Source organism: Pithys albifrons, chromosome 5 (assembly GCF_047495875.1).
Source record: "Pithys albifrons albifrons isolate INPA30051 chromosome 5, PitAlb_v1, whole genome shotgun sequence".
NCBI classification, from domain to species: Eukaryota; Metazoa; Chordata; class Aves; order Passeriformes; family Thamnophilidae; genus Pithys; species Pithys albifrons.
In genome coordinates, this window is record NC_092462.1 from 7,130,969 (window position 1) to 7,275,147 (window position 144,179).

At 38.2% G+C, this 144,179-nt stretch overlaps 1 protein-coding gene across 1 annotated transcript; it reads left to right on the plus strand.

Moving 5' to 3' along the window:
* Positions 1–27,884: 27,884 nt before the first annotated feature.
* Positions 27,885–99,095, plus strand: HHIP (hedgehog interacting protein). The gene is made up of 13 exons (XM_071555076.1): positions 27,885–28,166; positions 35,152–35,347; positions 42,481–42,637; positions 43,478–43,679; positions 79,567–79,718; positions 80,158–80,331; positions 81,737–81,880; positions 82,770–82,891; positions 84,938–85,061; positions 86,058–86,188; positions 86,758–86,839; positions 96,549–96,697; positions 98,816–99,095. Exons 1-13 carry the CDS (start codon positions 27,900–27,902, stop codon positions 99,007–99,009), a joined length of 2,094 nt encoding a protein of 697 aa, XP_071411177.1. The 5' UTR covers positions 27,885–27,899; the 3' UTR covers positions 99,010–99,095.
* Positions 99,096–144,179: the final 45,084 nt, after the last annotated feature.

Consider the following 144,179-nt stretch of genomic DNA (forward strand, 5'->3'; position numbering starts at 1 on the left):
ATATTTGAAAACATGAGAGTTTTTAAATGGACTCTTAAGACAATTGGATTAGGCCCACAGACAAGAAATATTCTTCCTTTGCTCCATGATACAGTGTATAAACTTCAAATTTGAATTTCCTGTTTCCTACAAGCACTTCCACTGATTATGCTGTACCCATTTACAACTTGTTAGTTCATTTTTTATTTCTCCATCCTCTCTAGACTATGCTGTTCATCACAATTCAGGAACAGTTTCACAAGTAGTTTCTTTCACAATTCACATCCACGTTGCCACCAAAAGGGAAAGTTCTCCCTATTTCATTAAGCCCTTGGCCCCTCCTTTGTGCCAGCACCGGATTTCTGGGATCGGATGGATTGACTCCATTCAGCTGAAAGCTACCAAAATTAATTAATTAGTTTTCAGGCAGATCAGTTGTCTGATTCAGCCACTTACACAGCTGCATGAATGTTGGTGCCAGCAGAAGAAAGGCATTACAACCCATTGCCTGGAGTGGAAAAGTGGTGGGACAGTAGCAGAATAGACTTAAACTGGTTTACACCAATTGTGAAACTGCAGCCCTAAAATCACATGTAACTTCGCTGAACATACTGATCACCATCTTCTTCAATAAAGGGGATAATAAATAAAAAGGGAGCAAACAGTGATCCAAACAAAACAGCGCTTGGAATACTGGATGGTCAGTTAAATAGCTGTTAATGTGACATGGCGAATATGACAACCTAGAAACTAATATATGACATTATGAAACACTGTGTCATTTGTTTATTAAAATGCATAATATTCTATGTTTTTCATTACTTTAGGATCTTACTGAAAAGGGGGGCCTTTTAGATAAATTTCTGCTCCTCAGATATTTTTTCTGCTTCAGAAATGTTAACATTTTTACCTTGATATTAAACCCTACCTAACAAAACTTCCTGGATTGTCATTTCACCACTCAATGAAAATAGTAAATACATTTTATCCTCAACTCCCTTACTGTTACTATACACCTGCCAGTAATGTATTTTTTAAAAACTTGATATGTATCACTTTGATCAGTCCATCAATAATTAATACATTCATCTAAAAGTTTATCTACTTTCTCACTGTACATATGCTTTGTTTTATTTGCTCCCATAACTTTTAGTCCCATTGAAGATCCTAACAGGTAAACATAAATGGGTGTTGCATATGTGATATAAGAAAGACATATCAAGTAATGTTACTGACTGGAAATGTACCATTCATATCTGTGGAAACTGTTCTGTTTCTAAAAGAAAAAAAAATTAGGTACAAAGTCTTTTCTTTATCCCTTTCATCTTAACTGCTCGTTGCTCAACACAGAGCATTTCCTGGGACTCCATCAATTTTACCCAGTGAATAATTTAAAGGCAGCCCCCACAAAATGTTATTGCAGATTTCTGCTGGAAAACCAAAGTAAGTTTTCTCAAAGAATATTGAAGACTATTGTCAGCTATTAGATACCACTAGGGAAAAGTTTGTCCCAATATACTAATGTGATTAGCTTCCTTCCCTCATATACCATATTCCCAGCTATTCCAGCAAGAACTTTGTCTTGTTTATGTCTTCCATGGACCCTTTAGACCACAATATCTAAAATACTTAAAATCACCAAACTACTTTACCATAACTGACATCCTTCAACTCTACCTAATTTCTGAAGAGACTCCTAAATCCTGCACTGATATTAGCATATTTGAATCAGGAATTAAAAAGCCAAGGGAAAAAAAAAGGGAAAAAAAGCCAAACCAGAGAAGAGTCAGGTATTCTGGCTGTAGTTTTTCCATTTCACCTTAAAATGCCAGAAGTCATTTGTCACTCTTACTGAATTACCTCATAGGTATTCAGAGTCCGCCAAGTCCTCCTCACTATTATTTCCATCAACCTTTCAGCGTGATGACTAATCTGCTGCAGAACTACATGATGTAACACAATGGTTAAAAATAGTATGGAGTATCTTTGTTTTCTTTCATTGCCAGTCATTTCTAGAGTTCTTCATGCCCTCACGTAACTTTCTGTCCTTATAAAACAGAATTTTAAGCAGCTTTATGTCCTTCAGTAACATTTACACATCACTCTGTTTGCTCATACCATATTATATATACATATGAATGTATATGTGCAATTATACACACAAAAAATGTACATATTGTCTATATATATAAGACTACAACTTTAAGCACTGAAAATTTAGGAAACAGTGGAATAAGTGTTGTTGGTACAACCCTACTTAAAAAGTAAACAGTGACAGAGGCCTCACAAAAATATAAGAAAAAAATAAATAATTCTTCCTTTGAACAAGTATGTGAAATGTCTGCAATAAGTAGGGCTTGGGGCCATGCATGATAAAGGCAAAAAAAATGTATTTAATAGCTGAATCTTGAATGAGATAGGAATTCTGTGGAAAAATAATATAATCTCATAATTACATGTAAACATATTAGGGACCAAGTTTACTGCATCAAAACCTCCCAGGCTTTTTCTTGTTCATTCTCCCTTATTGCGGTTCTGTTATCCCCCTATCCAGCCATCTCTTGTTCTTGTCCTAATTCTTTCCTTTTATTCATATCTATTTGCCTATTCCTCATATATATTCCATGCAAGCATCTCCTCCTCTATGTTTCCATGGGGGTAACAAACAACATGTGCAAAACAGATTTCCTGATTTGTTCCGATGGCTGTACCCAGATCCAATCCAGTTTGAAACAGTGCAGGAATATATGTGTACAAAGCAGGAGTCCAGTTCAAGGTTATTATATTTAAACAAGAACACAACTGAAAACTTGATATCGTCATGGGTGGGACTTGGCAACTTCAGGAATGTGCAATCCTATGAGCACATCCTACAGCAGCAGCAATCGTGCCTTCAGATATATTTGTCTATTCCAAGCACTGTTGAACAAAATGTTGGAGGTCATGTAAGTAAATATGGTGCAGTCACAAAAGCTCAAATCCAACTGCACAGAAAAGACTAATATATATTAAGTCCTCTTATCTGGTATCTGAACTTGACAACACTAACAGTGTTCTTTTAATACAGCTTGTATGTGCATGTGTCTGTGTTTGTATGCAATCTGCTTTACAACAAAACTGAATTTGATCCCTGCTCCTGATAGAGATGAGATTTGATTCGCTTCTCACACTGCTTTAAACCACTTTGATTTCAGTATAGTTATTTCTGATGCATATCAATTTGCCAGTAAATCATTGCTTTCATTTCCTACACATAAACACACACACACACACACACACACACACACACACACACACACACACACACACACAAGGTTTTATACATGCAGATATACATGTACAGGCACCTGCACACCCAAACATTGTAACAAAGAGAGTATACAAAGCAATTTATGTCTACTACATCTTGTGTATGGCCATGTTTGACTGCATTTGTTCTACTCTGTTTTCTGGAAGATTATCTTACTAAGATCCTATTTAAGCTTGCTGCTGAAAATTCCACTTTAGCACTGTACTGAAAGCTAAACAAAGGCAATAAACTAAACTTACCCCTTCCTACCAGAGGGAGTCTAACAAAAAAAGAGCATAAAAGCTGCTTGTTCAGCGGTGACACTCCTCTTTTAAAGCCATTGTATGACCGCCTTTATTTCAATGACACATGCTGGCTGTCAGAAGGTGATAGTCTCTGTCATATTTATTAAAAGGCATTTTGGTACGAAGCAGCCTTAAGTAGCTAACTAAAGACTGTGACATAAATCATGTATGACATTATAAGGAAAAATGGTTCTCAAAGTTAGCAACCAGTGACTCTACCATACACTACTTTTAGCAACACAAGATGAGCAGAAAAATATTGGCTTACAGGGCAGCAGCTTCAAAAGTTTTGAATGTCAAAAGCCATCATTCCCAGGAGTTGAATTTGATTTTGCCTCTCTTTGATAGCTGAAAAGGTATATAGGATCTTGCAAGCTAGAAGCTTTCTGCTTGCTAAGCCTTTTGAGGGACTCATGAGTATTGTTTTATCTAACTGTTTCTGCATCTGATTAACTCTGATTTTTAAAGTGTTCCTGATTGCTGATCAAAACGTATTATAAAGTATGTTTTGTTTTAGAAGTACTTATCTGCTATACCTTTTCTGAAGGTAACCTTCTAATGCATAATTTTGTATACAGCAACAAAGTAACATTTAAAACTGATATCTCACCACTAATTCACATCACAGAAAAGTCTATAGAAAAGATTGGAGTGCAGAGATGTCCGAGCTCACTTCAAGCCACATACAAGAAAACATCTTGTTCCACGGCCATGGAAGAACATATCGGCTTATTTACATTGGAAAACCTGCATGTTTCCCTAGCAAGATTTCTGCCAGGGGTTAAACTTTCTTATTTATACAGGTATTGGGTACTTCAACCTTGTGCTAGATGTGCAGGTTAGATTTATACATCTCTGGTCCTGTCTGAATTCAACAAGACTTCCTGATTTGGCAGCACTTGCTATGTTGCTGCTACTATTAACTTGGAAAGTGGGGGTCTAAGGGAAAAAAGGAGATGAAAGCCTAATGTACTGTCTGTACTACCTAACAGTTTTCATGTTAAATTCACTCTCTTATTCCTGAAGACCCCATTGTCAATAAACTAAATAGCTCCACTTCTGTAAAGCAATCAGAAACACCATCCTATCAAAATTTTGTGGACAAGAACTTGGAATTTCAAACCTGGACAAGAAATAACTTTGAATGATTGCTGCTGACAATTATTTTGGTTCATGCTATTTCTTGACCTTCTAGCTGGGTGGTAAACAGTTCCTTTCCTGTGAAATTTTGAAATCTCAAAAATATTTCTTCCCCACATTAGAATTAACCCCAGAAGTTTCAAAGTTTCCCCACATAAAAGCAAGGAAGACAGAGTCCAGAACTGCCAAAAGGGATTGCTGTCAGTGTCCTTATTTTAATGTCAGAGAAGAGATTTGAAACTCAGCCTCTGCAACGCAGTCCTAGTTCCCCCTTTATTTTCCATGTTTTTCATTATTTTTTTCTTTCCTCTTCATTCCTAGTAAAAGTGTTTGTGAATTAGCATTTTCAGGGGGGAAAAAATTATCCCTCCTTAACAATTTTTACAGAAACAAAGAGGCAAAATAGCCAGGCATTTTGTTTGCTTCTACTTCATTGAGTAAAATCAGGTATGTGAAGAAACATAATAACTTGCTTGACAAAAAATTTTTTAAGCAACTTGAGACTATTAATCTAGTAAATTCTAAGGTGTGAGTGCAAGGATGCAAACCATTCTCTTGAATGAGATATTCCAATCAATCAACATACTATTAACAGCTATTCCAAATATTCTAGATTAAATTGGAAATAAAGAGATCAGGCTAACATGATTAGCCAAAGAATTTTCACCACTCATATGACTTTAAATTATTTAAGCCAGTTTCAACACTTGAAGAACTTTCCTACTCTCAAGGGAGATATTAAACATATACGTCAGTAATTCACAGATTTCTGCTGCTGCTAGTCATCAGAATCTGGCTTTAACTCCATCCAATATAATTTCTCTTCAAATCAAGAGTGTTTAATTCACTAAAAACATACCAAAATCAAACAGAAACTAAATAAGCTTACTAATGATAGACAGTTTAAAATGACACCTTCCCTTTAGTACCTGATTATCTGAATTATCTGGAGAGAAAGCTGTGAGCTAATTTTCATGGTAGTAATGAGCACATAACTTTCAAATTACTTCCTGAACCATTTGCACACTGAGCTGACTGAACCTGGAGTCCAGAGAGCAAAGAATATGACACTGTGGGGAAAAGGAATAGTCAAACAAAAGGAGGTTATAATCAACATTTGGCTACAATTTACATGGGTGTGAGGAAGAAAAACTTGATCATACTGTGGCAAAGAGTTCAGTAGTCTTCATTTCCTAACCTTCATACATTTTAGGGCTACTGTAATGCTGCACTGTTCCCAGAAGAAACAGAAGATGAGGTAGTGGTCTTGACATTTCAACCTGCCTTAGGCAGGGCTTTTGTTTGTTGTCACTTCTTGAATGACAGCATGGTTTCAGAATGGCCAGCAGAAGATGTTGGATTGTTAATTTGTCCTTTCATTCTCCCCAGCTATTAATCAGATAGGCAGGGGCTTGCACTTCTGTTCTCTCTGAAATTCCCTTGTATCATTCCTCAATAAACCTGGCTATAAAAGGCTTTCGGAGCAGTTGCCAGCCATGGAAGGGATTAACAAATCATTTAAGTGCTACATGGCTACTTGAGGAAAGAAGGGCTTTATACTCAAGATCTAACACATTGTCTGCAGATACTGAAGCTGACCACATTATGAATTGCCAGAGAGTTTTCAAGGAACGCAAAGTGGTCCCATTGCTATGTAAGAATTCATTTACAGTTGTATTTATTGAACAGCAGGGTAAGTCATTCCGTTTCAATTTCTTTCCTGAAATGAGACCAAGTGTCAGCTAGACTTTAGCAGAACTGTGTTACTTTTACACCAGAGGGAGAGCTGGCCTGACAAACTTTATTTCATAAAGACTGTCAGATACACATTAAAAAATCCCAGTGATTACTTTGTTCCGCCCAAAAAAGGTTTTTTTCCTAGAAACTCCTGTTCTTCAGATGAATCTGGAACTTTCTGTGAGGTTAGGCAAATAGTGCGGTATCTAGGACTCTTCTAAACTTGTGTGTGGTTACACACGTTGATTTAACAGATTTAATCCCATTTCTGTAAAAGAACCAACAAAGTAGCTTACTTACACACTTCTGCTTGTGCTAAAAAATTCTTATAGCTGTTTCACTGAGAGGGTGTTCAATCTTCCTTCTCCAAAGAAAGGACTTAAACTGGTAGGACCTTTTTTCATGTCACTCTGAAGTCTCTCACCCTGTGTGGATAAGCTTTAAACTTCTGAGAAAAATCAGGAGTTTGCACGTGCTCAAAGAAAGCTGCTAGACAGTATCAAGCCACATTCTTTACAGAGTCTGTTTTCCCATTTTGCCTCTGAGACTGAACAGAGCTTTTCCTTGCAACAGCTCCTCATGGCTGCCAGGAACAATTATGGCACTGGGCACTGGAAAAGAAAAGAGGCAAACAGTCTTCCTGTGTTCTCAGTGTTCTTCTTCTTATACACACAGCTCAGAGAAAGAATCACTTGGGTTGAAAGATGCAGCACTCATAAAAAATGTGAGTGAAAATTGTATGGGAAGACTTGACAGGAGCAAAGCAGTAGGGGCAAACTGCTGGGAAAAGTGTGAAAAAAAATTAATTAGTACTACTAATTCCAACTTAATACTACTAAGTACAACTGCTTCCCACAAGAACCTGGAAGAGGTCACACAGTTCTCAGTTTTTAAGATTTCTCTGCTGTAGGTATACTGTTGGTAAAGTCACTGCTAAACTGAATGAGTCTTCTCCAGGCTGTGGTCAATGCACAAAAGACATGATAGCTTATGGCTGCTGCCAAATAATTCATTTGGAGACACACAAAACTCTGTGCTACAGGTCTGTAAAATCTCTGTTTAATATCAAATTGCAGTTTATGTAGCTTCACCTAAGAACAAATTCTGTTTTTCAGGAAGGTCTTATTTCCTTTACTGTATTCTACCTTGTCCAATAAGAGGATACATTAAAAATTTGGACAAAATATGACATGTGCGGTGGAGTCTTATTCAAAGTTTAAAACATATCAGTGCTAAGTTCATCTGTGCAATATTTAATTGCTTCCTGTGTGAATAATGATTCTATTTTTTTTCCCATGAATTTGGGATCCCTGCTCCATTCAACAGTCAGGAATTATAGTGTTTAGGGAACGATTAAGACTTAGGTTTTCAATGAGAACACTGTCATTAGACTTCTGCCTCATTTGCTCCAAAATGCAGACAGTACCCCGGAATGAAGCAAAATCAAAGATTGCTCTTCTCTTCTGAATGTGAGTTTAGAAGTCTCTGTTGAGCTGCATAGAGCAGATCCTGAGGGAAGGAGCAATGCTACAGCCCTTGAGGGAGTAGACTATGTCAAGAGAAAGGTGAGGGAAAAGAAAGCGAGATCTCACTAGTGCAATGGAAGACTGCTCTATTGGAACTGTGTTCTGTCTCCGCAGTCTGTCAGAAGACCCGAATTCTTACAAGAGTGACACAAGTCAAGATCTATGTTTTTCACACTTCAAGCTCTGTAAGCACCTCAAAACCATATGGGCAATCAGGCCTAAAGTCTCCTGCATTTCTGAGGACAAAACAGGTTTGCTTTTCCAATGTTTCAAGTACACAGGTATCTCTGTGAGGACATAGAAAGGAGATCATTTCACAAAATACATTATTTTTTGCTTGCAGGAAACTCCTTTAATATCGCAGTAATTGCATAGAAAATTCCTCATGGAAATTAGTTACTCAAAGCAGGGCTTGGCTAGAGGTCACAAACAAAGCAAAAGGGGAAAACATTGATTATGCAACCACAAAGCTATGCTGTGTTGTCAGCTCAACAGAGGTATATTTAACTGGAGCAACACAACACCATATACGGATAGACAAGCTTGCCTGAATGACAGACACTGTGCCCTCTGGGACAAAACACCCTTCTGCTCAATAGGGCTATTAAGATTAAAGATTCCTGGACTAATTAAAATAAACTTACTGCCCAGAATTTGTTAATATTCCTGTAATTAACAGGTGCATTCCAAGGACTAGGACACAGGGCTACAGGAACACAAAAGGACTAAAACATCCCCAGCTTCCATGTCAGTTCAGAAGTAGTCAAGAGAAGAGTGTCTGCTTTTCTGCACATTTAGTTTCAAAGCAGATGAACCTTTAACTCTTTGCCCTCCAATATGATCTGTTGCATCAGAACATAAAATTACACGTCTTCCTTACACCTTGAGTAACTTTGGACATACAGTATGGATTACAATTCTGTCTCCCTTTGGAGAGCTGCAATTACAAGTCATTTCTTCACAGGATTTAACTTGAAAAGCACAACCAGCAACTGATTTAGTAACCCATGTGATTCGGACAGGAGAAAATATTGCAAGAAGTCCTGAATTTACAGAATATTAAACTTATCAAGGACTGTCACATCTCTGAGGAACAGATTCCTAAAGTACAATCTGTATGAATGTTTCTTACATGGTTCTTGGCTCAACGGAGGGACCACAAACATTGTATACTGCGGAGCCACTCAACATAATCTGAAGAGAGTATTTCCTTCAGTGCAGCTGCAAAATACCATAAATAGGCATTCCCTCTGCTTCCTTACAAAGATCTCAGACTTGGCTCAGTAAGATATCTGCTTCACTTTGGGGAGAGAATCCCCTTCATTTCTTTCCTACGATTATGATTATGTAATAGAAACAGTATTTTTAAAAAGGGCAAATCTACATTGTGCTCATCTTCTCTGACTTCATTATCTGTAAGAAAAACAAAGATTACAACACTATGCTGGAGTAAATTTCCCTCTCTATATGCCCTCAAAGAAAAATTAATGCACAAGGAAGGGGACAGAACAGCATGGAAATCAAAGGCCTGTTGTAACCATTCTCTGTCCCACTTGTCCCAAACACTATGGCTTGGAAGCTAAAAAAAAGTTTTTTCCTTTTCTGTCAAGTGGCTGTTGACTTGAGTAGATCAACTTGTCATGAAAATTGTTTAGGTATATGCATTACAGTAATAGGGGATTAATGTGTATGGTTCACTCTAATACTGAGACAATTTATGCCTACCACAACTGACAAGACTAGAGATTGAGTACCCTTAGCCATTCAGAGTACAGTTTTGCCTGTTCTTTCTCCCTTATTGTCACTAAATTGCTGTAAAAATTAATAATTCACATGCCAAAATTCTAAGCCACTTAAAGTATTGAAAGGTCACAGCAGAAGCTCCTTGAAGCCTTCTCTGTGCTGAACAACCTCAACTCTCTCAGTCTGTCTTCACTGGGGAGGTATTCCAACCCTTCAGTAATTTTTGCAGCCCTCCTTTGGACCTGTTTTAATATGACCATGTCCTCCTTGTGCTGGTTGCAGTACTACAGGTGGGGTCCTACAAGAGTGGAGTAGAGAGAGTTAGTTACTGGCTGTGCTTCTCTTTAAGCAGCCCAGGATACAATCAGCTTTCTGGGCTACAAGCACACATTGATGGCATATGTATCATTTTCCATCCACCAGTATCCCCAAGTCCCTCTCTGCAGGGCTGCTCTTGATCAGTTCATCACACAGTATGTACTGATACCAGAGACTGACCCATCCCAGGGGTAAGACCTTACACTTGGTTATGCTGAACTTCATGAAGTTCATAAGGGCCCAACCTTCAAGTATGACAAGGTCCCTCCTTTTCCCTGTAACATATCAACTGTGCCACACAGCTTGGTGTCATCCACAAATTTGCTGAGGGTGCACTCAATCCCTCTGCCCATGTCATTAATGAAGATCTTAAGCAGTATTAGTCCTGGTACAGAGCCCTGAGCAACACCACTCATTGCTGGTTTCCATTTGGACACTGAGCCACTGACTGCAACTCTCATCCTTTTAACAGTCCTTCCATCAAATCAGTATCTCTCCAATTCAGAGAAAAGAATGTTACAGGGGAGCACATCAAAGGCCTTATAGAAGTCCACATAAATGACACTGATAGCTCTTCCCTTGTTCACTGATGCAATTATTCCACCACTGAAGGCTGCAAGATCAGTCATGCTCAACTGGCCCTTGGTGAACATTTGCCCTTGGTGAGGCCATGCTGGGCATACCTCATCTAATTTCTGTAAAATGTTGCCTACCTTGTTGATGGTTTAATTAAGGATACACGTCTGTCACTTTAATTTAACAAAACTCACGTTACTCAGCTGTGTGATACAATTTCCTAGACTATTACTTCCAGAAAATGTCTTTTAAGCTAAAAAATGTTCCAGCCACACAGGTTATGGTATGAGATTATTCACTGTCCTGGGAACCTACACAGGATTCACTGTTTTTCAGCAAGCTGTTACAACACACAGCACCTAGTCATAATCTTTGAAAGCCAAGGAGGGGTGATTAGCATTTTAGAAATCCTAACAAAGCTACTAAAATGATCTTTTATTTTGGAAATTGAGTTCTTGCACATATTGCCACAGAAAAGCTTGTGAAGTTTTTATAGGACTGTTACTCCAGCTATGCCAGTGACTGACTAGATTCTGCCTGTGGCTGTGATTTCACTAAATCAGGGTGACAACCCAGAAAATAAATCTAGACACAAACTTTAGATACTATCACCAGTAAGATGCAAAAATTTTGACAAACCACTGTTCAATAAGTAATTAGGACCTAAATTCCTCTAGCTGAACACTTTCTGCCATCCAAACAAGGAAGAATTTTAACAGTACAAACTATATCCTTTTTCAAACCCAATAGCTTCCTAGCACTTTATTGTCTTATCAAAAAACTTTTGAACCCTCCTTGAAATTGCCTTAATGAATAGGGGGTGTGTGGTACCCTCAGTAAGCTGGTCCTGCTGCCATTTCCACTGCTCCTGGGTTTTCCATTGTGTGTAACTGAATATTCACTGCTTGTTCTCACTTCTGTGCTACTTTCCCTGTTTTACAACCTACTCCAAATACTTGCTGTAGATCTTTATTGCCTCTGATTCACCATCTTTTCATACTTAATGTATGGCTACGCAGTTTTATCATCTTACTTATGTATCTATTTCTTTCACTAACCTCTCCTTATCCTCCACTGCTATTTCTTTCTCTATGAACACTTCCAGAGACATGTACCATACAATTGTTTGTTAAATATATTTAATAATTCTAACTATGTTTTGCCTCTCCTTAAACTTTATCTATTTTAAAATATGCTGTCACATAGTCCTACAACATGGCTGACTGTAATTTTCAAGTAAAATTCAGTTGCACTAATTAATAATTACCCATAATCAGGGTATTTCGTTGCTGTTCCTGTTAGATGCTTCAATTCAAATTATTTATTCCTGAACAAAAGTTTTCTCTGAAAGTTAGCATATGTCTTAATTACTTCAGCTGTTGTCTTCCCTTCCTTCCTCTTTTCTGTCATCATCAGTCATCGCCCAGATGTAAGCCAACGGTAGTGAAGACAAAGGAAAACAAAGAGGGGAGTAGGACAGTGCAGTAAAGTGAACAGAGCAGATGGAGAAGGGAAACAACAGACTGAAGGATATGGGAAGAAAATGCAGTGGGGACAAACACCAAAGGAAGACAGGAACAAATCAGTGTGAAAAAGAGAGCTGAGCATGAAAGGAGAAAAGAAGGAAAAGGAAAAAAAGACTTAGGGGAAACACTATAGCTAAACATAGCATGAAGAGTAGACAATAAGAAAGAACAGGCAAATAGGAGAAAGAAAACCAGATTAATCAAGACCAAACACCAAAAAGCCCTGGGGAGATGATCTATATCAGAAATAAGGGGTGTTTTTAACCAAAGTTGGAGATGCATGGTATAATGGGGAACATTACAGTCCAGAGTAGGACAACAAACAGAATAAATATTTTAAAATAAATGAGAACAGAGTGACTAGAGCAGTTGTGCTGCTGTACACTCTAAATAGGAAAGTTATGAACATTAATCTGGTGTTTCTCTACAATTTAAAAGGAAAGCAGGATGCAAAAAGGCATTAGTAAAACCTAAGATGTGATATAATGGTGGGGTTTTCTGCTATATTATCCTCCATACCCCTATGTACTACAGTATATTGAACAAGGATAATAAAACTAGCAGAGCTCTGCTGTCATCACACAATGTTATATAGTAACAGTAAAAGTACATTTTACATTTGGATATATTGCTCTTGATTACTTATTTCAGCCTTTTGCCAAGCTGTAGTCTGCATCACTCTTGCTCAACATCATAAATATTTTAATGGAAATGGAATACACATCAAAAAATGTGATATTGTTTTATGAGGCACCAGTTAGACCTCATACTTAGCTGGACTCATTTTGATTCAAAAAGGCTATTATTATACAACATAATGGAGTACATGGGACAAGTTCAGCTTTTGAGATGATTTCTTATGAGAAATTGCATGTTGGCAGATGCACTGATTCCAAGTGAGGCACCCATGTGCATCTGAAGGTAGAATATTCTGAAAAAAAAGAAAAGTGAAAAGTAGCCAAATAAAATCCTTTGAAATTATATTTCAATTTGACAAAATGTACTTGGTTCTTATGGTGCTTTCACTGCACAGCACTTGGTTATTGCCATCACTCTCATCTTGCCTAAGGAAAAAAGACAGTGTCTTGACAGAGGGCACTTGGCATATGCAAAGCCTGAAATAATATCATGAATTAGTAACATCAGATTTGTAGAAGTTGGTATTAAAATTCTAACTAGCTCCTATACTGTCCCCAGGCTCAAGCACAGCTTTCCTCTCACTTTGTCTATTAATTTATCAATCTAACCAGGAAAAACAACAATGGCCTGGTTCTTTTAGGGACAGGTGCTAGGTTCCACTTGTAGCATCCTCTTTGAAGATTGCTTTGAAAGGACAACCAGCCACTCTAGACACCTGGCTGCGCTCAGGAAAAGGGATGTCTAGTGCCACTCTCTTGTTTTGGGTGGACATAGCACAACAGTCGGGCTTTAAGAATGGTTATGTATCTGAGGAATAGATAACATTTGCTTTGGAGGGCAATGCGTGCCCTTACAGGCATTTCCTAGCTCCTCCTTGGCAAATGCAGTAGGCCAGATGGAACTGTTCCTTGGGCTGCCAGTTGGACCACCCTGGTTTGTACCAAACAGGATTTTAAAAAACCCAAGGGGATGGAAAAAGTCTGAAAATTAGCAACTAAAATAAACAGGAAATGAAGGCAGAACTGTTTCACATGAAGTGCCATAAGTAAATGAAACACAATCGTCCAGTGAGAATTATCAAAATTATGAATTTACGTAAAAACGTGGAATAAGGAAAACAGTGCCAGGGCAGAAGGGAAAGGAAGAGCTGTATTTAAACAAGAGAACCTAAACCACTACAGCTACAACAATGCTATCACTAGAACAACACCCAGATATCTTCAGTGTGAGGTAAAGGAATGTGTGCAGACGTATGGGATTTTGAAGGTCTGAAACACGTTAATTTTAACAAGTTTCCTTTAACCTCCTTTGGGATTCCTTATTTGTTGCACAAGCCATGGTCTGTAGCTTGAATATTCTTTTCCTTTAAGCAAGCTTTGAGATATTAAGGCTCACGCCAAGTATATGATGGAAGTTTGCATTCTGTGATTTGTACTGCATAAGCATAAGTAATTAGATAGGAGAAAGTTACTGCATAATAACAACAAGGATATTTTACTAGTTATCCAGGATCAGTTAAGATTTAATGCAGATTTTTTTCCAGATGAATATAAGATACTGTTGGTCTGTGAGGAGACATTATTTTCAAAAGACATTATTTAATAGAAATATTATGCCAAAGAGAAATAGCACGACCCAAAATTTGATAGCACTTTTTAAAGCTGAACAAGTCAGAAGAATTTCTCAAAAATTACCAGGAACAATCCTTCATTGCCAAGACAGAAACTAGATGATCTTAACATGACCCTTTCCTTCTGTAGGTTCTGGTACTGCAGAGAGCCATGAAATTGCTTTCTGACTATTCTATTTAACACTTACACCAATAAAATGTAACACAGAAAGCAAAGCATAAACAGATTATTTACAGATTGTATCTTGTATGCTAATATTGAGATATTGAGTAAAAATACTTCAGCATGCAATTCCTCCTGGTATTTCGCTCATCTGAGACCTTGAGACACCAAAGGCTGTGTTTTATGATTTTGGAGTTTTACACAATTGCGGGTACTGGAGCACTTTCACCATCTAAACAGTTTCCCCAGAAATTTAAACACAGTGAAGCACAATCAAGCATTATCAGATAGCTTATTTAGTAGGACTTGCTAGGATACTTGAACTGTTAACCAAAACAACATAAGCAGCCCATGTTTGTGCAGCAGATCGAGAGCCTTGGAAAGTCCTGCTCTTCTGCAAGGTGAATTCCACCGAGTAACGCTGGATTCTGCAGGGAATAAGGGAGGCTGAGGAGGGAAACAGCAACAAAATAGTAAAAAAGCACTTTTTGAGGTGACTGTCTCTTAAGTGGCATCTTAGAAAGGATCTCTCAATGATTGCGCTTGTCTGCAAATCTATTAAGTTAACAGGTGAAATAGCACTAGGTCTTTTTTTATTCTATTTTTTTTCACTGCCATTGCTACAAGTATAATCTGAAAATTATGCTGTATTTTTCTGAAACACTCTGCCACAGACATCAAGGGCAAAAACTGGCCTCTGCCACAGGTTTGAACAACGCTTAGCTGATTCTACTTCTTTAATTGTGAGAGCATGGACACCTCAAAAGCTTAGAATTTTTCAAATTTTCTGTAACTTAGAAATTTTCAATCTCTTAGAGAGCAATGGTGTATGTTTTCCTTTCCCAATTTTAAAATTCACATTGGGACCTAAACAACCAATAAGGAAAGGAATCGATCTATTAATTTAACATTTCCCCCTCTTTTTAAATAAGATGCAGTCTTTACTCATTTAATTAGAATTAATCATAAGACAAAACCACGATATCACCATTCTGATTATTATCAATAGCTCAATGTTCACACCAGCATTCAGGAAGTCTCAATTACTGCCCAGAGATGTTTAATTTAATAATAGAAGGAAGCATGCATTTTCTAAATATACAGCAGAATCCTAATAAATGTTCCTTATACAATCTCCACATTTCCTCAGTTTATTTAAAATTTACTCTAATGTTACTAATAAGAATTAGATGACAAAATCAAATGCAGATCGCCACTGCGTTGGGCAACATAAGGACACATTTAAAATACACATGAAAAATAATTCCCAAGGGACTTAAAACAAAAGACTAGAGTTACAGTGAACTAGCTTACATAACAAAGATTTTTAAATTCAGCTTTCTACTTCATTATATGTCCCATTCTGGTACCATCACTACAGTAAGTAAATTTCCAAAAGCCAGGTGATTCAAACACCGTTTTAACCATGACACCATGTGAAAATAAAATTAATTTGGATGCACATTATATCAAAAACTCAATATAGCTGCTGCAAGTAGTGTTCTGTAGCAATACTCATATTTTTTAGTGTCAGCTAAAGTATTTAGTGAAAACTAATTACCCATTCTCAGTATGAAACATGGATGGAATTGGCGGTGGAATCATACTTGGGTTGCAGCACTCCTCGTCACCTCAGCCAAAATTCACACAGCCAAGGGGGTTGGCTACCTGTAAAACAGTGATATCATCATTTCCAATTGTCTGCTATTTACAGACATGTAAACAAATCATAGCATCAACCAATACGGCTCTTTGCAAAGCTGTATTTCCACAAACAAAGGAAATTCAGGAAACTGCAACTCCAGAGTATTTTACATGTTTTGAAAACTTAAAACTATAACTATGAAAAAGAATTCTTTATCATTCATTTGAACAGGAATAATTGAGTATGCTCACATGCTTCTGACATATGTTGATGCAATAGACCCTCAGTTGTTTTCCACCAGAACAATAATAAACACTTCAAAATGTTTACAACTATGCAGACTTACAAAGCATTAAACCTGTATGAAAACACACAAGATCTCTCAATTTTTGTTGCTTTATGTTAAAGCAGCTATTCAGAGCACTTGATACCAATGAAAATGCATGTTTATCACATACAATAATTTGATAACAGAAACTGCAGCAATACAGTTCTTTTCTATTTTGTGGATTGCCATACACAATGACAATATCTTACAAGCTAAATGAAGCAATGAAACATTATTCTCATTTAAACACTACAGAAAGTTACAGCATACCCTGGTTAAACAAATTACCAGGAAGATCTTAGGTTTGGGAGTGCAAGAAAAATTTCCTATTATAAGCAGTACTTAGCACCTAAGAAGTGCTCTGCATTTCTAAAATCCTCCTCAAACAAGTATGTAAGGATTGTGAGCATTGTACAAGTAATGGACATCTCTCCCCAAGAAAGATTTAAAAATATGTGCTTTCTCAAGTAAGCATTGCAATGGTGGTTGTTTCAGGGCTAACCAGAAACCATGGCTTCCTCAATCACTCAAAAGTTAACTGGGTACAGGAACCAATTTTATTGTCCTATCAACACATGACTGAATATGTTCCATATTAATGTGATATTAATGAGTATAACCCCAAGTATGTAAGGCAACAAATACTGTATATGTAGATAGCCAACACCTTTGCACTCATAAGGAATAAAGTATCAGCTGAAGTTCAGGTCCAGGAGAGAAGGATCTGCATAGTAAGAGAAGGATCAAGACAGAACAAGGGGTAATGACTATAAAATGACAGAGGACAGGTTTAGATAGGATATTAGGAAGAAATTCTTGCCATGAGGGTGGTGAGGCACTGGTACAGGTTGTCCAGAGAAATGGTGGATGTCTCATCCTTGGAAGTGTGCAAGGCCAGGTTGGATGGGGCTCTGAGCAACCTGATCTAGTGAAAGGTGTCCTTGCCAATGGCAAGGGGTGCAACAAGGAGATGTTTAAGGTCCCTTCCAACCCAAAACATTCTATGATTTTATGATATGAAATTCAGGGTAACCTGTTGGACTAAGCCAAAATGGAAAGGATAAAGCATATTTGAAAAAAACTTGATTTCTTTACCCACTTTTCCTTGTCTATTTTATCATTAATTAGTGTTCTTTTCTTTAGTATTTTTTCAATTCTAGTCTCATTTCATTTTTATACATAAATTTATATTTTCTTCAAATAAAAGGATCTTTATTTAGCTCTTCCCATCAGTGAGTGAATTGCTGCCTACTTTGTGACAGAATGTAAAAAATCACATTTAACCCATTTAAATATTACATCTTTTCCTAATAGCTGTAGGCAGGTGGCTCTCAGACACAGTGTGGAATCCCATTAAAGAAATGTCTAAATTAAGGATCAGTAAGAAAGAAGCACAGGATGTTTTCCCATCAGGTTCTTTTTCTAGAGGTATCCTATTTATGTCCTATATGACTCCTTTCCTTGTAGGAAAGTAGAAAGATAAACAACTTACAGTTACTGTCTTATCTGCTTGAAATGACATTTTTAACATCATGATAAAGTTAGTACTAAAACTTTAAAACTCTGTCTCCTATCCAAAAAATACTGGACAATTTAGACTCAGCTCTGTCAAAACAATTTCAATCTGCAAACTTCCAGACTAGTTCATTGATTTCTTGGTACAACAGCACTCTCAGGGAACATACAGCTGTCACTTAGAAGTGTTTCCCAAAATTTTGTCTGTCCAGATTACCTACTCCTGAGACATACAAGTGCCCCTGATGTTAAAGTTCAAACCCTTTGGAAAGCCATGCTTGGTGGAGCGATACACAAGCCTCCCATAAGAACTGAGCGTTTGGTGTGAGGCTCTATAAAAAAACAGAGATCCAGAGAGAACAACCCACACAGTCCCTCTGCTTCTTCAAGCTGCCAGAGGCATAAGATTCAAATGTCCTCAGAGCCTTCCTTCCTTACATATTTTCAGATAAGTTCATGATAAACCGTTCCACCAAGGTATACTGCTAGCATCTCAGAGTTCATATTAGAAAAAAATGACTGCTGGAACAAAGAATTCCCTCGTGAACATCCAACAGACCCTTGAGTTTCCAATAAATGCAGAATGGCAGTAGAAACTCATTTGACTGCCACTCACATTTGACTGATTTGCTAGCAAAATTCAACAACTAGTCCATGACTTACACATTGTACTGCTAACAATGTATTGTCATATTAAAAATCACTAAGTATCATTATTCCACTGGATGGGTCTCAAAAAACTGATCCTGATTATTTTCCTTTATGGAAGTCAATATTTAATATCTCAGTGGTGACCTATACTTCCTAGTCTTGCCCCAAACAGAGAAAGTAGTCTGCAACTTTGCATCATCCCTGGAATGCTATGATTCTATTTTTTTAATAATCATTCAGACCCCACTTTAAAAAACTATATGGGGAGTAAGAAAGTTAAAAAGCTGGAATAGTGACTACTTTAAACCATGTTTTTGCCAGAACTGAATCCCTGAAGTAAGGGTTAAGTTCAGTCTGTTTACCTCATCCAGACAACATCTAGTCTGCAGAGATCATTCCTTGGGAAATTAGGGATTCCCTCACATCTGTAACAAATTACGTGGAGCAGTACAGCTCATCCTTGAAGTTCATTTGATAGTGATTGTAATACATGCCTTAAGGATAGGATGGAGTGCTTAACTCAATCACTTGATTATGTGCAGAATTTCCAATGTTGCAGAAGCCAGGCTGCATATAAAAGCTCTGGAATTGAGGACAACTCACCTGGAGATCAAGACCATTATTGTTCATATCCTACCACAGGCAGACCACATTCACACAGAGAACACTCTACTATCTAACAGGGAAACATGCAATAGACAGGAAGAAGTTTTCTATTAGAGCTGTCCAGGAACAGATGGTTCCAGCATCTGCTATTGTGTCTCCTTATCCTGGGAAATTTATTTATTTTTTAAAATAAGGTTCTGCCTTAAGTTCAGTCAAAGTTCATCTGGCATCCACATCAGTTTACATCTTTATCCAAGGATCTTCTTTGTTCATACATCTCACAGTGAAATGAAAGAAATTATTCACACATTGCCACCTGTGTGTGAACCTACCACCTACTTAGATTTATTTCTCACCAAAGGTTACTGGACTCTCCATGTGAAGGTTTAGAAGAACTTACACAGCCCAACCTGTCTTTGAAGATCACATTCCTGGCAGAATAGTAACAGCCTGCAGAACCGGGGAGTCCCAAAACCCAATGGTTTGACAGTGCTCTATACAGATAAAACAGCTTTATGACCACATCCTAAACTATTAGCCAAACTAGTGCCTACATGCCATTTTACTTATTGTGAAGCTGAGCACCATTTTTTTAGTTAAAGGTTCAATATTGTAAATAACTTAAGATCGATATGCTTGACATTTGCTGTGCATCACATGACTGGGGGTTGCAAGCAGACCAAACTCAGTGACTTCAGTGATGGGTTTCTGAAGCACAACCTTTATAAGAATTAGCTTTTGACAAAATCACCTGCTTCCTCCAGCTTTTTCTTTACATAACTGGGACCCAGGCTATAGCATTAATCCTCTCCAGACTGATCACATCCAGTCAGGTTTTAGGCTGCTAACACAATGTTTCCATTAAGCCTTGAGAGAAACCAGATAGAAAAAGTCAAGAAAAGAGAGAGTAAAATTTGTAACCACAGGTCAGTGGAGGCTAAATGGACACTTGGAAAGGATGGCTCCATGCATGTATTCCACTGCACAGAGAAGACAGCCCAGCAGTGCACATGAGCCTGCAAAGACAGGTGTGATGCCAGAAAAGTGAGGCAGCGTTTGGCAGAATTCTGAACAGTCAAAAAGGCTGATTTTGAGCATGCTGTTAGCATGTACAGCCTCACCTAAAATCCACTGCGCAGGCTGGAAGGGCACACCCACGTGGGGACAGCCCTTCCCAAATCTTCGTTCGCGAAGCCGAGCCACACACACACACACACCCACACCCACACACACACACCCACACACACACCTGAGAAAAGTGCCAGGTACACCAGTACTTTCCCCTATATGCCAGGGCACTGGGTAGTTGTGTGAACAATGCATAGAGGAGCAAATATAATTGACATGAACTTCCTACTTTCCAAAAGAGAAATTATACTGAATTAGATGCACCTTCCCAATGCTGCATTACAGATATGAATTAGACACATGCTGTTCCAGAAAAATATGTAAAAATGGTTGATGACTCCATTGTTATTTTCCACTTGTGTGAGAAAAGCTTTTTTACTGTTTGGAAACTAGCCTTAAATACCACAGTTAATGCTGCATATATGCCCTACAGGCAGCAATGCCGTACATGGTTCCTTAGCAAATATTGTATGAAAACTACTATGAAGAATTTCCCTAAATGTCCATATCAAATAGGAATTGACTCACACTGGCGTATGTAACAAAGTGAAATGCACGTGCTGCATCAACACAGGGAAAACTTGTGGAATCCTGACATCCCAGTTATTGAGCATCTCAAACAGAGCTTCATGACCGCTTAGTTTTAATACTGCCAGACTACAGTTTCCATCCTCGCACTTAGCAGGCAACAAAGAATCCTAGGCACAAATACTTTAGTCCATTGTTTAGTTCTGGCATGCACAATATCACTTATTAAGAAAGACCTTTATTCTTTTGATAATTATTGGATAACTATTCAGTTTCCTTGATGACATCTTACGTAAATTGTTCCTACAGTAAGTTATGGACACTTCAAACACTGGAGCAAAAGACGGCATACATGTGGCTGGTAAACTGCAGCACAGAGTGGGATTACTACAGTGCCAGGGAGGAAAGAAAGATTTTTCCCACAGCAGCTTCTTTTGTCTCTTTGTAATACACATAAATAGAGACCCGCAGTTGAGGTGGATTACAGCAGGTAGTGAAAGTATGCAGACTATAGGCAAGAGGGCCTCTTGAGTCTTCATTTCCTCACAAAATGGTTTGCTTTATCTGCCTTCCAGTTAGACCTGCCTACATTGCAAAACTGATCACGTGTAACTGAAGGTTTGTGTTAGCAGCTGATGTGACGTGCTAAAATAATCTGCAGTTCTTGCTCCTTGATGGGCCAGTCAAGGGGAGTTAACATCAGCCCAATACTGCTTTTGTACAAGGACAGGAATCAGGTTTTTTGAAGTCATATTTAGAGAGTAGATGAATTAGTTTACAGACTCAAATAGTCCAGGAGGCTTCAGCTGAGTTGGTTTAGAAGATTTCTCAGAGCCATGGGGAACTCTGTGGTAAAGACATAACCTAAAAACCTGTCTGTGACTGTCTGGGCACCTATTTTCTCATAAAAACATATCCTAACAAGTCCTGTTCATTCATGTTATACCAGCTTTCACACCTTGTATTTGTGGTATGCAAAGACAAGAAACATGTCATTCTCAACCCCATGAAATGATATGGGCTATGGAATATGGTGGATAGAACCAACCAGAAGTGTTTTGACCAACTGAAAAAAATCTGTTACATCACAAACAGAAATATAAGGGAAAATATAATGGTTTTATAAACTCCCGACTAACCACAAGACACTTTAATGAAACCATTCCAACAGTTTTCCTTCTTCATCACCAGAGGAGCTGGTACAGGGAACGGACTTGTGGAGTTCACAGCTGTGGGGAACTCCTGCCATAAAGACTGTCCCAGAGACAGAGTTTCCTGAGATTTCAGTTCTCTGCCTGAAGCCACAGGAACCCCAGCCCCAGTGATGCAGCTGAGAGCCAGAAAAAACTCTCAGCTTCACTTCTAATGGGACTCTCAGGACACTTGGGCTTTCACCCAAAAAAAGCCAGAAGCACAGGAGCCCAGACTGCCAAACCTTGAGATTCCTGCCCAAGTCCTCATTCCAAATTTCCAGATTCCTGTGTCTCTGTCCATCTAGCTGACAGAAAACAGGGAGATGGGAACTTTGAGTTTCAGGAGCCGCAGCTGAAGCAGAAGCCTCAGAGCTTGGACTTTCAGCTTGATGTTTTTCCAAAATAATTTAAATTAGCTCTGTGACAGTGGGATATTTAGAAAGATTTGATTTTTCTGTTTCCTTTTCTAAATGAAAAAAAAAAGAAAAATACAAAATCTCAGATTAATTGCACCTTTTTTTTTTTTGAGAATTGAATCTGGAATTGGAACTCTAATTTTGAGCATCTGCTGTGGAGAATCCATGATCAAGTATTTCTCACTAGTCTATGATACAGTGACCCCAACAAGAATACAGAATTTCAGAATATCTCAAGCTGGAAGGGACCCATAAGGACTATTGAGCCCTAATTCCTGCTCCTCATAGAACTACATAAAACTAAGAAATAAAGTCGAATCATTGACTTCACAACACATCCCACAGTTTATAGAAAGGGCTCAAAATAACAAATATAATGTTACAAATGGACTCAGTAAAAAGCATAATGGTTATGAGATACTGAAAGAGTTCATCCTCATTTCATCTGACAAGAAAGTGATTCTGAAATACAAGAAAAAAGCTTTCTTTTTCCTTTACAAAACATATGGCAAAAGAAAACTATGTTTCAGAAGTTCAACTCATATGCCAGCAAAACAAGAGCAGAGTCACTCTCCCAAGAGATGAAGTCTACCCACTTCATTTAGTTGAGTGTCCTTGATACAGAGGGGTAATATTTCTCTACTAGTATCTTAAATACCATAATTTCTCAGATGCAGACCAAGGTGAGTGATGGTTTGTCTTCTAGCCTGTTCCAACACTGCAATATTCATCCTCATGGTATGCCAGGTATTTTCCATCCGTGTGGAAGGCTGGAATTTAGCCCTGATATCACTGCTGAGAAGATACATCCCATGCTACATGGGCTTAGCTGTGAAAGTGAGGTGACCACATAGAAAGTTCTGTAAATCACAGGAATATGTAACACTGTGTCATCAGACAACATCTGTTGAGAGTTTAGGAATAATCTGATGTTACTGTTTGCTTCCATCAAATCTGGTGGCATGAGATCGCTTTGCCCAGCTCCTGCTCCTATCTGCAAACTCCTGTGGAAACTGTATTTCTCAACACTCATACTAGTTGCTACACATAACTATAAATTTACACATTTCCTCTTCTGTTCAAACTCCTGGGGAACTCATTGACTTAGAATCATAGAATCATTAAGGTTGGAAAAGACCTCCAAGATCATTATGTCCAATATTTGACCAAACACCACCATGCCAACTAAACCGTAGCACTAAGTGCCAAATCCAATAATTTCCTGAACACTTCCAGGACTCCCTGGACAGTCCATTCCAATGCTTAACCAACCTTTCAGTGAAAAACAATTGTCCTGATGTCCAGCTTGAACCTTCTCTGGCACAACTTGAGACTATGAGCTCTTGTCCTGTCACTAGTTGCCTGAGAGAAGAGACCAACTTCCACCTGGCTGCAACCTCCCTTTCAGGTAGTTCTAGAGAGTAATAAGGTCACCTCTGAGCCTCCTCTTCTCCAGGCTAAACAACCCCAGCTCCCTCAGCTGCTCCTCACAGGACTGACTCTCCAGACCCTTCACCACCTCTATTCCCTAGATCTGCTCCAGCAGCTCAATGTCTTTCTTGCAGTGAAGGGCCCAGAACTGGACACAGGACTCAAGGTGCGGCCTCACAAGTGCTGAGTATATGGGGACAATCACTGCCCTGGTCCTGCTGGTCACACTATTTCTGATACATGCCAGGATGCCATTGGCCTTGGGCACATGCTGGCTCATGTTCAGGTGTTGTCAACCAGTGCTGGGCCACTTTTCCAACCACCCTGCCCCTAGCCTGTAGCACTGCGTGGGGCTGTTGAGACCCAAAGGCAGGACCTGGCGCGTGGCCTTGCTGAACTTCATACAACTGGTCTCAGCCCATCCATCCAGCCTGCCCAGATCCCTCGGCAGAGCCTTCCTGCCCTCCAGCAGATCAACACTCCCACCCAACTTGGTGTCATCTGCGCACTGCTCAGGGTGTACTTGATGAATCCCCTCATCCAGATCATTGATGAAGATATCACACAGGTCTTCAAACCTTAAAGCAGGTTTCTTGGTGCAGTTAAATTCCCTTGTAAAATATATATGACATAAAATAACCTGAGAAATTGTAAGTTTAAGTGCATGCCACAATCAGCCTTACACTCTTGGATGGGTATTCTGACACATTTAATCTACGTTTAATCCACACAATAGAGGGACCCACAATATAGATAATAATATAGATAATTAAAGTAATGGCATAAATAAGCAGTCTTCTTATCTCCTAGGCAAAACGAGAAGAAAATCTAGCTACATTCAAACACTAGGGCAGCAACAGCTTCCTTTTTCCAAACTTTCTAACCCTTTCACAGGTAATTGCATTGTAAGCCAAAGATTTTCATCTATATCCTACAAAGATTTTCATTTACATCTGTACAAATAACAGATTTTATTCATCTCACTTATGCCATCACCATGTTTAATCATTTCTTGTAATGAGCTTCACATGACAGAATCCAGGTTTCCTTAAAAAAACCTCATGTGTTTATTATCCATATTTCCTATGTATATGTTTTTACTTCATAAGTATTCCCTTATCTGTCTTTATCAAAAGCTGTAAGTCACCTAAAGTTGACACTCTGAACTGCATATACTAACACTGATCTTAACTTTGCATTATTAAAAAGGTTTATAAATAAAATCCTGTATCAACCAACTTGAGAAAAATACTTTTTTATAAAAGAAGCCAACATGTACTTTTAAAGTGTGGAAAGAAACATAAGATTAGATGAGGTCTTCTCACACAAAACTCCAAGAGTGACTTCTATTCAGAAGTTTTCAAGAACATTCAACCTTCTCCAAGTCTTGCTTATATACCTTTACATCACTCTATGATTACAGAGTTTGAAGTTTTGAGCACTTTACATTATACAAGGTCAACAGTACGTTCCACAGAATTTCTGGGAAATGTCTCCATTATAGATCCATGTAAAATTTCTGTGTAGAAATGAACCTTCTGTCATTCTGTGTAGAAATGGACAAACTGCCAGCTCTTTCTTAGATTAGCAGCTTGATCTAAACCCCATTTGGGGAAATCATTATCTAATTAATACACCTCAAACGCACTTCCTCTGAGAACAGGTACAGGTATACATAGAAATGGATAGTTGTACAGGTAGCACTTGAAGGGGAAAGAAAGGTTATTTACTAAGAGCTGTATTACTTTAATCATGCAGAGTTATATTCCCCACTTCCTCTCTCCTTCAGAAAGATGGGAACTGTGAGGACCAGGCCACAACAGCTCACTGACATTTTCACTGAACATTTGTTTTCTCAAGAGGGTATCTGTCCCACACTCACTTTTTTTCACCAAGTTCTAGTTTCTCACTTCAGTACAGGAGATGCAGGGCAGAAGTACACAACCTATCTGAAAAAGTATGAGCACCTGCCTGTTCAGGGAAAGAGATATACAGACCTCCTCTTGAGGCCACTACAGTTCTGCCAATGTAACCCTCTCTAAGAAGTCTGCATGGTAATAAAAGTGACCTTTTTTTCTGATACAGTTGTTCTGCCGTATACCAGAATCACTTTTATTTCAAAATAATCTGTGTAATAACCTAGAGCAATGAAAAGGGCATGGCTGTTGTAGTAGAACTACATTGCTAGTGTTGTTCATGGAACAAGTTCATGGATTGCAAAGCGGTACTTTTCTCTGAAACTATGAAAGGAGGATGCCATAACACCAGAATACACCTTTATTTCACCCATCAACATGAGTGCTAGGGCCCAAGCTGCACCACCAGCTGCCCTGACTCATGTGGACACGGCTCAAGCCTTGGCTGGGACCACTGTCAAAGGAGAGTCAAGACAAGGGGTAGTAGTGAGGAAGCACTACCTTCAAAAATGCACTTGAAGGGACAGAAAAGGACCTTTATGTCTACTCAATAATTTATCTGGTGTACCATTTACCTATGTCAAACTCCTATTTTGTTTGGTGTGCACTGTGTAAGAGTTCAAATGTAAATATGAACACAGAGGGGAGTGAACAGGACCAGGGCCTAGCTGGTTTCGAGACACCAGTGCACATCAAGCAGCTGCTTTCTTATCACCAAGGAAAGCCCTCGGCTCATCCCATTCTTCCCACACACAGCTCTCCCGTTCTCTGCACGCCAGGACAATGCTTGCCCCTCCACAGCTCACCTTTAGGAAGGGCTGCCATTACCAATAGTTATACTTTAGTTAGCATGCTCAGAATGAAGACACGAGTGTCATCGCGCTCACAGACACCGAGGGGTCTGCGAGCCGACGGCAACTTCGGCGGCAGCAACAATGTCGGAGATCCGCTGGAAAAAGCCATCGGGAGCTGAGGGCACCTCCCGCCGTCGATGCCCGCCCCGCGCTTGGCCCCGTGCCTCTGGAACCTTCCCTGGCGCTCGGGGATGAGTTACGGGGGCAATGGGCGGGCACGGGCGAGCAGACCCAGAGCCGAACCCGAGGGAGCCCTGCCCCGGGCGCCTCGGCCGTCGGGGGCGCAGGACCCACCTACGGCGCTCGCCGTCCACGGGCCCGCTCTCTCCCTCTCTCCGCCGGCCAAGCGGGGGTTCCCGTTCCACCGGGGGGCACGGGGGCAGCCGGACCCCTCGGCGTGGGGGGATCCCTCCGGGGCGGGGCGCGCCGCCTGCCCCACGCCGCTCCCTCCCGCCGGCTCGTCCCCCGCGCCGCTCCCGCTTCCCGGCGGGCCCCCGCGGGCGGGCGGCACGCGCGGCTGGTGGATGCCGCCGGGTGACGTGCAGGGCGCGCGGTGGCAGCACCTCCCCGCGCGCCGCTTAAAAAGAAGAAGAAAAGAGGCAGCGAAACATGAGAGCCCGGGCCAGCCGCAGCCGCCGCCGGCAGCAGCAGCAGCAGCGGAGGGGGCATCGCCCGGCCCGGCCGCCGCCGCAGTCCCACCGCGGGGACACCCTTCCTATGGGACGACAAGTGAAGGGCTGCTGCCGCCGCCCGCTGCCCGGCCCGCCCCGAGCCTCGGCGCCTCGGCGCGGCATCGGCAGCTGCTAAAACCTGTGCCGCTCGCACAACTTCGCCGGCTTCGAGCATCCTCCCGCCGGGGGCTCGGGGGCTCCGTCCCCTGCTCCTGCCTCTTCTCGTCCGCGTTTTTGGTAGAGGCGAGGGGTGGCCGAGGTGCTGTTTCTCCGTCGGCTTTTTAACCGCTACTGTTATTATTCTCCTCCAGACTTTCCCCTTCTGGGGGAGGGAGGTGGTTTCCTGATCTGAAGTGCAAAGAAAAGTCAGTGGGATTCCCCTCCTTCCTTCTCCCCCCACCCACCCCCCACCCCTGGTTTGGGTGCATTCACACGCTCCCTCAGGCATGATGCTCAAGATGCTGCCGTTTAAGCTGCTGCTGGTGGCCGTGGTTCTGTGCTTCTTCGAGGGGGATGCCAAGTTTGGGGAGAGCGGTGCCCGGAGGAGAAGGTGCCTCAACGGGACCCCGCCGCGGCGGCTGAAGAAGCGGGATCGGCGGGTGCTGTCCCCGGAGGCCCCGGGCGGCGGGGAGGCGATGTGCCGCGGCCTCTACCCACGCCTGTCCTGCTGCTCCCGCTCCGAGCCGCAGGGGCTGCCGCACGCCGAGGCGAAGGTAGGCAGCACCTGGGGCCGCGCTGGGCTTCGGGGGCAGGTTTTTGGTGTCGTTTCTTTATTTTTGCTTGGAGCCACGCACCGGCCGCGAACCTGCCGCGTTTCCCACGCGGGTGGGGGCGATGCCGCGGCGGGGGGCGACGCCGCGGCGGGGGGTGACCCTTCCCGCCCGGAGGGCGAGGGCGCGACAAGAACGGGATCCTAGCGCGGGGCTGATGCCTCGGGAGGCGCGGGGAGCCCGACAGGTCCGCGCCTTGGAGGGGACGGGCTCCCCGCGGGGGAAGCGCTGTGCCAGGCGCCGGCTCTGCCCGCCAGTTACTTTCTGTCCGCAGCGCCGGAGTTGCAGGCGGTGGCCCCGGGCCCGGTCTCGTCCCGGTGCCGCGGGGCCGGGCCGCCCGCAGGTATCGCTGCCCGGGCGCGGCTGCGGGAAGGGCGGAGGAGCCGGGCGGGCTCCGGCCGCCGCCCGGGCAGCGGCAGCGAAGGGACTGTGCGTTCTCCTGGCAGTGCCATCCGGCTCGGTTTTGCCCTGGGGTGAAAAATCGTGCCCTGTTTGCTCCACAGGAGCAAAGTCAGGAGGGATTTTGGATAGTGGATGGTGCCGCTGTAGCAACACTCCGTGATCTCCAGCCGCCTCGGGGCCCGGGTGCTACTCACAGTTCCAGGTACCAGCGGAGAAACACTCCTGAAGTCTCCGCTGCAGGACCCCCGTCTCACGGCTCTCGCTCAGCACCGGTGCCTCGCACCAGGTGCCGTGAGACTCTGCCTTTTCACATTACCTGGCAGCCTCTCTGCCGAATTTCAAGCTGCGGTCATGTGAAGGGAAGCACCTCCTCTGCTCACCGATTTCTTAAAATTGTCAAGTTCTCCGAATCCTTTCGCAAGTTAAATTCTGCTTATCAGCCTGTTGCCTCGATTTTCAAACGCGTGGGTACCTAACCCGGTAGGACCGTGTTTGATAAACTGCTGTGATGGCCAGTGCTGCATCCAAGGGTACGCACGGGGAGGGAAGTTGCTGAATAATGTCATTAAGAGTCACTGCACGTGAAATAAACAATCAGGCGTCTTTTTTTAAAAAAATATTATTATTACTTTTCTTGCTTTCTATTTTGTGAGGGTTTTTCCCCATTTCATCCTGGTTTAGGTTTAATTAAGAATTCCTCAGTTACAACTCTGTAGTTGTCAAGGTCTGAGACACTCTTGGAAAACTTGTGTTTCAGTCTTGCTGGCCCAAGCATAATAAAAAAAATACCCAGCCTGAATCGAATTTTTATGCTCAGTTCACGGTAGATTTCACTCCATTCTCATGTAAACAGCTTCTACGAATCAACATATGTGTCTGGGTGGTATCTCTCACTTTGTTTTGTAACAAAAAGCCATATTGCATCATTTAATTTGCTCAAGTCATGCAAATAGGAAAAAATCAATAGGACAAAAAGGGGTCGACTTATCCTCCTCCCCACTAAACTGCTGCCCACACACAGAGTCCTGTTGCTTATGGCAAAAGAATAACAACAACACCATTGTGTTTGTTAGTTGGTTCACTAATGGGTGAAACTGGAGAACATCATTCTCCTTCAGTCCCCAGCTCTGTCCAAATGTTCATGCCTTTTGAGGGAGCATTTGTCCTACCCCCTCTATTCCCAGATGAGTGAGAACTGTCTTACTGCAGGTTTTCAGCTGCAGATCTCTCTTTATTCATACCATATGCAGCAGCAGTTTGAGATTCAAGGCAGATATATTTCTTCATGTTGTCTAGAGACAGTGTCATTAAGCTCCTGTGTGATAATTGAATTAAACTATAAACTAACCACACACAGATAACCTGAAAGATCTAGCTGAGAAAAAGAAAAAAATAAGAAAAAAAATAAGGACTGGAAAATATGTCCTTAATTCACCCTGTTTGCAATGTCTCTGTGGCATATATGCTACTGAGATTATTCAATGCTTGGAGACCCTTGTGGTAACTGGTTGAATGCAGTAAACTGCAAGTTCAGTTTTGGTTAATTTTCCATCTCCAGGCAGTTGAAGGGTTTATTCTCTTCTTGCTATTCCTTTAAAATATATTTTAATTCCTTTTGAGCGTAGATTTTTTTAATAGTGGTACTAAAAACCTGACATGAGTGTGAGGAAGTGACCATATATGCCACCGTACCTATTTCTGAGCTGTTGAACCTGTTTGTTTGAGGTTTTTTTGTTGTTGATTTTTTTAATATAAATTGCACTTTTAAAGGAATATTATTTTACAGGGTTGTAAAATCAGACTTTTTTCACCAAAGACTAACGTTTATGAAACTCACAAATCTGCTTTATCACATCAATATATGTTTAGAAAAAAATGTCAAAATATATGTCTTTTATACTTAATAGAATGAGTTGGTCATTCTGTGAAAGACATGCAAAGTATCATGGAATATTTTTGAGTGTAACTTTTCTAAAAGCACATTTTTAAACTCTCTTCTACTACAGTTCCAAACCCAACTTTTTAAAACTCCATCATGTACCTATGTACCTACATGATGGAGTGGCTATGTCATTAGCAGAAAACTGAATGCTACCATCTTTTCTTAAAAAAAAAACTAATTGAGCATGTTCAGTAGACATTGTCATAACATCATATTGATTAAGATGCTGGGTCTTTGAGAATTTTGGACCAAATTATTGATCTGTACTTAGAGCGAAAAGACCACCATTGCCTGCATCTCTGGGAACAAAAATGGAGATCCTAAAATAAGCAAATGCAACATTGCACTGGCTCAAGTAAAATATTTGCATCTTGTTGTTGACATTTAAGTCTTTGTCTTTTATTGATGTGCAGTATCCCCTTGTTTATGTAGGGCTACTACATGCCAGTCAAACATTGTAACTTCACTTTTTCTAAAAGTTTACTTACAGCCTGACAGGCAGAGAAGTCCTCTCTACCTTGGATGGTTTCACAGCCAAGGCTGTCAAGGAATGGGTGAAAAGTAATTGTTTTCAAGTGTGCCCTTTTACAATCATTTGTTTGCTCTGGCTCTTTCATGAACAAAGGCTATTGTTGAACACATCCAACTAAACAAATAACTCATCTTGGGGTCCCTTTAACAGCTGCCTTAGTACAATGATCTATTTAAATATTACCCTAAAATTGAAACTGAACTCTTTAATGACATAATCCAGCACTATAATACAGAAGAGGCATATGTTCAAGTCAACAGTTGAACAATCTCATCAGCACATGATTTTTAGACATAAATGCTTGTATGTCAAATATGGCTTAATGCAATGACTTATTTCACTGGGTTTTTTTCTTCTGTTAGCATCACAATTATCCTGTCTGTCTCAAACTAGATATGACAGAGTACACAAAACATGACAATATTAACCATAAAGATTTTCTGCCTATTGTGTCATCTGTTTCTTCTTTGCACTCTTCCTTTTGTTGATAAACCAATTTAGCATGCTATGCTTTTCTGTGCATTCCAGGATTTATCTTACCTTTAGTCTACCCGTCTTACTTTCATGTGGCTAGAGATTAAAGGATGATCTTACAGATGTTGTAAATTAATCAGCAGCAGGCATAATCATTATTAGGCATGTTGCAATAAATGTTTGGAAGTTTTACATATTTTCCAGAGCACAGTTAGTTTAAACCACTGCAGTTTGATGGTTTCACATATGACTTTAAAAATTGGAGAAGGAAATTAGTTTACATTTCTTCAAAAGACCAAAGCTATTGTCAACTTTAAGGTCATTTTCAAAGTAGACATCCAATAGAAAAACCTTAATTTGAGTAAGCATTTGCTTAAAACTGGTTTTATATACTCCGGGATAAATATATTATAGATTTACTGATTCAGAATAGAAAGGTTGTCCTATCTCCGAGCCAGGACAGAGTTACACATCAGACCTCACACAGAGCAAGTGTTACCACCCTATTTTGCTTGAGCATTCTAAAAGTTAAGTAACATTGTACTTGATTTTCAGATAATTGATTGACTCTCATTCCTTAATCTTCTGATTAGCTATTATATGACTGAGATTCATTCCAGAAACTACATGAGGGGGTGAATTCCTGTGGTTAATTCCTGGATAGCAGCTGCTCAGGGGGATTAGGATCCTTTTGTCTTAACTTTGAGGACTGAAATGTTGGCAAGCCTGTATCACCAGGCAACATCTATTACGTTTTCCACAAGAAACAGTAAATTATCTTTGCTATCCTGTAATTTATTTCCACACACACAGGCCCCCACCCCTTACCCTGTTCACAGTGTGTTCTGGAGTCTTCCAGTGAAGTGCAGTTTTCTCTCTGCATCACTGTGGAGTTAATTCAATAAGCACTCTGAATATTTGCCTAGTAATACCTTACTTGTACTTCTAAACACACCATCACACTGCTACCACAAGAAAGCTTACTGCCTGAGATGAACTCCCTGATGAAAACATCTGATCTGAGATTTCTGCAAAGTAGGCGATACTACTGAATGTAGGCCAGTACTGTGGAGGGTCTGTACTCATGGTATAGTTTCCTTTGGTGGAAACACCAAAATGGGTCATTTCATCCTTACTTCGGGAGAGAAGTCACCTAATGTTCTTAAAAAATAGCATGTATGGATAGTGGTTTTGGTCATCCCCTATTGGCTTCAGACTTTGTTCTATTTGGCAGACAATGACCTGACTGAATTGTACAGGCCCCTTCCCATCAGAATCACAGCATCCTCTAAGAAAGCCCAGCTAATGCAGAAGATTAGCAGCATGATTACTGCAAGCATGTCAAGGCTGTTCTTTACTACCTGGATTGCAGTCCTAGGCAGTATTAAGACAAGCTTCAAGTTTTAGATGCTATGTATTTTGGTTATAGCTTATTGTAGTTATAATTATGTTTTTAGTTCTTGTCTTCAAAGCATTTCCTTCCACATTCACTATATCTAGAACAACATCTGAAACTCAAGAAGACTAAGGTTAACTGTTGTAATGTTATGGCCCAAATGAGCAGTATAGCAGAAAGAATCTAAACTTTTTCAGGAGAGAAGAGCCTGTGGCCTTGGAAAGAATTCCCCAAAGAATTCAGGAGCAATGCAAACCTTTTGCCATACATGCAACAGGCAATTAATTGATTACTGTGTTAAAGCTTAAAAAAAAAAAAAGAAACCCTTTCCAAAATATGTGAGACAGTTACATTCTTAAGAAGGATCTGAAGAGAGATAATAAACTATGTATGGCAGATGTTAATCACATTACTGAGTTGCAGGTGCTGTGAAGCTGAGGATAGTCTGAGAACAGATAGTCTAAAGAACAGAACATTTAATGCATTTAATGATCCTGGCAAATCTGAAGGAATTCTTTTTGAAGCCAGGGGCAGCATATCCAGAATAAGGATAGAAGCCAAATGGTGTTCTTCTAATCAGTGGCTCAACTTACAACACTAAACTTAAGTACACATTTCAGATGGCCTCTTGACAATATATATATGGTAAGACTAAATTTTCCTGGAAAGAGTTCGTCTTCTAAATTAAGGTTTCTTTAAATAAGATTTTGTTTAAATGTATGGGCCATATATTGTGTAATATTTTGAATACATATCTGTTAAAAACAATCGAAAGTGGATTTCTCTCAAGCATTTGAGATTTATATAACTATGATCCGTAAATAAAAGTCAGAGTTCAGAACTCTGTTACCAAAGCACAGCGTACCAGAAGAGAGCAATGTATGAGACAGCATACTCAAACATATCAGGAGTGTTCCTGCATTGAATAACTTATTTTTTCAAAAATAACTTTGATAATTCCCTTTAAAGTTACGTTGCAAGGGAATGACACTGAAAAGTCCTGCAAATCAACTCAGAGATATGAGCTATAGCAAAGCTAGCAATGTTTTCAAATGTGCTATTTACAAATATTTACAAATTTTACAGAATACAAGTATTTACCACATTAATACTTCTTAATGTGTCTTACAGCCTTTGTTTATAACTGTGTTAAATAAATAGAAGAAAGAACCTGAGTTTCGTTTTTGCGTTGGATCAGATTCAATCACTGTCAATGGAGAGAACACATTTCCCACTACGCACCACTGGGATGAATGATCAAAAACAAACCATGTGGTTAACAATAGATTAACAAAATGCACTGCATTTAAAAGCTAATAAAGATGACTATGCTGTTTTCCATTATTTTTCACTATTTGATGACATTGCACTCCTTAGTTTACTTAAACACACATCAATGGTGGTTTCATGCTTCTTCAAGTGCTATGCATACATAATATATGCTCTTTTTTCAGGACAAAGTTACAGTCTCAATATTGACACAAACAAGATGTTACAAATTCTACTTTTTCACTTATAGAAAGATACCTCTGCAAACACACAGGTTTTCCCACCTCCAAGTAGTTTACACTAGAGAGAGCAAAAGGCAGAGCAGCACTTGAAGCATGAAAATCCACAGCACCTGCTGGATTTCACAGCAGTCATTTCAGTAGCCAGGCTGTTATGTTGTTCAAGATACACCTATTTTACAAATACCTAAACATGTTTTTCTTGATGTGTGTTGATGCTAGAATTTTAATTTTTAGCCTCTAAACACTTGAATAGGCCACCTTACTAAGTTAGGGCTTAAGTATTTCTCGTAAGAGCAGTGGATAGGAGGCCTACTGCTGTAATTCCTCCATATATAAATGATCCTTCTGGTGCAGAGATTGCCTATGCAATTAAGATATGTCAGGCATGAGTTTAAAACAACTTGAGTACTATTATTCTTACCCAAGAAGCAAGCTCAGATAAGAAATCTTAGAGAATCTTCTGTAAGAAATCAGAGAAATTAAAACCTCATAGCACTAATGGCATATTGAACATTTCATAGTAATAACTTTTGCACTTTATGCACAATGCATCGATACTCACTGTATTTGTCCTGCTAGCTTTGTTTATTACATTAGGTCATGCAATCTTTCTTTGGGTAAGATGGGAAAACAGGTCCTATGTTTATTTGTTTCTGGTTTGTGACTTGCAGGTACTTTCTGTTACCAACAACACAGAATGTGCGAAGCTACTGGAGGAAATCAAGTGTGCACACTGCTCACCTCATGCTCAGAATCTATTCCACTCACCTGAGAAAGGGGAAACACCTGAAAGAGAACTAACTCTTCCTTACTTGTGCAAAGACTATTGTAAAGAATTCTATTATACTTGCAGAGGTCAAATACCAGGTAAAACCTATATAAAAAGTACTGGGCTGAAAAGTGTCTGGTTTGATATGTTAGTATTTCCTGGAGAGTTGTAGATCGGCTTTGAACTGGGAAAAATCCCCATTTATATTCAGGGGATTTTGCCCAAGCCAAGACAGAATATCTCGGTCTTCACAGTAGATCTTATACAGGGAGGTAAATATTTTGAGTGTCTTCTTGCTGCCCTCCTATTAAACTCTCCATGAAACAAACATGGTTTGATTGTTGTCAAAGGCACCTGGAACTTTTACCTTTACTGAACTATTTGCGTGTTAATTCAAATTATGCAAGCAAGCAGTTGGCCATCCAAAAGGCTATTCCAAACAATAGATTGCTTTAAAATGCAAGAAGTAAAAAGTCCTGGCTGTTTTCTGGAGACTCTAAAAGCTGATGAGTAAAGTGGTTTTTTTCTGGTTTTGTTACCCTAGAAACTGATGGTTTTTTCCACAGGGTTTAAAGCCCATTGAAATCAAAGGGAGCTGTTTGATAGACTTCTGTGATCTTTGAATCACTTCCAACGTGCTGTTAACAACCAAATTCTTGACTAACCTAACACTTCCTCACTGTAGTCAGTAGAGTTAGCTGGATATAACCAAAAGCAGCATTTGCCCTGCACTGTCTAAGGCAGTCCCGAAGTGTGTGCTATCACTTGTCACTGTATCAACAAAACCACAGAAGATGGTTCTTTGAGAAACACTGTCTTAATACACTATTATGTTAAATAACATCTTTGGTATTCTCAATAGTAAATTATTTATATGTTTAAGACTGTCATTTTTAAACTATGCTTTTTTCCCTGTCCAAACACTACTTATAAACAATGCCACACAGGAGAAAATAATTAAATTGATTGAGGTATTTTTTACTACCTTTTTTTTTTTTTAACTAGCAACACAGACTGGAAAAAAGAGTTGATAATGACTTTGTGAATAGTCATTTTTTACATATGAACACAGTTTTGTAATATAATATAAACATATTTGGGTAAGGGGATAGTTTATGTGGATGGGATTTGGAGGAGGGTTTTTTGATTGCATGTGTACTGTGCTTACTTGTTTTCTCTGAAGTCCCAAGAGTGCAAGGTTTTCTTTGCAGTGTTCTTTTATTGACTTGAGAAAACATTTTGAATTGACTTACATTTTCCCTTTACTGTGGTTTAACATGTATCTCAACCCATTCAAATATGAAAATATTATTATTGTCTTTATAAACCAAGAGATGTTTCTAGGGCTTTCTTAAACCAGCTGTTTCTTGCTCTTTATCACATTCCCCAAAGCAAAGCAGAATAGATCATAGTTGCCAAGACTGCCTGCTGAACAGCGATAACAGATTAGATATTCTAAATGTTTGGCCCATATAAGAAGTCAGCACAAAGACATTTTTGACATGAGTTTGTAGCTAGCACGAATGATTATCATTTTCTGCAGAGCAAGACCCTCATAGCTGTTTTTGAAATTCTGTGTTTACGAGGAAACAAGTTGTTTAATTGAGAAAAGTGAAAGAGGGAGAAAAGGGAGAAAGAAGGAGTAGACAGAGGGAGGGAGAGACAGTGAGAAAGTGCTGAGGAGCACAGGAGCTACAGCCACAGGAACCTCGCTCCTCAGATCAACATATGTGGTGACGAATGACAAATTTATTTTTCTACAAAGTTTGTGTATATGTAAAACTGCTGAAGTGCATCAAGATGTCAAGTGCTTTTTATGACCACCCAGGTTGCCTTGAAAGATAACCAGATGAAAGCATAACTTTAGCACTGGGCAGAGCACTGTGCTTTGCAGGAAAAGAGCTTACATACTTCAGCATCAGTTAAAATAGGATTTTTCCTACATCAATCAGATGCTAATAATCATTCTAAATACTTGTTCTGAAAGTAGGTTGCACTAACAGAAAATTGTTGCATACTTACACCCACCAACAGGGTTAATTTGGTGACTTGACTGGTACAAATGGTTGTTGATACCTAGTCTAGCATTTCCCAAGGTATTAATTAAGATTCAGGTCCCTCTTTTGGGGAAGATGGCCTACAGGATTTTAATATAGTTTAGTAGTCTTATACAGTCTGAAATATAAATAATTACAATAACAGCTTGTTTGGGGGTTCTATTTTACTTGTGAGACTCATATATCCATAATACTATTTATTGCAAAAGACAGAAAAAAAAAAGAAAATGTGGAAGCTATGTTTTCAGCTTAGCCTGGAGGATTAAACAAAGAGTTGAAAATTAACAGGCCACCAAACCCAAGGTCTCTGGCAATGATTCACTGTGCATTTGTTAAAAAGTCGAATAATTGCTCTTCCTCCATTAGGGAGTGCTAATTGTTTCTGAACACCAATACGACGGAGTTTAAGGAAATTGCTGACTACAAAAATAATTTTATCCCTTATGTCCCGCACAAATGAGAAATATTAATAACATTTTAAGCTAGCAAGCATCTTTTCTGGGATTGAAATTTTAGCAGTACATATTAACCAGGAAGACTGAAAAATTATGCATCAGGTTTTTTCATGAGTTAGCTTCAGAAATTCATTTGTTGTTCTGTCTCTTTTTGCAAAGATGAAACTCTAGCAAATGCTTGATTAACTCTTTTGAAGACAGCAGTTTGCTCATCAGTTACAACTGTGTCAAAACTTCCATTGACTTCTGTAGGAATATACAGAGAAAAACAGGACCTTATCCTTTATTCAAACAATATAGTAACAATAGGTGTTATGATTGTATGAATATGAAGGAGAATGTAATGTTTCACAAAGACTATGAGATTAGAACTTTCCTGCCTCATTCCAGGTAACTGTGATTATTTCTTGTCTAACCTTTACTGTAAGCCTCAGCTTAAGTGATCCGTGATGGTGACATCAGAGTTAAATGTTTTAATGAAGTATCTTCTGTCAGTATGAATTTTAAGTTTTCCAAGGACATAAGGGAAGACTGTCTAATATTTATGATTAGTACAGCTAGTAAAGAAAGGCATGGTTGATTCTCCCTTTAGATATAAGCAGAAACTTGGTCCATGACAGTGAAGTTGTGTATTCTAAGGAATAAACCTGCGCAACAGCCACAGTGCCATTCAAGGACATGGGAGAGATTTTGAACTATCTGGTCTCCATTATTTTCATTTGAAGGAATGGGTTCCAGATGATTGTGGCTGAATTCAGATCCAGGCCCAGATCTGAATCCAGGCATTACAAGAACAGAGGCTTGATGTGGATGGATGCTTGGTGGATTTTTTTTAACACCAAACATGGACACCCCAGCCCAAAATGCTGGAATTCTAAGAAATTCTACAACTCACACAGCACTTCCAGAAGTTCTGACATGAGCAATTAATAGTCACAGTCAACATAGCCAACCTGCAGAAAAACAGTAGTGGCTCATAATTTTGCTACTGATAACAAGGAGCATCAAGGGGATTAACCCTGGCACTGCCTGTGTGCAGGTACGTGCAATGTCTGGGTATGAGAACAGGACCACTAGTCATTTGGAAAGCAGTAGGAGATTATGTGAGCTGCCAGTGGACTCAGTACAGTTTGAAACCATCAGTCTGGAATAAAGTCTGATTTGGATTTCACTGGGAGTTGAGAAGAGAGAAGCGAATGCGGGTTTTTTGTGAACAAACTCACATCTAGCTGTCAAAAGTGCACATCGGGGTAGGGGGGACCAAAGAGGAAAATGCTTCTTTAACATACTGAGCTGTATGCTCAAGGTCATAGCAGTGCCCTAAAAGCCAGGGTAGGTCTGCTCAGATGAGTGGATGACACCCAATACAGTGTGCAGGGCAAACAGGGAGGGCAGTGAGTAGGATCTTGAGTTGTTATAAAGACTGGGACAGGGGCTACCACGACACTGGAGTTGTATAACAAAGAGAAGAGGCAGGGGAATGGATAAGCAGGGAATCCAGCAAAGTGGAATTTGATGAAGGTAGGACAGGAAGGGAGATAGAGTGTGAGGAACAACTGAATGCAAACACAAGTGGAGGGAGGAGGTGGAGATCAGCTGAGTGCAGAAGTTTTCCTTTGAAAAGGCTTGTAATCATGCAACGTATTCCCACAGTGTTTTATAAAGGCGAACACAGAAAGCCCTCACTGTAACTGCTCTAACTGAAAAGCCTGTCGTTTGATTCTTGTTTGCAAGACAGAAAGTTTCAAAAGCATAGAAATGCAAGCTTGTGCAAAATCTGACACACATGATGTTTAATCACCCTTTGTGATTTCAATTTTCTGTGTCAACACGTACACAGCTGGTAGGAAATTTGTAATAATATGCATGAGTCTTTTAAAATAAAGTAGTAAGTACAGAAATTCACACAGGACCAAGGTTTGCAGTCCTTATTAGGCACAGTTCTCACAGAGGACAGTGACGGAGCTGTATTTGAATAAATTCAGACTGAGTAAAACGATTTCTTTTTTTTTCTTTTTCTACTGCTTAGGGGCACTTGTCAGGGACCATTCTTCTGGTCACTGTACAAAGGCTGAACAAAATGGCAAACTATACTAAAGACCTTACAATCTAAGCACAAGAAAGAAGACATTAAAAGGCTATAAGCAGATAGGGAGTAGAAGCAAATGTTTCTCTAACTGTTTTTAGTGAAGCTGTTAGTATGTTAAATTGAGCATCTATTACACATGCAGATTTTTTTTTTGTATGTTACTATGGTTTTTATGGAAAAAATTAACAAAATTCCATCCTTAATACACAGGTGAAACTGTATTCACAGAGGTTACATTCCTTCCAGCAATGCAACATTTTTCCCAGTTTAATTCTAACCCTGGTTTTTTACAAGCATTTCTAATGAAAATGGAACATAAGACTTATCCTTTCTTGGAACCTGCTGGTGGGTTTGCTAAATAGCAAAAGGCAACTGCAGTGCAACACGTACTTAAGTGCATGATAAAGCATTTCATAAGGAAAGGGGATTAGTGTTACATATATGAAAAGGCACTGTACTATTGAAGTGAGTTTGCATCTGATCGTTATTTGGAATGGACATGCATGGAGTGAACAACACCATCACAACATGCTCTCAGCTTTTCTGACTAAGGAATACATTCAAGCCAAGAGTAGTTTATCATCAGTAAACAGTAGATGGTATACTTGGAAAATTCTAGAAATTCTTAGTAATCATACACCTCTAATTTGCTATTACATTTTTTTGAGTGACCCACTGTGCCCAGAGAAATAAATCATTAAAGAAAAAACCCTGCATTCTTAAGTCAAATAATTCAATGGCAAGATTTTAGATTACCTTTGTTTTTGGCTTTATATCTCCAAGCCTTGGAATACTGCTCCATGATTATATCAGAGTTCCTCTTCAGTTGTTTCACTTGAATTTATATCTTCCATTTTCTCCAAATAACTACTATAAATTAAAACCAGCTCCTCAGAGATGAAATTTACTGAAGGTCCAAATCATGGTAATTAAACTTTTACACCACAACACACTAGCGTGTTTCCAGATATTATTGCATAGAAACCAAAGGCAGGCTTTGTCATGTAATTTTTCCAATATTTTTAAAGGAAGATGTATATGAAAAGAAGTATAGTTGGGTGGGAAAGGCTTTCCATTCCACAAAAATTCTGGGATCTAAAAATTTTCCTATTCCACATAAGGAAGAAATTGAACTCTTTCGAAATTTTCCATGAAGAAAGCCACAGAGAGACCCCCCAGGATAGCTAATAAAGTTGTTAGGACATTTACTTGGGAAATGAGAGACTTAGGGTCAAACTCTTGCCTGACAGATGAGGGGCATTGACCTGAATATTCCTCTTCCTAATGAAACACCCTAATTACAAGACATTGCAATATGAGGTTTGCCGTCTGTTTCTGAATTTTTCATTTAGACCAGAAGTTTGATTTTGGACCAGAAACATCATGTTAACTAAAATTTTGTCAAAACTGATAATGTTTCTGAAAAAGCTTTGCTTAAAAGAAACTGGCATTTTCCAATGAAACACAGCTGTCCCTGATCAGCTCTTACTGTACAATATGAGCCAGAGGTTTTATGGCCAAGACCTATGGATTATTGCATTATTCACAAGTGGTAAAGCCATGCATAAATTAGGCTTCTAATTCCAATTAAGTGCTAATTCCGTGTATCCTATGAGTTATGTCCTGGACCATAGTACATCCTAAGACAGTGCCAATAACACAAAAAGGCATGAAGGCAACTTAAGACGTATTATCTTCACGTTCTAGTAAAATAGTACATGTGTAACTAGACAGATCTTGTCTTCCCAGATTTAATATTTGTGATTAAAAACTGGATAGCAATGACTAGAATTAGGTTTGTGAACAGAAACTTTTTATGTCATTAAACACAGTTTAATAGCAGTAGTGGCAGGGTTTTTCCTTAAAGGCTTTCATTTTACCAACTTCTCATTTCTCTGGGCCCTTGAACTCCTTCCCATTTTAACCTATAACCTAAAGACTACTTTTCATCCAAGCCAGCTCCAATGCAGCATGAGGCATATCCCCCTTTCAGGGTTTAGGGGCTGAGGAACTAGACCTTATGATGGGACACTGTTCACTCACTTTAATGCTGGGAGTCAACCAGAGGCCAACTGCATGTCAACACAGTCCAATTTTGAGCAGTACTTGTGGTTTTCTGAGATTCACCTGATTACTGATTAGTCATCTCTCTGACCACTGTGCTTTGCTGGCAGCACTCCACAAAGTCTTTACTACAGGCCTTTTACCAAAGCCTTTACTGCAATTTTAGCTACAACAAGCCACTTTAAAAAAAAAGTTAAATAGAAGCTGCTCAAGCTGTTTTATTGCAAATATACTACACTTGACTGGTAGGGTTAAAATGAGGCAGAAGTGTATCATAGCTTCAACTCTGAGCTTTGTCTTTTAATTTTTTAGAGAGTGAAGTGTTGTGTCATTTTGAATGAATTGGTATTTTTATTAAAGCACTCTGAAAATAAGGGTTACTACAAATATAGACAAATAAACTGTGAAAGGTAATACTCTGTGTTTATTCAGAGCAGGCCTTTTTGGGTGCTTTGTTTAAAATGACCTCTTTTTCCACTATAATCTTTTTAAAGATGAATTTGATGACACTAAACTGCAGACATGACAACACACTAAATATTTGTATGCTCTTTTGCATTTTTAAGGTTTTCTCCAAACTACAGCTGATGACTTTTGCTATTACTATGCAAGAAAGGATGGTGGTGTGTGCTTTCCAGATTTTCCAAGAAAACAAGTGCGAGGGCCAGCCTCTAACTCCCTGGACCACATGGAAGAATATGACAAAGAGGAAGAGATCAGCAGGTTTATAAAGATAAATGCTGTTTAATCTGAAAAAAAAAACATAGAAAAGCCTGTGGTTTTCACAGTGAAATGGCTCAGTATGTCCTTATGCTGAGCAGCTGTGTTTTCCAGATGTTACTTTCTTTTGCTGCCCCTAGTGTATGTCAAAAGAGAAAGTTACATTCACTTCAACATTTCAGTACCATTTGATGTTTGCGTTGCTGAAAAGGTGTTAGAATCCTGGTTTGATCCACCCTGTGGATCTTGGTTATCATCCAGCCTGTGGATCATACACAGTTCTGGGAAGTCATTTCTACCTGAATCTAATATTACTAAACAAGTGCAATAAGTTTATTTAGTAAAATATATATTTCATAATTTTCAATTTATTTCATTCATGTATTTTTCTTTGTGAAAATCATTAAATTATATTATCCCGTTATAAGTCATTATTTTTAAATGGGTTTTAGAAGCCAAATTTTGTCAAAGTGATGAAATTTGCTGTGTTTGTTTTATAGTAGAAATTCTGTATTTCTAAATTATTCTCTTCTTGTACCAATTTTTTTCTTTCCCTTTCCTCTTCATTTTGGATCTAAGTTTATTTAATTTTCCCTTCCTTGTATACAGACCAAATTTTGCTCAAATGGAGTTCAAACTGATATTAAGTATTACCTGCTTCCATACTTTCAAGAAAATAATTTATTCTGGATATAGGATTATATATTTATATATATAAAGCCAATTTTAGTATAAACTGGTTTTAATACCACTGCAGAGTGAGCATTTTATCTTTTGGAGACATTGCTATGTCGTGGTTATGAGAAACAAGAAATTTCTTACCATTTCTTTAAATTTCTTTAGAAAACACAAGCACAACTGCTTCTGTATTCAGGAGGTTGTGAGTGGACTAAGGCAGCCTGTTGGAGCAGTACATTGTGGAGATGGATCCCATCGCCTCTTTATTCTTGAGAAAGAAGGATATGTGAAGATTTTCACTCCTGAAGGAGACATACTCAAGGAACCTTTTTTGGATATACACAAGCTTGTTCAAAGTGGAATAAAGGTTGGATTTTATGCTTATCTCTACATTTTTATATTTTAGCACGTATATGGGGGGAAAGGAAATGCTTTGCAGAACTTATTTTAATTTCAATAATAAAAGAGAGTAATGACAAGAGACACTACAGTTCTTTCTGGCAAAGAAGTGCAAACTTCCTTGTATTGGGAATGGAAATATAGCATCTTATATGTCTTATTAGAGTTTTTCCTTTCCCCTCATTTTTACCTCACTTGAAATTCAAATGGTACTGGTCAGCACCAGCATTCCACAGCACTGATTTTGTATTTTCATCCTTTGGACTCACTTCCATCCTATTGCCTTCAGCCAAGTGTTGCTGTGATGCCAGTGGGGGCCAGCTGGGCTCAGGGCCCCCCCGAGCTGTGGGTGCTCAGCATTGCCACAGGAGCCTGACACAGGAGGGGGCCTGGGAGTGCTCAGGGACCCCAGGGAGAGGGGCAGGGCTGCTCACTCTTGGCTCAGCCTCAAATGTAGCACAAGCTGCCCTTGATGGGAAGCTGCTTTAAAACTGCATGTATTTGAGATGCTCATAAAAAGTGACTGACCCTCTAAATTCAGGCATGAGGGATTTGGGTTGGTGCAATGACTTTCATGGTGTTTAATTTGAAGACTTTTGTGGTCAGGGGAGTGAGAGGTATATGGGCACTGATGGGAATATGTTGGAGGGCGGAGGTAAGAAATTACATCTAGTTATGGGGTAAGTACCAATGGAAAACTCATTAGTCTATTGAGGGATATTTTACTTTGGAAATGTCATTGAAGTGTTGTTCCATGTTGATTTCTTGTCACAATTTAGAGTGGTGATGGAAGTAAAATCCAGATATATCAAGAAAATTTAAGTTGTAATCAGGTTATGCTTACAGCAGTCAGAACTATATATCAAAAAGACTTCATGGATGAAAGATATATTGACATACTCTTGACAGAGTAACCTTAAATAACAATAGTGACAAACTATATCAATTTAAAATGCATAGCACATGCTAACTGATAACTTTGTGTTTCAGCTATAAGGGCAACAAGCCAATTAAGTCTTTTCTGCAAGGAAATCTCAGAGGTTTTTGGTTTGTGTTGAAAGAGTGAGAATTGAAATATATTGCACCTTTTTCAGGAAAGGAACCAATTTATATGATTATGTGATTTGCCGAATGCTTCCCTTTCTGCCACTGTAGGTAACCCTTATGTTCAAGTTAGCAAAACAGAAGGGACTTATCAGGGATGTTTTTGAACATCAATCTATAGCTGTTTCTTATTTCTTAACCAAAGGTTCTGATCACTTGTACTTGTGAAAAACTGACAGTGAAATTCCCACAGAATTGCTACTGGTCCAAAACAAACCTTTCTTGAAGAAACCTTTACAGTTTCAACTTAGAGACAAGGCTAAATGGAAAAATGATTTTCCATTCTTCTGACTAGGCAATAACGTGCTTGATATGACTCTTCAACAGGATCAAATTCAACTTTTAGTTCTGTTTTAAATCAGTGACCTGATCTTCTTAGTTTTTATTACCCTAACCATCATATAATACTCTAAACTGGATCTGTTTCAACCATAACATTTTGTGTAAACAATTTGATGTGTCTAAGCTAGAAAGTCTAATTCAATTCCCTGAGATAACAGTCCGGTGACTGAGGATAATTGTGTTGCAGTGTTTAATGCAGGCTGGCAAGAACAGTCTTTATGTGGTTTGCAGGTAAGGAGGAAGGGAATGTGCCTAGAAGCAAGACTCCAGCTCTTAAACAGAAAGAATAAAGAATTTCAGGAATGAGTACATTATATAAAATAATAAATAAATAGAATAAAACAAACCCCACATAATCTAAATGGTAGTTTTAAAACAAGGGTTCTTGAACATTGTTATCCTTATCCCCTGCACATTGATTCCTACAATCATTGTCCATGGTCCTTTACCTACAAAGGTGGGAGATCACTGTGACAATGGTGGCAATTGTCACTGTTTGACAGACTCCTCGAAGGGTATTTGGTCTTACTTACCTGTTATACACTTTAAAACTAGAAATCAGTAATGGAGCATACTATGTGTAAAGATAGTTTTCCAGCAGACAGTGTAGAAAGTGTCAGTCAGCAATTAACTCCCCCCCAACAAACCACTGTCTAAACTGCTGCATCCCCACGCAAAGCATGAGGATCACTGGATGTGTCCTCTGGGCCTCCTCAGGAAAAGTGTGTAGTGCCAGAATGTGGATGTATATATTTTGCTTGTTGTGTCTGATTCTTCTCATGTAGTGGTGTAGCTGAAAACATAAAATGGAATCAATGAACTTTTAGTTGGCCCTCACTAAGCTTAGGCCAATGTATTCCAGGGAAGTGTTCTGCTGAGGTACCTCGTTGCCTTTTTCAAGTCCTCTATTCATTTCCACATATTCAAAGACGTTAACACAGATATTTGGTCTATTCCTGGGGGTCCTGGTCAGTGGCAAGTTGAATGTGAGTCAGCAGTGCCCTGGCAGCCTGTTGGGCCAACAACATCCTAGAGGTATCAGGCACAGCATTGCCAGCCGGTCGAGGGAGGGGATTGTCCCGCTCTGCCCTGCACTGGGGTGGCCTCACCTGGAATATTGTGGGCAGGTTTGAGTGCCACAGTGTAAGAGAGATACTAAGCTGTTAGAGAGTGCCCAAAGGAGGGCAATGAGGATGGTGAAGGGCCTTAAGGGGAAGCCGTATGACAAGCAGCTGAGGGCACTTGGTCTGTTCAGCCTGGAGAGGAGGAGACTGAGGGGAGACCTCATAGCAGCTACAGCTTCCTTGTGTGGGGAAGAGGAGGGGCAGGCACTGATCTCTGCTCTGTGGTGACCAGTGACAGAACCCAAGGGAATAGCCTGAAGTTGTGTCAGGGGAGGTTTAGGCTGGAGATTAGAAAAAGATTCTTCACTTAGAGGGTGGTTCGGCACTGGAACAGGCTCCCCAGGGCAGCAGCCACAGCACCAAGCCTGACAGAGCTCAAGAAGCGTTTGGATGATGCTCTCAGGCACATGGTGTGACTCTTAGTGCTTGTCCTGTGCAGGACCAGGAGTTGGACTTTGATGGTCCTTGTGGGTCCCTTTCAACTCAGCATTTTCTGTGATTCTATGATAACATTATCCATTTGATATTATTCTTTAATTAACTTAGAGATGTTCACCTTTTTTCCAGCCTTGAAGCAATGATAGCAAGAAAAGTCAAACAATTCTTTTTCTCTAAAAAGAAATGTAAAAGTTTTCTCTCCTATACACAAGTGTCTGAAAATAGCAGTTTCTGTTATTTTTTGTCTGTATCTGAAATACAAATACTTAAATCTTGTGACAGTAAAAACAATAATAATATTTAAAATATTTTTTCAAACTTTAGAGATATATGTTGCATCCAGTAAATGATGATGATGATGATGATGATGATAATGATGATGATGATGATGATGATGATGATGATGATTGATGATGATAATGCATCTGTGGTTGAATGAAAGGTAATTTAAATTGATGCCTCTGAAAAGCATTTTGGACAGCTATCCTGAAAAGATATTTTTTATGCTGATAGATGGAATAAAATAGTGGTAGTTGATTTTGTCTTCTAACATGGAGAGGAAATTTAGCAGTGATAAAATCACTGTATTGTCACAAAGCAGCAAATCTGTTACATGATGATTTTCCAAATAATCAACTTAAAAACTATTTTGAAGCTCTGATATAACCAAGAAACTGAAGTGACATATTTCCTTCATAAAAATGATCCCTGAAGTTTAGTTCTGATCTCACTAGCATATTTCACTCTTCACAGAACTGGTAGTCAGATAAGTAGGAAAAAATATACAACAACAGAAGAGGAGAGGTGACAGCATTGTATAGCAATAAGTCATGCTTCCCTCCTAAAAAGGTGCCATTTTGTTCCCTTAAGGGAACTAATGGTCCCTGTGTTGATGAAATCCATTTGAATCTGTGAGCAAGTTTGTAGGGCTTCTTCATTGGTCCTACTAACCAAAGAACATAAATAGATTTATGTGGAGTTGCTTCTTGTCAGTCACTCCTGTGAAGGTCTGAATAAGAACAGAGGTACAACCTGATGCATAAGTTTTATTGGTTCATTTGCTTTTAAAGTTCATTGAAGTTGTTGAGGTCTCTGCTTGAAAATTGTTACTGCAGTAAAATTACTGTCAGTTTCTTGATTTAATTTTAAGGAATCCAAATGAAAGAGAAGAAGTGATAATTTTATCTGCTGCCAGTATCTCGGGAGGAATTAGCACAAGCATGTAGAAGTATTTCATAACAGAGATAGAGTCTATGAATTGATGATGATGACTTGTGCTTCTTGGTGGCTCTACTCGAGAAAATTAGATGCAGGATTACTGAAGACTCAAAAAAAGAAAAGCAACTTAAGAAACAATTTTTCTTTGCACATCTTCCAAATTCTAAAATTCTTTGACAGCACAGTTAGCAGGAATGCTTTTTTGATCTTCTATTTTTCTACTTAGTTACTGGAAACTGTGAATGGATCTTATTCAAGAATTTTCTGATTCAACACCTGTGGCCTTCTCCAATGCAATTTATGTCACACTGGCTACACAAGAATTGTACTATGTGTGGATGGAATGGGCACTTGGCCAGCTCTCTCTTACTGCCCTTAGCCTTTTCTTTCCCATGTCAAGAATGTAGTGACAAGAAGCTGCGTGCCTCAGTTTTGCCTCAAAGCTGACTAAGGACATGAGTGAGACTTGCACGTGTAACTCATACCTGGGACATGCACCTGGGCTTCAACTATCTCAGAATATATAGCCCTGTGTGTGTGTGTGGCTCGGCTTCGCGTACGAAGATTTGGGCAGGGCTGTCCCCACGTGGGTGTGCCCTTCCAGCCTGCACAGTGGATTTTAGGTGAGGCTCAGCGTGCGCAGAACTGGCCCCACCGTTTAAGTCCTGAGGTTCATCTGCCACGGCCGAGTGAGCTTGGACAGTGCCAGTGAAGTCCTCAGGACTAGAACCTACAACACCCGGCATTTCCCAGGAGGTCTCCCATCCAAATCCTTATCCGGGGCTGACCCTGTTTAGTTTCCATGATCTGACGGGATCGGATGTCAGGGAGGCAGTGTAGTGAAGAAAATACTGACTCCGTCCCCCAGTATAAAATTAATATGTTCATTAATATTAAAACTATCCTGAGCATGTGGCATGTATTCAGAAGAAAATAATAAACAATTTACAAAAAACCAAACCAAAACATACAACAACAACAACAAAAAACCACACCAAAAAGTCCCCAACCTGAAAATCTGCTTCTGGTGATTTACTGTTCCATCATGCTGTGGTGAAGAGAGTTGTTATTTACATAGCAACATTTTACAGTTCTCCCTTCAAAGTCACATAGCAAAGACAATTTTTAATTAAAATATTAGTACCTGTTTTTTCTTTCAGACTGATTTTCACTACTCTTATTTTCTTTTTGTTTTAAACTATTGCCAAGTAAAGAGAGGCAGAAAGTTTGAATGAGAAGCTAGTGAACTAATTATGGTAGCACTTTGATTTCATTGACAGTTAATAATCAACCACCTATTAAAAATAGACCTGATATGCCTGAATCTATTGTCAAAATTTAGGCATAATAATTAAATGTTTTAAAAGTGTCAACCAAATATGATTTTATCCCATAATTCACTCTGCAGAGAAAAAAAAGTATCAAAACATTCTACAGACTTGGCTTTAATGATTTCTTGAATTGCAGCAGTGCTGAATATGTTATTATTACAAGATCAGTCACCTTGTACTCAAGATTGTATCTAACTTAAAGAAAAATTGTGAATGCTGTAGCACTTTTTCAGATTTTCTTATTCCTGTGGCTGTATTTTATCTTATTAACTATATTATTCCCTAAGATTTGGAAACCTTTAGATTAGCAGCAGCCACCATAAAATGTAGCACAATCTATTCCATCACTTTTCACTCACTTTCTTGTCTCTCGAGCCCAAAAACACGTATTGGTCTAATATATATTGGCCTAAAACATATTGTTCAGAAGGGAAGGCATCAAGGTATGGTTTGGCAACAATAAAAAATTAAGAGCCTACCACTTCTCTTGGGAGTTAAATGCTATAATCACCTTTCAAAATACACTCTGAAAAGTTAAGTAGCTCTAGGGCTGCAACTGTAAGTCCTTAAATCATTTTTGTGGTCCTTCCCTATAATCATTCAACTTCCCCAAATCCTTTTAAAATGAAGGACATCTGAACTGTACAAAGTAGCCAAGTGGTAGCAAAGTGCTGCCAGTGGTAAAATCAAGTCCCTGTAGTTACCTAGTAGTTTTCTACTTATAAATCCCCAACTGAAAGCTCTTTAGGTACGGAATCGCAGAAGGCCTTCATGTTCAGTTGCTTATTGTCTCTGATCCTTAAGTTATTTTCAGTTTATTGCCTTTATTCTCCCTTTTGATTGTGCCTAAACTCTGGTGTTGCTCTGATGTGTATCTGCTTGAGCTACAGGGTCATAAATTGTGCAGCCAGCAAGAAGGGTTGCATTCTGTCATACTTTGGCTCACACAGTGCCAAGGGGAGAAACCCCCATAAAATGAGTGTCCTTAAAATTGCCATTATGGAATTACCACTTGCACTTGTGCAGAGGTTTCATTATTTATTTTTTTTAACTAGTAATAAAATAACCCTAGTATATGTCATGGGAATACTGTGATAAAGGGCAAAGTCTCTGAGGAAGGAAAGGGCAGGGTAGGGAAGGGAAGGGAAAAGGGACAGAAAATCTCTGTTAAATTATGTCAGAGATCACTGTGAAGAATATACAAGTTAGACTCCTTTATGTCTGTCACTTTCTTCCCTACTCTAAGACTGTGGTTTTCCTCGTCAAAAACACTTAAACAGAAACTTCCCTTAAATCCCAAGATATAGTCACCTTTTCATTTCATCTTGCTTTCAAATTAATCAGTAAGACTAGCTTTATGACATTTTTAATTCCCAAGGTATTTTAAATGCTATATTCCCATGTAATTCCTTATAAATATTAGCAGCCAGTTTTCCTTGCAGTGAAAAAGAATGTAGAAATATATGCTCAGCAGATTTCCAAGTACTAGTCTTAAGATGAGTTAAAAGTCAGATACATGTCTTACTGTGTTTCGGTAGTTTTTCTGTCAGAGCACAAATACTTTCAAACCTGTAAAGTCTTATTAATGAGTGATTCAGTGATTCAGGCAGGAATTTTCTGTGATGCAGTGAGGAGTGCTGTGGAACACAGCAATTCATATGTTCAGGATAAGACTATGGAAGTGTTAACTGGGCTCCTATGAGCCAGTTATTCCAGAGCTACTCAGGGTCAACGGAGTATCTTGTTGCCATAGGCATCTTTTTGCAGGAATACATGGTTAGTAGTGAAACACCTACTATGCCTTCATGTTTGTATCGAGACATTGGAATAGACTGCCCAGAAAAGTGGTGTTCAAAAGGCATGTGAATGTGGCAGTTGGGGACATGATTTAGTGGTGAACACAGTGGTGCTGGGTTAGTGGTTGACTTGATGATCATAGAGGTCTTTTCCAACCTTAGTGATTCTATGATTCTATAGCATTTGATCACATGAATATGTATTACTCAGATGATTAAATATAAAATCTTTTTTTTTTAAATTACCACTCTATTCAGCACTGGCAAAACCTGTTTGAAGGGGCTTATAATAGGTTGTACTCTTTGCTGTGAGGAGTACTGCTACAGAAAAATACAATAAAACAGGTATAAGATCAATTTAAAACAGTGCATGAATGGAATCAGATTGTTTGCACTATTTGCTGAATTGCTCAGTTCTATCACCACTAAAATTTTTCACGTATTCCTCTTGACAGTGGATATGTGTATTTGTTTTTGCACCGTGTCGATATACAGACAGGCCAAGGTTAACATATACACTGTCCACTGATACCCATGACAGAAGACCCACAGCTCACACAGTTCATGCTAATACTTTCATCCAAGTCCTGTAATTTAAATTTGTTTTCCTCTGAACACTTACTTGAGGGTGAAATCAATGACTTTCCTACTTAGCACTAGTTTATAATCTCAGCAAAAGTCATCTTATGCTCTCAGCTCTCTAGAAAGCCAAACTCATAGTGGCTACTAAATTTGTGACCAATTAGTCCCAAAAGGGATTATTTTGGTGCATGGAGAGAAAGGAGAACAGGGGAAGGATGTACTTCTCTCCAGGCTTTAGGACTGGAAGAACAAATGAGACAGCCTATCTGAATTTTTATCACAGTCAACCCAATGGGCCTTCAATTCTTCAGAGTTACTCAGAAACATGGTCTATGAAAACTCTGGAAAGTAAACCCTCCTTGCTCTACCAAACCAAGCTCTCATCTGTCTCTAAAGAATAGGGGTAGTCCTCTAAAATAACAACATTAGAGTACAGAATGTAAGTATGATATATATGCCATTATGAGTAGAGTGAGATTTCATTTTATAATTAATTCCACCAATGCTGAGGGCAAATTCTATTTGCTGTCTTGCACCTGTACTTCTAAGAGTAATTAAATGTTAAGTCCATTTAAGATATCTACATAGGCCTGGGCAGAGTGGCAAGGGAAATAAAATCATTGGCATATAACAGCAATACTTTTGGAGCGTTCTTTGGTGTCCTGTTGTTTCAGACTATGAAAAGGAAAACTCTAGAATGCCTTTGGTGAGAAGCTGAAATGCTGCATTTTTTGTGTTGTTGGAAAAATGATGATGCAAACAATACAGAACTTGGCTTTCTGCTGGAGAGTGCAGAGGGAAGTGATGAAGACTATTTTTCAGCACAGGATTTGCTTGTGAAGTGAGGTCACAGGACACAGGGGTTTCTCCCTCATTCTGGAGGTCAGGAGAGCAGCAGTCAGACCTGTGGCACAAGGCACATCATTTTCGAGGCTACACCTCGCCCGTGACCTGCCTGTCAGAGATCACAGTTATTTGGCTTTAAATGTCTTGACACCACTGGAACAGCAAACTAGGAAACACATAATGGTTAAGGTGTGCAAATGGCCAAATGTGAAAAAAACCAGGACATTTTAAAGATAAACCAAGTAGAATATCTTGTTTATATGAACTTAAACATTAATGAAATGCACACACCACAACAGTCTGTATGAGAATTCAGCCTTCTTCATAAAAAGGATGATTTTTTTTCTTTATAAGCAATAAGTTCATAATTTTTGAGTGGCTGATAATACTTTTGTGAGACTTAATATAGTTTAACTGTATCCAGAAACTGTAAAATACAGCATTTTAACCAACTGCATAATGACAGTGAAATGTGCCTGGATTTCTCATTAATGATTTGCAGATTTTGTTCTAATCCTAATAGGGGCACCCCAGTCCTTTGGAAGAGGCTGTATCTCAGCACCTTATAGCTCTATTGCTTGCACAGAAAATACAGTTTCTTACAATTCTTAAAAGTGTGTGCCAAAAGACCTCTGTTTTTGTCTGAGAGACTGCACTAGATAACCATATCCATGCTAGCAGTTGTGGAACGGTGCAGTGACTCTCAGGTTGTAAGCTGACCAGATGAAGAATTGCCAGTTTGTTCTAAGGAAATTTAAATCAACAAAACAGTCATTTCTGTTGATTTTGGGTAGCATGTCTTAGATTTGAGGAGCTGAGAGGGGAAAGAAGATAATACTTTATCATTTTACATGCACATGTGTAGATTTTAATGTTCTGTGTTTCCTTGAGAGGAATCCCATGGTGCCAATTAACCTAACTTATTCCAAAACAATTCTCTGTTTGGAAAGAATAATTTTCATTGTGGGTGTTCCATGAAATTGTATGCCTCATACCCTGTTATTACTGAGACGTGTGCAGTGCAATTGAGAATGCCAGTTTCTTTTCCATGCACTATGTAGATTATAGCTGTATCCCACACACAGTGCTAGATAATCCCTACTTTAATTTTGTTATGTGTACAAATCCTTTCTGAACATTTAGTGGTTTTAAAAATGTAAAAATCCATCATCTTCTGAAACTGCATTTGTTAAAACCAAAAGCTGAATTTAGAAGTGATCAAAACCAATGAATAACATGGCAATTATCTAATTCAAAGGAAATTATTGCGTTTGCTGAAATATAACAGGCAGATCATGATAGCCAACACAAAATGGCAAAGAAGGAATAAAGTTACAGAGAAAATTCCATGGGTTTTAGCCAACACAGTTTCAACCACATGTTTTTCTTTAATGGGAGGAGGCTTAACAGTCCACTGAAACTCCAAGATTCATCATCCCTTTAAGCTCTTGGACACCCCAAAATCTGTAATGAGGTCTTAAGAATGCCTCAGGGAACCCATGGAGTACTGGGACTCTCAGAAGCAGTCCTGAGTCCTTGAGACTTCTACTTTCCTGTCCATATATGATTTCCTCTGGTGTTACATCCCTTGTACTGCAACTCACAGAAAATGGGTCATGGCTTTGTCTTGAAAGAGATGGAAAATTGAATAACACGCACACTTTCATGGTTAATACAGCCCAACTGCTATTCCTATATATCCTTCCCCACAATGCCACAGAAAAATTTTCCTTTATATCTTCTTACACACATTTTCTCACAAGCTCTTAAGTCCTATTCCTTACAGAGTATCAGCAAGTTGGATTGAGGGAGGAACACTTCCTCCAGTGGAGCATTGGTATATTATCATATTTTCCACCCATTTTATCCCCTCTGCAGTAAAAGTTGGACAAATGATCTGCCCCTAATTAATGGTTTATATATAATTTTAGCTTTAAAAAGCAGTCAGAACTAATTTTTCCCATTACCAGAAAAAAAAAACCCTCCAAAAGATGAAACCACTTAGTAGCTGACACTTACTTTTCTTCAGTGTCTGCCTACATTCTCATATAGCTGTAATTTTTAAAGAAATTATTCCATAAATCTCAATAAAGTAATATTCTCTCTTAGATTTAATTTGGAAAATGGAATATACAATCTGTGGGAGAGAGGTCTGCAAGATACTTTCAACCATTTGTTTTTCATTTATAGCAGACACTTTCTAAAACCTTGACCTATCTTCACTGGCATTGGATTGCAATCCCTACAGCTGAATTGCAACAACTTTAATTTATGCAATAATCATTATTTTTATGTTAACTGAATGCCTTGAAAAGAAAGAAAAGCGGGAGCAAATCACCAAAAAACTTCTATATTTTTGACATTCCTAAAAATTGGTGAATCTCTATCAGCTGGATTCTCAGTCACCCCAATCACAATCCAATCACAGCACACCACAAGTGTAGTAGATGAATGGATCTAAGTCACACTGTAGCATGAATGAGAATAGATTTTTTTAATATCAAGCTACATAAGAAAAGTACTTACCGAAGCTCTTCCTTAAAGAAAATACATACAATTCCATAACAAACTGAATGCTTATTTGTTAGTAATTAAAGTAAGATGATATTGTACACCTCATAGAAGGCTTGATGATGTGACTGGGCACTATTGACTGTCCTTATCAAGTAGCAGACAACATTTAAGTATGTTAATGTCTACACTAAACTTTGGGCACTTTAAAGATCTCATCAAACCAGTAGAATTTCAGGTTAGATGAAAGGCAATACCAAACCTTGTCCAGGAGTCAGGGAGAGCAGATAAAACTTAACAAGCCACCTACAAGATTACTCCAATTTGCCCCTACAGTTACTTTCAGATCACTGCCCTGCCAAATACAGTGTAGGTCCAAATGTCATGTCAAAATTTTGAAGAAAAAGATAAATCCAAAAGTAGAGAATTTATTGGGGAACCACCCAACAGAAACAGTCTCTGCAAGTTTCCCCTCACTGCGACAAATAAAAGCTATTTCAAGGACAGTAACCATGTTTCTCCAAAGGCCTGTGGGGCTGGTAAGGCCACAGGTGAAATTGGATCAAACCCTTGTTTTACAAATGCTTGGTAAAAAAACGTTTAATGGATTACATAATACAAAACTAGTGTCAGGTCTTGAAGCAGAAGCATTAAAAACTGTGGGTTTTAATGCTGTAAATAAATGTCTGTATTTTGCAACTTGCAACATTTTGTATTTCTTGTAGAGATACATTCTCCTTGCAAATTGCATGGTCCTCTAAAAATATTGCTTTTTAAATAGTATGCTAAACATATAGGGCACTGATAAAAGAGCAAAGGCAACATAGTTTTATACATTCCATATAATCCTCTGTTTTGTATAAAATGTATATACATTTTCTTAGTGGGTATGAATTTTGTTATATTTTACTATCTGCATAATTTCTTCAACTTCCAGAAGTAAGCATTTTTATGTAAAAACAGTAGCAAATGACTAAGGGAAATGAACTTAATTAGCTCCTTACTAACATAGTAACTTCTGAAATCCTTTTTTATGAATGGTCAAAAAACAAAATCCCAGACAAAATGCATGAAAGAAACCATTACACCACCTTCAATCTAAGCAGTGCTAAAGTTATATTTTAATAAGGCCTGAGAAATCCCTTGTTCCATAAAACAAAAATGTACCTTCAACAACCAGTGAATGATTCAGGTGAATTGAAACACAATGAAATAGAATCCTTAGTACTGAATTTGATTTATCTAATTTTCTTAGGTGCTGCAGTTTAAGAAAAGAAATTACAAATGTTCTCACAGAAAGTGAAGAGAGTATCTTATTCATGTGTTGGATGTACCAGATATGCAGCGAAGGAGAGGTTTTTGGAGGAAAAAAGCTTCAAAACTGAAGCACTGGATTTTAAAAGAGACTCTGCAATGTGAAAATTTGGTTACCAAATGTGTATTACCACTCAAGAGTAAGCAGTGATAGAGTAGGAAGTGCAAAGGGCATTGCTCGAGCTATAGTATCGCTCTGTCCGGAGCATTCACAGAAGCTCCCGAGCCCAGACTGCACAAAACTTGCACTCCTTCCATTATGTTCCCTTGTTTTCTGTGTGAATCCTGCCCATTTGTAAAAAGGTAGAATAGGGTTTCCTTTATGCTGTCCTCAACTACACAATTCTTTATTTGATCAAAAACTAGTGGAAGGAGGATTTGTGTTTAGCTGATTAAAGGTCTGGGTCCATGATACTCTGTTTTAGTTCTAGCTGTTTGAAACTTTATCATCTTAATTTTGAGACTGAACATATACTGTGTTGTTCTAATTGCACTGGCTTTTTGCAAAGAACTTTGTACTGTATTCAGCCAAGTTACAGGGTTTCCAAGATCATGGTCTTGGCTCAGGATAAATGGAGCCAATGAGCTAAACAAATTCCTGCTTTCTTGGTTCTTATAGTACAAGAAAAAATGGAAAGAGCAGAATACTTTTTTCTTGCTTTGTACAAGTGAAACAATCCTGGAAACAGAAAAAAAATATAAGTTAACTGTGTTTATGTCAGCAAAACACACTATTTTAGAAATTATTTTTAGCTTTCTTTTGAAATGGGAACCACAAATTATAGTATTAATGAAGCAAACATTTCTCTCATGGCAAATTTAAGAAAAGTTAAATTTAAGAGTAACCAGTTTGGGATTTAAAATAGTAAAGAAATTCAGTCTAGTACAGACAAATATTAGTGTTGTCATATCATGTAATAGCTCTCCTGCACTATGCTGAACGAGGATACACATGTCTATATTTGTTTCAGCTTCTGTTACTGTGAATGCTTTTCTAATGAGCTAGATTTTAAAACTGGGATTGAAATAAATGAGTAATGGAAAAAAAAAAGAGAAGGGACTTCTAATCAGAAAAACAGTGTACATTCTTTCAAAGTCATGTTTATAAGTTCAGAGTAGCAGTAGATCTGGTTCAAAGACAAACCATATTTCAATGTGCTTTTCAGAACTACCATATAGTTTGTTACTGAGGTTTGTTTTCAGTTGAATCTTATCCTCACAACAACTGATGACTTGAGATACATCACTGTACTTCATAATGGGCTTTCACTTGTAAGGTATCACAATATCTATTTGCTACAGGTCGCAAAATCCTTAATTTACAGTTTGGGTTTCAGGTGGGGTTTTTTTAAGGAACCAACTGCCCTCTGAGTTGGCTTAGGCTCTCAAGCTACGGGAGAACCAGTAATTCCCATTTGCTGATTTGCAATTGGATATTTAACCTGCAAGATTCATGCCTCACAAACAGGAATCTCAACATATGCAGAGTTAGATGTGTAACTGACCTCCCAAACATACAGTTTGATTCATGCACAGAGTAGGAATATTTGAATTAAAAAAACTCCATGTGCTTTAACTGACAATTAAGTCCTTTAGACTTCAAGCACACTTAAAAGTGCACTGAATAAACAAGTATTTCCTGATGACTTTTTCATGTATATCACAGGCACATATTTTGAAGCCCTCTCTCTGTAATACTGGAATAGTGTGTAGACACCAAAGACAATCATTTGTTACAAGAATTCTGAAATACTGGAAGGACAATCTAGTCTCAATGCAGTTCTTGAGCAAAATATATGAGTTGATTCAGGAAGTTAACATGGTTGAGCCACTAAATAAAAGTGACCATAATATAATTAAGCTCAACATCCTCCCATGGGAACCTACCATAAGGTAATAGTATTACAGTGCTTTTCAAAAAAAGATTTTTATATTGAGGAAGTTAGAAATAGCCTGAAGGGGAAAGTTAGGAAATTAAAATCCATAGAAGCAGCATGGAGGTTCTTTAAAAGTACCTTATTAGACTCAGAGAAAGGACCTATGTACTGAAACAATTAGGAATCAAGGTGAGAAATATAGCAAGGTACAAGGGAATGTTCAGGCCTCCAAAAATAATAATCCTATAATAAAATGGAAATCCAACTCAAGTGACACTAATAGAGCAGAATATAAATTCAGAACACCAGAGTAAGGGTTATATCCTGCCATTGTTTCACTGGCAGAGTAAGTAGGAGTTTCCCATAAATATTTATGGTAGAACAACATTCTGAGATTTGAGAGGAAATTTTTAAGGACAATTAGGGAAAAATACAGAGAGGTTTTAAGTGCATTGTGATAAAAGAACTTCCTTAAGCTTGGTGATGGTCTTTGGCAGAGGCCACTTAGCTAGACCAGTGGAGTATAAAAGCAAAAGCTACAGCTTTATTTCTTTCCTTAAGAGAGACTGGGAAAGACACGTCCTATAGTTGCTGTTTAACATTTGCCATTTCTCCATCTGTAGGATGAAAAGGGGGAAAAAAAGAAGAAGGAGAAGAGAAATAATGGAAAGCACCAGCATAAATTACCCTAAAAATAAGTGCTCTAAAAGAAGTGAAAACTTGACTAGTTAAGATAATGAAGTTGTACTATCTCTTTTTACAAAGTTTTACTATTATCTGTGAGTCTGACTGTAGAAGGGCTCTGAAGGTCATCTTGCAAATAACAGAGAAGGGAGAAGCCAGAAAAATCTTAGATGAAAAATTAAGAAAATTGTAAAATTAGGTCAAAAAAGCATCTTGTTCGTGTATTGATTTGTTGTGATAAGCACAATCCTGTCAAAGAAGTAGTAAGATACAAAGAAAAAGTAGTTTATATTTCTAGAAGTTTTTATACAGTGTTACTAAATAAAGTGGTAGGAGAGGTTGCTAGGCATATAATAAAAAAGTCCTGTTGGTCTTCTGACTGCATTCAGGGAAGAACTGCTCTATACCAGTGCCTCTGCAAAATTAGGAGCAAAAAACAAATAGAAGAAATAAATAACTGGTATCTTTAAAATAATTATAAAAATGTGTAATCCAGAAAATCAGCTGTTACTTTGAGAAGTTCATAACTGGCAGAATTTGCTGGTGGTACAAGATTAAAGTGTGTTGGTAGGAAGGCTAAAGAAATTTTCTTAATCTAAATAATGAAATGGCACACTAAATTAAATACAACATAAAGAATCTTTAAACAAATGAAGAGCTCTCAGCTTATTCTTTTCTATCCTGAAAAATATATAAGAAGCATCAGTGCCAACTCAGAGTAGCTATCCAACTATAAATTAACAGGTATTAAGCAATATCTGAAAGAGTGCTTTGGATAATGAACCCTGTCACTGTTTAACTCAGCAGCATTCTCAGGAGTTCAGCAAGAGACAATTGGATAAAATAGTGTTGAAAAAGGGGTTTGTTTGATGGCATCTAAAAATGTATTTAATTTGGAAAAAAAAATTAGCAGAAATAGGTGAAGAAATAAATTTCAGAGAAGGCAATGTTGCCTTTTCATTCTCTTTTTTTTCCTTGATGAAAAAGTTTAACAAATTGAATTGTCACACTTAAAAGGAATGACATTTGAGCAACATAATCACTTGTCTGTTACATGCTGCTGCCTTGATAGTTTTGATTCAACACCAATTAATGAAGCATTTGCCTGTAGCTTTCTACTACTATAATTTATTATCCAATTGTTTAGAAAAAATACAGCAGCCATACAGCTCTCCTGATAGGGAACTGGATCATCTGCATTCAGGTAGGTCCTATCCCTGCTGAGGTGGTAGCCTATACCAGTATGACACTTAATCTTTGCATGAGATTCTTTGTCCAGAAATAATGTAGTGGTAATGTTTGTTTTCTGTGTGGAACAGAACCAGGCATCCCAAAATTAATCTTTTATGTGAAACTTGAGGTATGCTGCAAAGCTCAGTGACTTGATAACTCATTTAGGCTATCAGACTCACACGTAAGGTCTGGTTTATATCAGGGCTGGATGCTCGAGGAAGCATTTCCGACAGTAATTAAGATTTGTCAAGATATGCTTCTGGAGACAGTTATAAAATTGCAAAATACTGGACACAATATACAAAACCCAGATGAAGTTCAGAGAAGCAGCTCCAAAGGCACATATAAAAAAAGTCAACGGTCCTTGCTCATTGAGACCTGTTGTGCTACTGCATGGAATTAAATAGTGTTTGGCAAGAGACTCATTGCTCTTTACAGATCAAAGATATGTAAGTTACAGATTGTAGTGCTTGTCATGAATCAAGTGCAAAATTCCTCTTCCAATTTTAAGGAAACTGTTGTTTGGAAACCTTCTTGGGTCAAGACTAGAAATTCTAGTAAAAACAGGAAAAGAAAATGAGGCAAAGTCCATAACAACATAACCAATAGCTTGATAGGTTAGATTTTTGAAAAGGGATGTGTGAGCTGATTTTTTCTTTTAATTGATTAGGATTTTCCAACAATACTTGCCACAGAAATGTTTTGCCAAAAATCCCAGGCTAGCATTAAGAGTCATAAACTCATAGGAAATGATTATATTAGTGATATCATTCTCTACATTCATTGCCACACTTAACTGCTCCACTTGCAGAACAAGGTCCTGAAGCCTTCTCTTCTCCGGGCTGAACAAGCACATCCCCAGTCCCCAGAAACCCTTTCCTGAGCTCACTGTGGTGTGGTGATACCATTCTGGCACTGAAGGGCCTATAGAACCAGATGCAGTGTTCCATCTGCAGCCCTGTGAGAGCAGGGTAAAGGAGGCTGGGGGGTTTCTCTGCTGCCTGTGCCCCTGTCACACAGCCCAGTGTGCCACTGCTTTGCTCCGCTGCCGGGGCACACACTGCTGGCTCAGGGTCACTGTGCTGTCTGCTGAGAGCCAAGGTCCCTTTCAGCAGAGCTCACCCCAGTCAGTCTCTCCCCTGCCTGTATTGTTGCAAATGTAATGGGATGTGAAAAGGGAAAGGTCTGCAGGGATATGTATCTGCAGTTCCAATGTATTACTTCTGACTAGGCTAACCAGTCAGAAGTTCTTCTTCAGCTCCATGAAGATCAAGTTTTCTCTCTGAAAGCTTAACTTAGAGATAGACTCCCCTGAGATATCTTTCTTATCCTTCTGTCCCTCTTCCCACTATAAAACCCATCCAGTTGCTTTAGCCACTGTTTAGAACTTTCTGTCAGGCTGGCTCCTCTCTGTCTTAAGAATTGCTTCAGAAATAACAGATGCTGTCACACTGTTGACTGAATGGCTGTGAACTGCACATGTGCATAGAAGGGTGTGAAAGAAGCCTCACCACTCACACTATTTCCACTGAAGACTATCTTTTAAGGGGTTGATTTTCAGAACTCTTAATCACTGCTGTAACCAGATACTTAGACTTGAATATTTATTATACACATAAGGCATTAAATACTTATTGTGATTTATTGCATGGGTTAGGATGTTATTTTTAAATAAGCCATATAAAGTACCTTCAATCCTGTCCATTCACACACTCAACAAGGCAGACTCCAAAATCAGAAAATTGGCTTTAAAAGCCACATGCTTACAGAATGCATTTGGAAACGGAGTGGAAATTCACTGCCTACTTACTTTTTAGCTTGATTTGTGTTCTCAGTCTTCTTCCTGCAATCAAGAAGTTTAAAGGGTTCAATTTAAAAAGCTGAAAACCTGCTTGCAATGTTTTATTCTACTAATTTCAGCTTTCAATACACCTCTTATACCTCACAAGGCTTGTGATTTAATTGCAAGCATTGGCTGCACTACATATTAAGACGTGTATACACATCTATGTAGCTGTAATTCCACAACATCATGAAATATTAGTTGTAATTAACAAGAGAGTGGATTGCTGAAGTTCTGTGGCATGCCTTCAAGTGTTTAAGCCCACATTCCTTCCATACAGTCAGCTCTGACGGAGTTCCTAAATCCCTCATGCAGTGAGACTGTGGGAAGAGCCCATATGGACAGGGAACAGGGAAACCTGCTGGTGTTCTGGAGAATATCTGCTTTGTTTCAATCTTCATGTGAGAAAGGGCAATTTTCATATTACACTTATTACATTTCATGTGTCCCTGGAGGTTTTTCTCTATTAGTACCAAGAACAATTGCAAGGAAACGTTCGAGTTTATGAATTTGTAGAGGAAGTGAATTTACCACTTTTAAATATGTTTAAGCAGTTATATTTGTATTCCTCAGATAGACCAAATTGTGTATAGCCTGTCATTTTTCTCAGAAGTTATTGCTCTTTTTCTCCTGAGGGAATATGGTTTCTGTAGCTTTAGTGAGACTTTGCTAATTATTACATACCTCATATTTCTAAAGAAATTATGCTTATGTTAGCTATTTTTCTTTCAGAAAATGTTCCATTCAGTACTTAGAGTATAGAGTGCAAATGTGTGAATTCCTTATTCATTTTTTTGGGAGAGAGGGTAATAGAAAATGTTGGCATTTATCAAGGAGTAATGAATCAGTATATCACAATATTCTGACAACTCTAGTATTTTTTCGACTTTGAATTTCAATAACTGTTGCATTTAGCTAATGTCCATTCAAATGCTAAAGTCCCCATGTGTAAATAATGACATCATTTGAAACAGATGCCCAGGTCTTCCAACAAAAACAACAACAAAATCAGGAATAATAAATAATATTTACTTACATTTAAGTTTATATTAAGTAATGCAATGCATTATCTTAAAAAGTTGTCAGGGGTCTTTGGATTAAAATGGTCCAAATCATCTGTGTACTGCATATCTTTGAAAGATGATTTGAAATGAAAGATACAATCCCAGTTGCTAATTTCATTACAAATTTACTCAACTGGTACCTATTTGTCTAGATCAAAAGTATGTTAAGGACAAAGATGCTGATGAGCCAGTCATGCTGTGGAGCAGAACAGCACAGATGGTTTGTGAAAGGCAACGTGGATCATGTCTCACCACCATCTCTTCTGCTCGCTGCTCCTTTCTGGAAGTGGAGAGATGGCTCAGACACCATTGGTCTGCCTGTGGGAAAGGACTCAGTGGGCAAGAGACAGAAAGAGCAAGACTCTGTTCCACATGTGCAACCAGACCTGCTGCATATGACATACAACTTTCTCATCTCCTATGTATGTTATTAGCATATGGCATTGCATAGAATTGTTATACCGTGGTGCTGACATATCTCTTGCCACTAACAGAGAGCAATGATGAAATGAAATTACTATTTCAAACACTGTAAAAAACTCTAGAGTTAAAAGAAAATGGGCATTGGCTCGCTGCTTTATAAGCATAAATTATCACTTAATAGACAGTATTCTAATTAATGTAAATAGAAGACTAAGATTTTCAAATGTGAGTTATTGCTTGTGGTCATTGTGAGACTAGTTTTGAGGATATACTGATTGTTAATTCTATGATTCCTATATGCCTTTTAGTTGTTTTAAGTTAAACCTTAAATATAAGGAATTGCTTCTAGAAATGTCCTTAAATGCTTAACATGTCAAAAGAGAAGCATCAAAAAATGAGTTCATGGCTCCTCTGAAACAATTTTTAAAGTCTGAGTGATTCTAAGAAGTCTTCGCAAGTCATCTGTGATAAATGGGCATATATCACCTGGAAGGGAATATTGTTTCCTATGTAAAACCATTATGATGATGCTTATTTCTTTTTAAAGAGACCGACAATGAAAAGCATCATTTCTCCTTTCATCTGAGAACTCAGACTCATGACTGAAACTGGTTCTTGGAGATAACCACATTTTTGACAAATTGCTACTGCTGTATTCCTATTATTCCTGGCCCGTTTTGGTTTTTGTTTTGTTTTGTTTCAAGCAAGTTACAAAGATGGCTTAACTTCAGAGAGATTTTCTTAATAAAATCCATTCCACCCAGAAGGTGTTCTCTTTAAAAAATGGGAAACATCACTAAATTTAACCTAAAGTCTGAGCATATGGAAAGCTACATAGATGATGTCAGACATTACAAATATTATTTGTACTTGCTAGTTTACTTTCAAGGGAAATTATGAGAATGACATCATAATGATGACTGACTAATTTTTATTAGTGTTTTTTCTCTGTAACTCTAGACTTACAGTTATAAAGGAAAACAGCTTTTAAAATGCTGTATCTGTTATTCTGTTCTAACACTTTTTGATTTTCTTATTTATAAAAGATATTAATATTTTAAAATACCACAAATACTATCAGTTCTTTTCCTACTCCTTTGACTTGTCCAAAGTAATAAAAAAGTATTATTTAATGCTCCTAAAAGATAGGAAATGATCACATCTTCTTTTAAATTAATTGCTGCTTGGGTTGGCCTACAAACCTATAAACTCTGCTGGAGAAGTTGTAGCAAATTTCTTTACAACTGTTTCTTACTATGGAAATGAATTATGCCGATGAAGGGGTGATGACCAGCTTAGGAATAGCGATATGTTTCTTCAGTCAGCAAAGACAAATCACAGAGTGCCACAACTGTAGAAACATCCAAAATCCACAGAACCAGTGTAACTCTATTTTACAGCAAGAAATGCAGCAATCCAGGGTTGTGCAAGGACTTTTTGCAAAGATCTAGTGAGGAATTTTGCTGAGGACCTCTTCCCATGAAGTACTGTGTCAGCTCCAGCTCTGCAAGGCTGCTCAGGTGTTGTGTGTTATCTCCAGAGCTGGAGGCAGCAGCAGCCCAGGAGATCAATAGAACAGTATCTCCCACAGCAAGGCGAGAAATATTTCTCAAGCCCAGACACAGGGAATCCCTGCAGGAATACTGTGAGAGTCATCAAGGGACTAGATATAATGATTGAAGTCATTAGAGACTCTGTACCTAAAACCTGTTGGGTGGCACAGCAAACCAAAGGCTGTCTCTTGTGGAGAATTCCCTTCCCTATTTTGAGGAACTTGTCACCACCAGACTGGATTCTTAGGCTCTTTACTGAGGATGGGATTAGGCTGCAGTAACCTGAAAATCCATGACAATATTAGTATCTTTCTCCAAATGCTATTGTCCCATTCAGCACCATGTTTGTACTGGACCTCAAAGGCAATGGAATTATCAATGTGTTTATGGTTGAGCATGTTCATAGCTGTTTGATGTAACAGGACCTTTGTTTATCTATAAAGACTTGTTTTCATGAGAAATTAGTATTTATGGTGCCAAGGTGCCTACACACAGTAGGGCACTTAAACGCTGTGTCCTATTGGAGCCTTCAAACTCTTGAATTAATTTAATATGCAAAATTCAGGGATAAATTTAGCATCAATAATCCCTACCAGACCTGCATGTGTGGCTCTGACTCCTGGCATAAGGAGAGGCATTTGCAGTCTCAACTTCCACATAAATGCATATAAGTATGTGAGTTAAGTGTGCAAAGGCAAGGTTGTCAACAGGACTCCAATGGCTGAGTTCAAACTCTACTGGTAAAGCAGCTCTAGTGATGTGAAAGATTGCCCCCTCTCAGTCTTCTTTGTAGTGTTCCTGCTGAGTAACTATCTAACTGCTCCCATTTCACTCCAGTGTAAAGCTAATAAAGTTCAGCAAATAACTAAGGGGTGGTACTTTCATATAGCATTACAAATTTTTACTTCCAGAAAACCCTGCAACATCTTTGGTAAATGATATTTGAGCTCAAAGATATCCCGAAACAAAAGGTCTAGACAGGCACCAATGGCATCATTCATCTCAACACTGGGAGAAAGTTAGTTCTGAGGCTGATTTGCAGAGCTCTTCTGAAGACTTACACCACCATGTAATGGGCCTGTGTGACAAAGAATGTTCCCCTAACCAACCCCATTTGCAAGTGATTTGCAGGATAAAAATGAACAAATGATCTGTAACAGATAATAAACAGCTAATCATTGCATCACACATACCATACCACATCAATTAATATAGATGCATTTATTAAACTTCTTTAATATATGACTTACATTAAAGCACTCTATTTTATCTAGGATTCAAAGGGATTAGATTTTAATTTGTTATTTTAGTATACTATACCTTTAAATTGTTGACATATAAGTTGTATAAATAGAAACACCATAAATCTCTTAAAAAACGTACCATAAATTTTTTATGTATGACCTTTAAGTAACAGCAGTCTGTTGCATAACTCTGCAGGGGAAGTCACATGGTGGAAACCTCATATTTCCTTAAATTTATGGTTGTTTCTTGGTGGTCTAAAAGACATTTTTTCTCTCTCTCTTTTTTTTTTTTTTTAGTTTCCTTTCAAAGTTGTAATCTTAGTAAATTGTTTAATGTTTGGTCTAATGCAGGTCAATGTAAGTTCTTATTTAGATTTATAATAGGAAATATATAATGTCAGATACCAATGAAGCCTGGCTAATAAAGTCAAGGATACCAGTGTTAAGTTTCATTATAATGATGTGAAGATAATGTCTTTAGCTGCATAACCACCACATTAGCTGCAGGCCACAAGAAAATCTTTATGAAATCTTGGGGTAAGATTCATTAAGGAAAAAAAAATCCTTTTTTTCCAAGTAATTTTTTTCCTTCTCAATCAGAAGCATTTTTGATGGATAAATCCCTTCATCACCATTGTATCAGCTCTCATTTATTGACACCAAAAATCAAGTAAATTCTGAAATGGAGAGAATTGGCTGCCTCATGTTACCCTGTTTTGCACTAGAAACAAATCAGTGAAGTTTGGGCATGTGCCTAAATACTTGCAGAATTAGGGTCTTATGAAACAAAATTTTACATTAAGGTGATTATCATTGCCATTACTCAGAGAAAATTTTCCTCTTACCTATTCCACAGGAGTTTAGTTTACACTGAGAACAGTGTTATCAGCATCAACAGAAAAGTCTGCCTCAAGTTAAAACGTGGAAGTGAATATAAGTCGCGTGAACAAGAAGAACTTATTAGGGGTTTTCCACCTCCACTGAAATCCTCAGAATCCAAAACAGGAATTTACAACACTTGGCAGAATAAAAATTAAACCCCACTCAGAAATGTCAATATTTAAAATGCGGAGTACAACCATAATTTAATGAGTTCTTTAAAAAACACAGGCACATACATGAAGTGCTCAGTTTTCAAAACCCTTTTCCCCCACCATTAGAGTTGAATTTTGTAGGCATGACAACACTAACTTATTCTATATTATAAAATAAATTCTTCTAGGTAGTTCAAAGACCATTTATTTAAGCCTTAGGATATGCAAGTCAAGCACTGTTTATATCCACTCATGTTCCACTTTTGTGACTACAAAAAAGAAATTAATTTGATCTAAAAGGACAAGGCAAACTGTGTTTCTCTAATTGCTGGATGCAAGTGTATGTAGGGCATATATGCATAACACAGAGGCATCAACAGCTTGACAAATTCAAGCCTTGCACAGTCATAAATTCTCACCTGAAAGGCAGATGTGCACATTGCACAGCGGAGGCAAATGGAAGAAATGCTTTATGTCCAGCCTAGCAACGGATGAGGGTGGGTTTAGATTAGATACTAGGAAGAAATATTTACTGTGAGGGTCAGAAGGCACTGGAACAGGTTGCCCAGAGAAAGTTATGGATGCCACATCCCTGAAAGTGTTCAAGGTCAGGCTGGATATGGATTTGAGCAACCTGGTGTAGTGGAAGTTGTCCCTGCCCATGGAAAGGGGTGTTGGAACAAGAGGATCTTTAAGGTCCCTTCCAACCCAAATCATTCTATAATTCTCACTTCACAGAATGTCAAAGAATATTCTGAGTTGGAAAGATCTACAAGGATCATGGAATCCAGGTCTTAGGTGAAGGGCTCATGCAGTGATCAAAGCCACAACCTTGGTATTAATAGCACCATGCTCTACGCAATCAACCTCATCTCAGCCTGTAACACCAACCTGTAACGACACTGAAAGACATACCAGTAATTCATTTTCAAAGAAGAAGGAGTCAAAGCATACATTCGTAGTCTGTTAGGTAGCAAGCAGAGAACTCGACCCTGATTATCTGCTCAGACTTGCAGTTGCAGTGGACCCTGTAATGGGCTGCTGTTCCTACATCAGCCTGGCTGCTTCTTCAGATAGCCCATGTTGACTGACTGTAATCCATTAGTCAAAGATGCACAACAGTGTGCCTTTAGTGTCTTAATAACATTTGGTTGACTAGACTTTGTTCATTCTGTCCAAAGGTTTCAGGTGTTATGCAGGTCCAATGTGTACTAAAAAAGAATGGAAACTAAAACAATGAAAATGGCCGTTTTAATTTTCCATCTTTTGGGGTTTTTCCATTCTCCCTTCTGGGTAAGGACTAAAACAATTAATATATGTTAACTAAATATTTCCAGGAGTGTTTAATAGTGATAAAAACAAGCCTGTTCAGATACGTCAAAAATCTGCTGAAAACCAATTTAAGACCAAGATACAATAATAGAGAGTTCACTGTGATAGTGTGAGCATTGCTCAGTTAAGGAACATGTAATTTGTATAATGAGTGTCTTTGTACTTGGAACAGGGTTAATCCAAAATCTTGACAGACATGAAAGACTAGGAAACTTTTTATCCTCTCGATAATTTTCTTTAAAAGAGCATTTAAAGCTTGAACTTCGAGAAAGGATGATAGTACTAAAGGCTAGTCTGGAGAAGAAGGCACATGTGCACTAAAAAGAGAGCCTGGAACTTTTTCCTATCCATGCAAGGCATTCATTATCCTCACAAATAACAGAAAAATCAGCACTGCTGGGGCTTTCACAAGTAGATGAGGGTGTCAAGGGAGAGGCAAAAATCCATCCCGCAGGCAGCGAGTCTTAGGAACCTCAGAATGCTGGCAATGGCTTCGTTAGAAACCAGAGAGCCTTCCCATGCCAAGAACAGACACTAAAATCTCAGACAGTTAATGCAAGAACAGGATAGAGAGGAGTGAGAATATTCTGAGATTTTGAAAACATACTCTCACCAAGTGTGGACTGGAAGACTCTCAGAAAGGGCCAAATGAAATATTTCATTTCAGTGTTGACATTCTTTTAACTAAAACTAATTTCTAAACTGAAAACAACTCACTGAAAGAATCAAAATTCCCAATTTTACAAATATTAGAACTGAATGTTTCAGGAATTTCAAAACTATTTTCCTTTTTGCCCAACAAATACAACATGTATCACAGGCAAACCTCTCTTTCCATCAGGGAAAGTGGGGGCTTGGACAAATTAACATTTTCAAATCCTATCTTTACTCAGAGAGCTTCTGGCCAATTATTCTGAAGACATTTTTCATAGTAATTCACTGATTGTCTTAGGACAAATGAATTCTGAAGTTCCGTGTCTGCATCAGCTATTGACGCACACAAACATGTTCCTCCAATTATTCCATATGCAGGCAGTGCCTCACCCTATTTCATTTTTATAACTGTGCATGCTTAACACATTCCTTCTTTGCAATACCCAAAACTATCTTTGCATTCTCAACAAGAAACATATTTCTCATTCACACATCTTGGGCCAAACCCAGCTGGTATTAGTTTCCTACAAGGGTATTTCCTGTATGTCTGAATTGTCAACACGGCTGTGGATTGCCATCATTCTCCTCTTATGTACAGATTCTAGTCATGGAGAGCAAACCGTATATCCTCCACCATCCTGTTTTTTCCACTTGGCACATTTCATTAAAATATTCATGTCTCTCTTCAAAATATTAATATTTTTTCTCACTATTTTAGTTGAGTTGTAAAGACAAGAACTTTATGAGTGATCCTCAAAACAGCTTGATTATTTTAGCTTCCTCTGGTGTTTGCAAAATGGCTGTGCAAAAATCTGGATTTCTGGGTTTATTTACTCCTTGTTTTCAGGTAGCTGACAATTTACATTTTTTTAAAGACTTACTGAAAGAACTAAAATAATTTGGTTACTTCAGTCAGTGTTAGAAAGCCAAGTTTAACTGCAGCAGTGCAGGTAAGTTGCCTGGTGGTCTTTCTGCCCTCGGGCTGCACAGCTCCTGGGGATGATGGGACTAGCAAAGTACCAGTGAGAAAAATGCTTGGGCAGTATCAGAAAATTCAGACGCATTTTTCTTCCCATCTCCCATTCAGTGTATTTTCACAAATGTGATGGTTTGATGCTTTTATGTTTCTGACCCAGGTACAAATGTGAGGTTCATGCACAATTTTTGTTGAAAGAAAAACAAAAATAGCATTTTCTGGTTTTTTACAGATGTGTTTGTATCAGGACTCCAACAAGTAGTCCTTATGTTTCAAACAGTTTTATTTTGGGTAGTAAATACAGTTCCAATGCTCATGCTCACATGTGGAAGCTTAAAAACTCAGTAGCAGATGCTGTACCTCTAAATGGGTTTTCTCTGCATTTGTGCCAATAAGACAAGATTGTTTACTTTTTGGAACAGTTGAATGGAGAAAGAACATAGGTATAAACTATTTCAATATTGCAGTAGAGAGACATAGCAGAGTTGCCCAGCCTTCATGCAGTAGTTCTGCTATACATCTGCTGGTAAAATGTTGGAGAATACTTACAAAATTACTTCTAAGAATACAAAGTCTGAGTTGGCCTATTACGTTTAGCATAATAGTTACTGAGAAAATGAACAACATGTGAAACCAGCATTTGCTTTGAAGATATGACACATTATTATCAAATGCTGATGCTAAATATAGGCTGAAATATGCCTGTCCATGCATCCAGATTTCAGAGTCCAAAAGTTCTTCAGATATTAGAGAACAGAGCAGCATTCACTTTATTTCTAGAATTTGCACACACATTCTTTGGCAACTGGAAAATGGTGACATGTTCCCATCTGTGGGTGCCTGCAGGCAAGACTTCACATTCTACTTGGTGTCAGAAGAGAATCCCAGACAAGATGATAGGGGGAACATGAGCATCAATTGTAGTGAACCTTTCACATGCTTCCTGACTCTGCCCTGTGCTTTTATGTTAAGTGAACTTTTATCCTTCAAATTGTCTCCCAATCCCTTACTAAAATCCATTCAGATAATGCAATTTTCCAGTTTCTTACAGTAAGAAGAAAAGGAGATTTGAAATATCTTGCAGAAATCACTTTAGAACCTCTGCTTAGTACCTTCAAAGCCTTAGTGACTAAAGCCAGAAATCTGCTAAGGAAATAACCTTCAGTGAAGAAAATTACCTTTCTATTTTACAGGGAAGATGAGCATGATTTTGACAAGCTACTGAACTCTTGTCTCAAAACAGTGACAGAGCTCATAAAGCCCACAGTTTAATCCAGGTTATGTTGCAGACATGAATGATTGTCATAGTAAAACTTGCCAAAGAAACAGAAACAGTGTGGACTGAATGAAGCTCCTCTGATCCTTTATTACCCTCAAGCAAAAGGTATCCTGTTGAAGGGGGACATTTTAATTTTTTTTTTTTTTGCAAGATTCAAACTGCTATGACTTACTTTTAGCACTTGCTGAGCAAGTTTTAATATCCATTTGCATAGAGGCAACAGTAAAGACATGAGGACCGATAAGTGGAAACCTGTAGCTTCTTTCCCTTCAAGCTGGCTGTGGCTTTTTGCTTTCTCCCCCTGCCCCACAATATTTAAACACATCACTCATGTGAATGTACCATTCCTCTTGCAACCAGAAAAAGTAAGTATCTTCTTTAATAGGTAACAGTTCAGTACTGAGAGCCAAAGGAGAATGGCAGAATTGCTTGTAAGACTAATGCCATCATGGCATCTTTCCATTTACATCTCTCTTTTTTTGAAACAAGTTATTTTTTAATGCCTACAATTAGACAGATCAACATTTCTGGTTTTAATTTAATGCATAGAGCATGATAATTACTGTTATTCTGTTCTGAATTATATCCCTAAATTTCCATATAAAGTGGTCACGGTAAAACAGTATGAATTTGTTTTCGATTATTGGAGTATAGAATTTGGTGTAGGTTCATTCATTTTACATAAGCACTGTCAAATTTCCTCTGTGTCACCATACATCCTCTTTTTTCCCCCTCTCTCAGCACAAAAGAAAATAAGTCTTCCTGCTCATTTTAGAGTGCTGTAGACTTTTTTGTGGACATTTACGAAACGTCTTAGTTTAGTAGCTCAGGGAGATCTTACCATGGTAAGATTTTTATTTTTCCATAGCATATTTTTATCCTTAGGAATGACACAACTGACAGCAGCAATTGGCTGAAATGTCATGCCATAAAAAAGCAACATATAAATACAATTGTAATTCTTAGAATCTTTTGACAACTGTCTGCCATTAGATCTGTGTTTTAACCAAAATGAAAAATTTTATGAAACATGCTACTAAAAAAGAAAAATAATTTGTATATACCTAGTGAAGGAATAAGAGCATGAGAAAACCAGAACGGATGGCTGAAAGGGTCAAATTAGAGCACTGGTAGAACAGTAAATCACTAATAAGATTAATTTGTATTATTTGTATATTTACAGAAAAATAATGTTAGATAGCACCAAAACAGGATGTAAGTTTAAAAAAGTCATTCTTGATTTGAAAAGGTAAAGTCACAGGTTTGGTGACTGAAAAATGGGCTATTAGTGTCTTGTCATCATGTCATGTATTTGTGAATGTTAATGGAACACAGTCTGTTCTCTGTGGGGTGTCATCTGAGCCCATTTTATTGGACTGCCCACTGAAAGAGAGTTGTAAAATTTGCCTTTATCACTGAAGTGGCATGGAAAGGTGGGTAAAGCTTCAGAGCAAGAGAAAGAAGGAGCAAAAATACAAAGGTCATCAAGCCTATTCTCCCTATTAATTAAGGATTTTCATGGTCAGTAAATTTCTTAACACTTTCTGCATTCTCATTCACTGGAAGGAAGCTCTCTCCCTTTCCTTGAAGGCTCATTCTACAACACAATAGGCCTCAAACCAATGCAGCTGAAAACCTGTTAGGAAAAGACAGTCTGAAGTGGAAGAATGCTGAAAAGGAAAAGTGCAGGAGAGCAGATATGCCAAATAAATAAATAAAGAGAAGAAAGTGGAGGCCTGCCAGGGAACTAAGAAGGAGCATGCTTATTTTTTACCTTCCCATAGTGGCCTCCGCTGGTGAACCACTCACTGAGCTGCTGGTGGAATGTAAAGCTTCCTTGAAAATAAATCCAGCTGGGGACAGAGGTGGAATCACCACCTGTGTTCCCAGAGGATGAATGCTGCTTACAGCTCAAGAGGTCTCCGTGGTGCAGGAAAGTGTGTAATTCACACCTTCCTGAGCCAGCTTTACTGAATGCAATAATCATCTGGTCTTTATTTGAATCTCCCTCTTCCGGGACTGATTTCCACTGTCTTCTGTTATTCCAATTCTCCTAAAGCAGTGCAGTACATAAAGTTTCTCAGTCCAGATGCAGACCTCACATGGGCTCATGGCCACCTCCTTGCAAGCACACTCACACTCATATGTCACTCTGCCCAAACCCTCCCAATTATTGGCTGACTCTGGGCAGTCTCAAAGCTTTCAGCTGCTCCCAACCAATAATTGGGAGAGCTGGGAAAGCAGGATTCATGTCGTGCTAGAAGAGTGTGAAGGAGGCAAGCTGTGGGTTTGTGTTGGGTTGGTATCTGCATTTATAAGTTTCATGTACTTTCTTTAGGAGGACGGGAAGAAAGAATTGTATTATCAGGGGACGAGGAGTGTCATTTGGATTAAACTAAAGACTTGCCCAGCAGAACAGCAAAATCTGGAGTTGAGGAATTAAAAAAATAAGTACAGAGGACTAGGACTAGAAGTGAAAGGTCCTGCATTTAGTGACTGGTATCTTCAAAGGACTGTGAAGGTAAGGAAAAGAAAAAATTATCCCCCCATGTCAAAATTTTGTCTTTGCTGCAACAGAAGTAAGAAGAAAAAAAGAATTAGGCTTTAAATTCTAGTGCTGTCTTTAGATCTCAACAACTTTTTATTTACTTCTGTTCAAGTTATGGCCACTTCAGAGCTCTTTTGCTGGAAAACTATGCTGCAAATAAATATGCAGGTGTCATTCCCATGAATAGGTACTCCAATTTTTCTCCAAGTGTAGAGAAGCCCTACCCAAAATCCATATAGAACTGGTCTTGTGAATTACCATCCTCTTACCTTTTGATACGTCTGTCACTTGGACCCACTGCGCTCTAAAGGAGTGGGACATAATTATTTTATTGTGAATTCAGTTCTCCTGTAAAAAAAAAAAAATTAGCCTTTAAATGTCACCACAAACATCAGAACAGACAACCTTTTGATGGATGCACTTTGGCCATTTTCAGCTAAATCCTGCCCTGCACCTAACTGAATAAAAAGCACCTGTAACTTCCGTAAAAATTGTGGCCCATTAAGTATTTTTCATGTATAAATTTAATTCTAAAGAATTCCTGTATCTGTAGCTATTTTAAAGTCAAGCATTAAAATAGTGCATTTGTTTAAAGCACTAAAATACTAAAAATGTTTTGAAAAAAATCGTTAGATAACTGCAAACCCCTTTATAAATAAGGAAAATAGTGAAACTCTGTAACCCAAGAGGCAAAGGGAAATGCTTTGCAGATAGGGTCTAGTGTGTGTGTGTTATACTGAGCCATGACATCAGGGTAATTATTTTCCCCTAAGGTAAATGTCTCATCTTACAAATTCTTCCTTTGCCAGAGGCCTCAGGCCCCACAGGTAGCAAAGCACTGAAGTTCCCAACACCCAAGAGGTCTGATAGGAGCTCTACTCCTACATCCCACCAACAGCCCAAGCGACTTCTCTTCCTCTCATTCTGTATCTGTTGTCACCTTGAACCAGTCAGAGGCACTTCCCTCATGTGCTTCTCAGAAGAGGTGGTGCACCTTTGAAAGAGAGGGTGTGCATTTACAGCGGACCTTGTGCAGGCTTTCACTTCTGCTGTAGTCAAATTTCTGTCCTGTGCTGGGGCCAAATTTCCAAAACAGGTCGATTAAGCAAACACTTCCTACAGAGAAAAATACCTAAGATCGATCTTCAGCCCTACTGGATCTCCTTCTAAAGAGTTCACATGGTGCTGCCTTATAAGAGATTTCAGATGTTCCATGGCCCCTTCACTGACATTTTTTACAAATCTTTACAATCTAACTCATTAAGATCAAGCAGATAGTAATACATATTGGTTATGCTATTTATTACATAGGAAATAAACCAAATTAAGGGTGGTCCCACTACTTCAAGTTATCCAGCATTTGCACTATAATAATAGATGAAAACAAATGATATAAAGACACTACAGTAGAGTTAAAATGTTGGGTCACCACTAAATATGCATATTTTAAGCACAACCACTTTTCAATAGGGTTGCTACTCCTTTGGAGCACGAGAGTGGGATTGTCCAGATGAAAAAGCTCTTGAATATAAATACAATTATTTTCTAAGTATTCTGTAAGAGCATGCATTGTGAAATCAATTTTAAAGAAAAGCTTGGAATATGCTACCTACATTGTTTACTATTAAGGCACACAGAATAATGGAAATAAACGGTCATGTCTGGTTTTGCTTACTAAAATTAATTATTACTAAGGTTACATAATTAAGGGTCATAGTCACAATATGATCTGTTTTAAATTAAATATTTAACAATACCAGTTAAAGCATTCCTGTGTATTTCTCTGTATTTACTACAGGTAATAACACATGTATTGACATAATTAAATGGCAACATGTCTTAAAAATAGCTGCAGCATATGTTTCTGTATTACAGAAAAAGTATAATACCTTAATAATATAATAAAACTTCAGTCTATAGTACCAGAGATATACCAGAGTACCTTTGGAAGCACACAGATTGAAAGCAGAGGCCACTTCTAAGGAGTGGTTACAAGAAAATAGTACCTTTCTGTAAAAATTCAGTATTCACATGCAACAATGACTTCTCTTGGTGTAAGTCAAAATATGAAATGGATCGTATTGTGCACTTGTTTAAGATTTTTACAAGTGTAAATATAATAGAAATTACAATGCAAAAAAGAAATATCAAAAATGTATTTCAGTTGAGAACACATGCTAGTGTAATATGCTTTCAGAACCGATATAATGTAGCTAATTAATTATTTTAAACTGAAAAGTAAAGAAACACTTCGTTTAATGCATACAATTAATCTTTGCTTTGCTTTGTACTAATTTAATAGAATTCTGATTAAATTCTTTTCATAGTTGTGGTCCTAAACTAGACCAAACTGGGGTTTAAAGATCCTTTCACAGAATTCCTGAGCTGAAATTAATAATCTGGCCCAAGGAAATCAGTTTTGAAATAAGTGTAGCATTGGTGCAAAACGTATCACTCCCACAAAGAGGAGATAGGAGTGTCCAGGCTACAGAGCAGCATCGGGAGTGTCGGCTCCCAGACTTAGCTGCAACAGAAATTTCACACTGGCCCCAGTCCACAGTATGTTTAAGTAATTAATACTCATTTCAGCCAACCATCATTCTTTGTCTTCAACAGACATCCCAATGGAATACAAAGATTCGTCTCATTCTTCTTGTATAAGGAAATACAACTGACAAACATTAATGGTTATTCCATCAAATAGGGTAGTGCAGAATCTCATACAAGCTACTATGTCATCTACAGTTTGTTGATGCTGGCTTCATCTGAAGGGAAACTTTAAAAGAAAAGGTTGTCAATAACTTATTAAGCTGCCAAAAAAAGATATAAATATTCCACACATGGTATCTACAGGGAAGACTATACAGTCTGCTTTCACATGAAAAGTCTATTGATAACAAAATAAAAGTGAGGAATATTCCATAGAGAAAGTCTGAAATTTTGTACTCAATGATTCAGTTTGGTAGTACTAAAATGACTGCTCCTAAGAGATTTTTGCTGGATATCACTCAATTTACCCCACAAGATATGAGACAACTCTACTACACAGAAAACTATATGTACCCTCAGGCACATAGAAAACACTTCAAAAGCTCTGGAAGTTGTTTCAGTGATTTAATTGGAAAGAACAGGTTTGCCAGTTAATGATAAAGCTGAAAATACATATGAATAATTATTCCCCAACACTCGAAAAAACAAATATGGAAAAACTCATCTGAATTTCTAGTTGACTGCAATGGCTTGAGGCTGCACCAATTTCAGTATCTTGGAGGGATATCCACAAAGTTTTTATTAAATACATGAGTAAATAGACCTTTTAGAACAAAATGTGTACGTCTCAATTTTAAAAAAAAACAGCAATGAGACTTTTCAGGAAGCAGTAGATACATTCTACAAGCAAGTAATATATTGCTGTCTAACAGAGTCAGACAAGACAGCAAGGAGTAGAAATAGTGGCCTGATCCCATTTATGCAACTTGCCATAGTTACTACTTTGCAGGTCCCATGTTTCATCCATTTTTCAAATTCTTGCTTCATGTATACGTCATTAAAAGCTCTTAATTTAATTTTCACCTGTTTACCCTTTCAACAACTTCACTTTCACACTGAGAGGGCTGCCATGGCATTGAGTGCTAAACAAAATCTTCAGCATAGTAACAGAAAGATCTTTTATTACTAATACTTTCAATAACTCACCTTGCATGGCAGACCTAGTGTGACTCATTGACATTCCTGGGCACTTAAATGAGTTGAACTCATCTCTCAGGAGAAGAAATAGGCCTGTCTTTGTCTGGGCACAGCACATAGAATCACTCATCAGGAATCTTTGAAATATGCCTTCCTGTTCCCAAAGCAACTGATTTGCCACCCTTTGCTTCAGACTTTATCAGAGCAACTTGGTCAAAACTCCTAGAAACTCAAACAATAATATCTGCAATCAGTTCAGACTCAGCTGCAGAATTATTTTTGGCTCATAAGGGAGAAAGAGCTAGATTACCAGTCCCTTCATCCATGATGACTGCAACTGATCTGGCAGCTCTAACCAGACTTTCAAAACGAACCTCTCTGATAACCCCCTGAAACGAAATTTTTCTAACAAACAAACCAGCAAATTTTGGCTTCCCTAAATTAGCAGGATCAAGATTTCATTGTACAAATCTGCTTGTATGGAAATCTCTTGACCTATTTACATCTCCCTTTCTGACTCAGGTTTCTCGTTGGTGGCTGTGATTTAAAAGCAAGTGCAGCAATCATGTTGAATTAAAATAAATTAAAGCTGTGCACTTTCCCAATTAGGCCTTTTGTGGGATGACTTTCAACAGGAAGACAGGCCCATTCATCATTCTGAAGTGCAAATACATTTTAAAAGCTTCATTCTCTCTTATAATTTAAAATTTCATAATTAGTTATCATGGGTGTGGTTAGAGTTGCAAAACGTTGTCTCCTTATGGGTGCAGAGCTGGAGCACTTGAATCTACAACAGAGTCAGTAGTTTTGAAGGGCTGGCAAGCTCTGAGTTAAACTCCAAGACAACTATCACCTTGTGAATAATCACATATATGAATTGAATTCGAATTGTTAATTATGTACTGTGTTTATTCCTGTGCCTCAGCTTTTCTCTCCTGTATCACCTCAAAATCAACAAAGAAATCTAAGTTTTATTCTTCATTTATACACTTTTAGGCATAGTAATGTTACACACATTTTTAGAAGCCAAAAAGTAAAATTGCTTTCTATTTAAGCACACAGGGTATTTTCTTTGTCACAGTACATTACATGGACTGGATGCTTAACATATAACTGTACTAATCTTTATGGCAAACATAATAACAAAAGAAAGTTGTTCTGAGATTTTTCTATTTTTATTTTAAAAAATAACAGAAACCTTTCCAGTGAAGGACCACATGTAAAACTATGGTTTCTCTGCACAGAGACCAAGGCTACTTATTACCTACAGTACACTGGCTATGATGAACAGACCACCATAGTTGTGACAACTGATGTTGCTGCCTCCAGGGTAAAACAAAGGTTTACATATTACACAAGCAATTTAACTGTTTTCTAAACATATTGCCAAGACAGTGGGAGTTGGCAGCCAGCACTATGTTTTAGGTTTTGGATACTTGGATTAGAAGTGACTGCTGATTATAGACCTTTTTATTCATCTTCTACGAATTACAAGCAACCCAGCAAAGAATCCTTCACAGCACTTAAACTTGTCTGCATGGCTTCCCAAAGATTACATACACAAATCACTCCACAAAAGTGGTGGAACAGACTTGTGCATAGATAGCTACATAAGGCAATTGTCTTGTTCTAACTCTTAAAGACTTCCCCCAAGTGAAATGTTTTATAATCCTTTTTGTGCAGTAGTCAGGAAAGAAATAAAAGAGTTTGGGGAAAGATTATCCACAAGAAAGAAACTTTTTTTTTTGGGTTCCAGCTGAAACACAATAAAGAACATAATTAACTTCACAATTCTTTGTGTTTTTCATTTGACTGCAGGGAGGAGATGAAAGAGGACTGTTAAGCCTTGCATTCCATCCCAATTACAAGAAAAATGGAAAGCTGTATGTGTCTTATACCACCAACCAAGAACGGTGGGCTATTGGACCTCATGACCACATCCTTAGGGTTGTAGAATACACAGTATCCAGGTATCAGTACACATCTAAAGTTCACATACTCTGTATTTCTCAGCAACTTTTGCAATTTAGTATGTCCCATTTCTAAAATGAACTATGAGGTTTACAATATATATACTTGGGCACCTGCAGAAAATCTATTGAGGATTTTATTTCTAACAGTAGCTTTGGAATGCCAGTAAGTACACTGTTTTTTACTTTTAAGTTGGTTTTTTCTTTTAGCTATTTTATCATTTTTATTTATACTTATTTCCTACTTACTGTGTATTGGCAGCAAAATAAATTTTGTGAATGCTATAAAATTGAAATTTCTCAGAAATAACTATTTGGCATTTTCCCACCAAGTTACAATATACACTCCTCGAAATATACTTTGAATGAGTGAAGTTCATTTTTAGAAAGAACATTGATACTGAACTGTGAAAACTGTATTCATATACTTATCCTGCAGGAAAAATCCACACCAAGTTGATATGAGGACAGCAAGAGTGTTTTTAGAAGTAGCAGAACTGCATCGAAAGCATCTAGGAGGACAGCTTCTGTTTGGCCCAGATGGTTTCCTATACATTTTCCTTGGAGATGGCATGATCACGCTGGATGACATGGAGGAAATGGATGGTTTAAGGTACAAAGCCTACCAACTGATGTACTTCTATTATTGTCTTTGGTTTTGCACAGTGTTTGGGGTCAGAATCCCAAGTGATCAGCAGTTGTGAAGACAAATCTCTCTCCTTCTTCCTTTACTAAATAATCCTACTGTTTCAGTGCCTGGGTTTAGCAAACTGCTGATATTCAGAACAGTCTAAATGCTTAAATACATCTTTATAGCCACATCTCTTAATAGCTCTGTGCTATCAAACCATTTAAATACTGGAGCCCTCATTAGTAAATGCAATTTTGCTTAAACACAGGTTAAGCTTCTGTTTTCTGAACTCTTGTTCTATGAACACGACAACTGTATTGAGCAAAGATTCCAAAAGGTGTCTACCAACACATACCAGAGACAATAACAACAATGCATCACTTAGGAAAATGTCCCGAGAACATAGGAGGCAATCATACTTTGGCTCTATCTCTACACTTCTCTCAACCTGCTTTTTCCCTCTGTGTTTCATTATGCTCTGTTAGAGTTGCAATATTTAGAGAAAGTGTGGTACTGAGCCTTTACAGGCCTAAAAGGAGTTCCTGTGTTCAAAGACCTCTTTGGCTCAGCAGAATTGCAGGTGCTCCTGTGATTTTTAAGGTTTCTTTAAGTATAAGGATATACTTAAAACCCAGAGCAGAGGGCAATTCTAATATTTGGTTTTAAATTAATGTAAGACAAGGGGAGACTGAAACAGATTAACAGCGAAGAAACACAGAAAGAAATCAATTTAAATATCACAGCTTTTCATGTTTATAAGGAGAGTTTTGATGCTCTTCTACTCCTTCTCCTTTCCTCCATCACAGTCATGGACATAACGTAAAACATTTTACTCTCTCCTGTTTCATATAACAAGAAAGTTCTGAATCCTTACAAAAAATTATCAACATTTCCATTCAAACAATACAATTTCTTTCTTGCTTGCTTTTTTTCTATGTAATTAGTCCTTGGATAGTACTGTGACTAGAAATCATTGAATTAAAGAGTTGGATTCAAAGTGTTAGCAAAAAGCATTATGTAACTATCAGGTGATTATATGCATAGTTACTCTTGATGAGATACAGTCTAGAAGAGTTAATGGCTTTATATTTGAAACCAGAAACCAATGCTGGTGTTTGGAAAGTTGTTATGATCAAGTTGCTTCCCAACAGCACAATCAGAGTTGTTCTGGTCTGAACACAACCAGGCAACCTATGGGACAAACTTGAATCTTTGATAGGCTCTGCTACTATTCCTTGGACTTGCATGTACCATAAAATCAATCTATATCTGATTAATCTTTACTGTGGGTGGCTTATTTTGCTGGTTCACTGTGGTATGACACAGATTAAATCTACCAGTAAAATACTTTTAAAAACCCAATTATTTTATCCTCCCATTTTCTCAGTGACTTTACAGGTTCTGTATTACGCCTTGACGTGAACACTGATCTATGCAATGTCCCTTATTCCATACCACGGAGCAACCCACATTTCAACAGCACAAACCAACCTCCAGAGATTTTTGCACATGGACTCCACAATCCAGGCCGGTAAGTAACTCTCAATTAAACTGAATTACTCTGGAGCAGATGTTATTCTCAACCAGAATTCTTTTATACAGTCAGGTAACAACATTTTAATAATAAAGGTACTTGTGAACTTTTTAAATCTTCCACTCCTCCACCTCCACACATATGTCACAGTCAGAAACAAATGTATGTTGGCAAAGGGGAAAGAGAAGAGCATGCACAACTACTAAAAGTCAAGACCAAAATGACAGAAACAAAGTGCAGGATTTTTGGTTTTACTGAATAATAAAATTATGACCTTTATGCACAAAAGGAGCTTTAAGGAGAGTGTTGGTAACGTACAGCTGAGATGGGAATCTTGACTGGGAATAAAGGGCACGTGGAAAACAAATGAGAACATCTGGTGATACCTAAACAATAACAAGGAGAAGAACAGTGTTTTAACTAAACAACACATAATTCAGCAAATTAGGTGGGTGGTAGTACTGAAGTGACATTTAAAGTCATTGTTTGAAAAAAATCAGAAAGTCAAGTTGTTCAGATAAGCAGTTGATTCTTGGACCTTTTCAACAGTCCAAAATTCCTACACCATATAAGTCAATTCATTTAGCTTGGTTAAGGCACTATCCATTTCAGGTGCTATGCAGCACAGTACGTTTTATCACTAAGAAAAAGTAGTTTAGTTGACATTATACAAAAAAATGGTGTAGGAATGAGAAAGTTGTAATATCTCTTGTATATAAATCTAACACATTTCTTGGATATTTTGGCTCAGTATGAAATAGGTCACTCAAATGAGTAGGCACCACAAAGAAACAATAATACGTTACAATGTGATGCTTCATAGTATTGAAAATTATGTGTTATGAACTCATCTATGTAGTGAATTTTCTTCTTTTTTTTTTAACAGGTGTGCTGTGGACCGCCATCCAACAGATGTAAAGATCAATTTAACTATACTTTGCTCAGATTCAAATGGAAAGAACAGATCTTCAGCAAGAATCTTACAAATAATAAAGGGTAAAGACTATGGTAAGTTCCATCCAGCATAAAGCTGCTGGGAACAGCCAGTTACAGTGCCCATGGAATGACAAATAGAACGTAGGGGAGAATAGATACAGGACTGTATAGCCATGATAGGAAACTTACTGCATAGCTAGAACAGATAACCTACCAGAGACAGAACTTCTGAAAAGTTACATCATTTCAAGACAGAACATTTCAAGCAGATAAAAGATGCAGGACAAACCAAAATTTAAATGACTCCATTCTTGTTGGTGTAGAATATGTTCTAAATAAGGTTCAACAAATTTGACAGTTGTTAATCTGTCCAGGATCAAACTGTTGCTGCATATATTGGCTCATAAAGAGAAGATTTTGGAATATCAGGAAGTGATGAAAATGCAATCTTAGTCATTCATAAATAACCTTTTAAGGCAGAATGGAAACCTCATGTAATGTGCTTCCTATAATGGAAAAAGTGAGATGGACAACAACAGACCGCAACCAAACAGGGCAATGACTGAGCTGTTTAAATGTTACCAAACTAAAAAACTTAGAAAAATGCACTCTGCTACTACTTCATAATAAATGACAGGTTTGGATTAGGTTAAAAAGGATGAATATACTCAGTTAGGGACTGCAAATTATGAAAGTGTTTCACCTTCCCTCTGAATTAGTGTGATTGTCAGTCACGATTTTAGTTTAATGTTTAACTCATACTCACTCAGATCACTTGCTAGTTCAGAGGAGCCAGGTGACAGTTCCTATGAGCTCTCATCCACCTTGACTGACCATTTAGCAGCTTGTAAATCCAGGGTGGTAAGATGTGACAAATGCCAATGGTGTGTAAAGGCATTGAGAACTGGTCTGTCTCCTGGAATGCAGCATTTTCCAGTTTTATTCACATGCCCTGTGCCCCCACTTGTAATTTACTTGACAGCAAAGCAGCTGTGCTGACTAGAATAGTACACAATAGTATAATGCAATTGTAGTACTTTAGTTATTGTGTGTATTTTCTGTGTCCATTTTATAAAAGCCAAACCAAAGAGTAATATTTGGTTAACCACTGCTCCAGTGGAATTTTGACTGCATCTTTATTGCAGAGTAAACTAAGCAATATTGTGTCTATACAGAACAGCTTGTCAATATTAATACTAGGCTGTGGGTCAATTGCTTCAATAAAAAGAGTTCATCATCCTTTTCTCCCCTATAAAATTTCAGCTCTCACTCTTGTAGAATAATCTGGGAAATGCATTTATCAAAGGCTTGCAGATAGCCTTCTGACTAAAATAAAAATGGTTCCTATAAACCAAAATGGTCTATTGGCTGTGGCTTTTATTTAAAATTATGCAGTTATCATGTCAAATTGAATCTACTTTTACCCTAAACAGCACTGGATTGTGTGAATAGGAACATATGCACTGAAACTTCCTTGAATAATTATTTGATAGGGTAAAATTCTGCAGTTTTGTGAAAAAAGAATAAAAAATGTACAGGAATTGCAGCTACAGCAACAGCATAAAATAAAATGCCACAAGAAGCTACAACCAGTAATACTAGTGTTTTATGGGATGTAACACACTTACCATGTTTAAAACGGTGAATTTGAAAGAGTTTCTCAAACCACTGAAAGGCTTTGAAAACAAATTCTGTTGAAAATCATTGGAATTTCTGCCCTTAGTTAGTGGACTTTGAAGTGAAGGGGAGTAACTGTATTCCTGAAGTTCAGATGATCCATTTTGCAGACTGTATTGACACTAGAAATTAATAGCAGCAACAACACCTATTTCAATAGAACACCAGCCTAATCTTTGTGTAGTTTTACTGTCCCAGGTTGTAGACATTGGGAGAAAGCAACTATAGCCTCTCCTAAAAATCTCTAATGGATTGTTTCAGAAACAGACTTTGTTTTAATTTTATAATTTTTTTAATGTTCCATTTCTGATTTTTTGTAAAATGCTTCAATTCTGCATCTTGAATCTTTTAGTATCTTTTTTCTTCAAGTAATGTCATTTTCATAAATGTGAATCAGTGTGAGACTGCATATGATCTAATGCTACGGTAGTTCCTTTTTAGAAAGTGAGCCTTCACTTTTGGAATTCAAACCATTTAGCAGTGGATCCCTGGTTGGTGGATTTGTCTATCGAGGTTGCCAGTCCGAAAGACTCTATGGAAGTTACGTATTTGGAGACCGCAATGGGTAAGTGTCTTGTACCTCACTCTTAACCAAAAATGCATACAGGGTATATGCAGTCACTCAGCTTCCTGTACGAAGGAATGCCACAAGTCTTGAATATTGTGCCACATTGCCAGTTTAGCACTGTGATGAATGCAGATTAAATTCTACGTTTGGAAATAAAACAGCACAGCATTCTAATGAATGGTGACATACATAACATACCTGTGTGTGTGGCTCGGCTTCACGAACGAAGATTTGGGAAGGGCTCTCCCCACGTGGGTGTGCCCTTCCAGCCTGCGCAGTGGATTCTTTAGGTGAGACTCAGCGTGCACAGAACTGGCCCCACCATTTAAGTCCTGAGGTTCATCTGCCACGGCCAAGCAAGCTTGGACAGGGACAGTGAAGTCCTCAGGACTAGAACCTACAGCACCCAGCATTTCCCAGGAGGTCTCCCATCCAAGTACTAATCCGGGGCTGACCCTGCTTAGCTTCCGAGATCTGACGGGATCGGATGTCAGGGAGGCATTTAACTGCCTTATAACATACCTAATTCTTGGGGAACAGTACAAAGATACTCACATCATGGCACTCTTCAGATTTAAGTGCTACATATTCTTGCATGCCTCTTTTACATTATGATGGGAATAATTGTTAATCATGGATCTGTTTCCCAAACAAACTGGTAAGACATGGAAAAGTTTTGGGGGTTTATGGACACATCACTGATCGAGCAACATGAATTTTTCTTTAATGAATGGGCATAGTTTCCCCATAGCAAATAGCTGACTATTTACAAATGATTGTGTAGTACAGTTTGAACACAATTTTGCAATGTTTGAATGACTGCATGGCTTTTAAGCATCTGAAAAATAATGGGCAGGAAATCATAAGCCAGTGAACTGCATAGATGTATCTATGGAGTTACTTGCAGCAGGTGTCTGCTTACTTGTCTGGACAATGAGAACTCACTGTTCAAAATGTAATGTAACAATTTGTTTTATGTGTTTTTGAATATAGAAATTTTTTAACACTGCAACAGAGTCCTGCAACCAAACAGTGGCAAGAGAAACCCCTCTGTCTTGGCAACACTGGTTCATGTAGAGGTTTCTTTTCAGGCCCTGTCTTGGGATTTGGTGAAGATGAATTAGGTAAATACTAAAAAAAAAAGTTCTTAAATGATAAGGCTTATCGGTACTGCCTGCTGAAGTATTCACAGTTACAGTAAATGTTTAAAGAGAAGGCTATCTTCCCTTTGCCAAAGCTGTCTGCACTGCTCTCAGTTACACCTCAGCAGCCTTCTAAGAACTGGGAAGAGAATGTGTGGTTGGAAGGGGCAAAGGTCTTTATTGTCTGTCACATCCTGTGAATGTGTCACTCACTGTGACACAATGTGTCATATACTTACTTTTATCCCCAACCTTACTGACTTAAGAGGCAAAGATATTGCAGACTGACCTCCTCTTCTCCTTTCCTCATGAATTTCACTTTTTTAACTGTATGAAAGAAAAACACTCATGATAAAATACTTTCCCATCAGTCTGAGGAAAGTGCTTACATCCATTTTCAAATAGCAATGATTCTGTTGTATATTTCAATGAAGAGTGTTTCTTCTGCAAGTTTTTTTTAAATCTCATTTGGCAAATACAGCTAGATCACAAAAGTCATATATTTTCCTTAAGAAAGGAGAACTAATTTATTGCATTGGCTTCCCTAACAGGTGAGATTTACATATTATCAAGCAGTAAAAGTATGACACAGCCTCACAGCGGAAAACTCTACAAGATCGTTGACCCAAAAAGGTGAGTGTTGCATTTCTCTTTAAAATCAGCCTTTCCTTCAACAGCTTAAAGCCCAAAAGGTAACTGTAGTTCTCTCCATGTGGCTGAGTTATGCAATACTGACATCCAGTAAAAAGGGCAGCTCCTGCTAGTTCTGAAGCCAAATGACTTGTAGGTACCACAGAAGTTGCGCAACATCAATGGAATTCTCCCAAGTGCTGCTACTTCCTTCCTGCACTGTGGTGGGACAGGGCACAACAGGAGCTGGCTCAGAAGATCAGTACTGGGTGACAACACCTATTCTGTGTGCTGAAAAGCAATTACAGAAAATAATTTGACAGCACTAGCTAGTGTCAGTTTTGCCATAAGTAAGCTCCAAGGGACCAATTCAGTCTTTTCTAAACATCTCTTCTGTTGTTAGGAGATACCACCAATGGAGAATAAAATAGAGGATGTACTCAGTCCTCAGTGAGTGTGAATTGTCACTGCTCACTAGTTTTCAACATCCTTCCATACCTCTGCATTTACCTGTCTCTCCCTGGGCAGGTTTGGAGCCTCAAGGAAAGAAATCCTCTGTCCTTGGGTTGTGTGCCAGAAATATGCTACATTCTTTAACAGTTCTTAAAAAACTGCCTCTAAAAGACTTAAAAATCCCACTCAAGTGATTTATAAGACACAGCATTAATAGAATTGTTCTAATTATTTAGACTAATTTACCAGTTGTAAAATGAAGATAAATGAAAATTATCAAACCAAATTTTCTTGATATGTGATCTTTGCAGTGGAGGTAGGGTTATGAAAATATTAGGGAATATGGAAAGACTGTAAAAAGCCAGTTCCCGACATGACCCAGGGGTCCCAGCAGCAGTAAGAGCTGATGACTAGCAGATACTCACTTTAGCTGGGGGAATACCATTTTCTTCATGATGGGTCTTGCTGCTCTATCAGACCAAGTCCGACATGTAAAAGTAGCACGTCCATCCTGCAAAAGCATCAGAAATCAACACAAAATGAAACAGCCAAGAGAAACGAGGTTTGTTGTATAATTCCTTTGACTCCATCATACCCTGCTAAAGCAACTGCCTATTTTTTCAGCATCTACTCCAGCATGTTTCTCCATTGGTACCAGATAGAGCCAGACTTGTATTTTTGGTTTTGCTGTTTGGAGAATTTGTTTTTCTGTTGAACTTTTAAATTCTAAAAATTGTTATTGGAACAACTACTGAATACAACAATTAAATGACGAAATTGAATGCACACTGTGCTACAAGTTACAGTAGAGTTTCTGTGTTTTGTAATTGTACTGTCTCCAAACTATAGCAAATAGTTTGGAAGCAGATGTTACTGCAGGTTAGTGCAGTCTGTCAGTCAAGGTTATTATGTATGTTTTATTTATGCTTTCTGGTATTGAAAACATTTTTTAGAACAAAACTTGCCATTCTTACTGGGATTGTTTAGTCTGTTGGTGTATGGTTTTAAGTGAATTTTACACCCTAAATCCACTGTTAGTATCTAATTACATGGGGCTGCCTTGTTTGACCTTGGCTTTTTGTTCTTGTTACCTCTTCCAGTAGGGTGGTCTTCAGCTGACATACCTGAAAGGCCAGACCTCCCATTGCTGCACTCACGGTTGGCTGTTTCCATGCATGGAAAAGGGTCAAGACTGTGTTTGGTTACTGGTGAAAGTAACCAGAAAACTATAAAATACTTCTGCAAATTGGCACACGGTGGAAATTAAACAGACTGTGGCAAAGGGGTACAGTTTTTGGTAACAATTTTTAGAAATATGGGATAATTTGGATTCAGGCAAAGTTTTGAGTTTTGTTGTTTTTCAGTCTCACACCATTACAGGCTTTTAAGAGAAAGATAATGAGTTATTTCCACAAAACAGCATTGTAGCTCTATTTACCATTTCATGCTAAGTTCCTATTACCCATGGAAACAATTTAAATATTCCATAGCTTTGGAAAATGTTCATGTAAAGTTTTATTAACAAAATATTGTTATTCACATGCTAGTATTCTTTTCCATGTTAATATTTTGTTGCTTCTTCCTCATGGTGGACACATACCAATACAACAAATATATATGTAAACTCTAAAGATCCTACAGGTGGACTGTGAGCATCAGGTAGAAATAAAATAATCAAGATATTGATTTGTCATGTCTTAGAAATTCAGTAATTATTAAAAAAACCTTGGGAGAGGTGGCCCTTGGCAGGCTTGTTAATTTACAAAGAGAACCTTCCATGCCTGGGGCAGCGTAAAAGAACAAAATTATCATTCCTTATGGTAGCCCCTTGCTGAAATTCAGTATCTTCATGCACACCCCATCCTTCTGCTAGTAGTCATTTATAAGCTGCCTTGAGCTTACAAAATTATTCTTTTATTTTATATAATAAAGATTACATGAAGGTGCAGGATTTGATTTTTTTTTGCCTTTGTAGAATCATAGAAACATTAAGGTTGGAAATGACCTCCAAGATCATCAAGTTCAAAACACAGAATTCAAATACCACAGAAAAATTTTTGTTCAGTTCCTCTGAATACTTCATATCAATAACAAAATAGACTGCCATCAAAAGCACAGAGTGAAATAATCCTTCTCTTTGTAACAAGGTTGTTACAATGATACATTAGTACTTGAGAGTTTGTAGACAATGAAGTGATAAAAAAGCCCTAAATATGTGAGGTGCTGCAAAATACACATACACTTCCTATTACCAAAAATTGAGTAAAGAGTGTAGTCAATAGCATATTTAGCTTTGAGATTGGAGGAGATGTGGGAAAGACTAAGAATTACAAACACACAAAACCAGCATGAGGAACATTAGTTAAGCTGGCAGTCAAGAGGAGTTCTCAACTCAAAACTGTGTCTCTGAAAAATATTTCCATTCTTTGATGATTATCAGAAAGATGTTTTCAGGGACAGGAACTAGTGAGAAATATAGAGAGAAAGACTTATTTTCTTCTCAACTAAAAGACATCCTGAAGACTGATGCAAATACAGCATTTTCTAAATTGTCTTTGTGACCAAGAACCAAAACCTTTCTATTTTCTAGTTTTCTGCTTTCTGTTTCATAATTTTTGTCATGCTTTCTGTTTCTACAAATGCATACTAACATCAGTCACAAAAGCATTGATGTATTCAATGGCAAAATAACTAGGTAAACAGTGATGTGGGAAATGTATAGAAGTCCAAATAGTCCAGTTAGTCAATAACAGAAAATAGGAGACAACTTGATTAGAAAAGAAAATGTAATCATTTTTTCTAACATGATGAGAGGAGAAAATCAACTGTGAAAATGAATATTTAAATAAGTAAGATTTTTAGATAGGTCCATGTAGTCTGTAACTTAAACATTATTACCAGACCAAGAAGTAAGAAAATAAACTTTGGATGGTGGTAGAACAGACATGAAGTGACTTTGTAAGTCTTTTTTTAGAATACTTGTAATATGATCACTTTTATTTCTAAGGAAATTATAAATAAAATTAAAGAGATTCAGAGAAGAGTTCTCAAACTGACAGACAATGCAAAAGTTTCCCATTTAAAAGATGTGCTGTATTCCCTGTGATGTTTTAAGTGTGACATTTTAAGTGTTTGCCACCATCAATATGGTGATTCCAAAACACATTCATAATTCTTTTCACCAAGGTGGCTCACTGAAGCCAGCAGGTGATTTTCACAAAAGAATGCAGAGCTTAAATAAGTGTCCCTGCACATGTAGGAAGGTTTCCTCTTCCTCTCCTCTTAACACCTTATAGATCTGGGTTGCAATGTGTTTTGTATCAACAGATGGAATAGCTGCTTTCCATTGGGTTGAAACTTGAACTTGATTCAAACCATCTCACTCCTCTTTCATGCCCCTCCAGAGTATATAATTCCACTTATCATCCTTTCCATCATCACCTTCTGGGATTTCCGCTGTCAGAGAGTATTTCCAAACAACTGATTTCAAACACGAAGGGACAATATCTAGGTCATACCTCATTTTGACATTGTTCAGGCTCTTTAGAAAACCATTAGTGATTTTATTTTTCAGTATGAGCCAAGGGTGTTTGGTGGCATGGTAGAAGAAAAGCATTTATGAAAGTGGAGCCCTGTTGAAGACTTTAATTACTATGGAAAATGGAACTTGCAAACACACAGTTTTAGACTAATCTGCATCAAGATAGTTCTGATGGGATATAGATACACTTTGAAGCTACTACTGGAAACTCTTTGTAGAATGAGCTAATTTTGTTGGTGAATGCCCTCACCAAGCCAGGTGGGCCATGTGATTTCTTTCTGTTCAGAAAGTTACTATCCCTTAAGTCATTTGAGGGAATGGAAAGCCAGAATTAATGTCTAATTATGTTTAGTTTAGCCAGAGCATGCAAAATTCTTATCTCATTTACCTACCCACATGCAGTTACTATTCCCATAAGAGACACACTAAAGAGAAATTAGAGCTTTTTGCAAATACCAGCCTAGAGAGTTTCAATTTACAGAAGTACTTCACAAAAACTCCTTTGTAACCACGATGGAAAAACCTAAGGATTTTTTTCAATCACATCACAGCTCACTGACTGTAAAAGTTTTTGGTTTGGTTTGGGATTTCCCCCCCAACCCCCTCTTTTTTTAAAAAGTCTTTGTAGCATTGGCTATTAAGGAGTTCTCACTTTTTATCGCTTTATAAGGAAAAAACCAGTTCAGTTTATCTTTTGCTTATTTTCTGAAGCCTGCAGGAAGCCTCTGCCATCCTAAAGAAAGTCACACATAATAGAGCAGCTTTAGCGCAGTAAGCCAGTCTTTCCCAATTCATCAGTCAAAGTGTTATGCAAGTGGCCCCCTAAATTGATAAATTCCCACAGTGCCTGTTGACCCAGCTGCCAAGTGCTCATGCAGCAGGTGTTGTTTTCATGACCACCCTGACAGTAATACAAACTGTTTAGCAGTTGCATTGACCTCTTAGCTATTAACATTGATACAGGCTTCGCTAGGGACTAGTTTTCAAACATGACAGAATTTCTTAAGACTAGAGGTCATGAACAAGTATACCATATAAGAATAAATTTGATATGCTGCTGAGTTTAAATCTTAAAAGCCATGAGTTTTTTCCACATTATTCCCATGTAGTAAATCTGGAGACAAGTAACGAGCTTTTGGCATCTCTCCCAGGACTAAAGGTATACTTTTTAATTTTAGAAGCTGTACCTGAAGAGATGCTATATTTATTCTATGACAAGTAGTAAATTTAGTTCTTGACAAGGAGTGAAACAAAATTATTTTTTCTTGGCATTTTCCCTTATAAAGGAAAAAAACCCCAACAACTAAGGCACAACTTTTTGTGATATACCTAAGCATCATTTTAATACCGAATATCTTCTGTGCAGGTAATTGAGGCATAACATTCCATATATTTTGTACCACAGTCAGGATTCCTGGGCAGTGTCTCTTGTTTGAATCTGAACATCCAGGCATTTTGTCTGGGTTTTTTTTTTTTTCTCACTTTAGTGGAGATTTTTGATACTGTGTCAAAAGCGCAGTGGAGGAATTGCTTTCTGTTCAGTACTGCTGTTTTACTGCTGAATTTGGCCCTCCATTTGCATTGATTTATGTACCTCTAAGTTACAGAGACCACGTACAGCAACTAAATCACTCTGTGCATTTAGTGGAACTGTGAAGAGATGCACTAAAGAAAGCATGAAATCCTGAGCAACACCAGGATGAGTTTTAATCTATTAAAGCATGCTAGACTTTTACTTGCTTCTAAACTAACAGTAGAGTCTACTTTCTTACACTGGCTATGGTAAGGCAGCAAAAATTGTTTTAGTCATTGTACGGTCAAGAATTCCCAGCTCACTGCACACGTCAGCAAAGGGATCCAGCGAGGCCCCAGCCCCCAGCACAACTTCTCTCCATGTTCCATACATTTAGACTTGTTATACAGTTTCATGAAAGCCTGTTTTAACAAGCAAGATATACTGTACTGTACTGTATATATGAACAGCTCTTTAAGATAACTGGAATTGTACAGACCATATAAATAGCCATTATCAGCTACATTTTTGGCTGACTTTCTGTGGACCGAACAGTGCTTACTGTAAGAGTAATCAAGCTGTACCCTTTAGAGTTTTATAGGTTGAGGAATACAAGGAAAAAAATTCTCTCCAGCCCAGAGTGGGGCTCCATCTTTTCCTCTCCATTTTCCACGTCAAGAGACACAGCGAAGCACTAGTTATGTAAACAAAACCATAGGCTTGTCTAAGTGCAGGAAAGATCAAGTCCCAACAGTCAGTTTCAAGGCTCATGCTATCTTTGTGAAATTCAGTTCAGCTTGTGCTGAGACTGAAAATTTCCACCCCTTTCAAACCTTAAGAATGCAAAGTGGAAGTACCGTGGGGCAGAGACTTTCTCTTGACCCATGTTGGTCCCATAACAGCATTTGAATCCTGAGAAAGAAGTGTGGCTTTTCCCATCGCACAACGAAGGAAAACCAGCAATTCTCACACACAAGAAGGATTCTGCTCCAGCTGCATTTGTATTCCTCTTCTCCTAAGGCACTCTGCCAACCAGATTTTTTTCCATCTTTGTTTCTACTCTACTCCACCATTAATAAATATTATCCAAGGCTGATGAGTACAAGTTATTGATTGATGGTAGAATAAAAGGCAAGGTTATATTCACAAGTACCAAGAGTAGTAGAAAAATTCAAATCATAAAAGTGACCAACCATACTTTGCTGGATAAAAAAAAAGTGTGATTTCTGCCTTCCTAATTACCAACAAAAAGAACCATATACTCCAGCATTATCACAGATAAATACATCTCATAATAAAATAAATCATTATCTTTACAAATAAAATATCTGTGACTTATGAGGTCATTCTTTGCTAAAGGTATGTCATTGGAGCTCTTTTCCAAGAGATGCTTCAGGAGCCTGAGGTTATACTTCCTGCTAAACACAGCACTGTACTTGTGTTTGAGCAAGAAAAAAAAGGCTCCCATTTAAAGTAACTTGAAATAAATGGGCTTTAGCAGTGATAGATGAAAAAAGAATCTTGCCTCCTTTGCAGCTAACTATAAAAAAATCATCCCAAATATAGATTTTCTTTTCCCAGATTAGGAATAAGATAGCAGATCTTTTTGCTTTAAATCTGAAAATCATACAGCTTTGTAGATTCCAAAGTAGCATTGCCATTGAATATTGCATATAATTTTAAGTGTAGAAACTTTCTTAACCAAATCATATGTAATTCACTCATAACTACAGAAATGGAATTCCTCACAGGTCAAAAAACAATAATGCATTATATTTAAAAGACAGTCGTGGAAATATGTAAATACTAAAATTGAAAGGGTTCCAAATATGCTGTACCAAAGGTGTCAAAACATGTTTCAAAGCCCTTAAATAATACAGGACCTTCAGTGATTCTCAGAAATGGTTAGGAAATCAGAACTTAGTGCTACGCTGAAGATTCATTTCCACATTCTTTCTGTCCTTAACATCTTTGGGAAACCAGTTCCTCTGTATGGATGTTTAAATAATCATGGTAGTAATTAAGACTGAGCAGAGAAAGTGTTGTGGTGAAACAAACCAGTGAGCCTGTACTCTATTACTCTTTCTCAAGAAAAATGCAAGAAACCCTGTACTGTACCATTAACAAGCTGCATGCCAAAACGGGAGGGGGGAAAGTAAGCCCAGTCAGCTAGTGAGGGACTTCAATGACATTAGGTATGAATGCTTATTTTTCTTCAAAATTATTTTTAGCCTATCTAATATTACTTTGAATGGCCCCATTGTTCATAAGAAACATCTTTTTAAAATTCTAATAGAACATGGGCTTCATTGATGTCTTAGAAGCCATGAGTTCAGCTAGTTAATTTTATTTTCTTTAGCTTAATTTTTCCCCTTGATATTTCTGCTGAAGTTGAAATTGGAGATAAATGAGAATGCACAATTTTTCTTCTCTATTTTTTTGTGTCACAGTTTTCCACACCTGCATCACACCCATTTTTTCGCAGACTCCAAAAACTATTCTTTTCTCCACACAGGAGTATCAATCTAGGATTTTAATATTTCACAGAGTAATCAGCACACAAGTTGCTATTCCAGCTATTTGCATATAATTGGAGGTGTAATTCTGTTGTCAGTATCATGAACATTGTTGTCTATTCTATTCTATTCTATTCTATTCTATTCTATTCTATTCTATTCTATTCTATTCTATTCACTTTTGTTTTGATTTGTTTGGATTCTAGCTGGACACTTAGCCAAGGTTTCTCCAAGGTCTCCAGAAAACCATTAGAATCTTTGTCCTGCAAATTTCAAGCTTAAGAATGTATGGCAGTAGTTTAGATTATTTCCTTGAGAGTGAGTAATTTTGTATTTGTCATTAATTAACTCAATTTGCCATGATGCTCCTATTCAGTTACTTGATTAGATCACTTAGGAGATCCTGACATTCTTTTCTAAACTTATTCCTGTGCAATGAAACCTACAGCAGACAGAAAACACAGTATCTCTACTGGCAACCTGTAGCCTTGTGACAATTTTATCAGTCCCTATCTGCTGAATTGGGACAGCAAATAAAATAAGTGGTCAGTATGATGACATACAGCTGAATTAAAAAAAAAATCAACAAACCAAAACAGAATAACTCAACCAACCTAAGCAAAACAAAGACTAAATATCTAGAGAACCATAGGAAGTTGTATCAACAGTTAGGGTACACTTAAGTTAAAACACTTAAATGTTTTATACACTTAATACTGCAGAAGGAAGACTGCAATTCTTCCTTTGATAAGGAAGATATTGTTGTGCTTTTGTAAATAAAAAAGGCTACTGGGTATCAAAAATATTTTGTAGAGGCTGACAGAAAAAATTGCATTATATAAGACTTGACAAGAAGAAGCCCAACAAAAATCCCCAGCATCAGAAATATTTTAAGTCAGCTGAACCAGAATTCCCTTTTTGCATACATTTCACAGAATCACCTACAGAAATGCTGACGGTGGAAGGGACCTCTGCAGGGCACCTGGTCCAGCTCAGGGCTCAGGCCAGTTGCCCAGGACCATGTCCAGACAGCTTCTGAGTATGGCCAGTGATTGAGACTCTACAAATCTGTGGACAACCTGGGCAAGTGCTTGGCCACTCTCATAGGGAAAAAGTCTTTCCTGATGTTCAGATGCTTAAATAAGCATCCCAAATGCATAATCCAAATATGACTCCATAAAAATATGGAAATAAAGAGCCCACCGTGTAAAACTGAATTTGTAGGCAGAGGTAACACTGCTTCAAAATTATCATACATGTCATAATGTATGACATAAAACTTGTTTGGGTTACTCTTCCCAGCATACAATGGGGAAATCTAAACCAGATAGAAATGTAAAAAGACACTATCAGATGCTGCCTGTGATGATCTCTTCAGCAAGCTGGTTTTGCCAGGTTCATCCTTCAGGAATTTTCAAGCACTGTTATTTAATCTTGTAGAAGACCTCTGAGGGCATTAAATGAAATAATAGCAAACAGCACTGTATTTTTCTGTAATGTCATGTATCATCTCTATGCTTACTGGTTTTTCTGAGGAAAAAAACAATCTCCTTAGCACAAAATTTCTCCCACTGTTAGTACCATAACAGAGAATCAGGCCTTTAAAAACAAACAAACAAAAAAACAACAAAGTTTTTCTCCTTGACCCTGACTGTTAACTGTTTTCTTGGTTTGTATGTTTTCATTCAGGGCTTTAGTCCCTGAAGAATGCAAAAGAATGGCTCAGCCTGCACCAATACTGACATCTGAATGCTCAAGGCACTGTCGGAATGGGCACTGCACTCCCACAGGAAAATGCTGCTGTAATCAAGGCTGGGAAGGAGAGTTCTGCAGAACTGGTTTGTATAGAGATTCATAGCAACAAGTGAAAAAAGCAATGACATGTCATAATTTGCTTTTTATTACTTGCTCAGAGAAATTTTCAGTGTATGTTGACCAATATATTGACCATCAGTTCTAAGACAACACTAAAGAAATACCAACTTCGAGAGTTGTAGGAGAACAGTAAGTCTTCAGATGAATGCAACCACTAACACATCTAATGGAATATGAACAAGTACAGAATGCAGTTAAATAGCATAAATATGACAGACAACGTTATTCTTATTTTCTCCACCAAGATTTTAAAATGAAAGGAAATGTAGTTCATTGTTTGGACATTCAACTTCCACTTGCAGTATTATCACTGCCAGTGTCAAATAGGGGGACCTTGTGAGGAAAGATGGCAAATCACAGCTTGAAATTTTTTTAGTTTTGGTACAGTCTTGCTTTTGATCCCACAAAATGAAATGGCTCCAGTTTGTTAAGGAGAATTCTATGTACACCTTATCACAAAGCAACTAATAATCAGAACACTATTGTGATCCTTTATAACAGTGATTTCATTAAGTCCTATCTTGTTCCCTTAGCTTTTAAAAGTCACTTGAAAAAGTGACTGTGATCAAAGTAGATGTTGGGTGTACCAGCAAAGGGGTGAGGTGAAGGAACCTGGGGTGCCACACTGTCTCACAGAGACTGTGCTTATGTCTGAGTTGTATAATAATGTAATGACAGTAGGACTCAGAGGAGAAGCAGGTATTAAGACAAAGCAAGGATCCCACAATGGACCAGGGATAATTCAGATTGGAATTATCCTCCTCCAGGAGGGCCCTGCTGAAGCAGAGTCAGCTATGAAGTCCTTATAGCCTCAAGTGTAATTTCAACAACCTCCAGGTTTTAGCAATGAGCAGGAGTGACTTTGGAATGAAATTAAATGAGTGAAATCACAAATAATTTTTCTTAGCACAAGATTCAAGAGCTGACTGTCATACAATCCTGCAACAAAAGCAGGTTGGAGAAATGGATTGAGTAATCTGGCCAAATAGCACAACTTCAATTGTCCTCACTTGTCAGTCAGAGCTCTCCTATATTTAGACAATGAGGCCCATTCTACAGCCTTTCTACAAGTGGAACTTAAAGTAAAAAAAATACAGATTTATGGTAGATAATTTGATAGACACAATGAATGAGAAAGCTACAGAAAATGGGTAGACAAAGGATCTTTCTTCCGTGTATCCCACAGCATTAAACAGAGATGTTCTAAGTTGGACCTCAAGCTACTATTATAATTTAAATAAGGAAGTTACCTTATGAGGTATCACCTTTCTTCCAGTGTCATTGAGAAATTTGTGGATAAAATCAAGACACCTGTATTTATATAGTGTATTATAAATATTTGTAAATCAGTATTATAGTTTATTGTAATAGATAACATTAAACAGCATAATGACAGCAAAAAAAAAAAAAAGATACGTTGTATACACCACAGTGCTGTGACTCTACCCTGGAAGAAAATACTTCCACAACTAACCTTATTATTAGTTTTTCTAACACTGGCTACAATTTAAAATAGCAGTTATATTTGGAAAGGTGAAGCAAGAACTTGATAGGTAAATCACCAGGCATCTGCTAAAGAGAGAGGGGGAAACTTTGAAACCTAGAACTGATAAAAACTGTTGAAAAAATACTCTGGCTCTTTTTACTCAAACGGAATTCAATCCTGGTCCCAGGGTCAAGAGCCAAGGGAGTGCATCTCTGGTCAGTTTTACTCTGCTCTGCCAAGGAAATAGTGCAGTGCAGAACTCTGCGGGTATGAAGGAGTTTACCTGAGATTCAGCACTTTCTGGCTTGGAGGTGCTAAATGTCTCAACAACTCCAGGACTTCTTTGGGATGCCAGCACAAGAAATGGAGTGAGGTAGACCACAACTAGTCTAGATCTAGATGTGCTGTACATCTTGTTTTCAAATTATAAGATATGTGGAACCTGAAGTCTTTTGAAATGGGTTCTCTATCCACTTTAAAAAAATAAAATCTGAATATGGGAGTTGGACATGTTAAAAGTGAACGTGTAACTGTATCTTTTTGGTTTGTGATGTTCTAAACAAATTAGCAAATCACTTGTTTTTTATACCCACAGCAAAATGTGACCCAGCCTGTCGACATGGAGGCGTCTGTGTAAGGCCTAATAAATGCTTGTGTAAAAAAGGCTATCTCGGCCCCCAGTGTGAACAAGTGGATAGAAACATCCGAAGAGTGACAAGGGCAGGTATTCTTGATCAGATCCTAGACATGACATCCTATTTGCTGGATCTAACCAGCTACATTGTATAGTTTCTGGGACTGTTTGGAAACTACACTTTCAACGGGCATTTGTTTTGAATCCTGTCATTTTTAAAAGACTGTTATCCTGCAACAAAGACCAGTGATTTGATTGACTTTATTAATTTAAGTATAATATCCACAAATGTGCAGAGAAATTCCTTGTATGTGTGTAAATATTCCTGTATGTCTGCACAGATGTGCTGATATCCAATATGCACACATACACATGCACGCACTATCACCAAGATGGTTTTACAGAGAGTGGAATTTTGTTTAATATTTATTTCTTCTTGAGAAATAGTTTACGAAGTAATTCCACTGTAAAACACATTTTCGTCACAGGACTTCCATAATGTCTTAATGGATTCTTTGACATCCCAGAAATCTCGTGTCTGTACCTATCTGATTAGGGCAGTGAGAAAGCAGTTTTCAAACATTGCTGGATAAACTGCTGGACTTAATGAAATCCAGTTGTGTTAGTTTCTGAGGTGAACTGAACTACATCATGAGACAATATTTCAGAACTGCTTAATGCATTCCTATCTAGGCAATTCATTGTAAGGCTGTAACCTTCACTTTCATCAATGTAACTCTATTACAGAATGTTACCCATTTCTTTATCTAGCATAGATGCAAAACTCTGGTAATCGCAGCTTAATATCAAGATTGTTTCAAGTGTTTAATAATTAAATTATATTCGCATATTTCAAAACCAGTCATCCTAGAAGGTCTGCTTTTTATCATATATTTTATTTAACTATGGGCACTGGGTTCATGTTACATATTTATATTATTTTATTTTTATAATATAACATCACCTAGATGAGACAGCTTTACCATGGCCTGTAAAATACTAAAGTTACATTTTTCACCAACTTAATTGGAAAGACGGGGAAAGAGAGAGCAAGCACACACATTTTATTGTGTTGTGGACCTAATCTAGAAATGTATCCTTGTGTCAACTTGTGTTCATTGACAACGGATGAGAAAAAAACAACCACCAACCGATCATAATAAAATTTCAACATGTGTTAAAAGTGTCCATAAAGTGATTTTCCCTGTGACAGGACAGTCTAAGACATGATACAACCAGAATGTCATACTGGATGGGAGCTCTCACAAGCACATGTTGCCTGTGCATGGTGTCACTTGTACAAATTGTGTAACAATTCTTTCCAAATGTGGTTCTAAATGTAAATGTTCCTTCAGGAACTAACAGAAAGTCGAGTCTTTGTAAATGTATCAATAAATATGGTGTACATGGTATAGTCAGGTTTTCTGAGGCATTAATAGTCCGATTACATGTACACGCAGAACTGGTGCCCTCCTATCTCCAGGTCTAGGGCATTACTGGGAGTTCATTTGGTCGCTACTTACCAGCTATCAGGTTTCTTTTGCACTACCTGGCTTTTATGAAAGCTTGCTTAAGAAAAGAAAACAAAATAGCCACAGAGTGCACATCCTGTGGTCTTTATAAGCAGCTGCTCATGCATCAACAATTGACAACCCTTTAGTCAATCAGATCTAACAGACTTTAGCCATATTACTCTCCAGTAGCAACATTATCTCTCCAGGGCAGCGACATGGACAAAGTTTCCTTTATAGAAATTTGTCAGTCTTAATTTAGTAAGTATTAAATCTGAAATTACAGAATGACACTTGCATTTCTGTGTCTTACACATTCCAGTTCACAGGAACAGAAAATTACATTTGCCTTCCATGTATGTTTGCCTGAGTTTCAAGTGACCTCATGCCAAATGGAAATTGGTTGAGAAATCTTGGTTAAGTGGTCAGAGAACAATGGTCTGCATTAAAAAGTGCATGCATAATTTTGCACAATGTAGATTCAACTGACAGTCCATTGAAAGACATCTTGGGATTAAATGAGCATGAAGACCAAATTGCCCTCTCGCCCCAGAAAAGGGTGGTCCCTTATAGTCACACGAACACTTCATTGGCTAAGCAGTGTGACCAATCTTAAAATGAACCCTGTGGTAGCATCTGTAGGTTAATAGCAGCTCTTTGTCTCCGCTGCTTTCTGCCTTTAGTCTTTTCCCTGAATTCCATGACAAAAAGTTTTACAATTAAAAAATGTCCTGACAACCATTTTTGTAAATTGACCTTAGCATCTAATCTTTCCTTATTCAATGTGGGTGACAAAAATGTGAACTTCTCATGAATGAGCCAGCTGTCTAAATCTGTCACATAGTGTGGTTTTATTACACTCTTCATAGGCAGCAAAGCAAGAAAGTCGCTGGAATATTTTAGCAACGTTTACATATCTGATAGAGATAACATATTTAACACTTTCTCCAATGAAATATCTTTAAAAATAAACCCAACTTTAACTCCACTGTGACACACTATTTTCAACAACCAGCTGGGGAGATGTGATAGTTCTTTTCTCATTGCTTAGTTCCTTAAATAATACCACAGATGGCACCTAAATTGAAGATTCATAATAATATATATGCCATAGTCATGCAGAGAAGGGATAACAATGATCTTAGAGTTTGATCTTAATAATAAAGCCATTTTAGTTTACTAGTGAAATCAGAAAATAAAACTACAGTAAGAGCTGAATTAAATCCAGGCCTCATTCAAATCAATGGCAAAAACTTAGATCAGCTGTGCTGCACCCAGAAAATCACTTTCAAAATTTAAGCAAAAATACTTCAGTTTATTTTATTTTAAAACATTTTTTCTTTGAGTCATTCCATCAAAACTTCAAAACTAAGACGTAATCTAAATGAAGTTAGAGGGAAAGAGGAGAAGAGTTTGTGAAAGTGTTTTCATTCATTTTTAAATCATCTTTTATATCATGTGAAAGCAAGCATCTGCTTTTAAGCCCACAAGTACATAGGAAGTCCCAGTGGAAAAGAAGCATTCTCAGAAAAAAAAAAAAAAAGAGACACAAAAAATCCTAGCTGCTTATTTATCAAAAGAAATTATACTATTAAAAAGAGTGAGCAAACACCAGGCCTAGCCACCCAAGATGCTGATATAAAAAGGGCAACTGCAGTAATTGCCCTGAGAATTGGCATACAAAAAAAAAAAAAAAAGGTCTGTAGAAAGCCTGTTGCCAGTTAGGTCATTCTGCAGCTATTCTCACACAACCTCCAAGAGTGTCCCAGAATAAAACTGAGCTTATAAATGAAACGAGATAAATGAGGCAATTAGATAAGGGCCTCCAGAAGGGATTTTATGTATGTGCTCAAGTTGTCTCTGTCTCTGTGTGTCTCTCTCTCCTAATCTTTTATTCCATTCATTTCTTCCTTTATTCGGAGATACTGCCTCTCTGTTCCCAACACATTGTACATTTCAAGCATTCTTTGAGCCTTTCTTCTGTTAAAAGAGAACAAACATACCTGTTGCAAGGAACATAACTCTGTTTCTAATGTCTGCTAGTTTTAAACCTCTTTTTACTATTTTGGAACAGAAAACTTTCATTTTTTTTCTCTTTTTAAATGCCACTGCTCAGAAAGAAGGCATATTATTGGACTATAAGGAGAAACATCTTTATTCCATAGATAAATCAGGGAGACAAAAAGATGTTGTGTAAAATCAGCTCCAAATTGTTCACTCCATTCCAGAAACGCAGTAAACTCATTTTTCTAATGCGTCCAATAAGAAATATTAAGTCAAATCCTCCTCCCCTGGGAATAAATTCCTTCTGTTAACAGTCAGGGACACAGATGCAAACCCTTTCAATCCTCACAGGTTATTTTATTTCATGCAAGCAAAGTGTAAGGTAGTTATTAATAAGGGTACAAATTCTGTATCACCAACATGACACCTCTGTTTATCTCCTTTCATTCACTTCTCCACATTTGGCTTTGCAGCTCCTTCCTTTCTAGAACCACAGCAAACATCAATGATCCCTGGTTGCTGCAGGTGATTCTTATTATTTTTGAAAATGCCTGACAGACATGCATCAAAAAAGCTTCCAGGCAGGCTGAGGCTTTTATCTTTTAATCATTTCACAGAACTTTGTTATTTTATACTGACTTCTAATATTGAGTCTTAGCTGGGTATTTCCAGTTCAGGAGTACCAGGCTCACACAGCTCAGCCTCAGGCTGACAAGTTCAGCCACCCGTAGACCAAAGCCTGAGGAAGGGAGAAATCACTTTGTCACCTTACACAGTCACTGTGCTTATCAGAAAGGTACTGATTTCAGTCCGAGATGCCTTAACTGAAAAGCATAATTATGTTCTTGGGATTGTGAAATGTTGCTTTTCAGTGTACACTTTCTATAATTTGGGGTCAGAAACGAGGACCTTTTTATGTAAAATTATGCAAAATCAGGATTCTGAAAATATGAACAAGTAATTTCACAGGTGTAAAATCCCACTATGATGAAAATGTAATGTAATTCTATTTGCATCTGTGAAATAGGCATTTACAAGATTTGGTTTAGATGGAAAAGACAAGTCTGAGGATATTCTGCTCTGATTGTTTTTCCTTAATCAAGTAAATTTTTTAAAAGGCATTAATGCATTTTCATTTACTATCCTTTAGTTTATCTGTGTATTAATTTAATTAAAAATTATGCCATTTTGATCTCCTGTCCAACTCCAAAGGTGATGCTTGTCTCACAAAAAAAAAAAGCCAAGAAGTAAATAAAAACTAATTTTTCCCATTTTGCAATGTTTAAAAGCCATTAATATTTTGCAATTACAAAATATTACATTCTCATCAAAAAGACAACCAACCCCTTAAATTCATTCCAATTCAAATGTGAAGAAAATTTGTACCAAATAATCTGGGTGCTGGCTATAAAAAACCCGATAAATGTTTCCATAAGTAGTTTCAGGACAAAATGTTTTAGAAACATTGAAAAAAGACTGTATAGCTGAAAAGTTTGTTCTTTTCATCAAGAGAGTAATTCAGTGAAGACATGTACTTTTTGGGATATAGGTGTGAAACAGCAGAAGCCACCTGAAAGCTTAGTACAGGATTACTTTAATCTCCAAAGGCCTGACTCCAAGTCCATTGATGTCATCTGAAAATCTCCTATTGACTTCATTAGTTACAGGATTAAGTCTTTAAAAGATATCCTCTTAGCTGGCAGAAGATCTGAACTTCAGACATCAGTGCACACATGACCTCTCTATGTCTGCACCTCCAGTCATTAGCCCAGTGTTGTCCAGAGTAAGACTGCGGATTCAGTCCTGCATAAAGCCATACAAGCATATCCAGTCCTCTTGGGTTTCCTTACAGGTATTGCCAATGCTTCCATAAAATCTGCCACACTTCCTGATACTTCTTTAAAAACGTTGAGCAATGAGCTCACAGTTTTTTCTCTTTCACACATATATATGCTTGTTTCAAAGAGCCAGTAAGCAGGAAAGTAATTAAAATACCAAGCCAATGTCCCCTTTTGATGATGTAAGGTGCAGTCCAAAGTTGCCCCATAGATTCTCATGAACACCCGTGGAAGAGTTCCCTCAGTTGTTTTGCGTCCAGCATTACAAGGGATGATTTTGGCAGTATTAGGAGCATTTCCAAACTTTTTTTCCCTGTATTTAGAAGGGATTTTGTAATATTTCAATCAAGACTATATCCTAATCCAAAGGTGGTGTTGTCACCCTTACTAATAAGACTAGCAAGACTGAAAGTGATGGGAGTCCTCCGTACTGACGTGAAAGGCGTAAGCGATGATGGGGTGGGACAGGAGCAAACACTCTCTCCATGTCCTACACATGGGTTTGCTGCTTGCCTTTGTTCTTAGTGATTTCAGGTACAGCTCTGCACACAGAATTTATTATGCTCTAAAATGTTTTCAACATCCAAAATATCACAGCAATTAATCCTGTATGGATTTACACTGGGTACACTGACTAATCAAACAGTGTTTCTAATGCCATTTCTGGGGAAAGGGAAACATTACTGGTTTATAGCACTAGTGGGTCAACTGGCACATCCACCTTTATCCTTCAGTTCACTCATGAGTTATTAATAATTGCTATTTGGTTTATATATTAGCAAAGAATTGTCACGTTCCGTAACCCAAAGAAAACTCCTGTAGGCTTCCACAGGAAACTTCTTCACATTGCACTGTACAGGTTGATTGAAAAGTCAAGTGACACACCTGCTTACCAGAGCTCTCAGTACTGAAAAGATAGCATCTAGCCATCATTTCATGCCACAGAAATTCATAAACATTTAATACTCTGTGTTATAGCCATATAATGTGTGTCTTTACCTATTGTCTACTGAACGACAGGCTTCCATAAACGAAAATGTCAGAAGTTATTGCACAGACAGCAAGCTGCATTATTGGAGAGGAGTTTTATTTCTACTGATAAAAAACAACCTTCCATCTGTTACAAGTTATCAGTAGGGTCCAATGTATCATATAGTAAAGTTCCTTTACTGGTCTGTGAGATTTCCCTATTTATATGCATTTTGCAATGAAAACAGAAGTAAAAAGGGGGAAAATATTTTAAAAATTGCTTAAATTCCCAGGAAGTTTCAGAAAGGAAGTGCCAGCTAAAGCATGTGAATATACACAATGGCTGTGTTCACAATATTCTTGGAAAGAAGGCAGAGAGAGGTGGCTGATGGAGATGGGGTTTGGTTTTGGTTGGAGGGGGGAGGTTTCTGCAGTAACAAACAATCCTGGTTTCTGAATGTTTCTAGGAGGAGATGCTAAAACCAAAATGTTCTAGGCAGTCAAAACTGGTGTGCAGAATGAACTTAATTCATACCAAGATATACTGAGACCAGAAACCATCTGGTATTAAGCCACCGGATGTATCTCGTAGTGATCTCCATTAATACCAGAAGCAGTAACCCTACCCTGTGAATTATCCAGAAATGCTATTAGCTGTCCTCCACAAAATATACTGCAGAATTATAACTTCAATTCTCCTTTGAGAACAATTAGATTGTAATGGGAGCCAAGCAGAAAAGGAAATAACAAACTTCAGTCACTTGAGAACATTACTGTTGTGCCATTCCCCTGCTCAATTAGTTTTATTTTATAGTAGCTGTCAGGTACTGTTTGTACATTTGAAATGTGAGGAAATAGCTTAGAAAATATCATTCAAACTAGGTTTAAGTGTCTTCTATAAACTGTATTATACTAATCCACATACACAGGCACCAATCTAGCAGAGCACTGGGAGCACACAAGTAATTTTAAGCATATGAATCTCACTGAAGTCATGTGCTTAACATTATTAATATGATTAAGTGCTTTCTTGGTTTGAGACCTTACAAGTCTTTGCAAGTCTACCTACATAGACTAAATAAGCTATACATGCATTTCTTTTTAGGGAGACAGTATGACTGAAGTTCACACCAGGAGAATTCAGTTACTGTCTGTCACAAATTCTATATATCCCCAAATAATTGCATCTTTGTGCCTCCACTTTCCATCTGAAAATTAGTCAAATCAATCCTTGTCAAGCGCTTTGAGCTCTTTAAATGAAAAGTGCTATAAAAACTACAAATTATTATTATATTATTGAACACCATGTATGTATACACACTATTATGTAATATATAATATATGTATAATGCATATAAATTCTAACAAATGTATTTGTGTAATATCTGAGAAATGGAACAGTTGTATCTGGAAGTGATAAATACATAGAGTTGGATTTATTGTTAATCTGTGGATTTAATGATTTTTTTAGACAAAAGGATGTTTAAGTGTATAATTGCTTTTCTTAATTTAATATATTTATGTAAATGCATGCCTGAAGTTCTGGATAGATAGTTATTCTGTGTCCCTTAAGCTAATAAAATATATTAAACTTTATCTTACTATATGAGGTACACCTGCTGCTTTAAATTTTTTTTGTTTTAATATTTTTTTATGACTAAATGCATAATTTAAAGTTCATGAAATTTTAATTTTAATAGGCTCTTTGATCCCTGCAGTAAAAGCAAAATGCCAGCATTTTATATATTCTTTGAAATGTACACTAGTTTAATTTATATAAATTCTAAGATGCTTTCATAAAATGTGACTGAACACTGCTATTATTTTTGGAATGGGAAGTTTGGAGTGGCGTTTCCTGGATAGAAAATTAAGACATGTATATTGAAAGGATACCTGTTTCATTGCAAGCAATACAAGAGTGGACATGCAGCTGGAACAAGGGAATTTCATGTACAGGTATCTTGGAGAAATAGTTCAGTAATGATGGGAGAAACACTGGGGTCCTCTATTTGTTTTGTTTGTTTAATATCTTCAGAGAAGCACATTGTCAAATCAACATATGTTAAATTCCGAGGTACCATTTCCAGTGGTTTAAATAAGGGCCATCAGAAACGGATGCAGTGTGGAATTCTTTCCTTTTCTCCCCATCTTAAGTAACAGGTTCTGTTCCATTGAAGCCCACACCTAGGCATACATGTGGGAGCAGGGCCAGCTCAATATATCAACTCACTGTGGGGTTTTTGATAGAAAAGAACAGCCAATCACAACACTTCAATGCAAACTGCACTTGCAGCTTATATCTGGGAAAGCACAAGGCAGCTTGGACAGGGAGCACTGGAGAGCCAAAGGCTTCTGCACACGCTGTTTGCTACAGTGGTTTTGAAAAGCTGTTGAATTAGTCTTACACATTTAACTTACCTGAAGTCTTTAGCCTGTCCTGTGTTTATTTTTCAGACGAAAAAGAGAAGCATTACCAATTGTGATATTGACGCTGTCTTTGCATTTCAGATTTAAGCCAAAATAATCTTGAAATTTTCATGGGATTGTTTTTCCATTTTTCAGCTAGTTATACCATTAGTGATATGGGCTGGTGGCCAGCCAGAAAACCAGGATCCAAGGAAAATTTGAACTTCACCCAAATGTAAGGATATTTGGAAACTTTATTTTACTTCAGCTTTTCAAAGAATAAATACAGCAGTTGCAGCAATGTTCTTTTAAACCCATTTTCTTCAAAATTTCCTTCATTTGAAAAAATGCTCAGAACAAGTAAACAGCTGAAAGATGGAAAATTAAAAAACAATGATGAAATCCAGAGGGGTTGTTTTGATTTTTTCAGTGGGACCTATATATTCATGTAGAAAGTGAAAGAATTCTGCGAGGTATAGTACATAATTACAATAAATACAGTGCAGCATGCAGTTCTGGTGACATCATGAGTCACTGAGTTTGTTCTTGTAATTTATTAAGACATTATGAAAACCCACTGACATATTTATAAGCCTTGGAATTAACAGCTACCTTTCATTCCTTTTACAACACATAAGACATGAATTTGACTGAAAGAATTATATACACTCAGCTGTGTACAGCAAGACTGTAATTCTACCTAGAGCTTCTGATAGTACCCTAAAGGTGGAGGGCCAAATTCTGCTCTGCATTTGGATGAACCAAAGGAGGTATCCTTGGACTCTTGAACAAGGCTTGTGTGGTTTGTCGAAAGTCATCAGAACTTTGAAAAGGAATTCAAAGCCTAAATGCATAATTCAGGAGCATTTAATTTTAGTAATACAGTTACTAATAATATATTTGATTTGGCATTTAATCACTGTTCCCAAAATATATACTTTGAATAAGCTTTTGCTGTTTTGTTGTCTTCTCTTTATGTGCACATAGAGCTCTGTTCTCCAAGTCCTCTGTTCTTTGTTTGTTTTCCTATAGATGTGCTGCTTCTCTGTTCCATTGCACTAAATTCACTATGTATTTACAAGTCTTTTACAAGACTGATTATGGCACAAGTGCATTTTTTATATTTTATTTTAACGAAAACACTAAGTAAGGGATCAGCCTCTGGTTTAACTCTAAATTAAAAATGCACCACAAGTAGGGTAGAATCTTTAAAATGCCAAAGAATCATTTCGGTTTATGTGGTTGCATCTATTTATTTTGGGGGAAGGGTTGGTTTGAGTCATATTTGATGACATGTCTACAGATGACATATATCTCTGGCAGAACTGGGCAAAGTGGGACATAGCTTTGGTTTTGGAAAACCTCACTGAACAGTGGCTTTCTTGTTTGCTTGGTTTGAGATGGTTTCTGGGGTTTTTTTAAGTTCTTTTTTCGTTTATTTTTTTGTCTTTCAGAGCTAGGACTACTCCTGGATTTTCTCCAATTTCCAAAAGTTTTGGCTAAAACAGTTGAATGAATGGCTGTTATGCTGGTTCAACATCCAAAATTTCAGATACTGTCAATATTTCAGTCCTCTTCAACTGTTAGTTTTCTTACATTAGCACAAATTCACTGATATCAGTGTTGTCAGGACACGAATCAGGTTAAGTAGCTGCATTTCCTTCTCGCTCTTTTTGTATCACTTTAAATACTTCTCACTCAGAAGTATCACAGCATTCCACAAAGAAACCAGTGTCATCATACTAGCAGAGTTTGCTGCAGTTGGACACACTGGAGCAACTTCTACATGTTTCACCTTTCACTGTGTACTTTCCTTCACTCAGAGAAGGACTGACCAAAGGAGGGAATGTAGAAGTGCTCTGCCCATCCTCCATTAGATCAAGTGGTATATTCTCCATTCAATATTAGAAAATTGAAACTCTGCAATATATATATACAAGCTATTTCCACTTCAGGGAAGGGGAATGTACACGTGAACCAAACGGCTGCATTCGGTTCAGGAAATTTATAAAGAAGAGATCCAAACTCTACAAACCCCCATACCATGGAATTTGTGCTTTCCTGGTTGGATGAATAGAACAGGTGCAGATACAGCTTTCAGGTCTTTAAACTATACCAGCCCAAATAAATTACAGCTACGGAGCATGTTTAGCAATTTCAAGCAAACATTAGAAATGCAAGGCCCATGGTGCAGATAAAGTGCTTATGAGAAAGGTGGACATAACATCTGTACTGGCACAGAACGCCTGTTCTACAGTAATAGCTGCAAAATGCCTCCTATAAAGCATAAGACTGTTAGTACAGCTGCAGCTTTTAATAGTTATTGAATTTCTTGATCAGGGAGGCAGATCCAGAGCAAGGGAAATGGACAAGTGAAACTATAAACTGCTATTTTACACCTATGAATGTAATATCAAATAAATGTGGTCAAACCCACTTTTATTTTCTTAAGAAATTCATCCCTAGAGAGCCTTGTGCTAGATCTTACCTAGCAAGCCATCAGAAGGCACTTATGTCAGCCTAACCCCGAGGTTTCCAAGATGTGTAAGTGTGCAGTCTGCATACACCTCCTGCTTATTATATCTGTAATAGAAACCTGCAGCCACACACACATGTGTAATACCTCATGCATCATTTCTGCACTCACTCAAAGCCGTTTGGTTCTAGATCGATGCAAACAAGCAGTGAAAAGGTAAGCAATAGCCTAGATAGTTTTTAAGATGGTTCTCTGAGGAAAAAAAATTATAGTGAAGTGACTGAGTTGCACAGACTTCATTCAACACAGGCAACAGGATGCAACTAGTAAACTCATTATCATGTTAGCTTATTAACATTATTCCAAAGAATATAGCAGTCTGGCATTTTCTGGGTTTTCTTATTTAAATACCTTAGTAGTAAGCTGAATTCATGTCTCAGAGGCCCCTCTGAATTACTAGAATCATATTTACTTTACTTTGCCTTTACAATTACAGCTGTTTGTTTATGATGGGACCTCCATGGAATTACCAGATTTTCAGTATGCAGATAAACTGGATTTTAATATTTTCTAAGATTATTGTCTTGCAAATTCTTCATGTCTTCTATTAGCCTGGAAATGAAATCCATCACATAGTACTCAGGCAACAGTGACTGCTGAGATTGCAGATTCACCTGAAACTACCCCAGATGGAATATCTTAAAGTCTGTCATACACAGATGAGACAGGATTGTTTTGGTTTGGTTTTCTTATGCTTGTGTTTAAGGACCACTTTTTCCTCCAGGAAGACAGCAGGTGCCAAGCTACATGCTGTTGTTGTCTACCCAGACTGTGTCCCAGGTCTGTAAATCCTTCTGAGTCCCAAATAGCAACTCCATCTGCCCAATTTCCAACACTACTTAAATTTGCTGGCACCTGAACTCACTATGTTTCTTTTAATATGGCTAAAAGTTTTCTGGCTGGCATACATCCTCAGACGTACCTGAACAATATGGAGATAGATAATTATCTCCTAAAAGCAATGCAGAATAAGACACACAACTGCCAAAGCTTGCTTGAGACCTTAGAGAATTCTGAAAAGTTAGTCATAGTCAGCACCTCAATTAACTTCATGGGTGGTGGTGCCAGTTTAGCGATAAGAACACCACTACAATTCAGAAAGAGGTGGATCTAACTTCTGGTTACTTCCCAAGAAATTGCTTTGACTACCGTCTTTCTTCTTGAATCCAAACCACAGTGAAGCCAAAAATGATAAAAAGCAGTAGATCAAAAGAAGAGAGAGAAGGACAGAGTCAGAATCTACGGGCCTAGAAAGTTCATTTGAAAGTGTGAATTAGCCAACTAAATTAGTGCTGCTTAACAGTTTGTATATACACACTTGAGGAAGCAGCATTGAGTGTCCCCATTCTTCCTCCTTCCAGGTGAGTCAAGCTCCCTTTTCTGCCTCTATGCTCCGCTTTTTCAAGTGGCCTCTTTGTAACAGGCAGCACTGAGAATTCTGCCTCTTCCACAGCTCTTCACTTACTCCTCACTGTGGCGGAGCATCTCTGAAATATCCAAGATTTGAAAGAATTTAGGGACAAAAGCCAAAATGTGTGTTCATAGGCAATAGTTAGGGGCTTTTTTAAATATTACTATTTGGCAAATTATAAAAGCCCCAGCTTATGAACAGGCATACTGCATCCAGCTCTGGGGCCCCCAGCAGAGGAAAGACAAGGGCCTGCTGGAGCTAGTCCAGAGAAGGGCCACAAACATGATTAGAGGGCTGAAGCACCTCTCCTATGCGGAAAGGCTGAGAGAGTTGGAGCTGCTGGAGAAAAGAAGGCTCCAGGGAGACCTTACTGCAGCCTTTGAGGACTTGAAGGGAACCTATAAGAAAAATGGGAACAAACTTTAGCAAGGCCTGTTGCTATAGGACAAAGGGTAATGGTTTTAAACTGAAGGAGGGTTGACATAGAAATGATACAAGGAAGAAGTTGTTTTCCAAAGAGAGTGGTGAAACACTGGCACAGCTTGCCTGGAGAACTTGTGGATGCCCAACCCTGGAAACATTCAAGGTCAGGCTGGACAGGGCGCTGAGCAACCTGATCTATTTGAAGATGTCTCTGCTCATTGCTTGGGGGTTGGAGTAAATGATCTTTGCAGGTCTGTTCCACTCCAAGTTATTCTGTGGTTTACAAGGAAGAGAAAACTGAACAGAAAAAGGAAAAAGCTATCACATGAACTGCTAAGAAAGCAGCCCCAGCATAAAAATTACCACATGAGAACTACAAGGTTTTGGTTTTCAAAATCCACCTGCCAAAATCTGTTGATCTATTGTTGTCCATAGGAGCTCTGCCTCTGCTTCCAGTGGTGCCAACATGCAAACCCACAGAACAATTAAAACCTGATGAAGTTTAACAAAGTCTCTAGGAAGGCAAGTTCAGGTAGCAATGGGCTTCAGTGCAGCGTGTGGACATCATTGGGAGTTTTGAGCTTCAGCTTTCTGGGAAATGAACATCACTACAAAAAGCTCAAAACAAAAGGGTTGTCAGATTATGGCACTGAGACATTAAAACCCCACAAAATTAAATGAATCCTTTCATGCTTCTTTTGAACAGGTAAAATAAAGTGCTATTTTATAAAAGGAAATGAAAGAGAAGGCATCTTTGCTGAAGTTTTTAGTGACTACTGAGTTGTCCAGAGATCTGGGAGGGAGCTTTAAGTCACCTTGAGTATGAGCAGGAGTCTGATGGTGGCATAAGGAGCAAAGAAACATTTCAGGTAAGTCTGTGAAGCTCTGAGTGGTTACTTGAACTACAACCAGTATCCTAAAGTGCTTTCTGGCACCTCATTCAGAAATTTCTGCTGTGTGCTGCAATTACTATTAACTGCAGTGCAGACATGGCAGAAGACTCATCTTTAGCATCATTACTCAGTTAAGCAGAACCTTCCACAGATCAGAAAATTATCACTCAAATTAATAGGGAGGGAACAATTAATGCCTGATCCTTTTATAAAAAATAAAACCCAGCATATCGGATTCCTTCCTATGTTTATTTTGACAGCTACCTGCTCTGAAAGAGTTCTCTATCAATTATCTGTAATAGGATTATTAGCATATTTTCCTCAGTAAGTTTCTCCTCAGAAATAGGGTATTCTGATAAACTTTCCACAATAACCGTAAGAGACAAATTCTTTTAAACAAATTAATATTCTCTGGGTTGCAAATACTGAGATTAACATAATCAGAGTAGTGATATACAAAATGAAAATGAAAGTGCAATACAGGATGATGTTTGAAGTAAATAAACTGCATTTTGCTTATGTAAAATATTTTCACCAATTTTAAGTAAACATAAAATTCTCCTGCATTTTCTGCCTTAACAATTATCCTGTATTTCCAAGTATTCTAAAACAACTGCACCTTGCATTTCAACTGCACAGATGGGTTAGGTAATATTATTTACCTCCTGCTTTTTATGTGGTCATAAAAGCACTCTGCTAAATCTCAGTGACCAAATATTTCAAGTATTATTTTGGCTACAGCACAGTTTTTGCACACACAGCATGTAAAGCACAAGAGAAAAGGGATCTGCAGACCCATTTCCTGCCACTAGGTGAAAGGAAACGCAGTTTAATCCAAAAAATCAAAGAATTCCCTGAGCTGTATCAGATGTGCATGCTTATGTACACAAGTGTAACTAACTCTTCAAATTTTGCATGGATAAAAATTTTACTTATTCGCAAACTAGGAAATTCTAAAGGATCAGCCAAATATGCACAAAATAAACATTTGTTAAAATATACTAAAGTGGTGCCTCACTTGAATATAGATGGATGAACATATTAAGTCTAAGAATATATCTGCTTGGGATAGTCCCATCTATCAAAAATTCTTCAAATAAACAGGAATGAAAGCATTTGGGAATTGCTATTCAAACTGAAAAATGACGACACATTGCAGAAGGTGCCACCTAAAATGTCCCGTTCTTAAGCTGAACTGGCCATCTGATCATGACAAATATGAAATGAACAAATGTGTACCAGGGGGACTTTGCATTCTAAAAAAAATGAAGGCTCAAACTAATTATTTCTCTTTGCTTCTATCAAGGAATGGCCCTAAGAACTCCCAAGAAATATGCAGGAGAATATTTTAATAACAGGAATGGAATAAAACTCTGAGAAAAGGAATTAGAACCTGATTTTTAAAATCCTTTGCACAGAAAATTGATGTCTGAACAACGTTGAAAGTCTGGCTTTTATCTTCTGATCCCACAAACTGCCCTACTTCCCAGCTTCAGGAGCAGAAGCCACTGGAATGAACACAGAGCATCAGCTTGTGGATTTTAAAGTTTTGCATATATATAATATTTTCAGAATCGTATCTTGAGAATAAAAAGCTTCTTTTCACTCATGATTGCCTATGATATGTGATAATCTCCCAAATGTTAAAGATAAAAGATAGAAGTTTAAAAGTTATACAGCACAAATGTGTTTACATTTCTTTTAGACATATCAGTCCCTTACAGTAATTATTTCTTTCTCTCTCTTGATTAGTACATATCCTAATGCCTCAGCAGTCCAAACAGGGATGTGAGTAGATAAGCTAAAACCTGAGAATTTCAAGAGCAGTGAAGTGCATGCTTTCACCTCTCTCCCTTTTAAAAGTGTCAAATGCTTCCTGACATGCTTGGGTCCATGGAAATGGAACATATTTTCTCATTACGTTAATTAATGGGTCTGCTTGGGTGGCATAATTCAGTATAAATTTCCTTTAGTATTCTGTCATACCTAAAAAGGATCTTATTTTTCTGATGTCTTTAAATTTTTATGACTTCTACTCTGTTTAGTCTGTGTGTAATCCTTCTTTTGAAATCTAATGTCCTAGAAAATCTGCAGGTTTTTCTCAAAACATGCACACTGTAGTTTCTAGTCATTTCTCTTCCCTGCCTTCTCAGAACTCCATGCGAGTCCTTAAGGTGTAGTTCACAGGTCAGGGAATTTATGATTACATCGTCAACGTAAACCAAAGCACTGCGATATATTAAACCTGACAAGATGCTGTTCATTAATCTCTGAAATATGGCCAGGTGTGATGTAATGATGAGAGGCTTCCAGCTCAGAGCAGCCTAACACAGCTCCCAGCTCAGCTTGATGGTGGCTTCCTTTACCTCATCTGGGAGCAGGACTGCCTGGGTGGGGACTCTCACTGGAAGCGTAATTCCAGAAAAATGTGGTTGGGGAAAATGAGACAGGGTAATCCCTGGCCGTGCCAATGTTTCTCAAACGGCTCAGCTTCTGCTTTCCTTTCATTTCCAGGTTAGAACACTAACTTGGTCATGCTGTCATGAACCACAACTTCCCAAGGAAATGGGTTGATGGCTGGAGGTACATTTTTGTGTATGAAAAAAAAAGGATCACTTTAAATAGAGGAGTGTCAGCTATTGGAGAAATCAACATCAGGCTTGGAACACAGAACAGCAAGTGCTACAATTTACTCATGCATTGTACCTTGATCAAAACAAGGCTTTCATTTGGTTGCAACAATTCACTCTATTTTTTAATTAATAATTTTATCATTTCAATACAAAAAAGGGCAAAATCTGAAGAGACTAAATATAAGGAAAAGCTCAACATTTGCACATCATTAATTCAAGCCTCAAAAAAATTTGATAAATCTTATTTACCCAGTTTTACTTCATTAACAGGACACGCAGAATATGTATTGAGTAAAATTAAGACTTTGAAATTCATTCCTGCCACAGTAACAGAAAAGACTTTCTGAATGAAACTCATACTCCCAAGCTGAAAACCAAACAGACATTTTTCAAATATGGAAATAAAATGTGAAAATAAGTTCTTATAAATGCCATGATTTAGCTTTTTCTGTCCATGAAACATTGAAGTCCACATCCTATAACAAGTTATGACCACTAAGCAGCTTTGCTCTCTGCAAATCATAACCAAACTGGTTATTGAACAGTGCAAAACTGGTAGATTATTACAGATTACTGGATTTATCAATTTTATCCAGACACAAAAGATAAACTTTGAGTACAAAGAAAGGTCCTACTATATCTACCCTGGGAACAAAAAGAGAGATCTTCTCAAAAATATAAGAACTTGGGCAACATTTCTACTACCTTTCAAAATATCTAGGAAAGAATCCAGAGCAAGACTAGCCCTTGCATTTTCTTCTGACCATGGAAAAAGTAACAGAAGGCCCCACTTTTTAACCAGTCTTTCTTTTCTTTTTGTATTTGTTTCTGTTATTTTACATTAAATTCTCTCCTGTTTTTTTGAGAAGAGATTCTTGCCAGCTCTTCCTGAGCTCCTCATCCATGGACAAAGTGACATGAGTTCAGTTTGCACAGAGCTATCCAGGCCCTTGGATAAGACTATCTACTCCTTCATACCAGAATCCAAATGTTAGTACAAGATGACTCCTCTATGTCAATTATTAGCATGTATGTCTTCCTCTCTCAGCTGTTTCTATCCTACCATGCATGGCCCCAGTCAATGATATCTTTAAGACAGAAATTAAGTCAGTAGATAGAAGTGAATACACTGGAATAAGTCTGAAGAACAGTATTGTACCTAAGAACTTAGATGTGTAATGGATTTACTGTGTTTATACTCAGGACTTTCAACTATTTGTGCAGCGATTCTGGCATTTTTCTTGCAGCAATGATTAAGTAGGTACTGATGAGCATTCCCAGAAAGGGAATCATGTATTTAACAAGAAACCAGATTTTTGGAATTGTATTCATCCACTTGGATTAGAAATTCCTTTTTTCGCTAAGTTATCTATCAAGCTAAGTTCAAATATGATACCAAATAAGTACTGCACTAATTTATTGGTTGATTATCACAGAATCATAGAATGGTGTGGGTTGGAAGGGACCTTAAAGATCATCCTGCCATGGGCAGGGACACCTTCCACTAGACCAGGTTGCTCAGACTCCAAGCAACCTGGCCTGAAACACTTCCAGAGGTGAGGCATCCACAAATTCCCTGGACAACATGTTCCAATGTCTCACCACCCTCACAGGAAATAATTTCTTCTTCATGTCTAATCTAAACCTGCCTTCTTTCAGTTTGAAGCCATTCCCCCTTGTCCCCATCACTACATGCCCTTGCCAAAAGTCCCTTTCCAGCTCTCTTGCAGGCCCTTCAGGTACTGGAAGGTGCTCTAAGGTCTCCCTGGAGTCTTCTCCAGACTGAACAACCCCAACTCTCATATTTAATATAACTACATATCTCTTATTTAACTACATTAATTGAATTAAACGTATAAAAATATTAAATGACTCACTCCAACCACTAAGCTTAAGAATACCTTAAATCTTCAAAATTACTTTGAACTCATTCACAAATAGACAAAAGGATGATATACATCAAATTAAATATCCCACAAGAAGAATTAATTCAGCAATGGTCAAGGTATGCTGCAATTTCCTCAGTTAACATTGCATTCTTGCCCTAAGTTAACATGACATCAATTCTGGATCAATTCCTGCCTTGTAAAAAAATTTGACATGAAAGTTCATGCTTTGGCTAGAGGTGTACCAGTCAGGTGCAGTTAACCAACACTTTATACAGAGCTATCTCAGACTTTCACCAGAGTGTTTTCTATTACAGAGAAGGCATTTGGCCAAGAAAGAAATATTTCTTGTTAAATAAATATTTAAGAAAGCAATAATTGTGAAATAAAAGTACTCCAGAACTGACACAGTATTCACCATACTTTGTTTTTAGCAATAGCCAGATTTATCATATTTTAAGACTAAGAATGAAATTTGAATTCTCTTGATGCCTTGTCAACAATCTTCATTAAACTACTGAACCCTGCAGGCCTCTTTCTGTACTAATGCTACATTCATTAAAAAGCTCATTAGACCAAAGTATGATGTGATCAATCATTTCAAGGTAAAGGTGGACTCAAAATCATTCAAAAACTAGTTACTTAATCCCAGGCTCTGTACAAGCTTGCTTCCAGAATGAAAATAACACACAAATCTTTAGATTCAAGGATACATACTCATACTTTACATGCAAAAAATATTAAACTGAAAATTTCGTCCATGAGAATGACCAAAACTGGCTGTAAACTTAGTTGTAATAATCAGGAACTAGTTATGGTTTCAACTGGAAAGAAAGTAGGTTTAGGGCAGATATTAGGAAAAAAATCCTTAACTGTGAGAGTGGTGAGACACTGGCACAGGTTGCCCAGAGAAACTGTGGCTGCCCCATCCCTGGAAGTGTTCCACGACAGGTTGGACAGGGTTCTGAGCAACCTGGTCTAGGGGAAGGTGTCCTGCCCATGGCAGGGGTTTGGAACTACATGATACTGTAAGTTTTCTTCCAACATAAGACATTTTATGATTGATTCTATGATTCCATACCATTTCCATTTTATTTGATAGACTGTAGATTTTTTTTAAGGTAATACATCTGTTAGCCTTCAAATATTAACCTGTTTTCCAATACAATGATAACAGAAGATCAAGTTCACATTAATTACATGCAAAGATTTTTAATTGATTACAGGTGTTCATAGAAGGGATTTAGTATCATTTAATTTACCAATAACCAATGCCAAGTGATACTGGAGGAATTTGAAAACTTGGAGCCTTTTAAGTATTTTAAAAATATTAAGATTTATAAGTTCGTTAAGACACGTCAAATTATGCACATAAAAATAATGTAAGAGCTATTCTGAGCCAGGTTTTACTCTCAAAAGTTCACTCATACATGGAGAATGAAATCTACCACTTGTATTACATATTTCCACATCTTTATGCCTTCCCTGTAGCAAAATTATGTTCTAATGATTGTGTATTTAACATCAACTATGTAAAAATAAGTAATTCAGCAATAACTGAGAATACAGCAGATCATTGGAACAATTCAGGCTCTGACAAGTAGTCAGGAAAGGGACTCACTCCTGATGGTCTTGGAGACTGTCAGAAATACCCTTCATCACTTAAAAAAGCGACAGCTGCCCCAGATTCCAGAAGGAAAAAGACAAAATCCCTATGAATTCCATGTTTTTTGCAAGAGTGAGGGACGAGAGTTCTGTTAAAATCTTTTCAAGGCTACGGTGTTTTCAGTATTGTTGGCCAAGAAACCTAAAGCTCAGGTACAGATGGAAATTGAGATTTAACTAATTATCTCTCAATAGCTACTAGAACTCTTGTAAAATGCTTTATTCAGATAAACTAAGAGTAAGTCAATACTGCCTCCTGCACATAAAATCTACTGTTAATACCAGAAATAATCAATATTCCCTAAGAGTATTGCCATTAAAATTAGCCTGTCTCTCTTCTATTTCTTCCTGGCTCTTTCCTAAAAGTTCTGGGCCAAATTTTGTGTTCTTAAACTAAATGTTGACACTCAAAATTTGTACCTTTGTATCACATTCCACGCAAAGTTTCAGATAACTTTGAAGGGGCCAATTAATTCTCTAAATAGATATTGAATATTAGTTACATCTCACAGAAAAGGAACCCAAAAGAAAGCTGGCACAACAAGTCTGAACCTAATTTTCAATGCTGACTAGGCTAAGCTCTGAAATCACGCCGTTTCTGTTACTGGAAGACTATGAATAGAGATACAGAATAACAACCTCGACATTTGAAAAATATACACTAAAATGATGCTCAGTAGATCTGGAAAAAAAATGTGATTGGCAACAATTGCCTCATTCTCTGTGCTATCTTAATCTTCAAACTATACTCAGTTCTGCATGAAGATCCCCCACTGACAGACATACTCTGTGGCAGAACTCCCTTTCACCTGAACACAAAGCACCTTCTCTGCAGAAGCCTGTCCCAGTCTGCTCTGCAGGTTCCCCAGAGCGCAGCTGCACGACTTACAGAAAAAAGTGCCAGATACCTATTCATTTGTGCTGGCACACCATACTACACTTCTCAGTAAGCTGAACACAAAACCTCGGGTGAACCAGAAGGCTTTCCTAAACATTTGTGGAAATCTGTCATACCTATGCCCACAAACTATTTGCCTGTTGAGATATCCAAAAGTTGTCACGGTCTTTAAAAAGTCAGCTTCTCCTGAAACAGAATCCTTCTCTAAACAGAGTGGGAGGTTAACTGATTGCATTCTACCTGCTTCTATTCTTTGATTTTATCTTTTAAAATTAATATTCTTGAGACCACCCATCAGCTAACCTGCTTAACAAAACTTACTGCCCAATTATCTGATCAACAATTGCAGTGAGGTACAACGTCCTAAAAAGACGCATAAGGTAATTATTTAATTACATTCTTATATCAAGGATCATTCTATTTGTTTTTTTTAATAGAAATACTCAAAACAATATAGTGGATAAAAGTTCATGTTTAAAATGGTAGGACACAGATTTGATTCAACAACATACTTGATACAGAGTAGTTCTACTCAGATCAGTTTGCAAATAGTAATCCTCAAATTTTTTACCCTTAGAACTTATTAAAAAAAATTCATCCTCTCTAAAATTTGAAAACTTAACTTGATCTGATTAAAAAATAATTCCTATGCAATATACATGATTTACTGAATTACCTAAACCTAAAGGAGTGTGAGGGGACTATTTGTGGTGGACTTGGTAGCGTTATGTTAATGCTTGAAGTTGGTGATTTTAAAGACCTTTTCCAATGTAAATGATTTTATGATTCTATTTGTAAAAGTTCTGAGGGGAAAAACAACCAAACCAAGTGTTGTATCTCTTTACCCTATGCTGCATATGCTCTTTGTTTCAAACAAATTCCAAGTGAAGGAAAGCTAACATGGAGCATTGCTAGAGTTGTATAAAGCCCCAGAAGATGGTTTAGGAAAAGGAGGTTTGCATTAAAGATCAGATATTAAAATACCTGACATTTCAATTTGGATAACCTACTACAGTCTAAAGAATAGGAACACATTCTGACTGCATGACTGCTCTGAAAACACAGCCTCCATTGCAGGGAAGGAAACATAGGATTAATAACATTCCCTCCCAGTGCAAAATTTACAGCTTGTAAAACCATACAACACATGCTATACATTGATTAAAGAAAAAAAATTCCATCCAGTTTTATTGATGTGTTGTCAACACCATGTCACCAAGTCTCCTAAAACATGCCACCTAGTGGAGTCTGTGCCCAAGTTCTACAACCCAGAAGCAGCCAGCTCTGTTGTGTAGCCTTCGGCCTCCTTCCAGCTCTGTTGTCCTGGGAGAACGCTTGGTATTTGCCATCCCTCACACTGCACATCCCCTGTTCTCCTCAGCCCACCCTGCAAACTGTGCTTACAATTTCACTGATAGATTTCTGGAATCTCTAGTACTCATGACTGAAAACACCTACAACCCAAACCAATACCAAGGGCAGCTGAGCAATGTGCCAACAGAACAATGTGCCAACAGAAAAATGTGCCACCAGGTAATCGAATGCAGCAACTTCTCTGCTGTCTAAGAATGGATTCTGCATGAGACATTATTCCAATATAAGACATTCATTATTATTTTCCCCTAACCAGAATACAACTGAGATGCTGAAAAAGAGCTTCTCACTGCTAAACAGCAAGACAGACACACACATAACTCACATGCCTTAGGCAACAGCTGGGAAAATTCATCTGGAGAGAGAAGAAGAGAGATGAGACCAAATAACATCTAATTTCAGATATCTAGAAAAGAGTAACTCCTGTCTAAAGCCTATTTTAATACGTGATTTTCCACAGGATTACTTCATTTTTCATAGACCTCCAGCATTTCTGATAGCCATACTAGCTAATTGCTCCAGTAAGTTCATAGCACAAACCCAATCACCCTCACCTTTCATCCAAAACTAATTGATTTTTGCTTGAATTTGAATACCAAAATGAATAGATTGTTTCAAACATACATTATAATTTCACAGAGTGGAATTATGACATGTTTTTATGAAACATAGTTGTATTAGTTAAAGGAATAGTCCAGAACAGAAGGCGCTATAGGAACAAACAAAAATTACATGAGTTCAAAAATATGCAAGTTATGAGTTGCCTATGATATTCCACTAAAAGTACAAAGCTGTCATTGGTGAATCTCTCTTAGAATACATATAAGACATGTTCATAGATCTAAAATACTCTGAAAGCTGTTATGTGCCCTTACCTATTTCCTACCTGCAAGAAAACTGCTGGTGAGGTGTAATTTCACTGTATGCTTTCATTTAGCATGAAATTTTCAGGGTTTAGGCATCCTTTTTCATGTAGTGGAAGGCACAGTATGCAATGAATATGAGAACTTTCAGTAGAAGTAGAAAAAGGCCCAGAGAAATATAAAATACAGTTACACATTGAGATTCTCTGACAGCTGTTCCACTGTGCATTTCTAACAAAACAAGATCTATATAGTCCTTAGAAGAATCACTTATAGACCTTTCCCTCTCTCCTTCAAAATTAGCTGTAAGTAAAATGAACAGTGAAGAAGCAAAGAAAAATAACCCACTCCCCACAAAGTACTGTATGAAACCATTTGGGACTCCAGTCCAGCACACTACTATTGTACACACCATGGTGTGTAGGTATGTATATATGTGTGTGGATGTGCATTCTCAAGTGCATCCAAACATTTACCTAAGCACAGACAGTGCTTTACCAGTCAGAGATTTATGGCAGTGTACAGGTTTTTAACACAGATCCAAATACAGGCCCAGTCAGTGCACTGTTAAACTCTTGTTTGTGCTTTGAGGAGAAAACAGGCTAGGTTTGGTGATAACAGGGCAATACAGGCATTTGAGAAAACATCCATGTGTTAGAATCACCGGGATGGATATTAAACATCTGCTGAGGGAAAGGAACATAAGCTAGATTTTTATCATGTTGCCATCTGTACAGTAGAGCCCAAAAATTCTATTTGATTTGCAGCTGCTTTATTCAAACAAATAAAAAGATAAAACCTGGCCATGCAGCCAGATAGTCTAGAAGACTCACCTAGTGAAAAGCTGGGGAATTCTTTCACACTCTGAAGTGAAAAAAAATCCCTGAAAAAGAAGTTTGGTTTTGTTTGGTGAGACACACAGACACACCTCCCTACCTCAAGATACAGCATGTTCTGGGGAACAAAAATAGGCTGTATTTTTAAAATTAAATTCAGATTGTTACCTTTTTTTTTTTCCTCCTGTCTGCAAAAGCCTATGCACTTGACATGTAGATTGGAAGGCAAAATGTTTTCACCTTAGGCAAATGGAAAGATGAATAGGGTAGTCTGTAATGTCATGACTGCTGTAAAATTATCTGTTTAGTCTCATAAAGATTGATTCCCTTTGCTTCCAGATTGTCAAATAGTGGTTTCCTCTTCTTATAAGAATATTCAGTATTTTGATAAGTATAAACAGAGCCACAGTATTTCAGAGGTTTGTGCATCTCAATATTCTCTCATGAGAAACGACAGACTCCTTAAGTTTGCGTGAGCTGGAAAAAAAAATTCTGATCTCAAATGAAGAACCATTTTTAATGAGAAAGAATCAGCATGTTAATCATCACATTTCTAATAGTTTCTCCACACACATTTGCCCTGAGTTGTCCAGCACTGTCAGTCCCCACAGTGAGCATATGCTGTGAGACGTGCATTTTTACTGCAGTAAGGGTGAACCGGAGCGTCCCCTAGTAATTAATGAGGGATGAGAAAAGCAACGGCGAGCAGTTAAAGCAAGTGTTCATGGGCCACTTTGAATGGGTTGCTCTGCATTCTTTTGTATTGAACAGGGAAAACTGTGATTGGCTCCATATGACTGGCAAAGGTGACGATAACATGACTTACGAGCAACCTGCCACAAAAAGTATTTATCTTGCGATATATGAGGTGTACACAAGGAAAGATGCTCCTCCAGAGGCACATCACACGGTAGTTAAACACACAATTTAGTAAGGTGATTATAAAATCACCTCAAGACTCATGTAAGGAAAGCCCTTTTGCAGCCACGAGGCAATTGCAGATACCAGAGGAAAGTGGAGAGCTTACTCAATTCCCACTTCTGGAAACAAATCTCCCTTAATCTCAGACCCTGCAAGCAGCCAGACACGCCAAACTAATTACACAGGTATCACACTTAGAGAAAGTGATAGAACTTTCCAAGTCTAAAGGAACAATCATGTTTGTGTCCTGCTGTGTGATACACTACTACAAGCCTCTCCTCTTGGCTCCTTCTGTTCTTTTCCAGTCTGTTGTAGTCTGGATTGTCTCTTACTAGTTGCAATTTTGGTTGTTTCCTCTTTCCAATTAGTTTCCAGATGTTGCTTACCCATTTTTTCCCTGCCACACTGCATCCTTTGCCTGAACTTCTACAGCATTCCCTTCTGTGTTTCCCCCCACTATTCAATTCATAATCTAAGTCAAGATTTTGAAACCTGTTGTAAATTACATTAATTGGCAGTTCTTTCCTGCAGCTGTGTGCATTTCTTAAGACCACATACTTACAGGGCTTGGGGGGGCGTGTGTCTTTTTTTACCTTCTTTGGACAAATTTTATACTAAACCAAATTGCATCTGGTTCCAACACCAGCTGAATAGCCCTGCTGGTACTTTTCAGGGGTCCTGGCAGGGACACATTTATAATTATTTTGTACAGTATTCAAATGGAAAAGAGTTTTACTGGAAACTTATAAGGAAAACTGGTTTGTGCATAATATGCTTGAATACTTCATACTATCATGGGTAGCTCATCAATTATTTCTTGTGCACTAAATGCAAAAATACATTAATGAAAAAAGAACTTTAAAAAGTGTGAGCCAGGAGGTTGTGTGGTAAAGAAGTAAGGTTGCATGAGCATGGGCAAAGAGTTATACTAGCCCTGCTAATAAGGAAAGTTTCTATTTTTATTTAGAATCAATTCAACTTACATAATTTAGAAAATAGTTATTTAGAAAATAATTTAGGCTACCTTAAAATTACAATATTAATTTCCACTGTTCCCTTTATAATATGGGCTCATAAATTAAAGACAAAATCCTGAAATTATTCAAAGGAAATACAGTAAGGTCTAGAAGTAGTATGTCGCATGCCATAGAAACCTGAATCTGTTCAATATCTTTGAGTCCTAACAAAATCATTCAAGAAAAGATACTCTGTTTCTTTGTATTTGCTCTACAAAATCAGCAAGAGGAAAGTAACTGGGAAGACAAATTCAGAAAGTAACACTTCAGTTTAGATATTATTGTGATTTTTCCACTTAAAACTAGAAAAAAAAACCCAAATACCTTGTTTTCTTGGAAAATTATAAAATGCCATCTAAATATTTTCATTTATACATATATCTGAACTAGAAAGTTTCGGCACATGAAATCACTCTGAGGGTTTCTCCCCAGAGCTGGGAAAGGTTCCCTCTGCACCCAGCCCGCCTAAGCCCCCAATGCGCCACAGCCGTGAGGGAAGGACAACCAGAGACCAGGAAGTCTGGTGGTAGAAGAAGCAAAGTTTATTTGAACGTTTATATAATCTCAGGCAGGGAAGGTTCTGGAAGGGTGGGCAGTACAAGGCCTCTCATTGGTCAATGGACATGCAAATGAAGGATCGCAAATGGACCAATAGGGTAAAGGGGTGGAACATTAAAACAACCAATGACAGAACAAGGATAACAACCAATCAGAGAACAAGGATAAGAACCAATGGGGATACAGAACTTTAACCAATGGGGAGAAATGGCAGGAAAGAGACCCTAGGGGATTGTGGGAAGAAGAAACTTGGATAGGGGATGACTAAGGGAAAATACAATAAGGAAGACATGTTTGTGATGCACTTTTTATTACACTACATCTCTGTAAACCCACTGTAAAATATCAATATTAGGGGCATTGGGATTTACAGAGTCCGAGTCGTCGTAGACCCAACGTTTGTAATACTCTTGCCATTTCACAAAACCTGGGTCTTCTCCCACAAGAAAGCTCAAAACCACTGAGGCAGAATGTCTGTAAGTAGTAAGTCTGTCTGTAGAAGGCACATTTATTCTGACCTCTAATTCCTTTTGCCAAGTAAAGTTGACCAGTCTAAAATCTTGATGGCAAACCCAAGAGACCATGCAGGGAAATAGCCATGCAGGGAAACTAAAACTGCCTCCATCAGACATAGCTCAGGCCTCAGTCACTGTGTAGTCTTTTCAGTGATCTGTGAAGCAAAGGAAACTTTGCTTAGTTCCAAGATCTGTGTTCTCTGTCCCTGCTGCTCTTTCCTGCTACTCTGTAGTACTCTGGGTCTCTCACAGAATCACAGAATCAATTAGGTTGGAGAAAATCTCTGAGATCATCAAGGCCAACCTATGTCCAAACACCATCATGTCAATTAGACCACGGCACAAAGTGCCATGTCCAATCTTTCCTTAAGCAGCTCCGAGGACAGTGACTCCACCAACTCCCTGGGAAGAACATTCCAGTGTCTAACCACCCTTTCCATGAAGCACTAATGGTGGTCTCCATCCAGTTAACAATTATCCATAAAGACAGTAGGAACAAGGCATTTCTCAAATCTGAACTCTTCTGCCAAACAGAATTTAAATTAGTTAGTGTTTTTTTTAAAAAAATCACATGTTAAATTGTGAAAAGAGTAAAAAATATAGTACATACAAATGCCTAGAAAAATTAATTTCCTGTACGTTCCGGTTGCATTTCACGTTCCGATGGTCTTAATAGACACTGGAGAGTAAACAGGCAACAACCACCTTTCTTTCCATGTCTAATAGAAGAACGATGCCCCTTACTCCAAATCTTACATTCCTTTAGCTATGAGACTATTGGCAGCCTTTTCACAATTTTTAAATGACAACAATTTAAAGTTTATAATTTATAGTTTGAATACTAAAATTCATGCAAAATGAAAATAAGTTAATCCTGTTTGTTTTCTTCTGTTTTAACAGATTTTGTTTACACTTCCTCCAAGAATATATATTATGAAATTAGGCCAACGAATGCACTATCAAAACAAGTACACATGTCATTGATTTACATTTTCCTACACTTTTTCCTTCTCTTGCTGTGTTGCCAGGTTTCTAATACAAAGTTCCTGAAAACAAGGAACTCAGACCTGGTTTAAATTGATGAACATTTGAAGGCAATGAAGGTCCGTTGCATTACACCAGCAGATTTGATGGTGCTATGCACAAAATATTGTGCTTCAAAAAGTAATGCTGTTACAATTAAATTAATATGTAGTAATACAGAAATTATATGCAGTTTTTAGGATTACATAAGATACCTTGACATGCGCCACTTATCTGAGCTTTGTCTGTGCCCCAACACGGCTTTGCAGTGATTCATCAGCCTGCTGGTCAATCTCTAACGAATTAGAGACCTTCAGTTGCATCCAGTGTTCAAAAACACTTCGGTTCAATTATTATCAAATCAACTAGTAAAAAAATATATTTATTAAAAAAAAAAAAAAGAAAGAACTTGCACTATCGATTAGACTATGTGGTTTAAATCAGCTACGGAATTTGGACAAACAAATAAGAACCATTTTACATAGCCAGCTGCACATCAAAAGTAATTTTGCAGCACAAAAATTTTCTGGCCAGACCTGCCTTTTAGACAGTTATAGATCCCAGTGGAGGCATGGGAAGACCAGAGTTCACATTCAGTTTACTATGGCAGTTCTCCCAGCTCTGAATCTTAGACATGTGACTGGCAATGCTTACTGTCACCACAGGGGAGTCTTAAAAGGGAAAAGTGGTAGCTCTGACATTCAAAGAAAAAGCAAATACTACCATACATAACTCATACAAAAGTAGAATGTTTCTCAGCAGAATTTCAAGCTGTTTCTTAGCATTGTGCTAGTATCTCATTGCTGCTTGAGAATGATAGAAGACATAGAATAATTATTACCCAGGAAAGTACATTTGTCAGCTTATCTGCCTCACTGAGCATACCCTGAATAAACTAGATACACCATGATCAAAAGGTAAGAGATACAACAATTAACCTACATTAGCAAGCAGCAGTACAACAGAGGGAGTCTTGTAAAGTAACTAACACTGAAGTATGTATTGACAGAGCAGTTACCACACTGACAACATCGAGAACCTGACACCCCTGCAGACATATGTGCCTTTCAAGGTTTTCTGGTTTACAATTGCTCCAGTTTGGGGTTGTGTTAGAACACTAGTAGAGTTTGAAGTGTGCACTCCTGGAGTACAAGTTTCTCTTGAAAGGAATCCAGTTTTTGTCCTCTGGGACTTCACTGTGATACAAAGCAAAAATGGAGCAAGAGGAGACGACTGTGAGGTTTGTTTCAAAAGCACACACGTGATCTGAACTGTAATATACCTGAGGTTTAAAAGCATGGAAAAGTGTTCCAGGGCAAACAAACCATTGTTATCATTCTTAAGTCATGGATGTTTATCATCACAGCAATATATCCATATAATGCGTGTGTTTCTGTGCCTATCTTAATGCCAATGCAATATTTGGCATGAATAAGTAGCATTTTAAAATTTTTTGTGAACTTCTTGAATCCTTTTTCCCAAATTTAACACTATTCAACCTGCTCTACCAATCGCAGTTCTCTTGTATTTTTCACACTGATAGTAATTTAGGGAGACTTTTTCACAGAATCGCAGGGTTGGAATGGACCTCTGGAGATCAAACAGTCCAACCCATCTGTCAAGGTAGGGTCACCTGGAGCAAGTTATACAGGAACATATCCAGATGGCTTTTGGAAGCCTCTAGAGAGGGAGACTCCATGACCTCCTTGGGCAGCCTGTTCCAGAGCTCTGCCACTCTCAATGTAAAGAAGTCCTTCCTTGTGTTGAGGTCAAACTTCTTGTGTTCCAGTTTACGGACATTGCTCCCCAGCCTGTTGCTGGGCACCACCAAAAAGAGTCTGGCACCATCCTCTTGGCATCCACTTTTGAGATATTTATATGCATTAATGAGATACCCTCACAGTCTTCTTTTCTCCAGACTAAACAGGCCCAGTTCCTGCAGTCTCTCCTCATAATGCTCCAGACCCTTCATCATCTTTGTGACCCTCCGATGGACCCTCTTCAGTAGCTTCTTGTCTTTCTTGTACTGAGGAGCCCAGAACTGGACACAGCACTCCAGATTTGGCCTCAGCAGGGCTGAGTAGAAAGGAAGGATCCTCTCCCTCGACCTGCTGGTCATCTCTTCCCAATGGACCCTGAAGACCTGCTGGCTGCAAGGGCACACTGCTGGCTCACAGTCAACTTGTCATCCACCAAAACTCACGGGTCTTTCTCTGCAGAACTGCTCTCTTCTCTTCTTCTTCTGTTAGCTTCTTTCAGTGATTTGTATTGCATTCAGCACCATGAACTTTAATATACAGACATGTTTATATCAATATAACTTGAATATCATTATTCAAGCTGGAGTCAAATAAGAAAAGGGAGCTCTGGCATTGCAACCTACTATGGGTCAGATTTACCTCTATGAAACATTTCTTACATACTTCTACACCAAGAATCTGTAATACAGAGTTTAGCTATAGAGGATTTTAAGGGACCAGGGAAAGACATAGCACCTCTTCATAACTGGGATATATCACAGATGATGAGTGACAGTAAATCTAAGTTCAGGATACTGACATTTTATGTACTGCTGGCTGTTTGTGATCTCAGGCTGTCTATACTAAATAAAGCAAGAACATCTAAACTGGCCAGAGCACAACAGCCAAGATGAGTATAAGTGCTATCACAGAAGCTTGCTGACAAATCAAAATACAGCATATTAATGTAAACAGGTAATGTGATTTGTGAGGAAAACCTGTGCATTTCCCTAGCTGATTTCTATTTGAATTTTTGAGGGAGGTAAGTATACATTTCTTTATGCCAAAAACAGATCACATACAAACAGATTGACAAGAGACTTATTTTGGGTAGCAGTTTTGGGGAGCAGATACCAGTACAGACCCAGTACTGACACAAACAACCTCTTTTTGGATTTCTTGGTTTTATTAATTCATACAACTAGAAGTAATGATCTCTTCTCAGCTTTAGCTTTAGCACTCTGGTGATAAGTACTTAATCCAAACCTCAGGCAAGCTAGTAAACACAGCTAATCACAAACTGGAGAAACAAGCTGACCCTGTAATAAGAAACATTGTATGCTACCTCTTCTGTCACTTATGAAAATCTATAAACTCATAAATGCAAAGTTTTAAACTCTAATAGAAGATGACTGTTAAAGAACAAGGCAGATCCTTTCCATCCCACAAATTATTGAGGTCTTGTATAGATCATTTCATAGATGATTTTAACTAGATAATTTAAAAACAAATGGAAATAATTTTGTCATATGGCAGCAGTCAATTTGTACAGCTTACAGTTAGATTTGGAAAACTCCCTGCAACAATATTCAGCTTTGCAATTTTTTCATAATTCAACAGCATCCTCAACAACAACACACATGGCACTGACAAGCCTCCTTGTAAAAAAGTGTCTCCGACTCTGTATCATAGAATCAGTGACAGCTATGAAAATATGACTTTGGCATTTAAAGGTGTCTTTGCTATCAAAAGTGTTCAGCTGAACAAAATGTTTCAAGAGTTTCAGATAATACAGGAATTTTTCATCTTTAGTTCTCTCTTCACCTGCAGTCAGGCCATCCTGAGATGGTGTGACAGTGACTCACACAGAACAGAATGGTGTTTGAACAGTAACAATCAGGTAATCAACCATATCAATAAATTATTGCTACAGTTTGCCAGCATTTGTGAGAAAGCCAGTCAAGAGTTCAAAAGTATATCATCATAGAAAACCCCACCAGACATTGTATTTCTTCAAATGACTTTTATATTTTAAATCTTTACTGCTTACAGCACTGCAGTTTAAGTGTAAGAACATTTAAACTTGTTTCAACAAGCTAACTCCAGGATAAGAAATAATTCTGTTGAGGTATCAGCAAGTATGGTATTTTGTTAATCATCCTGCCAAAAAGCAGAAGGATTAAATCAGCCAAGTGCCAAATGTAGGGAACATCGTACAAACACTGCTCCACATATCAAACCTGTTGTGCAGAATCACCAGATTACAGGGCTGTCAGCCTGCTACGTGCAGAGCTGGTGGGGCTTGTGTGGCAAGGGTTTGGTAGCAGGGGGGATACAGGCCAGGAGCTTCCCCCATGTCCGGCAGAGCCAATGCCAGGTGTCTCCAGGACAGAGCAGGCACTGGGCAGGGCCAAGCCCAGTAGCAAGGGTGGTAACACCCCTAAAGTATCTAAGGAGGAGAAAGCAAATTGTGGCCAGAGAAGAGAGCAGTGAGAATACGTGAGAGAAACAGCTCTGCTGACACCCAGGCCAGGGAAGGAGGGGCAGGAGGTGGCCCAGGGGCCAGAGGTGAGATTCCTCTGCAGCCTGTGATGAAGACCATGGTGAGGCAGCTGTGCCCCTGAAGTCCATGGAGGTCCGTGGTGGAGCAGAGATCCACCTGCAGCCTGTATAGGACCCCACACTGGAGAGGGTGGATGCCCTGAGGAGGTTGTGATCCCATGAGAAGCCTGCACTGGAGCAGGCTCCTGGTATGACCTGTGGACTCTTGGAAAGAGGAGCCCATGCTGGAGAAGGTTTGTTGGACTTGTGACCCTGTGGGGGACCCACACTGTTAGCCTGTTCCTGAAGGACCGTGCCCCATGAAAAGGGACCCATGCTGGGGCAGCTTGTGAAGAAACAAAGCCTGTGGGAAGAACTCACACTGGAGAAGTTTGTGGAGAACTGTCCCCTGTGGGAGGGGCCCCATGCTGGAGCAGAGGAAAAGAATGAGGAGTTCTCCCACTGAACAGGAAGGAGCATCAGAGGCAGCACGTGATGAACTGACCACAGCTCCCTGATCCCTGTATCCCTGCACAACTGGGTGGGAAGGAAGTAGGGAATTGGACATAATGTTAAGCCTATGAAGGAGGGAAGGTTGGGTGGAAGGTGTTTCTGATTTGATTTTCCTGATTCTACTCTGATTTGATTGGCAATAAATTGAATTACCCCCAGTCCGGTTTGCCTGTGACAGTAACAGGTGAGTGATCTCTCCCTGTCCTGATCTCAACCCAAAAGCCTTTCATTATATTATCTGTCCCCTGTCCTGCTGAGGGGTGTGATGGAGTGGCTCGGGTGGGCTCCTGGCATTGAGTCAGGGTCAACCCACCACAAGAGACTAAATTCATATGCAAAATGATGGAAAAGCTGGTCTACACAAGATATGTCCATAGAACATAATAATGAATTTTGGCAGGATATAATTGTAATTGCTGAGTCAAACCTATAGTCATACTTCTTAAAACAATTCAAGAGACATATTTCTGACATAAAATTTATACATAAAATCATAATTAAGCTATTGCTCTGTCTTACAGTCACTTATTTTTAAAACAGCTGCAAAATTTCTTTTCAAAGAGAGAAGCAATATGCCATTTTTACCCCTCAGAGAAAGTCCTGAAAAATACTACAAACATTTCAAATGGTTTCTTTGGATGTTTTTCATCTAAATGAAATTTTCAACATTCCCAAACTGTAAAAGTCAGAAGACAGTAAATTCTCTTGAAGGCTTCTTCAAGTGCTTCATAGCTCTAGTTATTTGGGTTCCATGCAATACAAAGTTTTAACTGTGATGAGATTATATTTCAATGATACAGCTTGGCAACTACCCTAGAAAAAAAGTTACAAAGATAAGAAGGTATGTTACAGGATTGTAGTCCTCAGAAAAAAATAGGACTATACCACAAGTAGTCACCTACCCATCTGATGGCAAAATAAATTATTGCTACTATTTTTAACAAATTTAAAAATGCCCTTTTTAAGGAAAATGCAATTGATTTTTTTAAATGTATTTTCTTGCTAAGATATTTTATATAAAGAAAACATTATGGATAGAGAAAACAATTTTTTCATTCAGAAGACAAAGAAATAGTATGTCATTTTCCACATTATTTTAAATTCTATTTTTAGTGGCAAAATATAGCTTAAATACAGTGTAGTGAATACTCTTTTTGTTTAGGAAAATCCCTACTTGCAATCACATCCTCCTAGTTCAATGGCAACAGCCAAAGTGAGCCTCCATGTGAAGTAAACAGGCTTACCAAGTTATTCATAAAGGCAGGAAAGACAAACTTGTTAAAAAGTTAAAAAAATTCAAAGCAAAGAGCATATTTTGCTTCATTCCCCTGGCTGCATGACAGCCAGAGGGACTGCTGTCCTTATGCACAGAGTGAAAGGACACCAGCCTTTTCAAAGCCCAGAGGGCTAAAAGTGGATAACAACCCAAAGTAATGGCTTGGAGCCACTAGTACATTTCCTTCATTTACAAAAAGAACTTCAATATGTGCTTGAAATGCTTTGTTTTAATTTGTTAGCTGTTCTGCAAAGATCTCTTGATAATACAGAATGTTTCCACAATAAATGTTGGCCAGAACAAGTTTACTCTAGAGTTTTACTCTATCATTGAGCATTTACAAAATAAAATAAATTTAAATAAGTCAGGTTGGCCAAATTCAAAACCACAAATCAAAAAACCACCAAGTAGGACCATCCACCCTGCCAAAGCTTAATGTGACCTAATGGGAGAGCTGTAAGAGGTTAGAGTTGGTTTTTTATGTAGCTTCATGTAATATTTGGCAAACCTAAGGGGCTGGGTCAGGACTCCTGATCCTTAAACAAACATTTGATGTAATTTTTTTCACTTTTTCACTATAATAATACTCTGCATTCTGCCCTCCTATGACCTCAGCCCCTTTTCCCCAGGGTGGGTCAGATTTAGAACCTCCTTCTTCACTTACAAGTGCCATTTGAATCAGCCCCTTCCAGATGTGTTTCACCTCCGCCCACAACAGGCCCCGCAGGGGCAGAGAGGGAAAGGACCACAGGGAGAAGGAGCCGTGCCCTGGCAGCACGTCAGTTGGCTTGCAACTTCTTCCTGAGTTTATTATTCATAGCACTGGTGGGAGGGCAGGGGGCAGGCTGACTCACACAACATCTTGTCTAAACTGAAAACCAACACCAATCCACACCCCTGCAAGGAGAAGCAGAGCTGTGGTGGGTCACTGTGGGCAGCTTTGCTTCCAGTGGATATCTGGACCCCAGGGACTTTGCTGCTCTGGGCTAAGAAGGTCACTCACTATCACTGAAATGAGACAGAATGGCAAGCTTATCTTGCCCTCCAACCCTTCAAAGAAATGACCTCCACTGCCTGTTCTCTCTGAGAGGAGTCACATTAATGCTTGTGACAAAAGTGAGAGTCAATGTGAAGTCTCTCAAAATATTTTTAATTTGTATTAAATATATGGAGAACTGTATAAAAACCCACAGCACTCCAATTTAGTGCTACTCTAATAATAGAGAAAATTAAATAACCACACTACCATTATCCATCCAGGTAGAAAAAGGAATGTTATTTAGGATGAATGAGAAAACTATGATCCTAACTATAGATTGAAAGAGTGATGTTGTAAGGCAGAAATAAAGTGGTATTTTCTTCCAGGTACTGCTACAGAAAAAAACAATACTGGATTTAATAGCAAAGCAATTGCTTAGAGTTAGGCAAATCCTGAGCTGTTTTCACCATATTTTAAACAAAAAAATCCAGTGGTTTTGCCACTGTCAGAGAAATTACTCCCTCAGGATACGTGTATATCTTCAACAGTAATGATATGACTCTTTTCACTTGTGTCGCTGTCCTGGCTTTCCCTCACTGTTTAACAAATCTGTATAATCTTGCCCCTCGGTGTTATTTTTGATGACCAAATACCTAATCCTGTTGCCAACACACTCCACCCTGAAGAGGGTAAGGGCAAAGTAAAGAACTATGAGACCCTGTCACCTGCAACAAGTGCTCTGAGATGAATAGGAACTGGGATGGGGATCCATCAACACTAGTCCAGAGCTGACACAGAACCTCCTCAGCTGAGTGATAGGAAGCACCTGGGATGGTCGAAGCTGTTTCAATCACCTGGAGTCAAGCAAAAGCAATGAGGACAAGAGGAAATTGTCCTGCCTATATGCTGCTGCAACTTCTAGCTCCCAAGAGCTCCTTCCTGCCTGGGATCCAACAGGGAGGAGATGCTCCATGTTTGCTGCTCAAGAGTGTCATAGTGGCCCCAAGTGGTAAATAAGAAAAACTTCAAGCAGAAACCTGCAAGTCTTGCTGCGGCAGAGCCAAATTCAAAATTAAAGGAATGTGTGACAAAGCTGCCAAAAGTGTGACACTTGGCAGCTTTCCCAGCTGCCTTCTACTACTTCCCTCCTAGCCCCCAAAGTATCTGTGAGTAAGGGGCACTCTTAAGTAGCTGTTGGCCCTTTCCCACTGCAACTGCTTGGAAGGACTCTTGGCTTCTTCAGGCGTCACTGGGTTAAGGTAGAGAATGTGGCTCCTGGGCCCTCTGCCCAACTCCTATTCAGATGGTGGAAAGCAGCACAGGAGATGGCTGGCTCCCTCTGAATTGAGGAAAGCTCCTAGCAAAATTAGGCTCCTTCCTTCACAAAGCTACACAGAAGAAAATAAAGAAACGGCCAGAAATCTCTGCCCTTGCTTTCTCCGAACCCTGATGTCAATTGGAGTTAACTCCCACTGAACTAGATACCAGCTAAAGACTGGAATATCTCACTCCCTTCACATCTGTTTCACAAACCAGCATCTGCCTCGAGGTACTGACTGTGCCTTCACAACCATCTTTCAGTACCTTCAATCCTGACACCTTGGCAGTGAGATATGTTGGCTTTAGCTCCTTTCCTTGTAGGTAGCACATGCACTCTTCCCTCAAGTCACAAAAGCCATAATTAGAGAAAAATCTCTCCCACCTCACCATTGCTAATAAACTCTTTCCATCTGGCTAAAATTAAGTTAAAATTCTTTCTTCTCAGGTTAGATTGATATTTCTAATATTTAACCTTCAGAGAGGGGAAAAACCAGCAAAATACCAAAGTGTTTCATATTATGTTACACTCTCCATTGAACTGAACATCTCACTGACTCCTATCCATGGAAGGGTGTGTTTTATCTGCTAACACTAAAAAGGTGTCATTATATGTCATCTTTCACCCCAAAAGTAGAGCATTGTACAAACAGGCAGCCATTCAACCAACCCAGCTAGCTATAAACTAATGGAAAATGACTACCTGCACACACAAAAAACACCTCATGGAGGAGCAAGAATAAAAAGGGAAATATAGTCTACCTAATTATCACAAGGCTAATTTAATTATTCAAAAAATCATTTCAGTTGGCACAGATAGATACAGACAATATTTCTAAAATGTTTGATATGTGTGAGCATTGCTCTCATTGTTACTGATACCATGAGGGGCACAGGCATGTGGTTCTTGATCCAGGGGAAAATGGAGCACTGCACTAATTCAAGTAAACTCTTGCAGTTCTTTGGAACATTCCACCGTGTTACTGCTCTGACATTTACTCAGTTGAATTGGAGAGACCTGACATACAAATGGCACACCATAACAAATGATAGCTCACTATTTTGTAATGTTTCACAGCCCAGAAGGTCCAGCTCGGCCTAGGGATTTAGGTTTTATCCACTACTGAGTCATTGGCTAATTGTGTGAAATCAGCAAAGTCTATTAATCCTTATAGTAATCCCTGCTAGTAAAAAACCCCACCTTTTATGAACTCTGAATGAAATGTAAGATACTGTCATTGCTCAGGTGATCTGAGGAATTTACAAGTTAGTTTAAAATTGACAGAGCTGTGTTAAGAAAACAGCTTTTATATTTCTGAACAAGACAGATATTTATAGAGTAGATATAGATTAGACACACTGAGGCCCAAATCCCTTCTCTGAGGATCCTGTCACCATGAAGGCCCTTCAGGAAGCTGCAAGCCAACGTAAGGCCTTTTGTTTTACATGGCAATTGTCTTTGATAACTGGACACTTCACAGATAAAATTTAAATGTGTTTCAATATGGAACTTTTAATTGCATCTTGTCAGTGTATTTTTAATAGAAGTTTTCTTAACAGGGAACCATGCAGAATCTACTTTAGTATGGAAGGCAGTCCATTGAAGAGTAACTATGAAAAACCACACAACTTACCTTTTCCAGAATTCTGGGGTTCCATTTGGACCTGAATGCCAGAAACCAAAGGTTTCTATTCCTATTCTCATTCCTAAAGAAGTGATCATACAACAAAAAAAAAAAGTGTACAGAAATTTTGGATGCCTCATATTTCTGTAAATGCAGCCACTTTCCATCTTCCTAAACTCAGAGGCTTCACACGAAAGTTAAGGCTGCTCTTTTCCACAGTCCGTCTCCCTCTCAGTAACACAAGTTCCTTAAGAGCATAACTGCTCAAACACTCAAGCTTCTGCATCTCAGGAGCCATTCCTTTTTGAGAGGGATTTCAAAATGGAAAATTGGCTTTCTCAAGCAATATCTGGTGACTGGGCTCTCCATACAGTGTTCAGAGCCTGGCAGGAAGTTGCCTCATTTGAACTAGAAACTGGAAACCGGAAAGAGGGAATCACTTTCCTTATGCATATCTTTCTTTCCGTAGTACTATTTGAATTACTTAGTTTAAAATTGCCCTCTGTTTATACATTAAGATTATTTTTAAATGTGGGGTTGAGTTTTTTCTTTCAGAAACGTATTTTCCCCCCTTTAAAAAAAACACTAATTTTTTTGGAGGGAGTGGGCTACCAAGAAGCACTGCCCTAACATAAAGTGAAGACTCCACCGGCCCGTACTCAGGGTGTCTCATGAACTGTCCAATGGAAATTCTAATGTAGGGGTGAAAAGTAGCCCATCAGCATACAGGAGAGATGTTTCCCATGAATTCAGTTTGCTTCAGAACCTTGAAAAAACACCATAGCTGAGGTTGCTACTTACACCACAAGTCACCTAGGTCTGGCAACCCTCAAAGAGCATGGAAGCATTGGGTATCATTGCACAGCCTGCTGTTGCATCACAGAATGTGAAACATAGAGAACACTAATTTTTTACAAGTGTACAGAACATTCAAATCTGCTTAAACACAGGGATTTTGCAGAACAGGAGTAGAGAACTAAATCTGCTGTTCTACATATCCCAAACAAAAGTAGTTCAGCAAGAGAGTGGTACCATAATTGCATTAGGGGGCTGTCAGAAAATTAATGAATAGCTAAAGCATTAGGTATTTTAAAATTTATTATATTTTGTGACCAAACTGGCAACTGCAGAGGGGTTGAGACTATATTACAGAGTAATAAAAACCTCATAAAACATTTAAACAAACTCACACATCTGCAGAGAGATGGGAGGTATTATGTAATGTAAGTCATTGCTAAGGTAACCTCTCACCCTACAAGCTGCTGGAGGAGCAATGTGAAGTATGAAGTACCTCTGGGGTTTCTCACTCTGTCTCACTCACTCCCACCCCCAATACACACACTCTCTCATGCATGGATGTTATTTACAGAAGGGACAGCCTGGGTTTGAGTGTAGGTTGGTGCTTTTTTCAAAAATAAAAGAGGCTGAAACTACAAAATTAACAAATCTGGAATTATTTTAGTTTCAAACAAACAAGTGTAGAGGCAAAGGAGATCCAAATCTCATTTCAACATACTCCCCATACTAAGGAAGTCTTGGATACAGGTCTTTCCTATAATTCATATCTAACAACCTCCAGAGGATTTCACTGGATTTAACAAAGAATATTCTGTGGACAAATTCTTGACCTACATCCTAGGCTGGCATTCCTATTGTGTTTGTTCTTAGAAAATGTAACAACAGCTCCTCAGCATTCCTTTTGCAGATTGCCAGAAAGCTTATGTCTCAATTATATGCAAATGCAGATGATAATGTGTGAGGTAGGATCCACAATTTCACTCAAGGGACTACCTCAAAACCAGTCCAACAATCAACAATACTCCATCCAAACCACAAAAGACAAAGAGAGATGAGTGCTTGGAATGTTTTAAAAAATTATGGCTGCCAAACTGTTTGAAGGCAGTCAGGAATGTATACTGAGGACTCATTAGAGTTCCTCCCTGGCTGCTCTCTTCACTGCAACATATTCAGATCAGCTCCCAAAAGGCCCTTGATGAAATATTAAGTTACTGAACTGGAAAAAACAAATATCTTCAAAGTTTCATTTCTTTCATTCTTGATTTTGTACTGACCTACTCTGAGACATGACACAACATGGGATATGAACACTATGCAATGCAAAACAGCACAACCACCACCTTTCCTATTGTTGAAAATATCGTTATATTTGCCAGCTGGAAGCTGAGAAGAGGCTTTGTAAAATTCTGAAATCCTTTGTAGGCTGGTGGTTTATATGAACAGATATTATCTTTGAATACAGAAAACTTCCATGTACTTTTTTGTTAATTTATTTCTTTTCTTTTAAGGTCTTATTTATTTAACTTAAAAACCACATTTTCACTTATAAAGGTGCAGACCAACAGCATCCATAGCCCAAACTCTGCTAGCAGTAAAGCCACTATAAGGAGCATTATGTGTTTAATCTTTCCCTCCTAGCAACTTGCTGTCAGAGTATTCTAGCACAGGATAAAGGGACAAATGCCTGAAAAAAAAATCTACCTGTAATGGTGATTTCTAGGCTGCTGTTCCTGAACAATTCAAACACAACAAACTCTTCCCAGCTGGAGAACATTTTTCACAGCCATCATGAGATAAAATAAGCCATGTATTAAAAGAGCTGCTGAAAAAATTTAAACTCTAATAATTTACCTATGTCGCTGGCAGATCCATTTGAATAATATATGAAAGGATAGAAGTACACAGTATCTCTTGTTTACCAATCCAGCATAAGATAATTCTATGATCATGGATTGAATCAGTTCTGCTCTTTTTAATGATATTTTGAAAGAGACCTTGAAAGAAGTTCCATATCAGCTTATCTAATGAAAACAGCTTAGCTCCATGAGACTCTTCCTCTTAAATCCCATATAGTGTAATCCCACATAGTGTAATGGAGAGCTGTTCAGTGAAGAGCAGAGCTCATCTGACTTTGGGAAGAACAATCTATTTGGGATATTTGGAATATAATGTCTCCATGACACCACATAGTGGTAAGTGCAATAGTGTTTAAGTATGAGGGGCATTCACCAAATCTACTTTTGGAGATCTTACTGAAAACTTATCAATGTCTGAGATTGGTAAAGCTCAATTTCTCTTTCAGTGGTTTTGAAAGGTCAATGTGCACTTCAAAATTACAGTGTAAGACCTCATAAAATGAGGTCCTGGTCTTACAGTTTTGGGAGCTAGCCTAGCTGTACTCTGCAGGGAATGTGTTATCTCTGCTTAATCCTTCAGGCAAATCACTGCCAGCATGATTTCCACAAGAATTTAAAATAGTTCAACCCTAGACATAGATAGCTTCATTTGCTTATAAGGGCATTCTAGGAACCAGCAGCACTGTTGCCATCTTTCTTAGTCACCTCTTGGTATGGCTGCTAACAGTGTGCTTTATGTCAGTACTTTATGATTGTCTCTCTGCAGTCCAGCAGTTCTAAATTAAGCTTCTGTCCAAAATGAAAGCTATATACATACAACACAATAGCTTTAAATTACCTTTGTTGACATTATAAGTTCCGAAATGCTGGTGATGAATGAGACACTTTCTAGGGTCCATGTAATTTTTCTGTACTGGAAACTTTAAATACATCATTGTTAGACTTCTAATGTACAGAATAAACCAAACCATATGCATGCACATATATGTAGCTCAGCACACTATTTGAAAGCAGTCGTGGTGCATGGTAATGGAAAAAAAATAAACAGGCAAGCATAAGCGATACTTCTCAGACACATTCTTCCACATCTAGTCAGGTGTGACTTAAGAGAGATGATGTGCTATCCATGTTATCTTCCATCCTCTGAATTCAGTGGAGATCATCAACGTATGATGGTCCCATAAAGGAAAGAGGTTTGAATTAAATTTAAAAAAAATGAGATGTATAGACTTTTAACTCCTAGCACTTATTTTGAAACCTGATGTGAGCTAAGTGTTGTGTTAGCTTCAGTGTAAGATAGATCACAGAACCACAGAACATGCCAAGGTGGAAGGGACCCATCAGGTTCATTGAGTCCAACTCCTGGCACTGCACAGGACGCTTCAAGAGTCACACCATGTGCCTGAGAGCATCATCCAAACGCTTCTTGAGCTCTGTCAGGCTTGGTGCTGTGGCTGCTGCCCTGGGGACCCTGTTCCAGTGCCCAACCACCCTCTGGGTGAAGAAACTTTTTCTAATCTCCAGTCTAAACCTCTCCTGGCACAACTTCAGGCCATTCCCTCGGGTCCTGTCCCTGCTCACCACAGAGCAGAGATCAGTGCCTGCCCCTTCTCTTCCCCTCACAAGGAAGCTGTAACTGCAGTGAGGTCTCTCTTCAATATCCTCTTCTCCAGGTTGAACAGACCAAGTGCCCTCAGCCACTCCTCATCCGGCTGCCCCTCGAGGCCCTTCACCATCTTCATTGCTGCCTCCTTTAACCTCCTTTAAGTGCAAGATTTTGCATCTTATTAAGACTGCAGAACTCCCAATGTCAGAGCACAAACTATCATACATTTCTTTCAAACTAAGTAACATAAACCACATACAGAAACTGGTCAGCCATGGCTTTTATTGTGCATTCAGAGCTGAGAGAAACCATGCATAAATACTGGTGTAATAAAGTAAATGCCATTTACAAGACTCTAATTGCAGAAATCACACAATGTAATCGCAGAAATCACACAATGTAGTTTAAGGGATGTTTTACAATATTCTTGGAGGAAATAAATCACTGTTTTCAGTACTTCATCTTATTCCACTGATGTGCTCTAAGCAGCACAACAATGAATGGCTGCACCTGATCTCCTTGGCTATTACAAATGACTGTAATTCTGCTGCACTTAAAAAAGCCTCTTCAATTAATATAATTACACCAGTGTAAATCTAGTATTGATTATGACAAGTTTAGTCTACCTTAATACTTCTTCAAGTATGTATGAATTGATATTATCTAAATTAGTATATATAATATTAATACACTTTCATACGCATATATAAGATAGAAGTGAGGACTTAAGATGATGACTTAAAAGGTGTCTCCAGTCCTGTATATCTATGATTACCTCTCAAAAAAAAGTTTCTATGACTGTGATTGTCAAATGAAATTGCAAATTCATATCTAATGTGTTGGTTTGTTCGTGTGTCGGAAATATTGACAAAAAATAAAAACAAAATTAATTATTAATTCTAATTTATGGTCTGTCTGCTTATTTGAGAACCAGACAATTGGAACAGTTCTACAAAAATATCTTTGAAATTATATTTAAAGTGGATAATACTATTCCTCTATGAGTCTGGAAGGAAAGTAAGTATCCCATAGAATAATACACTAGTCTATTAAGTTTTACAGCTTGAAAAAAGGCTGTAAAATAAGAGATATATCTATTGAAGTTGTTTGTTGGATTTGTTTTTTAACACCTTTCTGCTTTCTTATTTCTAAGCAGTAGAAACATCTAAGCAGTAGGAAATTCTAGACTTAATGACAGTATGTCAGCTTATATTAGTTAAGGACAAGCCCTCTTGGGAGCAGATGAGTTCTGGAAGCATCACTAGCTAAGTCTTACAGTTTCAACAACTGCTCATTACTCCAGTTAATCCAGATCCTGAATTCTGAACTGCTAGAGAGCAGCACCTCACACAACTGAAGGAAAAAACTAAAATGAGTTTTAAATAAAAAGTATTCAATCTCCTCCAGCTACCAGCAGTAACCGGAGCTGTTTCAGCAGCTGGTGACGGCTGTGCCTGTGTGCCACACTGTTGTAAGTTTGGAATTATTATGTAAATTCTCTCCCCTGCCACTAACTACCCATGCCAGTAGTTAACAAAAAAAGTAGTTAACTGCTGATCACTTGGGTGGGGGCAGGTTTGTCTCTTTTGTTCTTGGGGACTACACACGGCTGGGAGTTTTGTGTGTGTGCAGGGTTGAGGAGAAGCTGGCTCGCTGCTGCTGCCTGCCCCAGGACTGCTTCTGGCCGCTCGCTGCTGCTGCCTGCCCCAGACTGCTTCTGGCCGCTCGCTGCTGCTGCCTGCCCCAGGACTGCTTCTGGCCGCTCGCTGCTGCTGCCTGCCCCAGACTGCTTCTGGCCGCTCGTGTTTCTGCTTCTTGGACAAGGAACACAGGGGGAAGAGACAGAGTTCATCTGAGAGCTCACCACTCGTCTGTCTCGCTGGAGAGGGACTGGAAACTCACGCCGCAGCCAGCCGGGCTGTGACATTGACACTGCCTAAGTATAACTTTCCTCCCGGAGGAAAACCTGCTGGGTTTTGTTGCTGGGTTTTTTCCTCTCTCTTGTGGTGTTGGGGAAGCGGTTTGCACTAGTCTGTTTACATATATATATTGATACAGTCTGTTTACACATATATATATTGATACAGCATATATATATATGCTGATATATATATATATATCAGTTAAGAACAGTTATCCTTCTTGTATTAAAATTCCTTTTCTTAAATTTGATAAAGAGTGGCATGATTATTGTGGAGAAGGCCCCCTCCCCCGCTTGTGGGTAAACATTTTGTTTTTTCCCCTCAAACCAAGACACACACCATCTCATTTTTCACCAATCTTACGGAAATTTGAGAAGAGGTGAGGCAGGGGGCACTCTGGCACACACACACCGGAATATCTCTGTATAAAGCATGCCACAGGAGTGTCTGGCAGCTTATCAGCAGGCCTGATGGCTGCTGGGTGTGTAAGGAAGTTAACATTTGAAAATTCTCCAGCTATTAGTAATATTCCTCCTCGATAAGATGAGGCCTGACTAGAAATTGAGAACAATTGTTTTGAAAGTGAGAATGAGAAAAGTCTACAACTACAGAAGCTTATCCAAATATCAGTTAAGCCTAAAACTTCATTGATATTAGATACACTAATGAATGAAGAAAATCAAAGTCCGTGTTCTGACTTCTTCATCCATATCAAATAGACTAAGTAGTATTGGCACCAAATTCTGGATGAGTGCTGCAGCTAAATCCCCAGACTCAAGCCTATCATGTCAGCTCAGTCTTCTGCAGCAAAAAATAAGATTTTTTTAATTATTGAGAGACTTTTTCTATTTTTACTTAAAAGACAAAGGATCAATGATAAGGTGATAAATACAGGCTTATTTAGCCCATATGATCCAAGAAAAACTTATCTGCATAAAAACCTCATCTATCAACAAACTTAAAAAGCTCTTGGT

Bases quoted from the DNA above. Each gene is read 5' to 3' on its own strand.
- HHIP (XM_071555076.1), top strand. From the start codon at position 27,900: ATGATGCTCAAGATGCTGCCGTTTAAGCTGCTGCTGGTGGCCGTGGTT. The intron at 35,348-42,480 runs GTAAAACCTATA...TGCATTTTTAAG, and splicing joins TTGCAGAGGTCAAATACCAG to GTTTTCTCCAAACTACAGCT. The intron at 86,189-86,757 runs GTAAATACTAAA...CTTCCCTAACAG, and splicing joins ATTTGGTGAAGATGAATTAG to GTGAGATTTACATATTATCA.